At 43.1% G+C, this 144,179-nt stretch overlaps 1 protein-coding gene across 12 annotated transcripts; it reads left to right on the top strand.

Annotated features, from left to right (window-relative positions):
• Positions 1-55,237: 55,237 nt before the first annotated feature.
• On the top strand, positions 55,238-121,001 carry LOC147631042 (uncharacterized). Of its 12 annotated transcripts, none has more exons than XR_015267521.1 (16): positions 55,240-56,185; positions 56,711-58,512; positions 58,613-58,773; positions 58,848-59,059; positions 59,158-59,226; positions 59,408-59,480; positions 59,664-59,820; positions 59,913-60,204; positions 60,285-60,399; positions 60,511-60,674; positions 61,314-61,388; positions 61,538-62,082; positions 62,468-62,515; positions 62,607-62,699; positions 62,796-62,850; positions 72,671-73,102. XR_015267521.1 is itself a non-coding variant. In XM_086809375.1 (13 exons), exons 2-13 carry the CDS (start codon positions 55,832-55,834, stop codon positions 61,730-61,732), a joined length of 3,669 nt encoding a protein of 1,222 aa, XP_086665501.1. In that variant the 5' UTR covers positions 55,322-55,586; positions 55,684-55,831; the 3' UTR covers positions 61,733-62,188. The 12 variants fall into 12 exon arrangements, 2 of the variants coding, with proteins under 2 accessions (XP_086665500.1, XP_086665501.1); XR_015267522.1 differs by adding an exon at positions 60,760-60,829 and having other exon boundaries at positions 62,468-62,699; XR_015267523.1 differs by having other exon boundaries at positions 55,322-55,586; positions 55,684-56,185; positions 62,468-62,699.
• Positions 121,002-144,179: the final 23,178 nt, after the last annotated feature.

Raw genomic sequence — 144,179 nt, 5'->3', positions numbered from 1 at the left:
TTAACAAAATTAAAATACATAAATTTATCTTAATATTTATTAGATATACTTATACAAATGGATATTAATATTTTTTATTTATATTTGAAGATATAATTTATGAATATAATGATTTATGAAAAAATAAATTATATCTAATTTTAAAGATATTTATTTATTTAAATATTTTTATTTAAATATTTTAATTTTTTTATAACTACATGTAATAATTATATATATATAGTAGATTGCTTTTATATATATACTAAGTTTTTTAATTATTCACATCTATGTGATAACTATATATGGATGTATCCATGCATGATAGGGAGCCATATGATGATATGAAAACACAAGTTATTGATGTGCCAAGTTGATGGATTGTTGCTACATGGCACATATATGCAGCAATGCCCATGATGACATGAAAACATGAGTTGTTGCTGGTGGGTTGTTTGTTGCTTCATGGCAATGCCTATGGATGATGTGGCATATCCATGTAATGGATGGTTCGAATGGCATGGCCATGTAGCAGATGGTTCTAATGGCATGGACTAGTGATGTGGCATGTAGATGACGTGATCCCACATGAGATGGCATGTATATCATGATACATGAGGTGGCATGAAGGTGGAAAAATGGCATGGCTACAATGTTGACTAGGGAGATGAGCTTTCAAGTCAAAGGGTTAACCAATGCTAATGTGGAGTGTAGAAATGGCATGTTGACGTCATGGTAGATAGCCCCTAGAGTGTATTAGTGATGATGTGACATGACACATGTTGGTGATGTGTTAGGAACGTTGGCACACATGGCCACCCAAAAGCATACCTCTAGGTTTGGTACACTACCAAAAGAGGCTAATTAGGCTTAGTTTTAGACTTAGAAGGGGAGAGTGGACACAAAATAGAGTAGTTTTTAACCAATTATTTTTCATAAATTCACAGCGGGGTAACACTTTAATATCCAAATAACTTATTACTTTATAATTGTATTTCTAAACTTGAAAAAATCTACTTGTTAGCCTTTGGTGATAGTCTTTTAGGAATCCAAACCTCAATGTAACCATCATAGTAGCCGTAAGCCTACTAACAACTCCCTAGGCACCCAATATTATGTATTTGTGCCCACCATGATTGGAGAGATTTACCTTGCATGCTAGTAGCCTTGAGCTACTAACAAATCCCTAGGCACCCAATGTTGTGTTGACTTCTTATGTTATGTATTTATGCCCATGATTAGAGAGGTTTACCTTGGATGTTTTCAAGGTTATCCTAAAGGGGGTCATAATAATAAAGGCTTCCATGTAAAGATTGGTAATTGGTTAAAAGAAAGTTTGTGTGCTTCTTAAAAACAACTTTTCAAAAGAGGCTAGTGGGTGGGAAAATACAGGCGCAAACACCAAGAATAAAATTTTCTGCATACGCCCGAGTCGCCCTCCCCTTCATCCAAGGAAGGGATCCAATGTTCACGAAGATTATTTTTTGTCTCAGATTTTAAAACTTGCAATTTTAAAATTCACAATTTTTTTTTCAACATTTTCAGGTTTTTCAATAAAATATATAAATTTTACCATTTCTTAAATTGCAAAAACAAATTTTACAAGTGAGATTATGAATTTCGCAAATGAGTTGTAAGGGTATGTGGGTTTTCTATGAACACTGAAGTCTTAGGGATCCCCAAATGCCCTAAAGGCCCTCCCTGTATAGGCACTGCTATGGATATGGAAGCTGAATCCTCCTGTAAACATGAGTGTTGTCTCCTCCTAGACAAGAATCTCGCTTGAGCTCTAAAGGTAAGCCCTCTACCCTCAAAACCCCTCTGGCTCTGTCAAGAAAAATGTCGCCCAAAGAGACTCGAGCTTAGGCAAAATCTCCCTCAAAAAGGAGGCAACATCTCGACGAGCCCTTGGAATCTCTAATCAATATGTGGTCCTTGAGAATCTTGACCCTCATCTAGGATGGTCACCCCTCTACAATCCATTTGGTTAGTCCAAGAAAAAGGATTGTTGTACATTATGGTACAAATATGACCCAGATTTTTTATGCTTACAGGAACTAAAAACCGACAATGATATATAGCTCCATCTCGGCAAGGGTGGAATTACTTCATTAATGCCCCCAATCCCAAGAGTGGTGGAGTAGCAATGTATATCAAAAAAAAATGTAGAATGTATGCAAACACAACAAGGGTGCCTTGCTCATGGTAGAGGTAGCTCTGCATCTTGAGGTGCAAGGAAGGGAACCCACTAGCAAAGGACCCCTCCCATATATGTTGAATGCCTCTCCTATAAGGCCTCACCTCAACAAAGTCATCATCACTACCCTTATGTACTATTCTTGATTTCTTAGGGGAAGATCACAATCATCAACTGCATGCTATCCTATGAGGCCTCACCTCAACAAAGTCATCATCACTACCCTCATGTACTATGCTTGATTGCTCAGGGGGAAGATCACAAATCATCAACCACATGTTATCCTCATCTACCGTGTTTGTGTCTTTAGTGTGTGCATTTAATAAGGCAACATGGGATAGGGTGGAGAAGCTCTTCAAGATCTTTCTCTGGTCAACTCCCCAGCACAAGAAATGGCATGCACTCCCCTAGCCTCAAGTCTACTTGCCTCCGAGAGACCAAAGGGGACTTGGAATTGGCCCCCTATCTCTCAAAGCTAAAGGATGCCAAACTCCTCCTCTCCATGGAAGGGGATCAACCTTGGTGCCACATCATGAAGCATCTGATCTCCTGTGCAGGAGGAATGCCTTAGAAGTGGGAGTATATCTCATGGCATGCTTAGATTACGTCCCCACTTCGCTGCCACATCCAGGGTCACCATTTGCACAAGGACTAGAAAGAGGTATTTAAAAACTTGTAGTGGGTGGAAAACGAGCACTCACGGGGGATGCCTCATTGCCAAAATCAGTGTGGTTGACCAAAGCTATAGTAAAAATCGAGGAGCCCCTCTATAAGCTGAGCCCTATAGCCATGCAAAAAGTACACACAACAAGGGGATCCACCTATGGTACCATTTGAATAAAGTTGACAAGGATAGTTCTATGCCATTGTGATTATAAAATTTTAATAGTATCTTTGGCTATTTCTTCTTCATGAATTAAAAGAGTGTTAGTGAGATGCTTTACCCAATACCGATGTCTATTTTTTTTATTTTTCTTTTTCACCTTTGAGAAACATGCTAAAATTTACTTGCAAGACAGACTGCAAGGTTACAATGTGATCAATTGAGTGAACTATAACTGTGACTTGAGATTTACCAACCTAATTTCCTCTGAGTATAACTTTTTCTTTGAGTGTGCTTGTACTACATGAAACTTGCATTGCAAAGGATTAGTTGTAGTAGTGTGTACAATCTAAGTAAAAACATCCCATGATGTTGACCTTGTGATTCCCTTCCATATGTATTAAGGCATTAGCTTCTTCAAGGGTAGATTTATACACAAATTATAACAACAAATCCTTTGTAGTGCAAGTTTCAGCCTTGGACTAGTGACTAACATTGTGTCATGGGACATGTGATTAACTCTTAGTCACATCCCATGATTTTGACCTTTCCCTTCTAGACATTAAGGCATTAATTTCTTTAAGGGGGTGGATGGGCCGAGGGTGGCCAAACCAATTTCTTTAAGGGTTTGTCCAACCTCTTGTCCCTTAAAACAATATTATTACTAGTCTCATAGTCAACAAGAATTCCATGTCTTTCTGAGTCATCTCTAACATGAAATTCTAACTATACTTTGTTTAGTGAGAGTTCTTAGGCAAAGGTTCTTCTCTATACTCAATATGTTCACCAATATAACTAGGTAATGATTCCTATGGTGTGAATCTTCAAATTGTGTGTTATAAATACCAAAGAGATTCTTCTTGGTGCCTTCTATCATGACATAATGTTATCATTATCTCAGAGTTAAACAAGAGTTTTGTGTCTTTCTAAGTCATACCTATATGAAATTTTAACCAAGAGTTCCATGTGTTTCCAAGTCATACTCCAAAGAAAAAATTGGTTGGCTTTTCCTTTCACCAGGTTTTGATCTACTTCAAAGTTGACCCTGATTTTGTCAAATTCCAATATTTTCCAAAGAAAATATTTGTGCTACATTTTTCCCTGAGTGAATCATAAAAGTTAGAAGTAATCTCAGTGAAGCAAAGTTCATTAACTTCAGCAATTTGACTCAATGCATCAGCAATGCGATTTAAGCTACCCTTTCTGTATTTAATCTCATAAAATCGAAATCCTGCATCAACTCAGCCCATCTGGCTTATCTACCTTTTAAGTCCGGTTGGTCACAAATATACTGTAAAGATTGATGATCTGTCAAGACCATAAATTGGGACCCGTAAAGATACTGTCTCCATGCCTTTAAAGCATAAATGATTGCATACAACTCTTTCTCCTGAACTGGGTACCTAGTCTGTGCATCATTGAGTTTCTTACTCTTGAAGGCCAGAGGCTTCCCATTCTGGAATAAAGTTGTGCTTACCGCAAAATCACTAGCATCAGTCTTAACAATGTAAGGTCTGCTAGGATCTGGCAAAGCTAACACATGAGCATCTCGAGCTTTATTTTTTAAAGTTTCGAAAGCCTCCTGTAGCTTATCATTCTAACCAATTGGAGAATTAGACTTTTTATTTTTACCTTTAAGAAGATTAGTAAAAAGTACAGTCAACTTTGAATAATCCTTAACAGATTTTCAAAGAAATACCACAAAACCTAAGAAAGATCTTAGCTGTTTTGACCGTACGTGGAACTGGCCATTCCAAAACCTTTTGGATCTGATCCAAATCTATACTCAAGCCATCCCGAGAGATCTTATGACCTAAATATAACAATTTCTTTTTAAAGAAATCACACTTAGATAATTTACAATACAGTTTTTTCTTCCTGAGCCTTCCTAGAACCTCTTTAAGATGACTCTCATGCTCATCCAAAGTTTTACTGTGTATCAAAATATCATCTAAGAAAACTACCACACATTTTCGTAACAGATCTCAAAATATATCATTCATCATCTGTTGGAAAGTTGCTGGTGCAGTAGTGAGACCAAAAGGTAACACTAAAAATTCATAATGGCCATATCTTGTCCTAGAAGCAGTTTTAGAAACATCTTCCTTTGCTATATGGATCTGATGATAACCGGTTCGCAAGTCAAGCTTTATAAAATACTTAGCTCCATGCAACCTATCAATAAGATCATCTGATCTAGGTAATGGGTATCTATTTTTAATTGTAACCTTGTTAAGACCTTTATAATCAGTACACATCCTCCAGGTACCTTGATCCTTTTTCTTTACCAGGAGAATTGGTGCACCCCAAGGAGACTTGGTCTAATTTGACCCATCCTCAAATATTCAGCTAGTTGTTTGGCTATCTCATCCTCCTTAGATTGGCTAAGTCGATACGGAGGAATACTAATAGGTTCTGCCCCTGGAACTAGCTCTATTTTATGGTCCACCTCTCGTTTAGGAGGTAATCCATGAGGCAATTCATCAGGAAATACATCCTGAAATTCGCTTTTAATGGAACATAACACTTTACTTTCCCAAACATCTAAAGAAACAGTGTTTGCATCAAAATGAATACACGAAGACACTGGATCCATAACCAACTGGAAAAGTTCATAGTTAAAAATATTTTCCATTAATTCCAGCTCATTGATAAAAGTTTCCTTTGGTACAACAATGTTTCCTTTAAGAGTTACAAGGCTTCCATTGTGATGGAAAGACATCAAATGTTCGACCCAATCAATAGAAAAATTCTTATTTTTGCTATGAAACCATTCCATTCCCAAAATTATATCCACATGACCCAAGCTCATGACATGGAAATCAAGCCTATCTGAGTACAATTGGATGTCTAATGGTAGTTTTGACACCTTCTTGTCCCAAAATTGGACTTGTCCTCCAGCCATCCTGACCTTGTACATGTGATCATTCTGCATGGTTTCCAGCTTCATCTTCTGTATCACAATATTGTTAATAAAATTGTGAGTACTACCAAGATCAAACAAAATATGAACCTGATGTCCTTTCACTCACTGATCCATAAACACGAAATAATTCGTTTGAACCATAAACGTCTTTATTGAAAGTACAATCTAAACATTGGGTTCCTTCAAGATGTGATACATTAACTTTAGAGAATTTACCTTGAAGTTCTGTAATGTGTACAGATTTCCTTGAAGTTAATGTGATACATTAACTTCAGAGAATTTACCTTGAAGTTCTGTAATGTGTACAGATTTCCTTGGAATAAAATTTTTCGGTGCTGCCTTTTGACCAGGCGCCAAAGTTGTTGTAGCTTCATTCAAAGGACAAAATTTCTTTGTATGCCCTTTCTCTTTGCACTTAAAGCATGTGAGTTTTTCCTTACTCACAAACTTTGGTTTTTTGCTGGCATTGTCACTTTTTTTGTTGGCACTGTCACTTTTTTTTTTGTTTTGGTGTGAAAACCAATTTCCTTTTTTGTCCACTGTTTGAATAAGTGAACGTGGGTTTCTTTTCACTTGACGCTGGTTTTGATGAATTGGTGCGCCAACCATTGTCTTATGAAAAACCTGAGCAGCCTGAATAGCATCCTCAGCCGTTTTAACTTTGCACTTCTTCACCTCGTATTGATAATCATGAGACAAACCATTGATGAAAATACCACACAAAGTATGATCAATCAGACTTGGCTTTAGCAGCCAACTGTCTAAACTTTTGCACATAGTTATCAAAAGACTGATTAGCCGTGCTATTTTTAACCAACTTGGCAATAACTTCGAATTCATCCTCTGGTTGGACAAATTCCTTCTTGAATGCAACTTCAAATCCTAGCCAAGTAGTGGGAATAGAATCTTCTTTTAGATCCTTCCACCAAGTCAAAGCTTTCTCCTTTAATAAACCCTGTGCCATTTGCAGTTTCTGCACATCAGTGAAAGGGTGAAAACAAAAGTGTGTATTGCACTTGTTAAGCCAGGCATCCACACATTCTTGTGTCTTCTCCTTCTTCTCTCTGCCATACACCTTTGGTGCAAAAGACGGAGCAACTGCTTTGGTAGCTGTAGATGAGGTGGCTAGAAGAGCTTTCTGCAGAGTTAAAATCTGCACCTTAAGTGATTCCATCTCATCATGGCACTTTGTTATAGTAGCCTCGAGACATTGTGTCACCTCCCAAAATTCACTCTTTGCTACCGCCTCTTCTTCTTCTTCATGGAACTTAAGATCTTCCCTTCTAGAGTTGGGATGATCACTCATGTCATCGACATTGTCATTGACCGAGAAGTCAATATGAGCCATGGTAAATGAGTTCTCTATGAATCTGGATTAAACTTTTCTTCACCTTTCTCTTGACCCCTCTTGACCAAAAGTTCTAGCAAATTAATTCACTAGAAACAATGGCACATAAGAAAAATGCTTTAATTAGCATTTGGTGGCTAGGCATTGGCTAAAAAATCATGAAAACATCGTCTAGAATCAATCCAAACGAATAAAGTATTAATGCAAGGCATGCTCACATTAATAATATGCGAATAATCTACATTTGTTTAGTGTGAGTACATAAAAAACGTACTATAACACCAAATATCCCTCGAAAATAAGAATTCTCGAGAAAAAAGAATTACCATGATTTTTTTCTAATTTTTCCTAATTTTCTAGGGCCTCAAAATATGTTAATTTTGAAAACCACCAAAACCCATCTTATGGCACTCCAAACCTATAATTTTCCATTTTAGCAAGTAATTTTACCAAAATACCATCGATATTTAAAAAATACCAATTTTTAGGATCTCTGAAAATAATTTCTAGAATATTCCTAATTTCTAGAATATTCCTAATTTCTAGAATATTCCTAATTTCTCATGAGAATCCCATTGTCCACGAAATTTCCAATTTCGCCCGACAATTCTCAAATCCAATGAAAATTTTAAAAATTTTAATGGTTTTTAAAGTTTTCACCCACAAAAGAAAACTCAAAAATACCCTTTTCACTCTATCCTTTTAAGTTTGGTCTCTTGCATTGTTTTGCATTGCATCAAGCCAACCTCATTGTAAAGCATTAAGTGCCAATCCTTGTAAGAGAAGTAGACAATGCCAATTTGTAATTGGTAAGACCCTAAACCACTGCTAGAGCAATTTAAATTCCACTATTAGAGTGTCAAATCTCCCACTCCCAATTTGTAAAAGGGCTAGACACTACCCGAGCATAATAAAAAAAGCTCGTGTCATAAGACCTCCCTTCAATCATGGAGTACAACTTGCATGATGTAGCCAAGTTCAATGGTGATGGCTTCTTCACATGGCCAAGCAAAGCCATGTATCTACTAATGCACAAAGGCCTTTGGCACCCCATAGATAACGGTGGTGAGGCATCAAAAACTTCCACACAAGTTGTTTAACCTTCTCAAAACCTTGAAGCCTTGGGCCTAATCACTCAACTTGGGGATGATGTCATAAGCATCATTGCAGGCATCAAAGATGCTAAAGAAGCTTGGGAGCAGCTCAACAAAGCTTTCGGCACTAAATCAAAAAACTCCAAGATCACCCTTCTCATGCAATTTTACAAACTAGAGAAGAAAGAGACCGAAATCATGGCCCAACATACAAGTAAATTTAAGGTATTAAGCAACAATTAAGTGCAATTAATAAGGTTATTAATGAAGATGAATGTATTGCTGTACTACTTAAAAGTGTGGATAAAAATCCATATAAGTCTATTGTTTGCTACTCTCAAAAATTTACCCAACATGACACTTAAGGATATTGAATCATCTCTACTTGAACATGAAACTAAGCTTAAAGTAAAGACACATTCACTTCTAGGACGTAACTTTCAAGGTCAACAAGGAAACTTTCAAGCAAAGGACGTGGAAGAAGTGAAGGTAACTTCACATGCAACATTTGCAAGAAACTCGAACACTTTGCCGGACTGCTACTACAAAACCAATAAAGCAAACTATGTGGAAGAAGTGGCTCTAAGCATGAAAGAGGAGCCTATAGAATGTCTCTTCTAAATCAAATGTTGTAATCCCCCAAGTATGATGTAAAGCCGCAACCATGTGCCACTAATTATGTAGGCAATGGGGCTATGTATGTATGTAAATGAGCAATTGTCAAGGCTCAATCCAATCTGTAGGGGTAGCGGCCAATGTCCTAGCCATATGGTAGAGATAGAAAGCCAATGTAGGGGTATTGTGACCAAGGCTATTCATTCTAGATTGTAGAAGCCTGGGGCACTAGCCTAAGCTAGAAGGTGCAAGAAAAAGTTTTTCTTGAGGGGGGGCGTTTAGAAATATGGTGCTATAGAGCACAATTGAAGAGAAAATTACACGATGTTGAAGAGATATGTAAGGTGGTCCAATAGGAAGAAGGAAATCTGGGAGTGGTCCAAGGAGCTAAAAGCCATCATGTATCAAAAGCTGATATAATGAGACTATGTGTAGTACAATGCATATAACAAAGCAAGTATTTTCTACCAATATCTTGCCTTTGTGTTGATTAACCCACACACACACACACACTATCTCCACACACATACTCACATAATGTAGCTCATTGCCTTTAAGCCTCCATAGCCATACTCAACTTCTTCTCACCAAGCTTCTATGGAAGCTCTAGATCCTCTCTTTTAGTATACAGTTGGCTAGTAACCTAGTGTATCATTGATAAGATGAAGCATATTGAGGTGCATTATCATTTTGTAAGGGAGAAAGTTCTAGCAAGTGATGTGGATTTGGTTTACATCAGCATGCACAAAGGATCGGGTAGCTAACATCTTCACAAAGGTAAAGGTACAAAGAAGCTCCATTGGTTCAAGAGCTTACTTAGAGTGCAATGTAAGCTCGAGGGGGGTTATCAAGCTCAGCTAGTGTGGATATGAATGACACGCTAGGATGATATCTCCACACTTATGCCATTGGCATTGTTGGTGAGATATTATGAGTGATATACTATCAGTTGTGAGATAACCACTTTGGTTCACTAGAGTTATGGCATAGTTTTAGTGCTAGTTCATCAAGTCATTATGGACCGACCTTGTATGTTCTAGTAGTAGAGTACTTTCCCTTATAGTATATATTCTTATCTTTATGTTATGGTTATAGAGAAGAGAAGAGAATAAAAGAGAATTTAACCATCCCTCTCTCTTGTGTGCTTACCTACTCTTGTGTATGTGTGTTGGCTTGCAACAAGGAGCTCACCCTCTCCCTCACATTCTTCTCACATGTATGTGTGCTTACCTACTCTTGTATATGTGTGTTGGCTTGCAAGGAGCTCAAGCTCACCCTCTCCCTCACATTCTTCTCACATGTATGTGTGTATGTAGTTACATGTGTATACACATGCACATGCATATGGATAGAGAGAGGGGGTGTGCATGTGAGGGTTTTTACTTTTTTAGGAGTGTGCATGTGCGTTTTGTTCATTATGTGTGTGTGTGTGTGTGTGTGTGTGTGTGTGTGTGTGTGTGTGTGTGTGTGTGTGTGTGTGTGTGTGTGTGTGTACACATATGGGTGGTTTATGTGTGCACGTACATGTGTGTGGGTGAAGAAAAGGTGGTTATGCACATATATATGCATGTGTTATGTGCACATGTGTGTCAGGGTTGCACGTGTGGGTGTGTGTCAGGGGTACACAGGTTTTAGTTTTTATTGTTTTTACTTTTATTTTGGATTTTTAGGTTTTTTAATCATTCATGATAGATGTGATTATGATGGAGATCTTACGGGGTTTAGATGGATACAATGAGCAAAGGTGGAGAACCATTCCAATCCATGATGAAAGCTTGGATGCCACCACCATTGGCTTCATTGGTGTGTGCTTACTTAAACTTTAGCCTTCTAGCTAGCAAGTTCACTAATGCCACCACTGTCGGCTTCACTTGTGTGTGCTTGCTTAAACTTTATCCTTCTAGCTAGCAAGTTCATGTTGCAGTATGGTGCATCGGGGTGTTATGGGATCATGGTAATCCTTTTGAGCCTAGGAAAGGCTTGGTGGTGTGTACATGGCTCTCTGGAAGGCTTGGTTCAAAGGATGTGGCTCCTCTCTAGAAGGCTTAGTGGTGCCATGTGTTATGTGGCTCTTTGGGAGGCTTAGCACCAAGGGTGGCTCCTCTTTGATTTGGATGATTGTAAATGTGCTAGTTCTTGCCATGCATCTCGGCATTACATTGGTCATTCTCTTATGAGTATCTCTTATGCAATGAAAGATGAGCCAGTTTTATTTGATGAAGCACAAGAGGATTAAAATTGGATGCACGTCATGCAGCAAGAATATGATTCCATTATTTTGAATAATGGCACTTGGGATCTAGTTGACTTGCCTTTTGGCAAGAAGGCTATTGGCAGAAGTTGGGTTTGTAAGATCAAAAGGAAGTTTGATGGTAGCATTCACTACAAACCCAAACTAGTGTGGTAAAGGACTATGCATAGCAGAAAGGCATAGATTTTAAGGATACCTTTACTCCCACTTCATGCATGACTACCATCATGTATGTTATGCGTTATGTTACTACATTGGCTGCTCATCATAGTTGGCAAACGCATCAGCTAGATCTAAAAATAATCTTTTTGAATGGGGATTTACATGAAGAGGTGTATGTATCTCAATCCTATGGTGTTGTTCAAAAGGGTCAAGACCATCGAAGCATGCAAGCTAAAAAAGGCTTTGTACAATCTAAAACAAGCTCCTTTGAGCTTGTTAGGAGAAAATTCATGCCTACTTACTTGTTCATAGTTTTCAAAACAGTCCAATAGAGAACACCCTCTATGTCAAGATCATTTGCACACTATACAGTTGACAGAGCTTGGGTTTGGCCAACTTTCTCATTTATGGTGCCTTTTCATGACACTTATTACTACTCTGATATGCGGTGAAGAGCTTATAGTTAACCCAAAATGGGTTTATAATTACCTCCACCTTTGAGATAATGCATGCTTTCTTGCAGCCTCAATGTTGTTATGTATATAGTACACCTATATTGTGGTAGTCTGGCTTCCCTACATTCTATGAATACCACAAGTATTATATCATGATCCATAACAAAAACAGTGGTTATTACCTACCAATGGTTGAAATAAGGCCTTTGAAGACCACATACGATAATGTTCTCCACTAACAAGGTTCACATATTACCATCATGGTTATCAAACTCAGGGATTCTTATGCTGTTGATCAAACATACCACATTCATGAATGAAGTAGAGATCTCCCAAAAACACATTATAGTCATATTTCATCGAATGCCAAATTTGCTAAGGAATACCTTGAGATGTACATCAATGAGTATACACAAGAGAATCTTCTCATTTTTTATCGCAGTTCCAAGGTTCTCATTGTCTACGCTCTACAATGCAAACACCATGGGGTTTCTTCATCTCTTTGAGTAGCAGCAATAGCTTTGGCAAAATGGAACAAGAAAACCCACAGTTCTTGAGATTTGGGAGCACGCTTACCATTGTTTGATTAGGGCACTCACATTGTAAGGGATGTATAAAAAGATGATCTATCTAATTTTAGAAAGTATGGCACATATAGGTTTAAAGCATTTGAGGATCCGAATTTGTAATGAGTTTAATACTTGGTGAAGGAGAGGCCTCACGATGTTGATACTTATGCAGCTCTGAGATTTGAAGATGATTATTCTTTTGTGGTGGACATGGAGATGTTGCTGACCACTCCATACCTAGATTATGGATGGAAAACATGCACTTGGATCATATCATTGCATGAAAATCTAATTTTTGGTATAATTTTGGTGGGGTGGTATGAAATGATGCCCCCTCTCCCCCTATCTTTCTCTCAAGGTTATTTTCTTTTACCTTTCTCTGTGACTAGAGTGGATTAGAGCTCAAAGATAGCTATATGCATAAGGAATCTACCTTATGCATAGAGCTCTATGCATTTGCATAAGGGCTATATTGTTTGAAGTAGAAATTCATATCTTGATTCATGTTGTAAGAAGGCACCCCTCACTGCTATGGACCCTCGATGTTTTTTTTTTTTTAATGCGATGAGATATTACTCACACCACCTCATCTCCTTGAGCAGAGGGGGGAGATTTGAACTCACACCATCCTTGGCTAGAGTGTTCACCGAAGCCAAAGACCCTAGATGTTTCTATGATGCTCTTTTTGGTACCAGCTTGACTGAGACCTATTATTCTTCTTCTTGTATGAATGATGGGAATTGCCTTCATTGTACACTAGCTTGACTAAGACCTATCATTCTTCTTCTTGTGAATGATGGGAGTTGCCTTCATTGTACTAGACCAAAACACATCAGTTGCCTACTACCAGGGATGGGAGTGTTGCCATTGCTACCTAAAGAAGTCGCTCTGATGTAATGGGACACTAGGGTTACCTAACAAGGATGGTGGTGCTACCAACACTACATGAGAAGTCTTTTTGATACAATGGGGGATGTGGATTGGTCTGGTATAGTGAAGGCCTAAACAGTAACAATACCCCAACCTCCCTTGAGCAATAACAATACCACTCCTGGCTATCAAGGTGCAACATAAGTAGCTTGTCATCTACATCATGGATGCCAGAAGGTCATAGCATAGTAATAATCAATAAGATCTTTAGATTTTCCAGCATAATGGGAGAGGAGGGGTTAGAACCCAGACAAAATCATGGCATGCTCTAAGCTAGCAACTCTAAATCCAGGAAAGCTCCAAAAGCCATGACATTGAGAGTAGATTTGAGTTGGTCAATTCTATCGGTAACACAATCATTGACTTGTATGTAAAATTTGGTAAAATAGATGATCCAAAGGAAATGTTTGACACCATGTCCCAAGAAGATGTCATTACATGGATCAAATTAATTACAAGGCATGCTATACATAAAAAATACGAGTATAGTTGTTTAAGTTCTGCAGTTCTCTTTTGTGAGCATTTTGAAATAGTGTGCCCTATTATTGTGCATATCTACATCATGGAAAATATATACCCTGCTATGACATCGTCGTGAACATAGTAGCTCAAGAATAGACTTTAGTTATGTCGGCTTCTTATTACACTGCCTACTTCTCCATGTTATTTTCCTACTAAAAGACTTAGAAATCTTGGCTTTTTTTTATAGGCCTCTTATAAAGCATTAAGAGACACAACACTATTTCTTATAAGACTACTTGGCTTTATAATAGGTATGCCATGATTTATTGGACTATGGGTGTGGTTGCATCAGGCAACCAAGCTATAGCCTTACATACGGAGAATTAGGACTTGGTCTCATCAGCAACTTGGAGGACAAAGGGGCATAACATTTAGCCTAAAGTTCCTCAAGCATTGACCTACATCATGTCCTTCAACCTCTTGTAGGACACTTCTAGGGAGGTGTTTCAGGGTGTCACCTTTTCTTTGGCAGATGTTGTTAGTGCCACATAAACTCATGCCTCTTGTAGGACACTTCTAGGGTGGTGTTTGAGGGTCTTCTTTGGTAGGTGTTGTTAGTGCCAAATAAACTCTCCTCATATGCACACAGAGGCCGATTGTATGTAGGTGTTTGAAATGTGATACTAGTGAGATAAAAAAGGAAAGTTCTCAAGATAATGCAGTGGGAGGATCGATGGTAAGGCACAATCACAAGAAAGATGCGAGATTGATTGCAGCAACAAAAGATCATGATCATAATGGGTCCCAAATTTTGTTTTACATTGATTAATTAGTTGAGGGAAGAGGGACCTTAGGTTTATTTTTATCAACATTATTTTTTGGAGCCTTCAAGGCAGGTGATGTTTTTTTTTTAGAGTTATCTCGAATCTTCTTAACTACCTCATGCAGGTATAAATACATGTCATGCACATTATCTCAAATTCTTGTGAGGCATAGCCTCCAAAGAGAGATAGATTAAGATGCCGAATGCAAAGAGATTAAGAAAATAGAAAAAAATCATTAAATTTTCTTGTGTGCGCTCATTTCCACACGTGAGAGAAAGAGGGAGGGAGGGAGAGAGAGAGGACGATTGAAATCGTGTAAAGGAGATTACTTTTCATGGTCGTCTCGTGAGAGAGTGAAAATGGAAGAGGAATAAATGCTTGCGCGTAGTAAAGAGAGAGTGAAAATGGAAGAGGAATAAATGCTTGCGCGTAGAAAAGAGAGAGTGACGGTGGAAGAGGAATAAATGCTTGCGCGTAGAAAAGAGAGAGACACATGCGGTGGTTGTTTGCATAGCTTAGCTTAGGCTTAGCCTTTAGCTAAGGTCTTGATCAATTAATCGAGTGAATATGTCTTGATCAATTAATCGAGTGAATATGTCATCAACCTTCTTGGTTGTACAATATATCCTAGTGACGAGGCAAATCATTTACTTCACCACATGCTATTTGGCACCTAGTTTTTTGGTGGGCTAGATGTCTTTCTATTATGATTTCAAAGACACCAATTTTGTAATTTCTAAAATCATTTTGTAATCTTTAATAAGAAATATCTTTATTATTATGATGATTGATACATTTAATATCAATTTTAATTATGTCTTATATCTTGTTTCTTGCGTGTCAAAGTGATGTAGGCTTTTATGATCTTTGTTGAAGTTGTTAAATCTCTAATTACACTTAATAATTATTATGTTAGATTTTGTGTTGTTTATGAGACATTGAATAAATACCTAACCAAATATGAACAATGTCCATGTGGTAGAAAATGTTAGAACATTGTTGGCCTCTCTCTTCCTCAACTTCAACTAGAGATCCAAGCATAAGACATAGATTAGTTTGAGGCTTAACAAATCTTGAAGGATGAATTATGGAGGTCAAGACCTTTCTTGGTTTTACACAAGCCTTGAAGATGGGCCTTGAGGATAATGACACTTCGAAGGGTACATCATCATCTCTAAAGGAAGCAAAAATCTTGTGAACAAACTAGTTGATATAAGATACATTTTTTGTAGGTTTGAATGTTGCAAGGAAAGTTCATCAACATGCTGGCCTTCCAAGGATTATAATGCATCATTTTATCAAAGTACAAAAGCATGTTCTTATTTACTTTATTCAATACGTATTTCTCCAAGATATTTTGAAGAAGCAAGTGGATTTGACCTTTAAATCATCCAATGTTGGTCATGGTCAAAGAGTGTGAGCACGAAGCGGGTTTCTCCAAGCGGGCTTTGGAGTGGGTTTTTTTCCACAACCAATCTCTCTATACCCTTGTCTTCTCTCTCTCCTCCCTTGTCTTCTCCTCTCCTCCCTACTCCCACCTCAGCCCAGCCCCCCTCCTCCCTACTCCCAGCTCAACTCAACCCAGCCCAGCCCAGCCCACCTCCTCCCCCTCCTCCCACTGACCAACTTTATCTCCCTCCCTCTCTCTCTCTCTCTCTCTCTCTCTCTCTCTCTCTCTCTCTCTCTCTCTCTCTTGCTTGCTCCATGCCCTCCCTCACTCTTCCCCTCTCTCTCTTTCTCCCTCTCTCCACCTGTCTTATGTTCATTTCTTGCTTTCTCACCACCTACTCGCCCCTTCTCCCCATTTGCAACCAACTCCTCCTCCCTCTCCCTCTCCCTCTCTATCTCTCTCCCTCAACTCTCTCTCTCTCTCTCTCTCTCTCTCTCTCTCTCTCTCTCTCTCTCAATCCACACCCTCATGCATGCTCTCTCCACCTTTGTCTATCCTTCTCCCTTTTTCTTTCTCCACCTATCTTATGCTCATTTCTCTATTGTCCTAATCTCATGTCTCTTCTCCTCTACAATGCCTCTCTCCCCTACTCTTATGTCTCTATCTTCCCTATCCCTCTCTCTTTACACTCTCTCCCTCTCCCTCTCCCTCTCCCTCTCCCTCTACTACACACACACACTCTCTCTCTCTACCTCCTTCTACATGCACTCTCATGCATGCTCTCTCCACCTCTATCTATCCTTCTCCCTCTCTCTACCTCATCACCACCATATGCTCTACCTTTGCTTTCTGTCCCTCTCCCTCTGTCTATCCATGCCCTCCCTCTGTCCCTTCAACTCTATTCCCCCCCTTCTCATTCTCCCCTCCTGTAATCTCTCTCTCTCTCTCTCTCTCTCTCTCTCTCTCTCTCTCTCTCTCTCTCTCTCTCTCTCTCTCTCTCTCTCTCTCTCTCTCTCTATATATATATATATATATATATATATATTCAAATAGCAATGAATATGTCTCAATGCTATGGAACATGTTATCCACCTTATATATATATCTATCTATCTTTTCAAATAGCAATGAATATGTCTCAATGCTATGGAACCTGTTATCCACCTTATATATATATCTATCTATCTATCTTTTCAAATAGCAATGAATATGTCTCAATGCTATGGAACCTGTTATCCACCTTATATTTTTCAAATACATGAGATCAAATGGAACACAAGATATACAAATTAATTTGTTGTGATCTTTAAGAAGCCAATGTATATAGAACGGCATTTACAATAGCCTCATCAGGCTCCACACCTATAACACATCTGCCCTCATAACACTAGAGCAAAATCTCATGTTCCTGAACATAGTTCAACAACTACATTTCCCTCTTTTGAGCATGACTTTACAACAAATTCCCATAGCTCTCTTCCACGCTGAGAGCCTCTTTGCAAGCAATCAATTCCAATAGCCATACTACAACAAGATCCTTCAATTTCAAATATAAAATAAGTATAACATGCTAATCCATACCTTGCCAAGGGCGTTCATCTATTGACCTCACCCAGTTGGACACTATTATCAAATAAAATCAATCATGGGTGGTGGAGGATGAATACTTGCCACTACACTTGTGAAAGTCGTGCAAATGAGAGTATAGACCTTTAAAGTAGGTCACACAAGTGTCAATAAATAGGAAACCAATGAAATGCAAATGCTCAAAGCACACCAAAAATTTGTAAGAGTTGAGTTCACCAAAGTTCCATACACTTGCCCTACTTCAATCCTGCACCGAACATTCAAGAGACTAACCATTATATAGCCATATACTTATGATTTTGCCACCATATTTGCCACTTGTGCCATTTTTCCAATGACAACTAGGTGCCATTATCATAAAGAACATTACTAACTAGGACAAAGATATGCTGCTCGCCCCCATCTCTGTATCCCAAACATGGCAATAAGAAATGCATTAACAATACCTAAAGAAATGATGAGGGAGAGGGAAAGCTAACTTAAAAGTGCTAGGGACATCAAGGTACACCAGATATGTCATTCCATGTTGGGACTTCATTTTCACTTAACCCAAAAATAGGTCCACTTATGGGGGCAACCTCGCTATAATAGCATGGCACCCAATGTTAGGATGAATGCCTTAACTTGTGAACGTGTCATTTGTGCCCCTCGGTGCTTTATACCCAAGGCAGTCTCTAGCATTCATGGCAGTTCCTAGCCTAAGAAGTCATCAAGTATTTAGACCTGGAGACACAAGTCTCGGGGCTGCTGACCAGACTATAAACTGCTCCTAGCTCTTACACATTACTCTATTATGATCGTTCATCTGCGGTGTTCTTACATTCTCTCGTATCAGTCTTTTGTATTCATGGCAGTTTATCCAGAATGGAAATGTTGAGATGGGTGTTTACCCCGAAGTTTTCCTGGATTGGATCGATAATCAATATCGTTCCAATTCTCAATGGATGATCAATAGGCCACGCACACACCTTGTAGTGCATCACAAAGATGCCCAAATGTGTCAAGGACTATATTATTTCTAAATGCTCTTCCCTTCTCAATAGGATTTCCACGCACTGTTATTATTCTTCCAAACTCCAAATAACACTAAGAAATTCAAAACCATGAAAGTGACATAAATCTATGCAATGGATTCTATACTATTAGTGTATAGAATTTAACACCGATATTACCTAGGCAATCTCAGTGGCCCCCCCTCATCAATCACAATGTGGATATGCTTGCACTTGTTTAGCCATGTGCACCTAGCTCGTTGTTATACAAAGGGATTCATGAGTTCCAAGAAAAACATTGTGTAAATTAATTGAGTTTATTACACTTAAACAATCTAAGGATTACTTTTTAAGTTATACGTGTAGTACCTTCAGCTATATCTTCAATGGGTCTTTCCTCCACATCTCCTATCTATCCTATTTTATTTACGAAACTGCCTACACGATAAAGAATTAGCACCCTTCCACACTCGGTTGGTTAAGTATTTAAACAAAGATGTCGATTGAAGTTAAATTTTCAACCTCAAAGCTTTATCTTTATTTGCGATAGAGGACCATGCGTAGGACCCGATGTTGTTTAGAGAGGAGCCAAGGGAGGCTTTCCTCTTTTCAATCCTTCCTTCTTGCTTCTCTATTCACAAAGAACCCATATGTTAATGATGGAGTATTGTCTAGCAAAATTCAAAAAATAATTTCTTGACCTACCTATGTAGGTACCTTAGTTTTGCTACTAGAGACTGCAATGAGGTCTCTTCATCATCCTCATTCCCACTATCTTCGCCCTCTTCACCATCATCATCCTCTTCTTCATCTTCATCGACCCTTGAGATCTCCTCTTTAACTTCATCATTGTCATAGCTTGATTCTCCCTCTTGTTGCTCCTCTTCAACTTGAACATGTATTTCCTTACCTTTTCCCTTCTCGCTTTAAAGACTTGCTCCTTAAACATCAATGTTGTGCTATATTAGTGGTCGACAAGCCTTGTGTATGAAGAACACTTCTGTAAGAAGACTACATTAAATTTTTTACATGTTTTGTCCTTCTTGTCCTCAATGCATGAGCGTATAACTTCTCCTCCTATTTTGGAAACTAATCTTTACAAAGGTCAAGGAAGTGTGGACAGCTTCTATCTATTGTAGACGACCACATATCTCGCCTTTGTGATTATGAGTACATGGTGTTCGCATTCTCAATGTCACACCATTCCTTTAAAATTGGTGGCAAGTGTGGAATGGTCTTATTTGCAATACAGCTTTGTATCCATCTGTGAAAGAATAGTTTAAAAGCATTATTCATCTAACCATAACGTAATCAATTTAACACTACTTACCTGAGGTAAGATACTTGGTATGACACCTATAAACACATCTTGTCACTCTACAAGCTTGACATATTAATGTGAGTCAACACTCTGGTTTAGGCTAACCTTCATTGTGCACTCCTCAAACAAATTCTCTCTATGTTAGCATTTCAACTTGAAGTTATCCATAGCAAAGGTGGTTGGCATAACTACTATGTACGTGTCTTCTATATGTCTGACCAATAGACATCCGTACTCCACTATTTGATGCCACATCACCTCCCTCTACAGGCCAATCATGGTATTGAATTGTTCTAACTATCATGCATTAAATGAAATTCAATAACAATTATGAATTATTCATATTGATGTCATATTCAATAACAATAACTTACACTTAGGTACTCTGAAAGACGCAAGCCTATGTGCGTCTCCTGAAATCATAGTGCTTCTCCTCCTAGTTCACTTGAGATAGTAATCTTCAAAAACGAAAAAGAAAATAAAATTTAGGGTTTATTTATTGCACTAAATGCTACAAATCTTTATAGTACATTATACCTAAAGAACTCTTCTCCTTGTTCAAGACTAGCACTCACCGCATATCTCCAGGTAGTTTTCCTCAGCTTTGGATCAAGCTTGTAATATGCAGCCCTCCACCGTTCCTAAAATTCCTTTCAAGGGAGCTGATCTTTTAATATCTCAACTTCTCTTATTGTGCTGCCAAGTACTCATCCTAGAACACAACATAATATATACATGCATGAGTTTATATATGAATCAAACTCAAGAAAATGTGGTGGTGGAGTTTTATGATCATATTGTGGTTACCTGGAATACTATTTGTGAGAGTACACAAGTGGGAAATATACCAGGATCGTCAACCACAACTCTTCTTTGGATCTCAAAGTACTTCTCATTCCACTTCTTATTCAACTTTGAAGCTTATTGAAGTATTGTCTCCTTGTTGGATTGTCCCAATGCTCTTATCCTCACCAGCACAATCTTGTCACTGGGAGAGGAAGGAACATATCCGACCTCATTTATCCTAACAGAGAAAAATTATTAATATTGGATCACCAGAATGTGTATATGTAAAGATACATGGCATGCTTAAAACATGCATACCTGTTCAATCTAGTAACAAGATAGAGCACCTTCCCCTCTGCCTCCTCCTCGAACTCCAAGAGAACTATGTCCGGTAGTCCTCTCTATGTTTGAATGCTATGTTTTAAACTTCAAAACCTCAGGACATTCATTGCTCACAAATTTCAAGAACATTTAAATAATTGCTTGATTTAGATGCATACCACTGTTATCTCTTCCATCCATGCAACCATCCAATGGTTTCCATCCCAAACGTAAAACATCTTCATGACCACTCTTTATCTTTGATTAGGTTCTCAAAGTCCTCATTTTTCTTGTGCCATATATCATCCCAAGATGCCTTGTCAACTTCCATTATGTCTCTCATAGGTTACTTCGATGACTTCAACGAGCATATAAACTTCACCTTGTCCCTCACATATCCATAATTAAAAAACTCATAACGGAGTTTTTGATATCTAGAAAGCACCCTTCTTATGCAAGGGTTGCTCACTAAACGACAAAGAGGGGTAGGAGGCATGGGAGTGGACTTTGTAGGATAAGAACTGCGCAATTGCTATTACATTACATTTCATGAACAAAGTACAATCCCAACAATGAATGAGGTAAAAGGCTTACCATAAGCATCTCTATTGTGTTTTTTGTAATAGATTCAAACGAAGCCTAATAGAATATGTTATTTTGTCAACTTCCATTATGTCTCTCATAGGTAACTTTGATGAATTCAACAAGCATATAAACTTTGCCTTGTCCCTCACATATCCATAATTAAAAAACTCATGAGTTTTTGATATCTAAAAAGCACCCTTCGTATGCAAGGGTTGCTCACTAAATGACAAAGAGGGGCAAGAGGCATGGGAGTGGACTTTGTAACTTGTATGAGGATAAGAAGTGCACAATTGCTATTACATTACATTTCATGAACAATTGCTATTACATTACATTTCATGAACAAAGTATGAGGATAAGAAGTGCACAATTGCTATTACACTACATTTCATGAACAAAGTACAATCCCAACAATGAATGAGGTAAAAGGCTTACTATAAGTGTCTCTATTGTGTTTTGTAATAGATTCAAATGAAGCTTGGTAGAATATGTTACTTTGAACATATCTTCCCTTACTCCTTTCCTCTGCCTCCACCTTGTCCTCCTCTTCGCTTTCTACAATCACCTCCACTTCTTCCTCTTTGTCCTGCTCTAATGTGTTTTGGGGCAGTCTCCTCTATCCTTTTTATTCTCTCGAGTAGGTGTATATTTTCCATGGTCTTTTCCCCTTTGCCTCTTTGACTTATTTTTTTGTTCTCCTGTACTTAATGGGATCTAATCTTCCTTATCATCAGGCACCAAATGCTTCTACTCTAGGTGTTTGTGAGAAGTAGTACTTCTTGAAGAAACTTTCTTTCATTTGGAAGCCCTCGTGACTTTTTGAATGGTTGGGTGTTTTTCCCAACCCTAGACCTCTTGTGTAGCGTCCTCTTTCTCCATTTGTACCTATATAACAATGTACCATAGAATGTTACAGATTGACAAAGCAAGATAGACAAAAAAAAATCATAAGAAGAAAATACTTCTCTTACTAAATGTTTTGCAAGCCAAATTACGATGGATTTGGTTGCCTCATGAAGTTATACAATTTCATCGTTACTTATTGGGAATGGTAGAGGTACGATTTTCTCTTCACAAGCATCAACAAAAATTCCTACGTGATTTTTAGGCAAAAGAACACCATGAACTCTATGTCGTCCAGCTTCCATTTGCAATACGAAACCAAAACCAACATGTACATTGTTATGGAAAAGATTCACGTGATCTCCTCTTGAAAAGCCATACTGTTAAACATCAAAAAAGGCTATGAGCCCATATGGAAGGCTGAATCTCTAGGAAAACAAGAGTACCACAAAAAAGGTAACATGCTAGTACTATAGACTGATACTATTGCAAGTGAATTCAAGAGTAGTCTTCTAGCTATTAGGCATAAGGCTACTTGTAGTTGTCACTACCAGCCCATACCCTATATCATAACCTTAATCTAGAGTCTAGAAAGGTTTTCCCCTTTTTTACACATCACACACCTCTTCCAGTTGGCTCTGATAATATTATTCTATGCATAGGTGGCATCATATCAATGACATCAAGCAGGGAAAGTGCATGTAAAAATTTTGTAATCCTAGATTGCAACAAACCAAGGGATAAATTCTAAAGCTTCTAGGTAGCAACAAAAAAGAATAAGAAATAAAAGAAAATGATTTTTAAGTAGAAAAAACATTCCCTTTTTAAGCTAGTACTCCCTCAAAGAAAAGTGTAAACAATAAAAGATATAACCTTCAGCGTACAAACACATATACCAAGTAACTACCTGCTGTTGTTAATCCTATTTGGATTAACACCATGATCCTCAATTGAGGACATTAATAAGTGTTATGTAAAAGCACTATAAAGATTGTACATTATGAGAAATTGGCCACCCAAGGCCTAGTTAGTAAGTTTTGGGCACCCAAGTGGTGTGAATAAGAGCCAATTATATATAAGGTATTTTCTCATAATGAAAGGACACAATCCCCTTTGTGCTATTGAGAGCTCTTCCTTCGTACTTGGAGAGAGTGAGGAGTGAGAGCATTCTAGCATTGTGCCTCTCTCATGCTTATGTGTTTATGCTTGTATAAGAGAGTGAGAGAGAGTGTGATTGACCTATGTGATGGTGTGAGCAACTCCACAGTGACAGTGTGGAGGTGGAGCTTGGAGTTTGGAGCATACATGCGAGCTTGGAGGCTTCAAGAGACACGAGCTCGAAGCATTGGTAAGTATCCCATGACGGTTGTGTTTCATTGCTCATCCATTAGGTGAATGTGTAGAATTCCCTCTTGGAGGTGTGGTTTAGCATAACATTTTTGGCACCGCTCTCGGGCGAAACACCTTTGTTTCTTCCATACTCCTTGAATTTCAGCTCCCATTGCATAATATTCATTGTTGCCTTTGCATTTTGGTAATGCAATGTGTCAAAAATGGAAGGATAAGGTGTATGTGGTTGAGAAAAAAATTATAGTTTTGATGTTGTGAATGTTGTGGAAAGTTGGTTACTATTGATAAGTTTGATATTAGCACCACAAAAAAACACCAACCTGAAGAAGCAGGTTGTGTGTTGTTTTCTTATTTTTTCAAAAATTCAACAAAATAAAAAACATAGGGGACTATTGATTGAGCCAAGAACTTGCATTTCATTCCCTAGCATTGGCACAATCTAATTTTCATCAATTGGATAAGTATTATGCGCCCAAGACTACAAATTGCTGACACAAAAAACTTCACGTGAAAGTGCAGGAAGTTGTTCACAACGTGAACCATTTTCCAGCAATTTCACGTCGCGAGTCGCTCACAAAATTAGCGCCGAGATTTTAGCCGAAAATCACGGGATTACACTCCAAAAATAGAAACCCTTATCCTGACACCTCTGACACGATTCAGTCAAAAATTGGATCACATGAAAGTGCAGTAGACTTTTACGACGTGAAACACTTTCGAAGTAGTTCACGATGTGAAATAATTTTTGTTTCATGACATGAACTCAATCCTGATGTTTCACGAGAAGACCAAAACCAACGAATTTATAAAACTAAGGCTGTGAGGGTCGGATAAAGAAGGAATTTAATCTTAAGGAGAAAGATTGGATCACGTGAAAGTGCAGTAGACTTTCTCACGACGTGAACCATTTTCGAAGTAATTCACGGCGTGAAACACTTTCGAAGTAGTTCACGGCGTGAAACACTTTCTGTTTCACGACGTGAATCATTTTCAGTTCTGTAGTTTCACGACGTGAATCATATTTTCATGATGTGAGCTAAGTCCTGCTATTTCACGACATGAAATATTCTCTGCTAATTCATGCCTCGTGATAGAACAAAGCGATAGAACTAGGAATTGAATGAATTTAGGTTGGATACTATCTTATCAAATCATACATACATGCACTTAAGATCTGGAAAACTCATCAGAGACGATCTTACGCTCGACGATAGTGCATAAAATCATCCAAGAAATTCCTATCAAAGAAGTGTGGTATCGGGACAGTCTGCAAGCACACACTTAAGTGTCTTGAGAAACCTAACCACCATAGAAACCAGTATAGTTAGTGAGGAATCCATGGAAGAAGGGCTACGATACACTGGGTTTGGGGAAGGTGACAAACCACACTCCCCAACTAAGTCCAGTGGGATCATTGATATAGCCCGAGGATTTTTTGGTCTCCAAACCAGACATAATGAAGAAGCACAATCTGCAGGCATGGGTCTATCAACTAGCGCTGGACTCGGTCCAAGACAAGAAGGGCCATTCCAAACGTTGAATTCTAGGCTGTCAAATACTGGTGCCCCTCGAATTAGACGAGATATGAAAAGTGCAGTTAGGACGGGTCAAATTTTCTTTCCCACCACCGAGGAAATGGAATTGGACTTCCAACAAAGTGAGATGGAATGACAACTCCGAGAATTGAGCTTAAGAAAACAAGAGCTTGATACTCTAGGACAAGAGCTGAGAGAAAGGAGATAGATAATGTTAACCATCTCCAATCACAAGGAAAGGAAGCTGAAATTGCTACAAGTAGAGGTGATGGGGATATTCCAAACCTGGAACCCATCAATGAGGAATCCAGAATGGAGGAAGGGGTTACAACCAGAGAAGAAGAGGGTAACATAGCCAACTTGGCTGTAGAAGTTGAGGATCGGCTCTATACCAAGAAGGATATAGAGCTAATGATCAATCACCCTACATTCTTACAAGATATGGAGCTCTTAATTACACAAACGCATAGAGGCTACTATTGGGGAATCCCACCAGGATACCACAATTGGACAAGTCCACGAACCTAAGATACCAAGAAGAGCCAATATGGGTAGGGGATGAGGTCTAGGAAGGGGGGGAGCAATTCCCCAAAGACCTATAAACGATCCAGCCATGGACCTTAATGGAGCCACAAGGACAGACTTGTTATAATATTTAGCTGAGATGGGTAGGGGGATGGTCAGGGAGTTGGGTTCTACTCTAGAACCTCAACCTTCCCAAATGAAACCCCAGATCATCTCAAAACTTGTCCAAAAATTCTTTGGGGATGGAGATCCTATCCAGCATGTAGAGATTTTTGAATCCACATGTGAAACTTGCAGACCAGTCAGTGATGTGACCATGATACATGCTTTTTCGCTGACCTTAGAAAGGAAAAGCTCATGAGTGGTTCAGAACCCTTAAGCCTGAGGACAAGGTTAACTTCACCAGGTTAAAATATATTTTTGTGCCCAGCTTTGCATGTCGTGATGATTGGTGGAGCCCTCTGGCCCAACTACATAACATCAAAATAAGGAAGATGAGTCTATGAGAGACTGTGTTTCTCACCTAAAACACTTGAATTCAAGATGCAAAATTCGGGAAAGATTGACAAACGATCAATTGTTGCCTTGTTTCAGGAGAGGGGTTAGAGACCATAAAATGCATGATTACTTGGTACTAGCCCGACCAGCTACCCTTGATGCATGCTACAAATTGGTAATCGAATACGAAGATAACATGTTAGAATTGCCACAACCTGAGGATGTTAGAACATTGATAGCAATTGCGACTTCGCGTGTCTCGAGTCATCAAGAAATTGGAACTCGAAGCAAACAAGTCAGACATATGACTGTGGATGAGCTCAGTAATGCTATATTGGAGAAATTAAATGTAAGGGAAGGAAGAGAGATGTCGGGCCATGGACATAATCACCTTTACCCCCACAGGAAACTGGTGTGGTGCTCCATGTGCAGACTAAACCATACCACCACTGAATGTCCACAGCAGTTAAGGGCAAGACTATTACTGTACATTGTGTAAAATTGGGCAATCATGACACATCATCGTGTAGATTTCCAAGGTTTCAAAATATAGCACAACTACAAACAAATAGAGCCCCACTAGCTTTGCCGGCACCACTTGTGCAAACCACTGCCACTGCTGTATAACCCAACCCTTCTTACTTACCTAGGGGGATGTTCCAGGTACAAGACGCTTCACCCTTGCCACCACCAATTCTACCGCCACAGCCACCACAGGCCAAGATCAATCAAGTAGTGATTGAAGATATTGAACTGGTACGGGAACTAGAATTTAGTGGGGAATACTATGAGGATATGGGTGATGTCACGCCAAAGTATTATGTCCTACAGAATAACAAGCCAGTACCTGTGTTTCAATCAAGTAGTGATTGAAGATATTGAACTGGTACGGGAACTAGAATTTAGTGGGGAATACTATGAGGATATGGGTGATGTCACGCCAAAGTATTATGTCCTACAGAATAACAAGCCAGTACCTGTGTTTCAAACCACGGTATAGTGGAAGGGCAAGGAAATCAACTCAAATATGAGAAGAGGACCTTTACAATGCTATGGCTGTGGTGGGCCACATAGAGTAGCCGAATGCCCAAATAAGAATATGACTCATACACACCAGCCACAACAAGTGGTGACCACACCCAATGACATGCCAGTGCTCACTTGCACTAAGTGTGGAATTGATCATCTGATCAAAGATTGTCCCTACCGAGCAAGTGGTTCAATTTCTATTGCTAATCAAGCCACAATTCGTACCATTAGTGTACAATCTGGGAAGATCACACCGCTCAATGTCTTAACACGAGCTCAAGCTCAGTTGGGTGACAAAGGGAGGAACCGGACGGATGCTACTATTTCCAAATCTGTTTGCAAGAGAAGAGTGAAGAAATTAGGAAAGGGGGACACACGGGTTACAATCCAAGATGGATCCGAAGAAGATACAATTAATACCGGATCCACACAATCAAAGGAAGGGGGGGGGGGTCAAGGGATCAATCTTCTGGAAGGGTTAGACCGGGGAAAACAAGGAGAACAACTAGCAACCCCAAAGGGGGTTGGTGAATGTCCTAATGCTATAACGAAGAAATAAGGAAGTTAGAAGATGCCAAGGCCCTAGTTGAAAAGTACCAACAAATTTATGAAACTAAGCCTAGGGCCAGTCGAGTAAGGGATACCATCTATCCACTAGATGTACCACCCTGTAATAATAGGGCCTTGAACCTACCCACCCCGATTCTGGAAGAAACTAAAGTAGACTCCCAAACAAACACAATGACTAAAATGTTTGAGGAAAATGAGTTGGGGGGGTCCATTCATTCTTTCATCGTGGAAGAATACGAGGCACCTCGAGGGGAAGAACACTCTATATCCATGCCTGTCCAGATGCCCTTGGGTCAGTTATTATGCAATTTACCCACCCTATGGACATATGTAAAAGAATGGGTCGAAGGAGGTCTAAGGCCAGCGAAGAATATACATGAGGCTCTACCACCCTTGGTAGAGAGACCCTTGAGGCATACAAAGGAAACACGAGTGGTTAAGATACCAGTTAACCAACTGGGATACTATTATGAGAGTGACAACACGAACACTACCATTATGATTCATCATAATAGATACCACGCATTAGCCATCCTGGATGGTGGGGCAGGTGTCAGCATCATTACCAAACATTGCTAAGAAAATTGGGGTAAGCCAGATCTAAAAAGAGCAGATCTAATCATTAAGATGACTGATGGAACATCTTCAAGACCCATTGGGCTCTTGGAAACTGTGAAGTTCAAACTCTTTATGTTTCAATATCGTCATACATTTGTGGTCATGGACTTCATACGCCAACGTGATACATATGACATAATATTGGGATGACCTTTTATGAGGGAATCCAAATTGGTGCATGATTGGGCTTTGGATCATGTATATGTACGCACGAACTCACAAACATTAAAGATTGATCTAAGAGCATGGAAGGCACACCCCATGGAAGGGCAATTTTTCGGTAACGACTTGGTCATAAACAAAGCAAACCACATCCCTACAGATATGCCAGCCCACAGAGGTGGAAACCAAGGATGAGGAGGATATGAAGATGTATGCATCACTACCTCCCCCGGATTTCTGTGAGAATTGGATGCATGTGTTGGCCACAATTGATGTGATGTAGCCTAAGGGAACCTAGTATTTGGAATCTAGAAACATCCCTATGACTTCTATCTACATGGTTGATTGGCAAACCATGGATGGGAAGTCAATGGAGGAGACATCAAGTATAGAAGGTACCGTGGCGCTAATTCGAACCAATAGTCGATGGCGGAAACAAAAACGATACCTAGCCCGACGAAATGCATTGTCGCTCGTCGCTCGCGAAGCAAACCAACAGATGCCAATGGTTGAGATACCTTGAGGCTACAAGGGTACATGATGAATTCTCTAAGGATTGGGGCAAAGAGTTGAGTAAAATATCATTGGAAGGGAGGAATCTAGAGAAAATCACCCTTAAGAAAACCAAGACACCCAAATTTACAAAAACAGGACGCAAAAAACGCAACAAAGCCTTGGCAAAGGCAAAACATGAGGCCAAAAAAATCATGGAAAAAATCAAACAAAACAATGAGAAGAAAATGGATATACTCTCAGTGCCTAACTATTTCAAGAACTGTACAATTGATGATCGAAGAGTGGTCCGGTGTTTATTGATGATTTATGTGCACATTCTCGATGGGAAGATCATTTGAATTGTTTGAGGAAGGTGTTTGAACGTTGCCGATTATATCAGATATCACTAAACCCTTCTCGTTGTCTTTGAGTGGACCAAGGAGTGTCAAGAGGCTTATGATCGTCTGAAGCAAGCCTTGGCAAGTGCACCCATTTTGCGAGCCCCCAATTGGGATCTTATATTCCACGTACACATCGATGCGTCAAATTTTGCAATTGGTTGCATGTTAGCCCAACCTGGTGAATTCAAGTTAAACTATCCAGTTTGCTTTGCTAGTCTCGTCAATTGAATGATACAGAGGTGAACTACACCACTACCGAAAGAGAAGGATTGGCCATGGTCTACGCAGTCAAGAAATACCGACATTATCTCTTGGCTAACAAATTCATATTTTTTGTGGACCATCAAGCCTTGCTATATCTGGTGAATAAACCTTGCACCACAGGAAGAATCACACATTGGGTGGCTACTATTGTTGTTGGAATTTGACTTTATTGTGTCGGTAAGGAAGGGTAAACAACATGTGTTAGCCGACCACCTGTCCAAAGTTCCAAATGGTGTCGACAACGATGACCTCCCTAATGCTTGTCTATTCACAAATTGGATATGATACCCGAGTGGAGCGAAGAGATTTCAAAGTATTTAGCTTATGGCTTCCCTTAGAACGTACCCTTAAATAAGAATAAGATGCAAAGGCTTATCAAGCTTGTAGCACCATATCAATTGATTGCCGGTGAGTTATATAGACTGGGCAAAGACAATGTGCTCAAACGATGCGTAAGGGAGGATGCATTCGTGACCATACTGGAAGAGTCTCATTTTGGGATAGCAGGTGAGCATTTTGTCAGAGAAATTACAACTCGGAAGGTGCTCCAAGCTAGACTCTGGTGGCCCATGTAATTCGAGGACACCAATGAGTTCATCAAAAGATGCGAGGAATGCCAACGTTTCACGATCCCGCAAAAAAAGAGACAAGATGCAACTAACCCCCATCATTGTCAGCAAGCAACCATTTGAGAAATGGGAAATAGATTTTGTGGGACCTATAAGTCCGGCGGCTCATCCATCACACAAGCCCACTATATAATCGTAGCCACTGATTATTTCACAAAGTGAGCGGAGGCCAAAACTTCAAAGAGGATGCACGAACAACTTTGAAATTTGTATATGAGCAAATCATATCACGATTCGGATGCCCAATGGAATTGGTGAGTGACCACGGCTCACATTTCATTAATGAGGTGATTAATCAATTGCTTGCAGGATTCTTGGTAATCCATCATAAATCGCCATACTACCCTCAAGCAAATGGTCAAGCGCAGAAAGTACCGATAAGATTTTGTGTACCATCTTGACGAAAACTGTGAAAGCAAGTCAAACAGATTGGGAGCATAAGCTTACAGCAGCTCTTTGGGCCTACTGCACATCCTACAAGGTAGCAATAGGGTATACTCCTTTCCATCTAGCTTATGGTGTTGAAGCATTTATGCCCATGGAATACTTAGTCCCCAGCTTAAGAATTGCTATACAAGAACGTCTAACTGAAAATACATTAGGTGAAAGGCTAATTGACTTGGAAAAACTGGATGAAACCCTGTTGATAGCATCACACGGACTCATGGTTGAAAAGTTACGTAGAAAACATTGGTCTGATAAAAACCTCAAGCAAAAAGAGTTAAAAACAAGGGACCTTGTCCTCATGTATGGTGTGGGAAGTGCCAAGAAAAAGAAACTGAAATAACGTGGTCCAGGACCATTCCGTGTATCAGAAATCACACCTCAAGGGTCTGTCCGAATAGAGACAATTAACGGCATCCAAATGGAGGGCTATGTCAATGGGAGTAAACTAAAAAAATACTTTGGACCATTAACCCAGGAAATGCTCTTCCAAGAACACCTCTTAAAAAAACAGAAGCAATTAGCAAAAGAAAAGATCCAGCAAGCGTAAGACAAGGCTAAAGGTAGGCAAGCAAAAGCTAAAATGCAGAAGGACCTGATTCATGTCAATATGGCGTCCATAACCCTGGTGGGACGAAGAGGATCTAAACATTGAACCAGCAAGACTCAAGTTGGGACTCATAACAAATAAGGGCATTGCAACAAGTGTTGCATTGATAGATACGGGATCGAGCCACAACCTAATCTCATATGATACTTGGATAGCCTTAGGCAAACCAAACCTAGAACACACGGATGCAAAAGTTCATAGTGTGCACTTAACAACCACAAAGACCGCTGGGTATTTAAATGTTAACATTTCCATCAGTAATAATCCCTTGGTTGGAAAGGTGTTTGTAATGCCTGCAGGTACAATGGAAGAGGAAATGATCTTAGGACAATCCTGGATTTGTACCAACAAGTGCAATATCCAATGGGAAGATAGAACAACATCGCTAACCATGGGTACAAAAGTACTATCCATACCATTATGGACCTCGGCAAATCAGAGCAAACAAATCGCGGCAGAAGCGGTACTTTAGAAACTAGAATCTACACCCACCGTGTTCAAATTACCTACACAAAGCCCAACATACAAGAGTACATACAAATGGGTACCCAAGATTCACCCAAAGGGTCAACCTGAGAGGAAGGAACCAATGAATGATGAACGTTCTCATGAGAGAACCCAATTCAAAAGTCAACCATTGACACCACCTACAAAGTGGCAGAAGGTCAAGAACTTGCAGAAGCCTCATGACTGCTGTCAACAGTGGATCTGAAAGAACCTACTGTGATCACAAGCCTACTATCAAGGCAATATAACAATATGGCTACCTAAAATAAAATCCATGATAGATGCCACAACAGGTTTGGATCAATATACAAAAGAAGGTAAGAGCTTTCAGCATCAACTCCCCAAAAGGACAAACCCCCCACCTGCACTTGTGTGGAGAAGGAAGCAAATTCAGCAACCTGAGTTGAGAATGACTTAAGCAACAACAATACCCATAGTAAATAAAGAATTGAACAGTATGTGTGAAGGAAAAAACAAGGGTGTCCCTAGTATAAGCAATACACAACCAGACACCACAACAAAAATATTTAATTGGGTGGAAGGAATACTAAAAATCTCCCAATTAGAATTAAAAAAATTTCATCAAACAATGCCTAAAAATAACAGAGAAAACCTTTGGTTTTCATGGTAAAATTAAAAGAAAAGGAAAATCAATGCATCATCATGTGCGCGGGTGTGTTTGAGCACAAAAATTCGATTTTATAAACTTCACGTAAAACAACAGAAAAATACTTCACACCGTGAAGTACCCAAAATGTTTCACGACGTGAACTATTTTTGGTGTTTCACGCCATGAAGAACCCCAAACTGTTTTACGACGTGAACCATTTTAGTGTTTCACGCTATAAAAAAGTACAAGAAGTTCACGATTATGAAACGGTAAAAATGCGAATCCAATCACAAAATGACACGTGGTTTGATCATTTAACGTAGCTGCCCTGTCCAGTGGCTACGCTATAAAAGCAGTTATTTTCTTGATTTCATGACTTTCACTTGTGATTACGCATTCTGTTTCATCAATTCCTTGCGTGCTTTTGACTCTTTGCTCCCGACATCGCCTTCCCGACCTCTCAAGGTGGGAGCTATACCCTTCCTTTCCTTCCTTTTTGATCTTTGTTTTTGTTGTAATTTTTTGGGACGGGTGTTTAAAGTATATCTCTTTGATTGCCAATTCATGGACTGATAAACAAATGAAAACGTAAAATGCAAATGTAAAAATTTAAGATATCCACCTTCCATGAAAAATCTGCATGATAACATAAAGTATAGAAAACAAATAAAAACTAGCTTCATTGTCACGCAAAATATGTAAAAGTCTGCAACTTCACGGGAGACCTTCACGGGAGAACTTCATGGGAAACCTTCACGGGAGAACTTCATGGGAAACCTTCACGGGAGACCTTCATGGGAGACCTTCATAGGAGACCTTCATGGAAGACCTTCACGGGAAAACTTCAAGTCCCAGAACTTCACAGGAGAACTTCATGTCCCCAAGTCTTTGCAACTTCACGAGAGACCTTCACGGGAGAACTTCACATCCCCAAGTCTGTAACTTTACGAGAGAACTTCACGTCCCCAAGTTTGCAACTTCACGGAAACCTTTCACGCCTCTAAATTCACACATTTTACTATATGGGAAGGAACTCACGAACCTTTCACTAACATACTAACACTAAATAACCAAAAAAAAAGGGGTGGCTTCCACCAGTCATTCAACTGACAATATATGGTTGTATAGATGTCTATGTCTGAATCTCAGTCCCGGGAGCAACCACCTCCAACACAAGCCAACATTGCCATAGGATCCCAGAGTGCCAACAAGCTGAGGAGCAACTTCTTGGGTCCTTACGCCCAGTCCTTCCACGGAACTCTCATCAAGATAGGTCATTACACCACATGGGAAAATCACTCTGCAGTGCCACAATAAGGAATGCCTCCATCTGTTGGAAGATGCGAAAGTAAAGGATAAGCTGGAAAAAGTCAGCCTTGGTAGAATGGCTACAGTGTTACCCAGAGGGATCGACACAGACCTCTGCGCAGAATATCTCCGTACATATGACAAGCAGACAAATAGAGGAAAAAATACAAAGACAGATGGTACCACGAAAGAGCTGCTCATAACAGAAGACCTTATCAGAGATGCCTTACAGCTCCCCATGGGGGGCAGTCAAGGCCCACAGACACACAATAGATACAATGCCCATCAAGGAGATGTTAAAGAGAGATTCTTATAACTCTAATGGGGTAGAGTACAAGAACATCAAGGATGAAGCCACGGAGAAAGCTTGCAGGGCAATGTCTTTGATGATGCAAATCAAACCAGTTTGACAGGTATAATAGGGTCAACCTTAACAGGATTGCCAAAGCACATGAAGAAGAGGAGGACGATTGGGCCTTTTTTATGCACAAAGAAATGGAAAATTATCTCAAGGCACATCAGTCCAGGTCAGCAACCCATACCTGTTAACACAAATACTTAACCATGTGGCACAACAGCCAGTAAAAGATGAACCACCGGCTAGTAAAAGATGAACCAGAGGAAAACCTGTTGCTAGCCCTAATCCCCACTCAACCTACCGAAGCTACTAGAAGGGTGGATGAAGGACAAGCAGTGTTAATGGAGACAGAACAACTCATAAAGTCAATTAAGAAAGATTGAAAGAAGAAGACTAACAAAAGGATGAGAGGGCTACTAGTGGATGTCACCACAGAATCTCAACAATTGGAAGCGGTTGTGACATCAGAGATCAAGACATACCAAGAGGCTCTCCAAGAAAAACTACAAAGCCCTGCTATGCAAGAACAACACCAACAGCTCTCCCCTCCAACAAGCCCTGCACAACTAATATTCAAAGACCTCTCCCCGCTAAAGGATTCACAATTAGCAGAGATACACACACAGGAAGCTGGAGAGCAAACACTAAAAGTCATGCTTCGGAAGGACAAGCACACAAGGAGGCATCAGTTGCACAATAAGATTTAGAGAAGCCAGCAAAATCTATTAAGAGGCCACACTCCCTAGAGATGTCCATGCCAAGCAAACAAAGAAGATTGGATGAAGATGAGCCACTGCCACATCTTGGTTCTTTCAAGGAGATGGATTCTCAAAACAATTCCTCCAGGATACCTTGGAAGGCCTCGACACACTCCTCAATAATCCCCTTACAAAAATAAGTACGGCCACTGCTAGTACCAACTGGGAACAGGAATAGAAGGTATGGTGTTGCCATTTGTTGACTACCCACATGCTGCACGACAGGAATGCCAGCCTATGGAATCAGCTAGAAGAGGCCAATGCCCAAACACAAAGTGTGAAAGATACCTTGGCGGCAGCAGAGGAAACTCATAAAGAAGTAATCATAAAGAGTTTACAGGCTACAGAACAACAGGAAACAAGATACAATGCATTGGAGAGCAATAACTTGGTTTTGAGTCAAACCATTGTACAAAAAATAAATGAGAATACTGACTTGAATGCAAGGCTAGAGCAAGCAAAGGAGCATATACAAAAGGAGATAGCTCACACAAAGAGCCTAACAACTAGGCATGCCAAGGAAATGGAGGAGTACCAGGAGAGTGCAAAGCATACTGAGGATATGCTTCAACAACAAATAGAGCTCCTCACAACCAACCTCAAAGAAGAACAAGAAAGAGTACAAGGATTGCAACAAGAATGAGAGTAGGCTAACAAAGCACATGCAGAAAAACTAAAGGCTCTCAATGAAATAATCATCTCATCACTAACCAAACAGCGGCACAAAGAAGCCAAGAAACAATCTCACAACTAGAAAACCAATTACAAGATGCACAAAGATTGGCAACACAATAGGTAGTTCAAATTACTGAAGCCAATCAAAGAGAAGCTACTGCCAGAAGAGCACAAGAAATGGCAACAAGAAGATTCAAAGTACTGGATGCTGAATGGATGATCAGAGAAACAGCCATTTCTACAGAGCTCAGCAACGCTGATATCCGCATGCAAGAACTAGCCCGCCAACTAGCCACACAGAAAAGGAGTCAAAGATCGGAGCCCACAGATGACTTACGTACCCTTCTTGAGCGCACCTCGGAATTGGGACAATTGCCAGTAACTCCTCGGGCCCCTTCTCAAACTCTTACCTTGTTTTTGTCTACACTAACACTCTCATTACTTCAATATGACATTAACTTAGCTAAAGATATAGGTTTAGGAGAATTAACCCTTATTAAACAAAATACCGAGCGCGATGCTGATCCAACCATCATTATGGGCATTTTGAGGGGGGATCTGATATTAACTAACCCACAAGATATCTTCTTTTATCCTTTGCATCCAATAGTCCTCAACCTCCGTAGTTGGTGTCGTGTCTTACAAAATTCAAAAATTCTGGACAACAGGGTCGACAAACTCAACCTGTTTGTTCCAAATGACATACCAGCAACACCAACCAACTACAAGGTTGTGGCTAATACTTATCAATGGGTAATTAGTCACGGGTGGTTAGAAGTATATAATACCCACCAACATTTAAATCTTTGTGGGTCTACCTTATATCACCCACCAGTGGGCATCCTTAAGCTATATAATAATATCCATAAGCATTTAGAAGCTATGCTTACCAACGTAAGCAATAATTTTGATGCAACTCACATAAATTACCCAGATGTGGATAACGAAGAAATCCCTGAAATTCAAACCTTTTTTCAAGCTCATAAACCTAAACACCCACCCCCTAGTTCGGGTCAGGGTGAGGATGAGGGTCCATCTTCTTTTTTCAAAAACACCTACCCTGTGTATACTAATATCGCCACTAGGCTTCTTGATCCCTATCCAAGCACGCCTCCTACTACTTCTTCACAAGCTAGATGCATCTACTCTTCCTTCTACCCACCAAAATTAGAATTTCCCACTAACACTCTTGCCCCCGACGAGGAGATATTGGCACCTGTTCCATCTCCACCAAGGCAACCTCAGCAGGTACGTACTCTGCCTCTAGTTGATAATCTTAATGTTCAATGCCCTGATGCAAATTACCCCATTCGATTCTACAAGCAAGATTCTCCTAGAGGCATATTCTACAGTCACCCCCACACGGCAACATTATGTGTCGTACCCTCTCCGGGCCACTCGTCCAGAATTACAAGAATTACTGCCATTGGCTAGAGAAGGGACATTATGGGCCAATGTAGCAAAACACACGAAGCTGGCAAACCACAAATGACAAGGCACCACAACTGCAGGATTTTAGAGTGCAACCTTCATGGAGAAAGGAATTTCTAACAGTCACATTGAATACAGTAGCATTTACATGAGTGTGCCGCCAACATTACGAGTGGATTCAATCTACATGCCTATCAGAGAAGGTGGACACCGCCAACATTACGAGTGGATTCACTCTACACTGAATTTCTAACAGTCACACTGAATACAGTAGCATTTACATGAGTGTGCCGCCAACATTACGAGTGGATTCACTCTACATGCCTATCAAGAGAAGGTGGACACCGCTGGAGTTTCAAGCAGCAAAAGAGATGGATTCTCATATCTGCTACAATTTTCCAATATTTAACCCAGCAACATTTGCCAGTATTCATGCACACAAAGACAACAACTACTCAATTGGATCTGAACTTGGCGAAAACTACCAGATCGTGCAATTGTAGCCAGTGTCAGGTTCATGAAGTTATTAGTGGTTTTGATAGACCAACCTAGAGAACCTTATGATGGCTACGAGGCTCAGCATCTACAGTTTGACATGAACCCAGGGCCATCAGACAGAGGTATAATGCTATATTACCATCGTCTACGATGTCTTCTAAGTTATATGCACATAACATTTGAAGACATGATGACACTGGGTTCTGGAAGTCCAATTCGGCATTCCGGCGCACACTCAGGAAACTTCAGTCTCGTTCAAATAGAAAGAGTCAACCAAGTGCTAGAAGACATTCTTTGAGCGTACATTACTATTGGAATTTGCTTATAATAGTTCAAAACATTCGCTCCGATTGGATTCAACCCATTCATGTTGATGTATGGTTTCCAACTGAGATCTCCTATAGCCGTAGGGCTAGAGAAGGAGAAAATTTAGTTTGTCAAGGATTTCCTTGAGGACATGCAAGATATGCTAACAGTAGCAAGAGATAGCATTCATAGGACACAAGATCAAAAACGTATGCTGACAAGACCAGCAGAGAAGTGACCTTTGAAGAGGGTGACTTTGTTTTCTTGAAATTCCCTGCGAAGTTGGAGACTCTCAAGATGGGAAAGTATCAAAAGCTTTCTCCTAGATACTGTAGTTCATTTAAAATCCTTAAGAAGATTAGTAGCATAGTAGTATACAAACTGGAGTTGCTGGAGTATATCTTGTTTTTCATGTCAATAGAATACGAAAAATAGTGGATCATTAGGATAACATAGTTACTCCGTGACATCTTGGTGGAAATGATTAAATCACTATCTCTTCCACATGAACTCGATAAGATTCTTGGATTTAGAGATTGGAACACAAGGTATATTATGTACCGAGAGGCACTTGTCATGTGGAAGGATAGAGACGAGGAAGCATCCTTTTGGGAATGCTTGAGTATGCTTACCCCAAAAACTATCCTGAATAAGTTTTTGCGAAAAAAAACTCTTCTTAAGGGGGAGGTAATGACGCATAGCTTGTAATAGGTTACGTAGGGCTTGACCGAACATGGAGCCTCATCACGCCGAAGTGTAATCGATGAGAGTGTCCAAGGTTCAGGGGTTACGCACGGGACCACAGGCAGCAATTTAAGTATGGGCGGAAGGCCACTACATAAGCCTGGCATTGTGAATTCTTATCCACAATTCCTCTATGGGCTAGGTGGTGAACTCTTTAAGAGCCTTCCTCTACTCCCTCATCTTAGTGGTGGCTACGGTGTCTTCTTGGTGGGAAATGCAACATAATTAACCCATTGAGCAAACAATTGGTTTCATTCTAACTCCTTAGGCCCATGATAGAATCATTAACTTGGCTAGTGAGGCTGCTACATTGGCAGACATGGGCTTCACCGTGGAGAGTGCTACCGATTATATCTTGTGACTAGAGATGGAGAATGAATCATGGAAGCCTTGAATCACACTCTTAGAGGCAAACCTTGATGGACACAATCAAAATCTAGGGAGCTTTCAAAACCTTTAGATCCCGCCCAAAATCCTACACAAGGGAAAGAGTCACTCAATTGTAAAATTCTTTGCCTAGTGCAATAGTCAATCTTTTTTTTTTAAGTGAAAACTCTTTTTATGCTTTATCTTCTTGTACTTGCCATTTCTTTCATGAACTTAATATAATTGTAATGTTGTAAAAATTTTAAATAGTGTGTGTTTTAATTTTATAAAATATTATCTTTTAACAGAAATAGCACAACAATCTAAATATCTATTAAAATGGCTACTTAAAAAGTATGAATGTATGTAAAAGTAATAGTAGTTCAATATAATATAAACCGACAATTTGTTGACTTTATTAAAAAGAAATTCTTATTTACAATGTTACAAATATTAGTCTACTAAATCATACACTTTCTCCATCTTTGAAGAATTGGATACTAATTCCCACTCATCTTCATCTTCACTAGATCTATAAGCCACTTCAGTGAGTTGCCTATAAAATGATTTATTAAAGCAGTCGCATATTGTAAAAAAATGTACACCAAATGAGCTACACAATAAGCCTTTAATCTATTACGACTCTTTGTCCTAAATACCTCTTACAATTACCCTGAGGATGCAACAACAAATACAATACTCAAATAAGCCTTTGATCTATTGTGACTATTTGTCCTAAATGCCTCTTACAATTACCCTGAGGATGCAACAACAAATACAATACTCGAATAAGCCTTTGATCTATGCTTGAGATTATTTTTCATGCAAAATCCCAATGCTTAATTGGCCATAAACTCTTATAGTGTGTATAAGTCGTTCCAACACATACTATGCGGTTGCAAAACTCATGACACAAAAATTACAAGCATCAATGCAAGTGTGTACAAAAATAGTGCATGTGTAGATTGATGCTCCTTGATAAATATTACAATACTATTTGCATCCAATAGTGTTAGTAAAATGGAAGGTGTTAACCTATGACGGACATTGAGACGTACTATGTTTTACGTCATTAATTTAAATATTCTGAGTCATGGGCCGGGCTTGTCGGCACCATATATTAAGGATGAAGGGATTGGGTGATCGCCGATGAGAGGCGCACCTTGAATATCAGTAGGATAAGGATTAGGATCGGCCGGCCATGTATGGGCGCCCAAGTATGAACGGCCAAGTCACCTATAAGAGTCAAATGTAACCCTAAAATCCTCATTCTCATGTGTTGTGAATACAAGAGTGCTCTTGCCTTATCTTCTTGGTTTCCTTCTCCTGCGTGTGTGTGTGTGTGAGAGAGAGAGAGAGAGAGAGAGTGAGAGAGCGATCGAGCACTGTGTAGCGGCACGGCAGCGGAGAGGCGGTAGAGCGGCGACGGCGGCTCCTTCTTCACTGCGACGCGGGAATCCTTCAAGACGGCGGTTGAGCGGTGAGTGACACACCTTTTGCATTCTGTTTGAGCTTCCTTCCCTGGTTGTATGCTTGCAGCCATTCGTGGCTCGCATACGGTGTTCGGTAAGTCCCCAGCTACGACCTGTGCGACAGAAGCGCACATTTTTGGCACCGCTGCCGAGGAGTTGCCCTGCACCAAGCTCCAGTTTGCAGCTCGGGCTGCTGCGTGAAGTTTAATTTACACTGTAGGAAAGCGACTGTGTGTTTGTTGTTGAGGTGTTTCCGTGTTTTGCAATCTGTTTTTGCAATTTGTCTTCTGCATTTCTGTTTCTTTTGTTATTTTTTCGCTCCGCGTGTGGGCGTGCATTCTGTTATCTAGTTTTCTGCGTGTGAGGGAGGATTTCTGAATCCCCCAGACCTGTGCTGTGTGCGAACTGCGCCGCGGCCAAGGCTGAACCCTAGAAAGAAACCCTAGAAAACTTATCTCCAAAAAAAATTAATTTCGAAAATAAAAAGAAAATAAAAAATTAAATTTTTTTTAAAAGAAAAAACCAAACGTGTGGAGAGGAAAGATTTTTTAATTGGAGAAAAAAAATTTGAAAAGAAAAACCCCCAATTGACCGCCACCCCGGCCCCGGTCTCGGTCTTTTGATATATATATATAGGAGAGTGAGCCTCCATAGCTTTCTTTCAAGTGAGAGCTTATGGGAAGTTGTGCCCTATATGTAGCCCACTCCCCAAGGAGTAAAGTGAGCATGTGGGATAAAGCCCTCACCCTTTCCTCCACAAGCAAATAGGCTTTCGCCCCTTCCCCCACAAGGAAACAGACTGTTTTGAGGACTACAGGAGCTCTGGATAGGCGAATACGGTGCTGTAAAGCACGTTAGGACCCTTTAAATGATACGCTCGTTTCGAGCTATCACACGCCCTAGTCCAGGTTCGACCATAAGTAAGGGGGTCAAAAACGGGTTAAAACAATCTAAAAACAAGTAAAAACGGGGTGCGAAACACCTAAGAAACCACTTGTATGGGCTTCAAAGGTAGTCACCAACGCCCGTAGGGTACCCACGTCACATGCATCTACACTCTGGTCGGATACTAGAGCCTGAGCCACTAGAAAGCGTTTCAGTTTACGCAGGCTCACACCATCCCTCCACGTTGGCATCTTGGCCTTCGGCTGGAACCCAAGGGAGTGCAACCCAAGATCCACGAATAGTGGATAGTGACTCGTTCTCTGACTCAGAAGCCATGGAAGGGCACCTTACCAACAAGAACCCTGAGGAGACATGCCAAAACATGCCCAGTTGGGCCCCACAACCCGGATCTAGCATGTTTAGTCGTCTAATAGAGACCTTTAGTAGAGCTACACGCTCTGAGCATGCGACAAGCGAAGTAAATGAAGAAGGAGGGGTAGTAGATTCACCATTCACATCTTATGTAGACCCTACCCTCCCAAAGAGTGTCCATGTGGATATTCTACCCACTTCGTTTAATGAGGGCCCTACTGAGCTACCAACTTCCGATGCTCTTCCTAAAGTAGAGGTTCCTAGAAGCCAATCCATAAGAAGTGACATTGCGTCCACTTCAAGAGAACCGTTTGGCACACCAAGTCTGGATGGGATATTTCTCAATGAAAATTGGAAATATGATCTACACACAGAGACTCTAACTGACCTATACACGGGTTACACATACCATGTAGGTTGGTTAGAAGTCCTACGATCTACATCTAGCGCCACTAATCTAGAGGAGCAACAACAAATGATATGTGAGGTTATTCATAGAATTATCCAATTTGAGAGGCAAAATAGGGGAGTGAACTTAGTTTCCACTGGCCCTATGAGATTTTTGGATACGGGCAAGGCCAAACAACCAACCCTATCACAATTGGAGACTCCCATAGACCCTTCGTATGTTGTTTCGCCTGGAGTCTCAATGCAGGTTGAGCCCACGAGCAGTAGCTTTAGCTTTCCAACCTTGACTCAACTTTCCATTAAGGAATCCACAATGCCTACCCCAATGATGAGCATGACAGAAAGCGCACCTGTTACCACTGTAGTTAGTACGACACCACTACCTAGTGGAACAGTACCTACAACAGTGCGTGCCACAGTGCCTATCGACCCTATGTACCTATCGCTACTCATGCTCATGTAGCTCCTACGCCTCTTAGTATGCCAATGGCGTATGCTCCACGACCGCCTTATCACCACCCTTATCCAAGAGGAGCTAGGCCTAGTCACATATCATATCCTACGTCATTTGCCAACATACTCAGACCAACGCCAACTCCTATTAGCCAGGCTATCCCAGAAGTGCCTCCACCAGCTATGCCTGCTCACCTAGGTGATCTCGCAGCGTTTGCTCAGACGATCAGACGATCCATTGCAGAAAACATGCGGGGCATGCCTGAGAGAGAACCTAGAAGCAAGGCAATACAAGTGGCTAAGCTCACTCAAAACTTCAGTGGTAACGAGGATGTTAGGAAGCACATTGAAGTCTTTGAACACGTGTGTGATTCCTTGGAAGAGCACAATGAGCTGCATAAGTGTAAAGCCTTAGGCTTAACCTTGAGTGGGAAGGCCGGAGATTGGTATCGAACCTTAAGGATTGAAGAGCGCACTCACTACCCCACTCTCAAGAGATTGTTCTTGAAAGAATACATACGTGAGGGTGTGCTTTGGGGAGTAGCATCTCAACTCCAAAAAGCTGAACGCGAGGAAGGGGAGTCAGTGAGAGACTTTATAAGTCGATTGAAGCATCTAAATTCTCGCTGCACTCCCGATGAGCGCTTCAATAATAACCAACTGCTCGATAGATTCATCCGAGGATTGCGCCACGAGGACATTTACAATGGCCGTCATTAGAGGTCTTACAACGTGGGAAGCAGTCACTGCCAATGCAATCCAGTTAGAAGACAACTTGATGATTGCAGGTAAAAAGGTGTCTTCGGAGACAAAATCCGTTAGTTCACAAGTATCTGGGCACGAGCCAATGACGGTGAAACCTATTGCCAAGGAGCCCAAGATATCTGAAATGTCTGTGGGCCGACCTTACTAAGGCTCTCCAAGAATACTTTAGGGGTAATCGAGCTCCTCAGAATAGCCATATGTACCGAAGGAGAGAGCAACAATGGTGTTCGGTGTGCTTAGGACCACATAGCACGAGTGAATGTCCCACATTCAGAGTCAAATTCAATGGGAATTGCAATGCATGTGGTAAGTACGGCCATCAATGTAAGGATTGCCTAGTACTTAAGCGAATGTTGGCAAATCAGGCAACACTAGCCTGGTCAAACACACCTCAAGTACCAGCGCTAATGCCTGCACAACCTGTCGAGCAACCGTCATAGCACATAGTTCCAAGGAATCCGAATGTAGTCCAGTCTGTGCCGTTACCACCGCTAGTGCTAAGACCACAACCTCCACATCCAAGGATTACCCCAATAAACCAGATGGGTTGTGAGTCACATAGTGCGTGTGGGGATTATGAAGAGGAGATAGACCCCACTGCTCCATATGGGATTGATACGTTTGAAATGATTCCCCAGTACTACATGGAGGATCATTTCGGGCAAGTCAAGCCTGTATATCAAGCGGCTGCTCTCGCCACAAGAGGGCAAAACCTTAATACCTTGGCGAGGAGACCACCTCTTCAATGCTACGATTGTGGTGGACCACATCGTGTAGCGGAGTGCCCTAATAGGCTACAGAAGATCGCTACTCAGATGCAACCAAATCAAGGGAGCACATCGGGAATGCCAGTACTTACATGTAATCGTTGTGGCATAGATCATTTGATTGCTCAATGTCCACATAATCCTAATGCACCCAAGATTACGCCATTGAATTTGGTTAAGGTCACCAATGAGGCACGAGGAACCACACCCGTTGTACCCGCGAATGTAGTTACACGATCAATGCTTCAAAATCAAAACTACATTCTCGAAGAGAGGGATACTGCATCAATTGCTTGAGCAAAGAAAAAGAAAACACGGCGGAAGAGATCGCTTAATGCCATGAGCTCCAAGCCTAGTACAAAGACTAACATAGGGACAGGAGACGACCCCGTGTATATGAATGATCCTGAAGATGATTTTGATTCAATAGAAACCATGGGGACCAAAGCCACTACCTTAAGGGAGGAACCCACTCGGGAGCTCAATGAAGGAGAATCAAACGAGTACATAAATAAGGGGAAATAGAAGGAAACTTTCTCAGCCCCACGACCAAGTCAGTTAATGCCCTCTCGACCACCCAAACTGACTGAGACTCCCCAAGACAAGCCACGTGGGCCAAAAACCCTCAAGAAAAAGATTGGAACTTACCCAAACCCAGTTGAGGAGATTGAACAAGTGCAACACTTAAGGGGTTTGGTGGAAGAAACACAAAGAGAACTGGAGCCAAACCCGAGAAAAATCAAGATTCCAGACACAGTGTTTCCTACGCAAGTTCAGCCTCACAGGAACCATAAACCGTTAGCTATACCTAGTATCATTCGGGAAGAAAGTGAGGATAGGACATCACGAAGTGGGCTTGAAAGAATGTTTAGTGAGGGAATGCCTGACCCCATCGAAGAGGAAGTGATTCCATCTTCACCAGTCCCTAGTCAAGGGGCGATGTCTCGAAAAGTACCGTTGAATGTGTCTAAGCTAATGGATTTCATGTCCTCTGAAATCAGAACCACGATCATATCCAAATTATACGGAGATCCTGAGCTATTCTTAGCTCTTCGGGCATTTCTCAATGGAGAACTAAAGGCAGGGCTACCACAATTTGCAAATATGGATAGACCCAACACGCTTCAAGATGAGGAGGAACATTGGGATCTACAACCCAAATTAGATGAAGACTCGGTCGTGGAAATACCTGTTAACAAGTTGGGACAGTACTTTGAAGGGGACGAATCTAATGCCACCCTCCCCACTACCAAGGGATGATTAACTCTAAAGGGAATCCTTGATGGTGGTGCTGGCGTGAGCATTGTGACTAAAAACTGTTTGGAATCTATGGGAAGACCTCACCTTGAAGTCACAAACATAGTGGTTAAGATGGCAAATGGAACCATAGCTAAACCTATTGGAATGTTAAGGGACCTTAAGATCAAGGTCCTGGGATACAAGGTAAAACATACCTTCATTTTAATGGATTTCTCCAAGCATCCTATGTCATATCAAATGATCTTAGGACGTCCTTTCATGAGGGAAGCACAAATGGTGCATGACTGGTCGAAAAACCATGTCTACCTACAATTTCAGGACTCTGTCATTCGAGTTGATCTTGAGAATGGTCGTGCACATCCTTTAGGAAGCAAGGTTATCGTTGTTGATAATTGATCGGATACCACTATTCACTCCGTCCCATTAAGGTATTGCTATACATGCAAAAAAGAGACTGATGATGGGAAAGATTCTCCTTATATGGATGTCCTACCGGGTATGACTGAGTCGGATAACGTGGATTGGGTACACCTGGCGGCAACCATAGACACATGGGGAAATAGAGGCACAAGTTGGGTAACACCTGAGGGGCAAGATATGCCACCGTTAGTGCCAATAAACATGATAGGTGTTATGCACTTGACTCCTGATGGCGAGAAAGTGGCAAACTCCACTGACACTGAAAGTAGCGAAGACTCTGACCAATGCAACTCTGAGTATGAATCTCAAGAAGAAACTGACTCTGAGCCTGATGGGGGGATGAATCAAATATTCACCCAAATGTGGAAGCAAGGTGCTCAAGGCCTAGGACAGTGACCTCCTGCAGTTCATCCGAAAGTGAAGATCGACCAAGTGAGTCCGAATCTGATAGAAACAAAAATCAAAAACTTGGTAAGAAGAAAACGAGACATAAGCGCCAACGCTATCGAGCTAATGTACGCACTGCAATAAACAAGGAAAGATCCACTGCAGAATGGCTTAGTTATGTAGGAGCCATTGATGCTCATCGGAAGTTAGGGATAATTGGGGACAATACCTCCAAAGTGTCATGTGGTGTATTTTTCTACCTCATGACGTCGCCCAATTAGAAATCGAAGAGAAGCCGAAACTAAGTCGTACTGCAAGAAGGCGGCAACAATTGAAAGAAAAAAGCCTGGCACAACAAGAACCAGTAGACTTACACCCATCGCCCGATCATTTCAAATCATTCACCACAGGGGAACATAAAGTGGTCTACACAAAAGCCCAACGAACGCCTACCAATGGGAGTAGCGGTGTCTACGATGGCCCTGCGGTAGTTAAGGAGATAGACTTAGCAGATCCGGGTGAGGAGTCTAAACCAGTTTTTATTGCTCAAGACCTCACCAAGGCAGAAGAAGCTGCACTTACGAAGCTTCTTAAAGAATTCAAGGACATATTTGCTTGGACATATCATGATATGAAGGGTGTTCCACCCTCGGTGGTGCAACACACGATTCCAATGATTAGCACTACTAAACCAGTCCAGCAACGTCCCTACCCAATGAATCCTAAGTACACAAAGATTGTACAAGAGGAAATTGAAAAGCTTGTAAAATGTGGATTCATATACCCTATTGAGCACTCAGAATGGGTTTCTCCGATAGTCATCGTACCAAAGAAGAATGGGAAACTCAGAGTGTGCGTTGATCTCAAAAAGGTTAATGCAGCCACCAGAAGGGATCATTACCCCTTGCCATATTCTGAACATGTGCTTGAAAGAGTGGCAGGCAAGGAGGCATATAGCTTTTTAGATGGGTACTCGGGTTACAATCAGATCACAATTGCAGTTGAGGACCAAGCTAAAACAGCATTTATCACGGAGTTTGGAGTGTTTGCCTTTCGCGTCATGGCTTTTGGCTTGACCAATGCACCTGCAACATTCCAACGAAACATGGCCTTTAAGGAATATCTAAGGGACTTCTGTGAAGCTTTCTTAGATGATCTTTGTGTTCATTCCTCTTGGGATGAGCACTTGATGTGTTTACGAAAAATATTTGAAAGGTGTAGATTATATCGCATCTCCTTGAATCCTTTTAAATGCCAATTCTGGGTAAAACACAGAGTTATCTTAGGGCATATAGTGTCCAAAAATGGGATCTCCACCGACGACGAGAGTAAAATCAAGGTCATTCTGGAATTGCCTCCACCCACCAACTATAAGGGAGTCCAACGCTTTATGGGCCACGTTGGTTATTATCGAAGATTTATTCTATTCTTCGCCGAGATAGCTCGACCTTGTATAAGCTTCTCATCGAGTTTATTTGGACCGAAGAATGTGACCATGCCTATGAGCTATTAAAGAAGGCCTTGGCGAGTGCTCCAATCTTGAGAATGCCTAACTGGGATTTACTCTTCCATGTGCATATTGATGCATCAAACTTTGCTATTGGGTGTGTGTTAACTCAACCTGGAGAACACAAGCTAGACTACCCCATTAGCTTTGCCAGTCGCCAGTTGAACGATGCTGAGATGAACTACACCACTACAGAGCGAGAAGGGTTGACAATGATATATGCAGTAAGGAAATTTCGTTATTACATCCTTGCCACCAAGTTTGTTTTCTATGTGGATCATCAAGCATTATTGTATCTGGTAAACAAACCATGCTCCACAGGAAGAATCACACGATGGCTATTGATTCTTCTTGAGTTTGATTTCACTGTTGTTGTGAGACCTGGCAAAAAACATGTTATGGCTGATCATTTGTCTCGCATACCTAATGGTGAGGCTCCTATGGGGGTTGATGATGACTTACCTGACACTTCCCTGTTCATGGTGGAGACAATGCCTGAATGGAGTGAGAAGATTGTTAACTTTTTGGTTAATGGCTTTCCACCCAAGGAGCTTCGCAAAGATCTAGCTCGAAAGCTGATCAAAGAATGCGAACCCTATTGCCTGATAGCCGGGACTCTTTACAAAAGAGGAAAGGATGACGTCCTTAGGCGTTGTGCTCGAGAGGATGAGTATCTATACATTTTGCAAGAGGCACATATGGGTGTAGCCAGTGGTCACTTCTCAGGAGACTTAACTGCGCGAAAGATCTTACAATCGGGGTATTGGTGGCCCACTATGTTCCAAGATGCATCACTCTTTGTGAAGGGTTGGGATGAATGCCAACGATACAAGAAACCCCAGCCGAAAGATCAGATGCCCCTACATCCGATCAAAGTAAACCAACCATTTGAAAAGTGGGGTTTAGACTTTGTAGGTCCAATTAGCCCAGCGGCCCGCAACACACAATCTCGCTATATTATTGTGGCCACTGACTATATGACCAAATGGGCTGAAGCAAAAGCAACACGTAAGGCAGATGCAAGGACAACAGCCAAGTTCCTCTTTGAAAATATAATCACACGCTTCGGTTGTCCTTTTGAACTTGTGAGCGACAATGGTACGCATTTTATAAATGAAGTGATTAAGAAGCTCACAACAAATTTCATGATATCCCATCATAAATCTACTCCTTACTATCCGCAACAAGCGAATGGCCAAGCCGAGAGTACCAACAAGACTTTAATCTCTGTTTTGACAAAGACAGTTGAAGCTCATCGCATGGATTGGGATCTAAAGCTTACGACAGCTTTATGGGCCTATCGTACTGCGTACAAAGTGGCTATTAATTGCACACCATTCAAAATGGTATATGGCCAAGAAGCAGTCATGCCGTGGGAATTTGTCATTCCTAGTCTTCGTGTTGCTACTCAAGAGGGTTGGGATGGTAATCCCTTAGTAGAGCGTCTGTATATTCTTGAACGGCTAAACGAAGAAAGACAATTGGTTGTGTACAATGCCCTTGTGGAGAAGGATAGAAGGAAAAAATGGTTTGATCGCCACCTAAAGGACAAGGACATCAAGGTTGGGGATAAAGTCCTGATGTATGGAGTGCGAAACGAAAAGAAGAAGCTCAAATATGCTGGTAAGGGACCGTATAGAGTATGTGAAATTACCCCGCAAGGTACCATCAGAGTGGAGACTCTCGACGGAGTTGAAACCATTGGATTCCTTAATGGGATTAAATTCAAAAGATACTATGACCCCCTAAGCCAAGAGGAGTTATATGCAATCCATCAAAAGAAGGCAGCTAAAGAACAAGCTGAGCTTAAGAAAATACAAGCGAGAGTTGAAGCCAAAGAACGTCAACAGCGTGCTAGGCGCCAACGAGAAGCCAACTTGGGAATTACGCAAGTATTTTTCGAGGAGGCAGAGGAGGATTCACTGGAATCTGACCCACCTCTAAGATACCCAATTGAGTTACAGAGTCCTTACGGGGAGGTGCTGTATAATGCATTATTGGATACAGGAGCTAGAAGGAATTTTTCTTACATCCTCCAATAATAAATTTAATGTATGAGCAACACGAGACCCATGTAATCTCAAGAGATTTCAATTGAATGGTAAGTCATGCACTTTTGTAATTTGGTGCATTATCTAATACAATAGTTGTTACATTTTCCACTAGTTAAATGACAAATGCATCGCTTCAACACATATGCCAACTTACACTCTAGCATAGAGTACTTCTTGTTTGATTGGCAAATTCAAGCTTAGAGCTCGAACATTGCCAATTATACAAAAACCTTGAAAACTAAAATAAAATCTTATTTTTATAACCTCCTTTCCCTCTAGGGCCTTTGGAGGTTTCCTTCTTATGAATAGACCTCTCCTCAAAGCTTGTGCAGACCAAGGAGAACATGGGTCTCAATTATGGAGAAATAATGATTGTAAACTTCTCTTATATATAGTATAGAGTTTCGTGAAAAAAAATGTAACATTAAAAATGAATTATCCAAAAATCATGACGTGCCAACGAATTATATGACCGAATTATATATGTGAATAATACAAATTATACGACGTGCCATTCTTCTTGAATAAAACAAATTGTCGAAATTAAATAATGCAAACCGATCATGCACCTCTATACAAGCCTTTCATGGATAGTGGACTAACTTGATCATAGAAAACCCCTAGTAGACATGTCTTACAGGTCACATGTCATACCCTCCAATAGCTTTAATAGTTTCAAGTATGCTTCATGGGCCAACTAATTACCTTTCTTAGGGCAAGTTTAAGGACATTGTTTAGCTTTGAGAAGAACACTTTTGATGACTGTATCTTTGGATTTGTTCTTCACCAATTTTGCAATTTGCATAGCTTCCATTTGTGAGTGGAAATTATTTTTCAAAGGTTGGGTTTTGAAACAAACTCTAGCATTGTGAAACCAATAATCACGAATTCATCTATTTTAGATCAAGAATAGACAAGTTCTATTTTGCATAAATTTTTAATAATACACAACCTTAGTTCCAAACCTTTGTTCTCAATCCAAGATTTTGGTAGTGCTTATTAACATACAAATAATATGTGTCGGAACAACTGCTTTCATGCAATGACCTCAACTTCATAGTCCATCCTCATGTCATGTCGGGGATATTTGGGGCGAGCGAACATGTACATAAAGTTGGTGAATAGATGAATCTTTCTTTGGAGGATGAGCTCTCTCTCTCTCTCTCTCTCTCTCTCTCTCTCTCTAGTATGCAAAGAGAGCCGGTCCTCTTCTTCAATCCTCCACACATGTGGGCTTCTTCCTTTTAAGACTACATGGTATTGCCCTTCTAAATCCCATCCTGCCTAGAACAAAACACCTTTTCACCTCCCTTACACAAGGTGACACACAAGATAAAGATACATGATATTCTGGATAAGAGGTTGGATGGGTAGTGTAGGGTGGGCGGGGGGAACGCGGGGGGGGGGATGATGTGTGCAAGAGGAGTTTGTGATGGCCAACTTTTGTTGGGTAGAGACACTAAGAGGCGTGGGCATGGACCTTAAGGTTAGGGTTTTTCCTCCCGTAGTTTTTTAATGTGTAGGTGATGGGGGAAGACGAGCAGGAAGAAAACCTCCACCTTAGATGGGTGTATGGCATGAGGGGGGTGATGAGGTGACCACATGATGAAATCAAATGTAAAAGAAGGTATCTATTCTATTATGCACAGGTTTTCACCCTGCCACATGTCACTCTATATAACATCTCCTCTACTCTCATCTAAAACCATCTCCTCTCCTCCTCCTCCTCTAGCCACATGGCGACAAGGGTGTACAAAGGGGTGGCCTCCTCTAACCTCCTCTAAAACCATCTCCTCTCCTCCTCCTCCTCTAGCCGTGTGGCAATAGGGGTGTACAAAGGGGCGGCCTCCTCTAAAACTATCTCCTCTCCTCCTCCAACAACGTGGCAAGGGTGTACAAAGGGGCAGACTTTGAAAAAAAAGAAGCAAATTGAAGAGAGGGCAGCATTGGAAATGTCCTTACACACCTTGGGGAGTGAACTAGCCAACATACCATCCACCTCTTATTGTGATGATGACTTATGTTAAAAAATAAATAAATTATCTCTTTCCCCTTCCCTCCCTCTCCTCTCACTCTCCCCCCTCCTTTTACCCCCCCCCCTCTCTCTCTCTCTCTCTCTCTCTCTCTCTCTCTCTCTCTCTCTCTCTTTGGGTTATTGTGTTCGTGTGCGATGCCACCCACTCGGTGGAGGTCGAGGGGAGATTGAACCTAGGTTTTGCCCGATAGAATGAGAGCTCTCACCAACTCGCATATATATATACAAACACACATTATAAATATTAATATAAATCAATATAAAAAATAAAAAATAATAGTATATCATTTAAATGATCATTTAATAGATTTGATATTCAATGTTAGTTTAAATATTTAATCTTAGTGATTAATATTAATATTCATAATAATTGTATTAAATATTAATACTAAATATCAATATGAATATGAAAATGAAAATGTTGATATATATTTTATATTTTTATTTATGTATATATCATGAATTGTAATAAAAGTGAATTTTAAAATTTGCATTTAATATATGATATGTGTATGTGTGTGTACACAGACACACACACACACATAGTGCAATGGAAGTACAATATAAATATATAAATATCTATATATAAATACAACATATATACAACTAAAATTTACTTCTATTTATATATATATATATATATATATATATATATATATATATATATATATATATATATACACACATATATATATATATATGTACACACACACACACACACACACACACACACACATATATATAAAACTAAAATTTACTTTTATTACAATATACTATATAGAAATATATCTAAAATATACAAATATATATATATATATATTCTATTAAGCATAGGTTTCTTCCCTGCCCACATGTCAGCAGTGTACACCACGGGTCAGTTATGCACATCTAGTAACACAGAGGAGGGGGGACGTAGGTTGAGGGAGTGGTCAACTATATTGCTTTAAAAAGGCTTAATACACACACACATGCACACGCACGCGCACACACACACACGTACTCACAAGCACATATACACACATAAATATGCACACTTACATGTGCACACACACTCGAGTGTGTGTACACAAACATGTGTATGCACGTACACGACGTACATATAGATGCACATGCATACACATGCTTGCACACATAAGTACACATGCACATGTCTGTGTACGCATGTACATAACACACAAATAGATGTACATGTACACACATGCATACACACACTTGCACACATAGACTGTGCACAGACACACACATGCACACATGTGCATGCACATATGTACATGTACACATCAAGACAGATGCACACGTACACACTCACATGTGCACACACACGCACACATACATAGGCGCACACAATACTCACGTGCACGTGTACATAGGAATTCGACACACGTGTGCATATGTGCATAGTCAACATGCTCACATGTACGGGCACACAGGAATTTGACACACGTGTGCGTACATGCACATAGGAATTTGACACACGTGTGCGCACGTGCATAGTCAACACACTCACGCGTACATGCACACCAAAATTCGACACGTGTGCGTACATACACACACAGTCACACACATGCACGTGCAAGGGGTGTGCATGTGTGTGTGTGTGTGTGTCAGAGAGAGAGAGAGAGAGAGAGAGAGAGAGAGAGAGAGTATGTGAGTGTTTTTATGCATGTGTGTGAGAGAGTGCATGTGAGACGGGGTGTGAGAAGAGTAAAGAGTGTATGTGCATGTGTGTGTGTGTGTGTGAGAGAGAGAGAGAGAGAGAGAGAGAGAGAGAGAGAGAGAGAGAGAGAGAGAGAGAGAGAGAGAGAGAGAGCATGTTCATGCTCATGTGTATGTGTGTATGTCTGTGAGAAGAGAGAGAGAGGGTGTTCTCATGTGTATGGAGAGAGAGGGTGTTTACATGTGTCTGTGAGAAGAGAGAGAGGGGGTGTTTACATGTGTGTATGTCTGTGAGAAGAGAGAGAGAGGGTGTTTACATGTGTGTATGTCTGTGAGAAGAGAGAGAGAGGGTGTTTACATGTGTCTGTGAGAAGAGAGAGAGAGGGTGTTTACATGTCTGTGAGAAGAGAGAGAGAGGGTGTTTACATGTGTCTGTGAGAAGAGAGAGAGAGGGTGTTTACATGTGTGTGCATGAGAAATTGAGTGTGTGCTTTCAGAGAGAGAGAGAGAGAGAGAGAGAGAGAGACACACACACACACACACACACATGTGCATAGGCGCACACATACACACTCGTACACACAAACACATGTGCACACATGATACACGTACACACGCACGCTTGCGCATACGTGCATGGATGCACACATACACTTACACACATGCATGCACGCAAGCCCCCACACTTGCATATGCATATGCATACAAGCAAAAACTTTATACCACAACAATGCATGGGTTATAGACTTACTATCTATTATGCAAAGTTTTTGTTTTCCCTTGCCATGTGTTACTCTCTCTAGCCATCTCCTCTAAAACCATCTCCTATGCTGCTCCTATAGCCATGTGGGCGGTAGTGTACAAGGGAGACAATCCGTATCGCAAATGTAGTAAAGCCGAGGGTATCACATTACGATCGCCTCGATTGCATCACCCGGCGCTCACGTCACCTTGTTGCCACCCAAGTTCTCGCCCTGTAAAACTGCACAAGAAAACATGGAACTCCTGAACGCGGCGTACCTCAGTGCCTTCTTGCCCTGCAACTACAACACGCAAGCTTGCACACGATGTGAAAGACCTAGGATGCCCTACACACGACCCTATCCTACACACCAAACAAAGTGACGACCCTGCCTTGGAGAGAGAGAGAGAGAGAGAGAGAGAGAGAGAGAGAGAGAGAGAGAGAGAGAGAGAGAGAGAGAGAGAGAGAGATGTACGTACATGTGAGTATCAAAGAGAGAGATACACATACGTGTAGGAACATTCAAGCATCACCATGCATGGGCCATGACTTCTATATCGATATTCTATATTATCTATTAAGCACCGAGGTGAGGGGGGCACATGGCAAGATAGGGGGAGAGTGCAGCCACATGTAAGCCAAGCTGTTAATGTTTTGTTTTTTGTGCACTGCAACGCAAGCCATGACTTCTATATCTATATTCTATAGTATCTATTATGCACCGAGGAGAGGGGGCACGTGGCAAGATAGGGGGAGAGTGCAGTCACTTGTAAGCTAAGCTGTTAACTTTTTTTTTTGTGCCACCGTCAACGCGCTGGGTTGAGAGCTCATCATAATGTATAGTTGTGTGACTAATGTGCTACCTTGATTTAGGCACTGATTGATGTGTAAAATGCTCGTAGCCATTTACCGCTTAGTAAGGCTATGGTAAAAGTAAAGCTACCACTCTTGGAACGTCGTCCCACGTTTTTAACTATTGCAAAGTTAAGACCTTTCTTATTCTGCTGCTAGGGTATAGCGTCTTCTGCATCTCCATCGCCATTGGTTTCGACGAGCTCCATCGCCAAACGCATCTCGCCGTGCTTCTGCCTTCCCATGGGCGTCCGCACCCCGGAGCATCCCACTCCCGGAAGGAGCCATCATAGTTACCTGGAGCATGAGGAAGATGGTGCTTCAAAGCACCACAGGCATCGCGGTGAAGACGCCGGCACACAGAAGCAAAAGAGCTCCGGCGACAAACACAGTCGTGAAGGTAAGTCTTCTAAACATAAGCACAAACATCACAAGCATAAACACCGCAGGAAGCATCGGAAAGACCATACTGAGGCCAGCGCTGATGAAATCGGCAGCGATAGGGGTGATTTTGGTTCCGGAGATTGCACGGATCGGGACGGCCGTACAGCGGATGCCCTAACAGCAGATGCCGAACTGCCTGATCGGCGGATTGAGCATTCTGCTGAAGATATTGACAGGAAAACCAGTTTCGTGGATGGAGAGATGGTAAGGACGAGCCGAGGCGGAAACACCAGCACAGCAGACTACACAGAAGAGGCTCAGCAGGATTTGGAGGATTTAGAAACTAGTTTGCCAGAGGTGGCCGGCAATTACTTTCTTAATCCTATGGATGACGAGAAGGAGGAGGGAGAAATTCTGGAAGAGGAAGACATTACTCACAAGATTGCAGAATCAGACATCGAGTCGGGTGAAATAAAAACAGGAGAAGACTACAGATTACAGGATGCAGGAATGGAGGAGATTTCTAGCAAGGTTTTTCTTGCAAAGGAGGATCAGTATTTGCAGTCTTCAAAGATTTTAAATAAGAAACGTAGCCCGAGATCAGGCAACCACAAGGTATTTGCTGTTTTCCTCTACACAAAAATGTTACCATATGAAGTCCTAAGCCACATTAGGTTTAGCTTGTGTGATTCATGGAATACTATTCTTGCAAGACAATGCTTTGAATCTTCTCTTGCAAACTGGATGTTTGAATAGAGGAGGGCCAGTGTCTTAACTTACGTATTTGCCTGTCTTCCCTTCTAAGAGATTGTCAATAGCACAGGTATTTTTGGGTATCAGTTGCCCCAAGGTTAGGAATATTCTTGATAAGTTTTGCATCTTTGATCAAGGATGGCTACAATCATGTACTATTACTCAGCTAATGGCTTATTCTTAAACATCACTTTGCAGATGGCTGTGTGTGATAATCTAGGGGGATTATATTTTTGACATGACATTTTTTCTTGTGAGTGGTGTGTGCAATCATTTCTGCCCTAGTTTTGACTCTGGATTCTTTTCTAGCTATTAATTTAAGTGCTTTTTCTAGAACAAAGCCATTAGAATATTATCACGTAGATGAATTTGTTGCATTTTCTATAGGCACTTTTCGCTGAGGATCATGGCACTTCTGACGCTAAGGGAGAGCATGGCAAAGCAATCTATAGTGGCGCTCCAGCTCTTCAAAGTATGCTAGGTATCGCAGAAGCATATGATTCTGAGCAGGGATCAGATGACACCAGGGTGGATGGAGGAATGACAGCAGAATTAGAGTCTCATCTGGATGAAGTCAGAGGTAGAGCCCAACGTTCCAATAAGCTAATCAGTGCAGAGTTTGATGCTACTGTAGGTATCATGTTCAAAAGTGAAAGAACGGACACAGATGATTCTGCTGCTGCAAGTGAAGGAGATGCTGTAGAAAAGGGAGTTGGTCGAGATAATCTGGAGAGAAAGCTGAAAAAGAGTAGACTGAGTCAGTCAAGGTCACCGGACAGCCATACTGGTAAAAGACAGAATAGCATATCTAGGTCTCAAGAACAAGACATGTCAATGGATGGTGAACAGAAGGCAGGGATATCTGTGTCGCCTTCAAACGTCTTTCCAGTGGAGGATTCACACAGAGTTTCACATCATCCACTGTTGCAAGGGTCTGGCTCTCCAAATGATTCTGTTGATAAGGCTCAGAGAAGAAAGCGATCCAGGTCTTTTGAAAGCACAGAGGAGGAACTCTTAGCCAGGAGACTGCAGTCACCACTTCAAGACACTAAGACTTTGCCAGAACAACGGCATACTGATTCTGGGCGTTCGAGGTCTAGAGAAAGTGGCTCTGAGGCAAGGGAGCATAGAACTACTCATGGTTATCATTACAGCAGGGATGGGAGACCAAGAGATGTGGAATCTGGTGCAACTGATCACAGTAGACGATCTAGGTCAAGGGAACATGTGGTTTATTCAAGGCGTCACGATGAGAGTCGTGAGATGGCAGATAGGACGGAGTCCAAGGAGCTTGCTCATGACCAAAGGTACAACAGAGATGCTTATAGGGGAAGTGAATGGGGAAGGCGATCAAGATCAAGGGAAGCTGTGCATGACTCAAAGCATTCGATAGATATTCTGGACAAAGGTGTGAGAAATAGGAGATCAAGATCAAGAGAAACTGGTCGTGACTATAGAGACATGTATGAGAGATCTGAGAGAGGAAGGCGGTCAAGATCAAGAGAGGCTGTTGATGACTTCAAACATTCTAAAGATAGTTATGGGAGAAGTGAGCGAGCCAGGCGATCAAGGTCAAGGGAATCTGGTCGCTATTCTAAGTACGTGAAAGATAGCTCTGAGAGGTATGAGCATGGAAGGCGTTCAATGTCGAGGGAGGCTGCCCATGATTCTAGGTATGCCAAAGATAGTCGAGAGAGAACTGAACGAGCCAGGCGATCTAGATCAAGAGACGCACTGCGTGAGTCTAGACATACAATCGAGGAAGGTGAGCAATCAAAGCAATCAAGATCAAGAGGAGCTACTTATGACTCACGAGATAATAGAGATAGTCGTGCCAGGTATGAGCGAAGGCGCTCAAGGTCAAGAGAAGGTGGTCGGCTCAGGGCCTCTGTGCAGGACTATGTAGATAGGCGGAGGAGGTCTACATCCAGAAGCGGCAGGGATAGTTTGGACAGAAGGAGAAGGTCAAGGTCCAGAGAAAGTATAAGAGACCGTGGGTATTATGTGGACAGAAGAAGGCGTTCTAGATCTAAAGAGAGCTCTCGAGATCGAAGAATGATTGACCATGATCCTCACAAAAGTGGGCGGCATGCTAGAGGTGGAGAGCACGATCGGCTCACAGAGACTCCTTGGGAGGTGAGAGAGAGAGCAGATGACAAAAGCTTCAAGGACTTGGATATGAATTTGAGGTATATTTTACCTTTTTTGAAAAAGTGTAGATGCTGATATTCTTGGATTATCAACTTACACTACGGTCCTTTGTGTGGTTTGCATCTTCAAAACATTCAGGGAGGCGGAAGATCAAGAAGATTATCAAGATAGTGCCACTTTGCAGTCAGAAGATGAACATGTAGAGAGAATAAAGGAAGAGAGTCGGATGCGGCGACAAGCCATCCTTGAGAAATACAGGAAACAGCAGCAGTCAAACAATGAGCTGAAGACTTCGGAAGGTATGTTTTGCTGATGGTTTTGTGCTTTAAAATTGTGGGTTGTTTCCTTGCAGCTTACTGTGAAGTTCTTGCAGGTGTCAAAGATCTGGATCTTAATGTCGGCCTTGATGCAAATCTGGGGGCGAGTGACTCCACTGGGGACATAAGGCCTCTTCTGGATGAGAATGCATCTGTTGTCTCTGATGATTTAAAGAAAGCTGCATTTAATCTAGATAAGGGACCATTGCAGAATGGTTTGTTGGACAGACCATCAGGGACTAGAGGCCTAGGTGAAGGCACACCCAAGGTTAGATATCTTACACTTTTTTCCTTCGTGGTTGTATCTTTGTCAAATTTGATTTCTCCTTTCCAACTTCTCTTAGTGACTGTTTGTAAATTTTGTAGAGTGAAAAGTCAAATGACATGTTTTGCGATTACATCTTTGGAGACTCACCAGCGGGAGGCCGGAAGCTGGTAAATTTGAATAACCTTTGATAGAGGCTTATTTTTCAGGCTTTTCTAGGTTCCAAGCTGACACATGTGGACAGAAGGCAAATTTGATCATGTATGGTAGCTAGAAGATTTGCATGTTTTTTAAAGCCATGTGAGCATGCGGATGGTTGAGTGCTTACTGATAAGCATTTTGGCTTGATAGGCGAAAGGTGATGGCGTAGCATTGGAGACAAGCGGATTAACTGACAACTGGGATGACTCGGAGGGCTACTATTGTAAGTTCTTACAAGTGTGTGTAACGTGTAAAGTCAAGCTGTTCACTTATAATATGAGATTGGTGATCGTGTGCATGTGTGTCTGCATTTTTTTGGTCTTTACAGTTAGTTTCTGCTTTGAGAGTACAGTTTTTTTGTGTGTTAAATGGATGCATTCTTATCATGTTGCTTACTGTTATTAAGGTTACCGTATCGGCGAGGTTTTGGATGGCCGCTATGAAGTTGCAGCTTCACACGGCAGAGGGGTCTTTTCGAGTGTAGTGCGAACCAGGGATCTGAAAGCTACTCAGAAAGAGTCTGAGGAGGTTGCAATCAAAATCATTCGAAATAATGAAGTAATGTAAGTCTCAAATTTTTAAACGAGTTATATACTATAGACAGTTTTAAATGCATTACTGTTCCAATTCTCAATATATTGCTGTATTGTGGTAGGTTCAAGTCCGGACAACAAGAGCTTGTTATTCTGAAGAAATTGGCTGGAGCAGACCCAGAAAATAGGCGGCACTGTGTCCTTTTTTTGAGCAATTTCGAGTATCGGAACCATTTGTGTTTGGTTTTTGAATCCCTTCACATGAATCTTCGAGAAATTCTGAAGAAGTTTGGGCGGAATATTGGTATTAACTTGAATGCTGTCCGAGCTTATGCAAAGCAACTATTCATTGCCTTGAAACACCTGAGAAACTGCGGCGTGTTGCATTGTGATATCAAGCCTGACAACATGCTGGTGAGCTTATGGGTCCTCGCTTTGCCTAGTTCCCAAGGAGCAGCTTTCACGTCGCTAAGCATAGTTGTGTACCTTTGCAGGTCAATGAAGCCAAGAATGTTTTGAAACTCTGTGATTTTGGCTCTGCCATGTTTGCGGGTGAAAATGAAATCACTCCATACCTTGTGAGCCGCTTTTATAGAGCTCCTGAAATAAGTAAGTGTTCTATATGGTATATTGCAGCTCAGAGCAGAAATATGGAGTTGTAGTTATAGTGTGCATGATCGTTCTGAATTTAGTCAGTTAAGTGCTTCAAATGTTGTGCAGTTCTGGGCTTGCCTTATGACCATCCGCTGGACATGTGGTCTGTTGGGTGCTGTCTGTATGAGTTTTTTACGGGCAAGGTACTCTTTCCTGGCCCAACCAATAATGATATGTTGAGATTACACATGGAGCTGAAGGGGCCGTTTCCAAAGAAGATGCTCAAGAAGGTATGGGATACTAACAGTTTTTCTATTTTGAGAGGCTTATTATTGGTAGGAACTTTGTTAACTTCTTGTGGACGGCAATGGACAGGTGAAGAGCTAAGATCTCAATGATGACAAGAGACAGCTTAGTTCATGGATTCACCTTCTAATGATGTTTGGTGAGATGTGCAGTTTTGATCTTTAGAGCATGTGGGAGTGAGTCTTCCTCTGTGTGTGTGCCGGGCATACAGGGGGTTGTACTTATTAGAAAAGCCCCTAAAAGAACTTTTTGATGGGCACTTAGTGAAACCTACTGATTACTAGGTCTCGTAGGATTTTCTCCTGGGGTATGGACATGAAATCATTAGGATCCCACTGATAGTGGTTCAAAAGTTGGTTGCTTGACCTCTGTGGCACTTAAGTTAAGAAGGTAAGGTTATTAGTGGATTGGAAGAAAACATGCATATCTCTGGGCAGCTCTGGCTTTCTGGTTGCCTTTCTTCCATGTGGGGGGTATGAACGGCTTTTGGCATCCCATTAAGTTGAGCTTAATTCTAAGTAGCATTAATGTGTTTGTACATACGTGACTGGTGCACTGCATTTTTCGTAGATTGCTTGCTGGTGTTGATATATGTATATATATATGTTTTTTTGTTTTTTCAGGCTGGCTTTGCATCCAAGCATTTTGATCAGGATTACAATTTCTGTGCAGTCGAAGAGGACCCAGTCACAAAGACGGTAATTTTATTAAGCATTTTAGCCTAGTTTTGAGCTGCTGCTCCTTCAGTTGATGATTATGCTATTTCTTGCAATGTTGAATGATATCCAAGGAGTGGGGCAATTGCTTTTCAGTAATTTCTGACCCAAATATTCCCTGCATTTTACAGAATATCAAACGTGTTCTGGTGAACGTCAAACCGAAGGACATTGGGTCTCTGGTAACAGGCCAAGGAACAGCTGATGAAGACCTTAAAATGCTAGGCAACTTCAAAGATCTTCTGGATAAAATATTCATGCTGGATCCTGAAAAGCGGCTAACAGTGTCTCAAGCTTTAAGTCATCCGTTCATCACTGGCAAGTAAAGCTGCATGACAGACATGGCTTTTCATTGGCTGCCATGCCTGTGGTTATTGAACAGTTGGATGAATGATGTTTAGATGCACATGGAAAAGTACAGGTCAGGATGTGTGCAAACGTTTTTCTTGGTTGGTGAGCATGTTGGCACACCGGTGTGTTTTGCCAAAACCATTCACCTGACAATGTGACATTTATCCTGTTCGGTGGTTGGACTGCTTTGCTATTGCTGCTTTGTGCCAAGCACAAATGGCAACAGTACGTGGTGAGGATGACCATTGAGAGAAACAGCTGCTGTTGGTCTGGAGACCAGTTGCTACTGAGGCGGATCTTTCAAGGATCTATTTCGGTTTCTATTGTAAGACAACTCGCCAGTGGCGTTTTTTTCTCCTTTGTATAGTCGTTCCTGGGAACAAACATTATTTGTTTACACTATTCAAATTGTATGCCTACCATTTGATCTCTGGCTGGTGTGAAGCGGAAGTTAATTGTCCTTATTTTGTATGAAATTGTTGACCTGCTGTAACTCTCTCAGCACATCAGTGACTTACTTGCGTTAGAAGTGGAAATGTCTGGCTATGCTTGTCAGTAGAAAGTGTACTTGTATGGAACTGTGGGAGGAAGTGGATTGCAAGTTGTCTTGTAACAATGTTCTTACGTTATTAGAATCTTGCACATTAGGAGGAGTTAAAGGGAGCATGGATTTGTATGAGAAGTTGAGTCTGACATAGTTTTTTCTTCAGGGATGCTGCCAGATATAGCGCCAACCTATCCCAATGCTTAGGTGCTAGGTAAGTGCTACACAAGGTACATTAGTTTCCAGCAAGAAACATGACCTATGTGGAGTGTTAAGGTGTCCTGATGAATGCAAGAAGAGTGCAGCTTCTGGGATTACTGGGCTAAAAAAATGAGAACCATGTAGTCCTGGAGACCTGCTATCAAGGAGAATGAGGAGGAGAAAGCAGTGCTTCTCAGGTTCTCAAGTGTTTCTATTTTCTGCTTTGCTTTTGGATAATAACCATGTAAATCTTGATCAAAATATTAAGAACAGTATCGATATTCTCTCTGCAGAGTAGGATGGTGGAGTTTGTGAAGGTTAGTTCTCATGCATGTGCATATTGCAAAGGTAAGCCTATCTTCATTTCTCAGGATTGCTGCATGCTCTTTTTATACTAGCTTTTCAGTTTGATTTAATCAAGTCTAGACCTTACTTTATCCTCTCAAGCCTGATTTACAAAAGTCTGCCTGGTTTTCTTTTGCTTGCTACTTAAGATTTGTCTGCTTCATGATTGGTTTGGCTGAGTAGTAGTGTTTTTTTTTTGCTGAACACAGGTTTTCCTTTTGGTATACAAGTCTTTAAGGTTGAACTTGCCATACAATCATTCTGCAACTTGGGACCTATTTGAGCATGCCCTTCTTAGTCTAGAACATAGAGATGCGGAAGGGTCAGAAGGGGCAGAGGGGGGTTTTGTACTTGGAGAAATCAGGAAGCGACCCATTACTCAACAAGTCTTGACTCCTTCCATTTGATATGACATAGTGAACTCCTGTCATAGAGGGGAGATGCTATTTTGCATTCGATTATATAACTGTATGACCACGCATTGTCACCTTGTAGCATCACATGGATACTTTTGCATATGTAGCTAGTGTCACACTTTTTTTTTTCCCTCCCATAGATGCCATAATCAACAACCAGCTTGAATCAGAGAGTGTCGATGTAGCCAAAGCCGGAGTCGGCCCAAGGTATTCCTCATACCATTGTCCTTTCGGTCTCTTCAAGTCGAGAGCTTACCTTAGCCTTGTTGAATCAAGTGTCTTGCCTTCAAGTCGCAAATGTGACTCCCCCGATGTGGGTGTGGTAGCTCGTCTGTTCGCGTCCTAGGGTTAAGCCCTTTTATTGTATAAGCTTCTTGCTTATGCCTGTGCTTAAACACAAAACGCCCCCCCCCCTCCCCCTTGCGTGGGCGCGGCTTGGTGGCGTGACACATGGTTCCTTATGTGCTAAACCGGTGGCTTGTAGTGCCAAGTGAGGTCACTGGCAATGTCCGAGAGGAAGGGGCCCTGTTGCCAGATGTGTAGGAAGGCCTCTCGACGTCTCCGCATAAAGTCCGACTGTAGCTTTCCTCTCTGGCCATGGAGGGTATGAATGATAGATATCTGTCCATATGACATGAAGCCTCCACTTGGGGTGGGTTGGGGGGGGTGGCGGGGGTGTGAGGGGGCCCTCAATGGTCTTGTTGCATTGTGCCTGCCGAATGTGCCATGTGGCAATGCTGCTAATGATCTCCCACCTTTGACAAGTGTCGGGGGACTAGCTGCTACTGAAGAGATGAGGGTGGAGATAGACTCTATTCTGCAATGCCGTGACTCTGTCACCCATGCAACTGTCCCTTAACAGTGTGAGAGGTGGTGAATAGACGAAGAATGCTTAGCTACACATGCTGCGCTTTGGTGCAGTTCCAAAGGCAATGTTTCTGCGACTCCTGCGGGTTGTTGACCTCATGCACTATGGAGGATGACCACCAATGGCCAGCCACGTGCCAACTGCTAAACTTTTATGAGTTACCTGCCGGAGGAAAAGTGTGACCTTGGTAGGTCGAAAGTTGTCTCATGGTCTCTGAGGAAGCTAGGTGAGATGTCTAATGGTCTGCTGAAGCGAGAGTACCTACTCATGCATCTGGATCTTGCGGCCTAGCCTCGCCGAGCAACGAAAAAAGGGGGTGGTAGGGCTCTCTGGGCTACCGAGGTCTGTTCGCTCCCACTTGCCAGGGTCCAGTGAATCTGAGTCAAAGGTCGGCCCTCCTAGAGCAACCAGAGTCTCCAAGATGAGTCTCGAGCTACTTGTGTCGGCGGGGTTTGGAAGCCGATGATCCGATCGCTACGAGAGCGAGGGCTAAAGTCCTTTGCTGGGCAGAGGGTTAGACGCCCATGACATCCTATTGAGAAAATGATTGCTGGTCCCGTCTGATCCTAGTACCGCTAGGGGGATGTCGTAGCGTGTGAAAGCTCCCAGCCATTGGGGAGGGGAGGGGTACTGGAGGGGGGCGTTTGCCATTTTTTTCTTTTTGTTTTGAAGCTTGATAGCAATATCTAATGAATATTTAGGTTTTGTTTGGATCTTTTTGTTTTGAAGCTTGATAGCAATATCTAATGAATATTTAGGTTTTGTTTGGAGCTTGTACACACCCCCCCCCCCCTTCCCCCCCCCCCCCCCCCAAAAAAAAAGGGGAAAAAAAAGAAGAAAAGAAAAGAAAAAGAAATGCATGGGAGAAGTATGAAATGTGAGGAAACATGTTTCAAAAAACGGTTGTCAACTATGGACAGATGCCCCTTTGAGGTGTCACAAGCTCCGTGCTTGGTGGCGTGAGACATCAAACTCTTCGGGAGTTATTGTCAACGGTGAAGCATGCCATCGATGACACAGTGTAGGTGTCAACAAAGAAGACTCCCTTTGAGTTTGTGTATGGTCTGGTTGTCAATCCGATGATGAGACTCTTGAGACGCCCTGAGGACATTCAGGTGGTTCAAGACATGGACCAAATGTTCCATAGTTCGGGAAGAGATACAGGATATCGAGACAAAACAGGTCCGAGAAGCCGACAAGCATCGTAAGCATAAGATTGGGTATATGTTAAGATCCAGAAGCAACGGCTCAAGCAATTCACGGAAGTTTCTTCATAAGAAGAAAGATCCATTTGATGAAAGAAAGTGAAGCAAATAGAAAACACAGATGTAGGCCCAGGTACAAGACCTGTCAATGCTGGAAACTGATGTTCATTGCTGAAAGCTGAGCACGAGGGAGGCCCGTAGGTGCTGTACAACGATAAGAAGCAGAAGCAGAAGCAGTTGCTAATGACCTCAAGTGGATGCAAGAGAATGAGATGAAATGGGGGAAAGGGGGTTAGCCCTTATATACGCCCCAGAGTGCTGGTCGGCCAGCTGTAGCAGGCCGACAGCAGACCAGTAGCATAAAATGCTATAAAATGTCTAAAAAATGGTAGAAAAATGCTAAATAATATTTGCTAAAATATGCCAATGCAGGGTCTCATAAAATGACCAGTACAAGCATGAAAAGGTGATGTAGTAGACCATCTGGAGATGATATATTCCAACACCTCCTCTTCAGCGCCATAGGGTTGGTCCAATACCAGCACGCTGAAGTAAGAACTCCAAAAGTAGTCGAAGTTTGGTTCGGGGGATCCTTTGGTTGATCAATGTCCTGTAAAGCATATAAGATTGAAAAGGATCAACGAACACTAGACGAAGAAGAACGCCACCTCCTCTCAAATTGGAAGGAAGAGGTACAAGTTGCAATAATGGACACATCCAAAGCATGTGATGTAGAAGCAGCACCGAGATCAATCCAGAAGAAGTTGTTCTCAAAAAAGGGAATCACAGATAGCTCCAAAGAAAATGGTACCTTCTCTGTATCTACAACAAGAATCGGTACCGTAGTAGACTCCTCTGAAGAAACAACTGTAGGTATTGGTGAAGTAGGAGTCGGTGACACCAAAATGCATGGAGAAGGGCTAGGAACCACCACCAATAGAGCAGTCACCGGAGAAACCGCAGAGGTAGCAACTCCAAAATCCACCAAAGGTACGCTAGATGAAAATACTGTTTGGGGTAAAGATTCTCCAACAATAGGAGAAAGATGATCTTTAGACGATGAATCCTTCTCTGGAGAAGGAGGAAATGAAGTAATGTCTGGCACAAGAGGATCATGAGGGATAACTGAATCTGCTAGGGTTGAAGTCTGAACCAAAATAGACTCTAAAATAGTGGAAGTAACCACCAATGAGAATTCTCTAAAGATGCCTCCTCTGGAACATAAGAAGTGAAATCCTCCTCTGAAAGCATATCTTGTAGCATAGGAGGGGAACTCGAAGAAATATCAACACCATGGAGAGGGTAGGCATGATTATCTGCAATGTTAACGGAGGAAGAAATCAGTGGATGATCCTCAACCTCATCTGATGTGACCCTAATCTCTATTGAAGAAGCCATAGCTGTGGTCACTAGGATTGTGTCCTGTGGAGAGGGAGAAAGAGAACGTGAAACTGACAAGGGGGCCACTTTGGCCCTAGTCTCCTGATGTTTTGAGGCAATGCCTGAGTCCGAATACCGCCTTTGAAGTTCAAGCCACAGTTGAGAGGCATCATAAGAAGTAGATAAAAATTCCCCCTGTATGGAAGGTGTCAAAGATTGGATGATAACCATTCTGGCAGAAGCATCATAAACTCCCCGATAAACAGGATCCAATAACTTAGGAGAAGCAACAACAACCCAAAGACAAGAAGCCTCCAAAGTGAACTGAGTCCAGTATGACCAAATCTGATAGTTGGTAGAAGTAAGGGGGGGTTTCCAGAAGCCATCACCACCAAGAATCCAAACCTCCTCAAGAAAGACTAGAAGAGAGGGTGGGTGGGAGATCCAGACACTGGAGAAGAAACTATAGAAGGAGCAGCAGGAGAATCTCTTGAAGCCATGTCCAACCTTCTCTTAAGAAAGGGGCTGAATAAAAAATCAGCAAATCCTCCTCTCAAGCTGTGCACAGCAAGAAGAAAGGGAGGGAGGGTGGGAAACTGAAAGGAGAGGAAGAAGGAAGATCTCTCCAAGATGTAGATCCTTGTCCTTAGCACCTAGTAGAGGGCTTCAGCAATCCAATCAGCATAAAAATCAGCAATCTTTGCTGAAAATTCAGAAATACAATAGTCCCAAGCGTCAGATGAAGAAAATGCAGCAATCTTGAGGAAGCCTCTGCTCCTGGAAGAAAACGCAGCACCTTCTACGCTGAAATCTGCAGAAAACGCAGCAAACTGTCGAAGCCTCTTCTTCTGCTCACAGGTCATCGTTTTGCTTTGATACCATGAAAGAAAGTGAAGCAAATAGAAAACACAGATGTAGGCCCAGGTACAAAACTTGTAAATGTTGGAAACTGATGTTTATTGCACGAGGGAAGCCCGTAGGTGCTGTGCAAGAAGCAGAAGCAGAAGCAGCCGCTAATGATCTCAAGTGGATGCAAGAGAATGCGATGGAATGGGGGAAATGGGGTCAGCCCTTATATGCTCCCCCAGAGTGCTGGTAGCAGGCCGACAGCAGACTAGTATCATAAAATGCTGTAAATTGCCTAAAAAATGGTAGAAAGATGCTGAATAATATCTGCTAAAATATGCCAATTCAGGGTCTCATAAAATGACGAGTACAAACATGAAAAGGTGATGCAGTAGACCATTTGGAGATGATATATTCTAACATTGCAGATCATCCAAAAGCTTAGTCTTCAAGTTGGAGTTATGGATCATTTGGAAGATGCATTTGACGTTCTATTTGAGCAATCTTGTCGAGTATCATGAACCAAGCGCAGTGTTGTGCCGGACGAGGATGAATCCGAGTTGGTAGACGATGGAGGATTGAGGAGGTGGTGTTGTTGGAGCAGGTTGTTTTACACCAATACAAGCGGCGCGGTTCTGGTCGGAAGCAACTTTAGTATCTCCTCAAGCTTAAGGACTATCCGATACAGCAAGCCATTTGGCTCGATGATCATGAAAGAGTCATGCCTGCTGTTGAAAGCTTATCAAGAGGCCATGCAGCTGAGGACAGCTGGGGGAGAGTGACACACCTGTAGATCTTCAGGGCCTAGAAGACATGCCCATACATAGGCGCCTAGGGTAGGGCAGCCTGTGGGCAGTCAGGCAACACCTGCCTCTTCTATATAAACAACGATTGAATATTGCTTCTCTCACTTTTTTATAGGGCATGTGACATGCGGAGACTGATCGATGTTAAGCAACCTTGGATTAGTGCTACACTTTACTTAAGAGATGATTAACTGAGATGGACACAAGAGAGATGAGTGTCAATGCAATGCAATGCAGCTATATTAGATGATGAATGAGGTTACAATGAGATCCAAATGGATCTATGCTGTCCTAGATGATGTCTACCCCTGGAAGAGAGGGAAACATGCTGAAGAATGAGGAATGAAATCTGATCCCTGCTCCAATGCTGAGGTAAACCCTTATGCTGCTGGTTGTCCCTCTCTGTAGGAGTATGAGAGATGTCTTTATGCTGAAATCTGAGGATGAATGCTGAGATGCTTACATGCGATGAAGTCTTGCTGTCCCCAAGGATCTTGGAAGGAAAACGCTGAAGACCACTGCTGAAATGCTGACTTCTGTCCTGGAATGAGAGGCGTCAGGCCTTATATATGTGTAGGCTGCTGGTCGGCCAGCAGGGCCTGTCGGCCAGCAACCCGACCTGAATAACAGCCCATAAAGGCCATAATACTGCTGTCGGCTGCCTCCATGCTTGCCTATATGCTTAGCTTTAAATGCTTGAAATGTTCCATGAGATGCAGATGATGTGTACACTGTTGTAGGTGCCATTCCAGCCCCATACAATGATGTACAAGCTGAATTAAATGCTTTTAATGCCTGTAAAATGCCTGATAAATCATATATAAATATTTGATAAATATTTGATGATGATTCTGATGCTAGAAATGATGCCATGTCACTGTACACCTGAAGGGTGTGCACGTGACAGGGCATCTGTCAGGAGTGGTTCTTTGAGGATTAATTGCTTGGAGGAAAATGATGTGCAGTAGTGCTGGGGTGAGATCGGAGATCACATCTTCGGCAACATTCTGTACATGAAATTCTGTTGCAAACATTTTCATTGAACATAATGCAAACAATAGTATTAGGGGTTTCTTGTGTGTTTTGCTTCCGTTTTGCATTCCGCTTAATCATTCTGTCTCTCTGTGTGTGTGTGTCTCTCTCTCTCTCTCTCTCTCTCTCTCTCTCTCTCTCTCGCGCGCGCGCGCTCGCTCGCTCGCTTTGTAGACACAAGGACACTTCCTCGAGAGAGCTTCGGCCCCCGCCACCTCGACCCCTCCCTCACCAGCCGACCATCACTAGCTTCTTCTGGACCCAAGAGGAGGAGGACACCCATACAGCGGATTTGGTGGACCTACCTCAGGCTGCTACGGACCCCAAGAGGAGTTACCTTGACCCCCCCCCCCGGGCGCGATGTTGGCTACGGTCCCCTCATCAGCTTCAGAATCCAGATCCAGGACATGTTTTGCATGGCCATCAAGCGACCTTTCTACGTGAAGTAGCTGAGGGAGACCTCTTGGCCATACTTATTAGCCCCATGCTTGACATTTTGGAGAGTGGTATACCATGTTTCATGTTCCTCGTATTCCAACACTTGCACATATGCACAACTAGTCCACAATTTTTAGTACCTTGGGCAATGACCTTTGCCTCAGCAGCAGCAATGTCAATCATGCAGTGTTTTGCAGCCAACACAATCTAAGTGGGGTGAATTCAATAAGCAGTAACATTGGCATGGCAAGGTCTGAAGGTGTCAAGCGGACCATGAGCTTAGGGGATTCCCTTTGGTCAAGAGACAATATTAGTTCACTGCATCTCAAAGAAAGATGATTCAAGTGACACTACAACAAGTTTGAGTTGTAGTATTTTCCTTGGAACCTTCTTCTTACCACCAGTTTTAGCATCAATTGGGACTTGACAAAAGCAGTGTGCAAGACATATGAGTTAAAGGAGTGCCAATGTGGCCAATGAGGTGATAGTTCAAGTGGTGAAGGTGCTTGCCTAGGACCAAGAGGTCCTGGGTTCAAAACCCCCCTTGGTGCATCCTCGGCAGCATCACCTATGGATGGATAATTAATTGCCTACAGGCGGGCACCTATGGGCGGTGAAAAATCAGTAACTACGGGAGGATCTCTGGCCTAAGGCCAGTCGGGAAAAAAAAAGGAGTGTCAATGTGAGATTGGAGGTGTGGGAAGAGATGTGCCAGTGTCACATATCATCAGCTTTTTTGTAGGCCTGGGCTAGTGGATCGTGGTGGAGCACCATGAAGGCGCTTAAGCAGCACATGTGGAGGCAATGCGAATGAACAGCTATGTCCTAGGAATACAATGTTTTTGTCTTGCAATTTCTTGATCTAGGCGGAATCACTACTCTCGTGGTCCTCAATGCACTCCATAACTGTCCAAAATTTAGTTAATATTTTCCATTCTCCTCAAGGAGAAGGTGCTTAGCAAGCCTGATGGTACAGAATTCCTTAGTATCTTTTCATTTTCTAGCCATTTGGCAATTTATTCTTGTTGTCAAGATCATGATAATTATCACTTGAGTACTGGAAGCTCCTGCAATTTGGAGCAACTGTAGTTACATGATCAATTGGAGGATTTGCTTCAGTTGGGCTTTGTTTGCACCACCTGATCTTTATTTGCAGCTACTTTTCCCTTTGTCTACAAGAAGCATGGAAGGCTTGGCTACTTATATTTGGGAGCTTAATGGTACTCTTCTCCATGATATATTTGAAGAGTGGGTTACAATGAGGTGCGCTTTCATGAAGCTGATTGGTTTGCCATGGAAGAACACATGGAATGGTCCACTGCTAAGATAGGTCATAACCAGGTTGCTGGCTAGTTGGAATTTACCAGATGCCTTGCCAATATGATTAGTAGGAGAGGATGCTACATGCACACTCTTTGTGCATGTGCCATTTCTGAATTTTGGGATAGATTGCTTGGAGTACATTGATAGGCACTGCCTAGCTAAGTCAGGTAGCATTGATGCGTATATACAAGGCTGGAGTATAAGTTTTTTTCTGTGGACTTTATTGTTGATGACTTGATTTACAGGTTGTAAATAGCCTTAGTGGATTGCTTGGATTCTCTACTTGTCTGGAGATGATTGGCTTATGATTATCAGTTTGGTCCCATTGGCTCATGGCCGTTCATAAAAATAACCGCCCCCCCCACCTCCTGCCAAAAAAAAGAAAAAGAAAAGCTGCAGGTAGTCGTATCTTGAAAGGATGAGAGTTCAGGTCTGATAGATCCTTGCCCTCATTCATGCCATATAGTTGCAGACTTGCCTAGGTCTGCTAGGTAGTCTTAGTCACATGCAGGTTGGAGCTGACAGCTATTGTCAACCACAGGGTTCTAGAATCCCATGCACCATTTGGCACACCAAGCAACATCAAAAAATGAAGAGGAGCAAGAGGCTTCACTTGTGGACATGCATTTTTGGACAGTGGCAGCTGGAATTTTCGTGAAGCTGATGCCTAGGGCTGCTAGGTAGTCTTTGTCACATGCAGGTTGGAGTTGACAGCTATCGTCAACCACACGGTTCTAGAATCCCATGCACCATCTGGCAAACCAAGCAACATCAAAAAACGAAGAGGAGCAAGAGGCTTTACTTGTGGACATGCATTTTTTGGACAGTGGCAGCTGGAATTTGCCACTTGGAGCTTCAGAATGGTGTGCCACTAAGTTTTCTTCTGGAGTCCACTTCTTATTGAATTTCCTTTCTGGTTTCAGGTGTCATTCTCACAGAGTGGCTAAGCTAACCCTCTCCCCCCAAAGAACTGCCAAAGATGATAGAGCCTTTAAAGTGGAAAGATGGGACGGTGAGAAAGTGACGCTGCTAGTCGAGAGGGGTGGATGCTACCTTGGCAGCTTAGGGGGTTTCTGAATTCATCGTGTTTGGACATCATTGACTGGTGGATGTTTTCTCTAGGGGGGGGATTACTGCAATATTTGTTATGATTGCTAAAGAGCTCCAGTTGACTATGAAGAAGGTTTTTTCCCCAAAAATGAAACGAGAAGTCATTGGGTATTTGCTGATGCTTCACAAGATGTCTCTAATGTGGTGCATGGCAACAGTCCCAAAGGCATAGTTGCATTGAAACGGATTTCGTTTGGCAGAAACTGTATGAAAGTTTTCTTATACAAAATACATTTCACCAGTTTTCTAATCAATTCAACCTCGAGAAATCATGTTTTTTGTTTTCCAATGCTGTCTCTAAAGCAATGTTTGGCAACAGCCCCAAAGGTACAGTGGCATTGAAATGCATTTGGTTCGGTATGAAACTGTACAAAATGTTTTGTTCCTTTCTGGTTTCAGGTGTCATTCTCACGGAGTGGCTGAGCTAACCCTCTCCCCCCAAAGAACTGCCAAAGATGTTAGGGCCTTTAAAGTGGAAAGATGGGACGGTGAGAAAGTGACCTACTAGTTGAGAGTGGTGAATGCTGCCTTGGCAGCTTAGAGGGTTTCTGAATTCATCCTGTTTGGACATCATTGACTGGCGGATGTTTTCTCTAGGGGGAGGATTACTGCAATATTTGTTATGATTGCCAAAGAGCTCCTATGAAGAAGAATTTTTCCCCAAAAATGAAACGATAGTCATTTGCTGATTCTCACAAGATGTCTCTAATGTGGTGTGTGGCAACAGTCCCAACGGCATTGTTGCAGTGAAACGGATTTTGTTATACGAAACACATTTTGCCAGTTTTCTAATGAATACAACCTCAAGGAATCATATTTTTTTGTTTTCCAGTGCTGTCTCCAACGCAATGTCCCAAAGGTACGGTGGCATTGAAACACGTTTGTTTGGTATAAACTGTACGAAATGTTTTGCAAGAAATCACCCATGACCAGGACTCAATCTGGTTCTTTGCATGCGTAAGTTGGCCTACATTTTTCACAAGAAAGGGCTGCAAGTTTGGGCTGACTTGTGGGACTTTCGGATGTGTTTGTGGAAACTATGGCCAGTCATTAGGGAGCAGTTTCGTCTCAGAAGCATTGATAGGGTGATCCTTGGGCAAAGAATTTAAGTGGGATACGATACAAGAAATCTCAATCCAAGCCAGAAGTTCGAATCGGCGAAAGGACTGGAGATGTGGAAATGCCTGGCTCACCAAAACCTACCCAAGCTGGACAAAGTGCATATGCTTGATTCCCTAGTTTCAACTGGAAAATGGGGGGTCTTTTTCTCCAAGGATTGTTGACTCCAAAAGAATTGGAGTTGTCTGTATTTTCAATTGAAACCCTTCATTTGGCTAATGTTATATGAATGTCTGTTGGTGAAACACCATGCTAGGCACTGGATCACAGAACAGTTGGTCTGTGTATTATGCAATTTACAGCTGGGGACTATTTCTCATTTGTTTTGGGGATGTAGGAGAGCCTGCTCTTGAAGGAATTTTATTGCTAGGTGTTCCTAAGGCATTTTAACGGTCTCCTTCATGGTTGCATTTGCAGCCTTGGAGAGGGAGAACCATGAGACACATCATTAGGACTTTGGGTTGTTATGTGTGCAGATTCAGTGTGAAATTGTGGGAAACTGGGAAATGGAAATGAAATTTTTTCAGGGGGGCGAAATGGAAACAGAAATGCCACATTAGGAGGGGGGGGCAGGGGGGTTTGTCATTTAACAGCGAACATAGTTATGCAATAAAACCAAATTCATACTTAAGATTGTAGAGGAACAAGAGCCTAGAGTGTGGACTCTATACTCCAGAATCTATGTAGTATATTCTACATCTAGACGGTCAGGAATGGGCATTTCATCTTCCTTATAGTTAATCACTTGGAACATCATCTTGAGCCTAAATAGGCTCGCTCTCAACATCCTCTACGCCTCTTAAACAAAGCCAACATGTACTTCAAACTTGTGAACTTACGAAACAGCAGTAGAAATTGCCTAAAAGTTTAAAGTAAATCTGGGAAATAATGTTTTCACTTGTTAAATCTTATGTATATTCTTGCTTCGTCTTTGTTAGCAAACAAAGATGAGACCATCCGCTTTCTCTGCTCCAAGACGGTTCCTTTTCTTTGTGTGGATGCGGCTGAAGGTGCTCCATAAGTGCTCCAATGGCTTGGAAGAGAAAACTTGGTGTAATATTTGAATGGCCAAGTTCTGGAGGTTTGGAGAATCGGCTCCGTAGTCCTTCCTCCAAGTAACAGCACCAACACGAAACTTGAAATTTGGGGAAAAAGCGTCAAGGTTCTGTCATGCTGAGCATCGTTCCATCCAGACATGCCCTCCTTGCGTTGGTAGCTTGCATTGGTCCTTCACTATGCGACATTGTTAGGAGAACTCATCAATTTTTGAAATGTAGGGCTCCAACCTCGAACCTCCTTGCCATCTTATTGTTGTTGCCTTGCCTTATGTTGAGACTCAGAGTCCAACAGACATGCTGCTCTATCAATGCAAGTTCCTCCCAAATCTTGTATCCTAGCCCTATCTATCTCAATGGTATGGATGTTCGCAATTGTAGAACACTTGCGCCTATGTGCTAGGGTTTTCCAGAGATAGAAAGAAGAGTGCGGCGGAATCACACATACCGCACACACAAGGGTCCTAAGCTACTGCTCTGTATTATGCACAAGAAAGAAGTAATACAACTGAAATTCAAGTACAAGATGTGGCTGCTGAGAATGAAGAGGTCAAATCACAGCTCTGTGACCCACTTACCTATAGAGAAATGTGAAGTCTAACACTTAGGAAAGCAGATGCGAAGTCTAACACTTAGGAAAGCAAATGAATATGATGATTTGGCTTTCCACGTATTATATATGCACCAATGCTCCGAGTCGGCCAATTATAAAGCTATCGGCCTGTTTTTATGCTCCATGACTGTTTCATGTGAGCCCATGACTGCCCAAGTGCTGGCCGGCTGCTTCTATGCCTAGCCGCCTTCACACGTGACCTTTCATCCACTTCTTTCCCTTCTTCTGCTGCCCAGAGGACATTGCTTGTTGCCCTTGCTACCCATAGGCTGGTTGCTTGCTCTACAATAGCCATGTGCATGGTAGAGGTATGTGAGGTGTACCACATTTTCTCCTACTTGCATTGCAGCTGTCCTCAATTGCATAGTGTCCATGTAAATTGTCCTTTCATAAAAGGAAAGAATCCAAGCAAAGCTCATCCAAGATACCCAAGATCTCGAACACTATGAGAACACTTTGCGTTCGCTATGAAGGCTAACATTCCATCCTTTCATTCCATCGCGCCAGACTTGCAGAGGAACCTAAAACCGGTCTATGGACACATAAAGCGGTAGTTCATTCACAAATAACCTGGACTTACTGAGACACACATTCACAGAATCCTCGCTCCCTCGCTCAACAACACATTGGCCCCGAAGTCCGGCGCCCCTTGCGGTATTTCTTTATTGTTAAAAGGTTGGAAATTACAAAGCACTCTACTTACATCAGCTGAATTTTACAAATTCTAGAAGAATTTTGCCAGCATAACTGCATTAAAACTGTTCCATAACATCTCAGAATGAATCCCAACTGACAGGCTCACTTCCATAGGCATCAAGCTACCCAATGGAGTCCAAAACATCACAATTCAGCTTGCTGTAATTTTCTGCACAGGCCTGTTTTCAGCTCTGTTTTCAGCCCAAAATAACCCTTGTACTGTCCTGAAGGACTAAAGCAAAGTCCTACTGCATTTTGGCATCAACCGGGCAACATAACAGCCCAAAAACAGCACCTAAACAGTGCTGAAACAGCATTGTTTTGAAGAGGTTATTACCCTCTTCTGTCCCTGCTTTGGTGTAGGAACCAACTACACCTGTTCCTCTTCAAGGAGGCAACTAGCCTTTGCATATAAGCATGAAATTCACACAATTGTACCTGATTTTATCTGATGAAAGCATTTCCATAGTCTGCAAGAGAGAGAAAGAGAGAAAGAGGCGGTGGGGAGCAAGCTCAACCCTCAATTCCTGAGTTGTAGGGCAAGGGAGTGCACCACCATAGCTGTTTTTCTTGCCACAAAACACCACGATGGCTGCAAAATGAGCCTCCTTCCCCAAATTCCCACGCTTCCCTCTTCTCTATGAGGAAAATGCACCAAAATTTGACACTTGGCATATTTTTAAGCCTTTTCCACATGCAATCTTCCAGGCTAAAAATCTCCTAACTGGTTCACATTCTCACAACAGTCCTTTGTCAGCTTTTGGTCCCCTTGACATTCCGCACAAACTGACGCGAACACTTTTCAATTCCGACACTGCCAAAAATAGCAGTTCCCTAAATTTTAGGGATGATGTCATCTGCATTCCTTTTGGTCTCCTGACCATCTTTGACCACTATGGTCACTTCAGAATTTGCTTAGAATTCAAGATACATTCACATTTTGATGGCTTCCACTTACTAGTGTAAACTGGCCTATACCCTCATTCAGTGGCCATGTCCTGGACACTGTCGTTCATCTTTCAGTGCCCATGTCCTGGACACTGTCATTCATCTTTCAGTGCAGTTCTCAGGCTTAGCCAACCACTGGTCCAAAGTCCCACTGGCTGACCCATTCTGACATTGCAATGGCCCAAGCCCTTCCAAGAGATCCCGGGGGAAAGCAACAGCAACCAAAGAGAAAGAAAAGAAAAATATATATTTATAAAGAAATGTAAATAAGGAAAACAACTGCAAAAAGTTTCACCTCCTGGTGACATACCCCCCTCTTGAAAGAAGCAAGCGACCTCGATTGCAAGTCCACATGCAAACGGATGACACAGGACGATCACAAGATTCCCCATGTGATTAGTGTCATCGCATGTATCTCCTGCCAACGGATGACACGGGGCGATGATAGGAATTCCCCACTACCATTTGTGCCATCGCAGGTTCAAGCCTTTCAAATACATGTTTCCGGATGCAACACAGGGCGATAGCATATCTTGTACTATTAGTGTCACAGCATGTAAATCATTCATTTGAAGCGTAACAGATACAACTTCAAAGCACTGAAAGTTCATTCATTGATTAAGTCATTGACAACAAATGTCAAAACTGTACATTGCCAAACATATAATACAAATGTACAGGTCATTCAGAATTCAGCTTCAAAAAGCATATTAAACCATTGCAGGTTCTAACAGGAAGGCTTCCTTGTAAAGTTGCATCAATTGAGGTGAATCAGCGAGTTCAACCTCATCCATCCATTTAGCATCCATTGGTGAATAATTTCTGAATTTCACCAAGTATCTTCTTGCAACTTGTCCTTTCACTTTTCTGTCTTTATGGGCCAGAATCTGCTCAGGAACCAGAATTTCATCCAATTCCTCCACTTCAGGCTGTTCCTCTGGCACCATATCTTCTGGCACATTGCCAATAAAAGGCCTCAAAAGGCTCACATGAAATGCATTATGTATCTTCCAGGTTTCTGGCAATTTCAGCCTGTATGCTACATCACTTATCTTCTCTGAGACTTGGAAAGGACCATAATATCGCATACTCAGCTTAGGAAATAAACGTTCCTTGCCCTTTCTTTTTCTCAGTCGTGCCTTTTCAAAGCGCAATAAGACCCAGTCATTCTCTTTAAACAAGAGCTCTCGACGATGCATGTCAGCAGCTCTTTTCTGCTTAGCTTGTGACTTTTCCAAGGCATATTTGACCTTCTTATACGCTTCTTGCCATCCCTCAACATACCGATCTGCTTCAAATATCTTATCCTTTGTCTGCAGAATGGGAGGTACTTTCTTGCCACCTTCAACAATTTCAAAAGGCGCCTTGCCAGTAGAGGAATGCACTGTATTGTTATAAGCATACTCTACTAATGGCAAATAATGCTCCCAAGCTGCTTTATGTTCTGACACATAACATTTCAGCAGATCCAAGACAGTAGAGTTAGCTTCTTCAGACTGTCCATCAGTTTGAGGATGAAAAGAAGATGAGAATTTCAAGGTCGTGCCCATATTCTCAAACAATGCTTTCCAAAACAAGCTAGTCATCCTTGGGTCTCTATCACTGACTATAGACTGTGGCATACCATGGTATTTAAAGATATTCTGCATGAAAATCTTAACCATGTGCTCGGGCTTTATCTTCTTTCTAACAGGAATGAAGTGTGCCTGCTTGCTGAATCTGCATATAACAGTCCAGATTCCATCATTTCCTGTCGTTGTCCTTGGAAGATCAAAAATGAAGTCCATGGCAATACTTTCCCATGGTCTCTCTGGAATAGGCAGTGGTTGCAATAACCCAGGTGCCTTCTGTCTATCAAACTTGACCTTCTGACATACTAGGCAAGATCTGACATAAGCATCAAGATCACGTCTCAAAGCTGGCCAATAAAAGAAAGTCTCAACCGCTTTCACTGTAGCATCAATGCCTCGATGTCCAGCATACGGTGGAGCATGACTTTCTAGCATTACCTTCGGTCTTAACTCCTTAGTCACACATAGCTTTCCATGCATCATGAGAAAGCCGTCTTTCAGAACATAGTGATCATGATGTTGATTATTCATTAGCTGCTCATAGATTCTGGAAAAATCTTCATCACTGGCATACTGCTCTTTCATATCATCCAATTCCTGGTGATAAGAAATAGAAACAGCTGACACTTGTGGTTTACGAGACAATGCATCTGCAACCACATTCTTCTTGCCTTCCACATGCACTATCTGAAAATGGAACATTGACAGAAAATTTGCCCAGCGCATGTGTTTCTCTGATAACTTTGCCTGTGTGAGAAAGTATCTGAGCGTCTGATGATCCGTTTGCACAACAAAATCAGCACCAAGCAAATAGTGTTTCCAACTGGTAAGTGCATGGATCACAGCTAACAGCTCTTTCTCATAAATCTGATAGTTCTTCTCAGTGTCAGAGAGTATTCTACTCTCATATGCCACGACTCGGCCATTCTGCATCAAGACAGCACCAATGCTGTTCCCACATGCATCACACTGCACAACAAATGATTTAGACAAATCTGGCAATGTCAACACAGGATCTGTAGTCATTTTCTGTTTCAGGCATCTAAATGCTGATTTCTCTTTATCTGTCCATTGCCATTTAATGGCCTTCTTTTCAAGCGCATGTAACGGTGAAGCAATCTCTGCAAAATGCCTTACAAATCTGCGGTAGTAAGAGCATAGGCCAAGAAAACTGCGAACATCATGCACAGTCTGTAAATCTGGCCATGAAACGATTGCTTCAATCTTAGCAGGATCCATTGTGACACCATCCTTTGATACAATGTGCCCAAGGAAGTGAATTTCTTCCAAAAAGAATTCACTCTTCTTGCCATTAATGAGCAATCTGTTGTGTTTCAGCTCATTAAAGACTGCTGTCAGATGGTCTCTGTGCTCCTCTTCACTCTTTGAATAGACTATCATGTCATCAAAGAATGTGCCCACAAAGCTTCTGTAAGGACGGAAAATTCTATCCATCATTCTGTTAAATGTGGCAGGAGCATTTGTCAATCCAAAGGGCATGACTAAGAACTCATAGAGACCAAATGTAGTGCGAAATGCGGTCTTGTGCACATCCTCGGGTCTGATTCTAATCTGATGGTACCCACTCTTCAAATCTATCCTGCTAAACATTTGTGCTCCTTGCAAACGATCAAGAATATCATCTATGCGCGGAATCGGAAATCTATTCTTGATCGTGTTCTTGTTCAAGGCTCTGTAGTCAATACACATTCGCCATGAACCGTCTTTCTTTTGTACTAGTAACACAGGTGAACAAAACGGGGAGCTACTGGGCTGAATTAGTCCCTTCTCTAACAGCTCATTAACCTGTGTCATAATCTCTTTCTGCTGGGCTGCACTAACCCTGTACGGTGGCCTATTGGGCGGACTAGACCCTGGAATAAGATCTATGGCGTGATCCTCTGGCCTCTCAGGAGGTAACTCTCCTGGTAAAGACTCTGAAAAGCAGTCTCTGAACGTATCCAAGAAAGCTTTTCTACCTTCGTCTAGTGTAGACAAATCAGTTTCAACTTCATTCACTTGCTTTGCAAAAACCAAGTACGCAGAAAGATGATTTTTCATTACTGAAGTTATAGCAGAAGCAGAAATAACTGGGACAGACTCTCCTTTCAGCTTCACATCCAAAACATGAGTCTTGTCCCTATGTACAATTGTGATTTTCTTGTTGAAAGCATCCAACACTGCATGTTTCCTATGACACCATGGAATTCCCAACAAGACATCACATCCTTCCAAGGGCATGATAAGAAACTCCTCTGTGTCCACATAACTCTGTATATGCATGCGAAGTTTGCCAAGTATAGGAGTGACAGGAACTGAATGCCCAGGGCATGCCAAATCAGCCTGTCCAACTGGTCCCATCTCTTCAGCACGAATTCCCAACTTGGCTGCCAATGCCGGTGAAATAAAGTTGGCTCGAGCACCAGGGTCAAAGAAAATCAGCACTGTAGCATCTCTGATTTTACCCCATGCTCTGCACAATTCTGTAGCATTATCACATGGCTGGTCACCAACCATGTCAGGTACCAATCCTGCACTCGGCATTGTCTTCTTCTTGGGTGGCCATTCTTTATCCTCGGCATCTTTTGCTGGCTGTTGTGGACATTTTGCAGCCATATGCCCTTTCTGTTCACAGATGAAACATTTCCCAGCTTGCATCAATGCCTTTCTCTCTTCAAATGACTTGCCATATAGTGGCCTCTTCTGTCCTTTGCCTTGACCAGCACTTTTCTGAGGTTGTGACTGCCAAGTCTTCTTCTCAAATGGCTTCTTTCTATAGAATGGTCTAGGTGAGAAATCCCTCTTCACAAGTGGTTCCTGTTTGCCCTGAGGTTCCTTATTCACTGTGCTCTTAAAGCCACGTGAACCTCCCTGTAGCAATGCATTAGCCATGTTTGCATTCTCAATGAGCTGAGTCATATTAGAAACATTGGTCTTAATGCAATAATCCCTGATTTCTTTGGGCAAACCACAGCAATACTTTTCTATTTGCTCTGACAATGGCACTGTCCTGTAAGAAGTTACTGGCAAGAGTGCATCCCAAAACTTCTTATTATACTCTTCCAAATTTACACAGTTGGCTGCATCAAGTTTGTGCCATGCTGTCATAACATCCACTTCAAAAGTATTTGTAAGCCAGGCAAAAGAGAACTGCTGTTTAAACTGAACCCATGTAGCAGGTGCTTGTCCTTGCATCAACAATGAGGTCCACCACTGTAATGCATTACCTTTCAAGAAAGTAGCAGCCTTCCGCACCTTAGAAGACTCTGTAAAGTTACCCCCAGTGTATGCTACATCAAACTGCTGAATGAAAGTCAGCGCTTTCAATTTGTCTTGCATCCCACTGAAAGTCTCAAACTTTACTGCTTGACCTCCTTCTTTGTAATCCTTTTGCACCTTTTCTGCATCAGTCCTTACTGCTCTTTGTCCACTAGGTTGAGAAAATTCAGCCACACTGACAGGTGCTGCGGGCCCCAAAGCTGGACTAAAATAAGTTTGAAATCCGGGCTGCACACCTATATTGGCATAAAGAGGGTTCACAGCTTCCATAGGCATCATTCCTGGTGACCCTCTTGACATCAATCCTGGCAAAACTGTGGGCGGTCTAGCCATGGCCTGGAAAACAGATCCACCACCAAAATAGCCAGGCTGGAAAGCAACGAATGGAGGAATGGTCGGCATGACCCTTTGCACATTACTTTCCTGGCCATTAAATGCATGTACCTGTGCCTGTGTAACATGCTGCACTGGATCAGCTGCCACTACTGGTGTCTGCTCTACATGCTGTGGCATCCTTGGCATTTGTTCTTGTGCCCTCTCAACTGCATGCTGAGATGATTCAGCCTGGGAATCCCCTGTCCTTGACTGCAAATACCTCTTCATCTTGGGATTCTTCACCAATTGTTCAAAGGTACCAACCATGCTCAGGAGTTGCGCATGAAATAAATCCTCTTGTTCCTGTTCTTCCTCTAACAAGACTGGCTGTACTACTGGCTCCATCCGAGCAGAGGCTGACACCTGAGCACCTGTCACCTCTATACGTTGTCTGCGAGTAGAAGAGGAACTCTCTTCGGCAGGGAGCTTGCCTTTCCCTTTGTCTGTCATACTTTCAACTAAAAGTTTAAGGGAACCTGTATCCAAAGAAAGAGACCGTACTCTTTCTCACCTGTAATCAGTTCTACCTCACTATGTGTGTCTCCTGTTCACCCAATCCAATCCGTGTCCGGGCTCTTGCAGAAAAGAGGACCCTATCCCGGCAATGGAACCATAAAACCGGTCTATGGACACATAAAGCGGTAGTTCATTCACAAATAACCTGGACTTACTGAGACACACATTCACAGAATCCTCGCTCCCTCGCTCAACAACACATTGGCCCCGAAGTCCGGCGCCCCTTGCGGTATTTCTTTATTGTTAAAAGGTTGGAAATTACAAAGCACTCTACTTACATCAGCTGAATTTTACAAATTCTAGAAGAATTTTGCCAGCATAACTGCATTAAAACTGTTCCATAACATCTCAGAATGAATCCCAACTGACAGGCTCACTTCCATAGGCATCAAGCTACCCAATGGAGTCCAAAACATCACAATTCAGCTTGCTGTAATTTTCTGCACAGGCCTGTTTTCAGCTCTGTTTTCAGCCCAAAATAACCCTTGTACTGTCCTGAAGGACTAAAGCAAAGTCCTACTGCATTTTGGCATCAACCGGGCAACATAACAGCCCAAAAACAGCACCTAAACAGTGCTGAAACAGCATTGTTTTGAAGAGGTTATTACCCTCTTCTGTCCCTGCTTTGGTGTAGGAACCAACTACACCTGTTCCTCTTCAAGGAGGCAACTAGCCTTTGCATATAAGCATGAAATTCACACAATTGTACCTGATTTTATCTGATGAAAGCATTTCCATAGTCTGCAAGAGAGAGAAAGAGAGAAAGAGGCGGTGGGGAGCAAGCTCAACCCTCAATTCCTGAGTTGTAGGGCAAGGGAGTGCACCACCATAGCTGTTTTTCTTGCCACAAAACACCACGATGGCTGCAAAATGAGCCTCCTTCCCCAAATTCCCACGCTTCCCTCTTCTCTATGAGGAAAATGCACCAAAATTTGACACTTGGCATATTTTTAAGCCTTTTCCACATGCAATCTTCCAGGCTAAAAATCTCCTAACTGGTTCACATTCTCACAACAGTCCTTTGTCAGCTTTTGGTCCCCTTGACATTCCGCACAAACTGACGCGAACACTTTTCAATTCCGACACTGCCAAAAATAGCAGTTCCCTAAATTTTAGGGATGATGTCATCTGCATTCCTTTTGGTCTCCTGACCATCTTTGACCACTATGGTCACTTCAGAATTTGCTTAGAATTCAAGATACATTCACATTTCGATGGCGGCCACTTACTAGTGTAAACTGGCCTATACCCTCATTCAGTGGCCATGTCCTGGACACTGTCGTTCATCTTTCAGTGCCCATGTCCTGGACACTGTCATTCATCTTTCAGTGCAGTTCTCAGGCTTAGCCAACCACTGGTCCAAAGTCCCACTGGCTGACCCATTCTGACATTGCAATGGCCCAAGCCCTTCCAAGAGATCCCGGGGGAAAGCAACAGCAACCAAAGAGAAAGAAAAGAAAAATATATATTTATAAAGAAATGTAAATAAGGAAAACAACTGCAAAAAGTTTCACCTCCTGGTGACAGAACCTGCGGATGACAAACTTCCACTTGATCGAGCACTCTTCGTCTGTCCAACCGCCCATGAAAAAACATTGCAAGCTTTTGAGTATATCCTCTGGTAAGCCCACGAGAAGAACACTCTACACAATGGCCAAGCAAAAATCCGCTATCCAAACTCCAGCCACTACTGCATCGGCTTAGATGGAGCACAAGAATTGCTTGCACCAGCACCTTGAAGAAAGAAAGGAAAACCAAGAACAATACTCCTTAGAAACACCGCACCAAATTTGTATCCATTAGTACTACTCGGCACTGGTATGTCTAAACCACCCATGTCCTGTGGAACATACTCCAAACAACTTATTTGCTGTACTAATTCTTTTTATTTGCAACTTCCCTTAGTGCTAGGCTTCATTATGGTTGAGTCTGCCCTGCATCTCCGGAGGTTTGACAGAAACTCAGTACGAAGGGCTTTGTGTGAATATATGCTGTTATGTGTGTGTGTGTGTGTGGAGTGCGTGTGTGAGAGCATATCTTGATACAGTGTTCTACACCCACTATTGGGCATTGATGACGTTAGTGGGGATGTCGTAGTATCTAGTCCATACTATGCATGATGGAGTTGATAGTTATATAGTCTTGTGGGTTGACTACCATGAGTAGATAACATGCACGTTCCTAAAAGGTGAATTTGGGCATGTTCTTGGATTCATCTAGGTATATATATATACACATCCGTTGATACACCAAAGTCAAAACCCCGGTTGTTGTCGGTCAGTCTCCAAGAAATATATGTATTGTGAAGATACACTAATTGGTCTATCCTCCTGGGACGAAGACAAAGTTGATAACATGTCCTTTTGTGGTGCCTCCATGACATCAGACACTTGAGATGCTCCACCCAATGCAAATGGTAGGTGAGAAGAGTCCTCCTGAACGACCCCAGAAACTGAAGCGACCGCCATTGAAGCCACAGAATGCAGACGGCAACTGTGAAGACTCTCCCTTAAAGACCTGGTTGAAAGCTTCCTCTGCTCGTACCTATTCCCTGATGCAATGAAGCACCATGGGTGTGTGCTTAAACCTAGAACTGAAAAAAGTTGAGATGGGCACAGATGCATCTCCTTCACACTCATCCTCGAGTTCTAAAGAAGCCTCGTCCTGAGATTGCTCCTTTGGTTATGATGAAGCCTCCTCCTCGTATTACTTCTCCAAGGTCTTTGGACAATACTTAGCGATGTGCTCTGTGGAGTCACAATAAAACCACTCTCCAGCTGCCATCTTGGTGCGACGCTCTTGAGAGCCCCTGTTGTTGAGCCCAAGACTTGGAACTCTCCCGCATCTTCAGGGTTGTAGCAAGACGATCCGCATTTGAAAGATCACGGGACCGATGTGCATGAACGTTTGCGTGCGAAGACGTATCAAACCATCCACAAATCGTCCAACTTGGTTCGATCGTCAGATGGTCCTTGGGAGCATCAAAAAAAGTTTTAGAAATGAGCTAGTGAGTCGGTTATTGATTCACCATATTTTGCATAAAATGCTCCCACTTTTTCTTTAATTCACACTGGTAATCCATGTGAATAAACGGTTTTAAGACTGCCTTGGGGCAATCATCCAAGCGAGTCATGCAGTGGTGCCTAAGGTGGTCTTCCCACCACAAGAGAGCGGCACTTGTCAAAGCCGTACCCACCAAATGGAGCCGAAAAATATATGAACCACCTGCTACCAACTTGACAGCCATGTCGCGGGTCCAATTGGTAACTACTTCTTTGTCCATCTTTCCATTGAGCTTGGGAGGCTTGAGAAGCTTCAATGATTGAGCTCGTTCCTCATGAGGTATGGAGGAAGAACTTGGCAAATAGCTCGGCAAACTGGTAGTCCCTCGACGTCAAGCCGGTGAAGACGAGCGGGAAAAAGCAGAGAGGGACTCCGTGAAGGAGACCGTTGGTGACGTGAACAGCGTCTCTCTTGTCAACTGCATGCATGTGTAGAATGATTACTCAGCGAAGCTCATCGAGTACATCCTTGTTTGCATCCAAAGGAGTGAAAAATCCTTCTCCAAAAAGTTTTGCCATTTCGTCCTTGGAATCGTCCAACACTTGCTTTGAAGCATGGTGTCGACTATGTGCATGTGTAGAATGATGACTGAGCGAAGCTTATCGAGTACATCCTTGCTTGTGTCCAAAGAAGTGAAAAATCCTTCTCTAGAAAGTTTTGCCATTTCGTCCTTGGAATCGTACAACACTTGCTTCAAAGCACGGGCCCTTGTAGATTCTAGATCCGGAATACTAGGTGCTTGAGGTGCCGATTGCATCATGTCGAGATAGGCAGATATAGCCTCCATTTTAGCCGCTGCATGCTTTCATGCTGAGAGGCAAATCAGTGAGTTGTGAATCCATGACAAATATTAAGTGATCAAGGATTGGGTGAACCTTGCGAGATCAGGTAAGGGTTTGGTGGAGTAGGCAAGCACAATATACCCCAATGAACCCATGTGCAATGATGAGAAGGGATGAGGTAAAGGTTTGGTGGGGTAGGGAAGCACAGTATACCCCAATTAACCGGGGTGCAATGAAGAGAAGGGATGAGGTAAGGGTTTGGTGGGGCCGGGAAGCACAATATACCCCAATTAACCAGGTGCAATGAAGAGAAGTGATGAGGTAAGGGTTTGGTGGGGCAAGGAAGCACAATATACCCCAATTAACTAAGGTGCAATGAAGAGAACCCAAATATTCACTTTTCCCAAACCTAAACTGTGCACTCTTGGAATCTAAGTGCTGTACCCTATCCGAGTAGTCAACGCACATGAGTGCTTGAAAAGAGAAAAAAATTTGCAGGTTCTCTAGGCTTTGATACCAACTATAGATCGATTGCGCCTATGTGCTAGGGTTTTCCAGAGATAGAAAGAAGAGTGCAACAGAATCACACATACGAGTCCCAAACTACTGGTGTGTATTATGTACAAGAAAGAAGCAATACAATTGAAATTCAAGTACAAGATGTGGCTGAGAAGACATCGAACACAGCCTTGTGACCTACCAGACACTCATGGCCAGCACTTAACCTACAGAGAAACTCTCTGTGAAGAGCATATGAATATGACGATTTGGCTATCCACGCATATGTATGCACGAATGCTCCTAGTTGGGCAATTTTAGAGCTGTTGGCCTGTTTTTATACTCCACGACTGCTTCATGTGAGACCATGACTGTTGAAGTGCTGGTGGTCGACTGCTTCTATGCTTGGCCACCTTGACACGTGTGGCCTTTCTGCCACTTCTTGCCCTTCTCCTTTTGCTTGCTGCCATTGCTGCCCATAGGCTGGCTGCTTGCTGTACAACAGCCATGTGCATGGTAGAGGTGGGTGAGGTGTACTGCATCAATCATCCGCCGATGCATTGCCTAATAAATCTTGCCCATGTAGCCAATGAGGTGATAGCTCAAGTGGTGGAGATGTTTGTCTAGGACTAGGAAGCTCAATAGATTGACAATAGGCAAGCAAACTAGAATTTCACTTCAGGCCAGCACTTCTCTTGCATGATAGCATTAAAGCACAGTTGTCTCAAGGCTTGCTATCATTTTCTTCAACGCAAGTCTCATTCTGAAGAGCCTTCCCCTTCCAAGATATGAAAATAGAAAAACAAATAAGCTTCAAAACCAAATTAAAAACAACAAACTAAACTCATTTTTCAAAACAATGCTAAGGAGTAGTGATGACATGTAATAAATGTGAACATCTCTGTGCGTGGATCAATTGTGTTTTAGCCCAAGGCAACTTGCCGATATTCTTTAGCAAGCTGTGTAGGCAATGTGCCATGCATGGACTCCATGTGATACATGGATACCTTTGCTCTAATATTGCCCTTGCAGATTTGTTTGTGCTCACTAAATTTGAGACCTTTTATACAACATTTTGTGGAGTTACATCTCCATTGCCTCACTCCACATTTCACAAAGGATAGGTGCTGTCTTTTGGTGCACACCATATTCTGTGGACTTACTGTACAAAGCCTTGCCCCGGCATGATGCAAGGATATGCTCCAAAGAGTGGTTGCATAAGTCACTCCAGCCATAACCCATCAAGGATACACCATAGATGCCCCATTTTTCCTTCATGGGAACTTTTGTAGAACACTCATGTCTATGTGCTAGGGATTGAGAGTAAAGCACACATACAAGTCCTAAAAGTAATGTTTCCAACTGAATTCTTGAAAATAAGGGAGATATGGCTGAGTGAAAAGGTCAACTACAGTCCTGTGACCCACATAATACTTGTGGCTAGCACTTTGGCCACAGAGAAATCCAATACTCAAAAATGGAGATGACTCTAGTGATTTGCCAACATGCGTGTATATATAGCCCCTTATTATGTTGGTCGGTCATTATAAAATGTTGTGGGCCTGGTCACGGCTGCTGGCTCCTACAGGCCACCAGTCATGTGTACCTGCAGGTAAGGTGTGTCACATTCTTCCCCACTTGCATTGTAGCTGCCCTTACATAAAGTGCCCTCTGATAGAAAGAAAAGATCCAAGCAAAGCTCATCCACGGTTTCCAAGATCTTGAATACTATGAGACCACTTTGCGTCCAATGGAAAGGTTCACTCACCACGTCAACACAAAGACTTGCGAAGAAATGTGGGGATAACCAACTCTTGTTTGATCAAGCACTTTCCGTTTGTCCAACCGTTTATGAAGAACACAGTAGTATCCTCCTGTAGCTCACAGAAAGCAAGGTCATAACCATGGCACAACAATTGGGGAAGTCGGAAGGTGAGAAGCTGAAATAGTTTCTACCTATGCACACTGACACACTGGCTCATCATCAATGCCATACTTGTATTGAATTAGTACCTTTTTTAAGGAATATTTGTTGTACACAGTGACCCCATTGTGAGCGGCGAGCCCCAGTCCAAGGACATGGCATGCACGAGCTACATAGGTCTTTTCAAGCTTTAGGTGTTACAGTCTGTCACCTAGCATAGCATGCATATAGAAGCATTTAGGTTTAGTGAAGGATTAGACTCTAGGCCAGCCCACGGGGCCAGCCTATGTACCTTTCCTCGTAGTCCACCATGGGCCACACCTAAGAGAGGCATGCAAGGGGCCTAAGACCCGGTTGGCAGCCCGACAGGGCTTGGGCAACCAGGCGACCTGGATAGATAGCAATCAGCCAGCAGGAATGAGCAGGCACACTACTCATGTGAATGATATCTGATTTGCAGCATTTAATGCGTAATATTCAGCAGTCGTGAGCAGGTGCACCACACGTGTGAAATGATATCTGATTTGCAGCATTTAATGCGTAATATTCAGCAGTCGTGAGTAGGTGCACCACACGTGTGAAATGATATCTGATTTGCAGCATTTAATGCGTAATATTCAGCAGTCGTGAGCAGGTGCATCACACGTGTGAAATGATATCTGATTTGCACCCACTATTGGGCACTGATGACGTTAGTGGCTATGTCGTAGTATCTAGTCCATACTATGCATGATGGAGTTGATGGTTTATTGTCTTATGGATGACTACCATGAGGTTATAAATTGCACTTTCTTATAAGGTGAATTTGGGCATGTTCCTGGATTCATCTAGGTATATCTTTATGCTATATTAGTGGACATGCAAATTTCACATTGTGAAGATTTCATCCAAGTTGCAGCCAGTTGATATTGTGTTGATTCTTTCTATCTTTGGTGGTGCATATGCCCTATCGACTACCTTTTTGTTGTATTAATTCTTTCTATTTGTTATGATCCTTGGTGCTAGGCTTCATTATGGCTGAGTTTGCCTATATCTCCTGAGCTCTGACAGAAAATGACAGAAACTTAGTACACAGACCTTTGTATGAATATATGTTGTGTGTGTGTGTGGGAGCATATATTGATACCAAGTTCTACACCCACTATTGGGCACTGATGACGTTAGTGGGGATGTCGTAGTATCTAGTCCATACTATGCATGATGGAGTTGATGGTTTATTGTCTTGTGGATGACTACCATGAGGTTATAAATTGCACTTTCCTATAAGGTGAATTTGGGCATGTTCCTGGATTCATCTATATATATATATATATAAATAATGCGTGATATATATATAAATTGCACTTTCCTATAAGGTGAATTTGGGCATGTTCTTGGATTCATTCATCTATATATATATATATATATATATATATATATTTAATGCGTGATATTTAGTAGTCGTGAGCATTTGTTGTGGCCGACATTAGCTTATTTGGACCGACCAGCAGTAGAAACCCATATGTAAGCAGCCCCTCAGCCCTTGCACAAATCATCTCATTCCTTCTAGAATTCAATCATAGATAAGTGCATAAGTATGTGTGCTTGAGACCTTGGTGTTGTGGATACATCTCTCAACCAAGCACTGGAGTGCTTCAGTCACAAGGCAGCCCGAAGCTATCTTCAGCGGTTAGCATGCAATGTTGCATCTCCCTCAGCAGATCTAGGTGGTGCGGAGTGTAACATGCAACTCATATGATAGCAGATCTAGGTGGTGCGGAGTGTAACATGCAACTCATATGATCCTGTAACGTAACAACAAGACCTTCTTTATACCTTTATGTTAGTGAGCACGAAGCAATCCACTTTTATCTTTATTCATAGGAGATAGACCTGAAGAGAGAGAGAATGTAGAGACGACACCAGATTAGGTCCCAATCTACCTACTTAAGGGCCCCCTCCCGCAAGCAGGAGTATTTGCTTTATTACTTTGGAGAACTGTTGTTACAATGCAAAAAACTTACTGAAGATGATTGACGGAGGAATGCTAAACGTAGGGACGATGTAGACCAAACGTCTGCAGAACCATCAAACGGCTTGAAGACAACTATGAAGCTACTTCGGAGAGCCTTAAGCACACCGCCCCACTAGAACTGCTGTTATCCTCCATGGCCTTAACAACTCCTCCTTTAGGAATCTCCTTGTCGTACTAGTGTTGGACTTTCTGGTGAGTTCCAAGCTTGGGACTCTCTTCTGTCTCGAGGGCCGTAGCAAGTCAAATTGGATTTGAAAGATCACAGGGCAGATGTGCACGAACATCTGCATGCAAAGATGGTTTCAAACCATCCACAAAATGTTCAACTTGCTTTGATCATGGACGGTCCTTGGGAGCATGAGCAAAAGCTTCTAGAAATGTGCTAGGTAGTTGGTGACCTGATTACCTTGCTTGTGGGCAAAGCGCTCCCATCGTCGTTGAAACATGAAAGAGAACTTCAAAGCCTAGTGCCTAGGTCCTATAGGCTAAGAGAGAGGAGCTTCAAGGCTCAAGCTGAATTTTGAAAGAGAGGCTAGAGTTCACAACCTAGGATCTACGATCTAAGGAGTAGTGTCTACAAAAGACTTGAAGAGCCTATGAGACCATGAATAGTACAAGGATATTAGCGCCATGGAAAAACTAAGGAAAGAATGTGAAAGCTTAAAACTGAAACATGACTCTATAAGCCTCTTGATGGTGGCAGATGTGGCTATGGTGAGGGCATGTCATGTCGTTGGAAAATCTCATGGATCTGTCTCTGTGTAATGGAGATCCTCGGTGCTTTGGGTCGAGGGCGCATTGCGCGTAGGATGGAGTAGGCCTGCCCACTTAATACTCCTTTGGGACGCGAATATGGCCCCCGTGCACGGTTGGTATGAGCTGACGTTGATGCGGTGATGTTAGCGCGGGTGGCTGATATGGATGCTTGTGCCGTGAAGAAATCAGTCATGGATCTGTGGGTGACGTCTTGTATACAGTATGGGCTGGCCTTATCTCTTAGCATGTCCTCTCAATATTCGGTCCCTATGTCGTCTGAGCTCTATCATGTACATCCCGAGACATCTCTGGTCCTCATAGTGCATCACCCGTGCGAGTGGCCCGAAAGACCCAAGGGCTCTATGAGACCAAAACGTGATACAATACTACCCTCCTTAAAAGAAAAAAACAACTGCTGCTAGTGCCCGTAGTATAAGCCCATGGCATTGTGTGGGAGTGAGCCTCGCAACAATCACGTGACGATAATACCGTTCTCGGACAATACATATCTGATTGTTGAAAGGATGTCTGGCCTTTGTGATGAGTGTGTGCCATGGCATCAGATAGTATCTTGGATATGCATTTGTGCTCTCAGCCCAGATCTGGCTGTCTCCACTCTCAACTGATGGGATGAGGTGCGGATCTGTCCAATCGCACACAACACCCCAAATGAGAGATGTGTATCCATGTAGTGGGGAGTTGGGACGTATGATGAAGCCGTCCTCCATCATGTGGAGAAGATGGTCTCTATAGAAAGTCATCTTCGTCCCTAGGGGTTGGAGGGGTGGATGCTAGGTCCTCTGACATCCAATCTCACAATGTCCTTCCTAATCACCCTGTTCAGTTTTGTGCAGCTGAGAGCAAAGGAAGGGGCCTCTATGCTGTACTGGAACTGTGGGAGTGCCCCCATTTGCAAGCAATGCCTCTCAAGTGAGCCCAGAGCTGCATACCGTCGCATCAATCTAGTTTCAGCTGGCCCGGAAAAAGTGATCCCAAGATATACATGAGAGGCCACATACTACACGGGCTGCTCACTATATGTAAACTAAGGTGCGGATCTGCCTACCCAATGTGGGGATGTGTTAAAGATCATAGCCTTGGTCTTCCCAATGTTCACTGTGAGGTCCTGATCCTCGCAAAAAAGCCAGTAATGCATCCAAGTGCCTCTGCAGCCCCTCTGGTGAATCAGATATAAGGACAATGTGATCTGCATACAATAAGATAGGTATCAAGACTCCTGCCAGTTGTGCTCCTGGTCCTCCCTGTAAAGAAAGAAAGAAGAAAGAAAGTTGTATTAACGTCTTCAGAAGATCTATGAGACCAAAATGATGTGTACATAGTGTCCATAAAATCTCGTCATGGATGAAATAAGGAAAAGCAACAGTAAACTAAAACTGAAAACTGAAAGCTAAGACTTTGAGATTATACAAGATGAAAAATTTAGATCCTACCATGCCAAGTATAGGGTACAATTAGTGATGGGATATGGGAAAGCTGAATAAAAACAATCAATCAACCCTATATGCTGGGCAAGAGCCCATCCGGGATGTCCATCATGGGTGATACAAGAAGGCTAGAGCTGTTGATAGTCTGCTGTGAGGATGAGGCTGCTCGATGGCGGGCCAAGATCTCTTAAATCTGGGGCTGACGAGCTGGGGTAAGTTCGTCCGACGGGACGAGGGTGTCCAGCTCTCTGGAGTGCGTGCTCGATCTGATGTGACCCCCTTGGGCCTACTGCGAGGGGGCACATGGTATAGGCTCTTGTATCCACTGTGATGGGCTGTGGTGCCTCCCTATCCACCCTTTTAGGCTGGAAAAAACTGGTGATGGTAAATTGAGAGGGGGGCTGTTGAGGGCGAGGACCTCTGAGTAGGGACCCTGTGTCAGCTGAGCTCTAGTAGAAAGAGTCCTGGGCACCTCTGATCTGGGTACTCCATGATCCCGGATAAGGGTCCAAAGCCCACTTTGAATAGATAGTGAAATCTCCCTCTCATCTCATAGTAGACTAGGCACTGGCAAACATAGTGCTCCTCCGACTCAACCCCCATTTGACAGAGTCTACCTGTCCTGTCCTCTCTTGGTATCCGCTCAGCTTTGCCAGTCTCTATCCTTAGTCTATGGGATGATACCCTAAGCGGGCTAATGGCTATCCTCATAGCATGGGACATGAAGGCATCGAGATAACTTGGTCTCTGTATGAAACCATCTATTGTGAATCTCAAGAAATGATCCTTGTAAAACTGCATCTTGGTACGGGGAATTCGATCATATTGAAATGGAGAGCTGGTCCATCTGTAATCCATGTGCCTAAAACCAGGGGAGTACTGTGCCATACCAAGATGAATGCTCACCTCCGGCCATTCTCTACGGTGATGACTGCATTGCAAGTTGGGGAGTCGAAGTGGATCCATCTTCCTCACCCTGTGTATGTAAGTTAACTGCTTGGAACATGGCGTCCATCAACATAGTAGGTGCAACAAACTCTGCTTGGATGATCTGGTGCTTACTGCGTATCATCTGTGATAGTCTCATGATCTGAGGACACTCTATGCGCTACCATTCTGTCGGGGATAAATTTGGTGCCCACAAGGGAGCTGCTTACATAAGTGGAGAGAGAGAGAGAGAGAGAGAGAGAGAGAGAGAGAGAGAGAGAGATATTAACGTCTACAAGAGGCCAAAGTGGCCTATGAGACAAAAGTACCAATACATTGAAAACTTAAGGAAACTAAATGTCCCGAGTAGAAAATGAAAAGCATAAATTGAAAAACAACTAGCTATAACATGTGGCCAAAGAGAGAGAGAGAGAGAGAAAGAAAGAAAGATATATTAAGCGTCTACTAAAGACCCAATGGGCCTATGAGACCAAAGTGATACAATAATGTCCACGGCATATCTCGTCATGGAATGGAAAATAAAACAGAATGAAAACATAAATATAGCTATCTCACTGGGGTGATACAAAACTGTCCATGGAAACTCGTCATGGAATACTGAGAACATAAAAACATGGGAGCAACCTCAGGTCCGAGTAGATGGTATACCGCTCTCCAAAATGTCAAGCATGGGGCTGGCCGAGAGGTTTTCCTTAGCTATGTCACGTGGAAAGGTAGCTCGATATGGCGGTGGAGCATGTCCTGGATCTGGAATTGATGAGGTGATCGTGGCCGACGGGGGGGGGGGGGGGGGGGGGGGGGGGGGTCAAGGGCGTTGGGCACGCTGGAGTGCAGAGGCTCGGTCCGAGGTAACTCCTCTCGGGCGAGGTAGGTTCGGAGAAGCTCGTGGAGGGTCCACAAGATCCACTGTGTTGGTGTCCTCCACCTCCTGGGTTCGGAAGAAACTGGTGATGGTTGGCTGTCGAGGGAGGGGGCGGGGTGGCTGGGGCCTGTGTCTCAAGAAGGTGTCCTTGTGTTTGCGGAGCTCGAGCAGGAAGAGGCCCAGGCAACGCTGGTCCTGGAAGTCAATGATCCTGGAGAGTGGACCGAATCCCTCACGAAATAGACAGTGAAACCTCTCGCGGATCTCATAGTATACTGGGCAGCGACATATGTAATGCTCCTCCGTCTCAACTTCTGTGTGGCATAGTCGGCAGATCCTCTCCTCTCTGGGTGTCCCCACGAGCTTCCCGGCTCTGAAGATGCACTCAGCTCTACCTGTCTCCACTCTGAGGCGGTGGGAAGAAACCCGTATCTGGCCAATCGCAATCCACATGGCATGGGACATGTTGAACACTCAAGTAGCCCGGCTGCTGGATGAATCCATCCTCATTGAGTGTGACTCTGTAAAAGTGCATCTTGGTGGGGAGCTCCGGGGGTGTGATCCATGTGCAATGTGTGTAGAGGCTAAGAAGATCTGACCGGATAACCTGGTTGGTATCCTCGTGAGACAGCCGGAAAAAAGGGGAGTCCAAACTGTACTGAAGGGGGGGTAGGCGGTCCATGCCATCCACATCTACATCGATGAGCATCCACTGCTAGGGGGCGGCGGTTCCGATACTGCTCAAGAGAGAAAGAAAGAAAGATATATTAAGCGTCTACTAAAGACCCAATGGGCCTTTGAGACCAAAGTGCTACACTAATGTCCATGGCATAGCTTTGGGCCCTTATCGCGGATCATGGAGTATTGATATTTTGGAGAGTTGTATACCATCTATTGCGGGCTGATGCTCCTCCCTCATGTTCCATGTTAGAGATTCCATGGATAGTTTTGTATCACCCCAGTGAGATAGCTTTGTTTTGTTTCTATTTTATTTTCCGTTCCATGATGAGACCTCTGAATAGACAGTGAAATCTCCCTCTGATCTCATAGTAGATTGGGCATTGGCAAACATAGTGCTCCTCTGTCAAGCCTCCAGGATCTCCCTGTAAGGCAAACCTACAAAAACAAACCGTAAACCATGAAGGAGGTGCAGGCATACTCGCCACCCAACCATGACAGCCGTGAGCGAGGCTCAATCTTGGCTGTCCCCACCGAGCCACAAGCTAGAGCGTCATACTCTCGTGAGTGCCCTGCCATCGTCCTCATCCGATGTCCTCTACCACCCGGGATTGTCCCCCAAGGACGACGGCCTCCTGCGCGATGGTGCTCCTGCTCCATGCGCTTTGCACTTCTGTGCTCCATCTGTCGGTGAGTACCCCTTCCCCCAATAAATAGAGAAGGAACGCCCAAAAAGCACACGCTATCAATAGCGGACCAAAAAGCACATGTCCGCCCACATCATATTACACTCTAGCTTGCCAATCTGCCTGCCCCTAGCGTGCACATGACATACTCCCCTGTCAAGCCTCTAGGATCTCCCCATAAGGCAAACCTACAAAAACAAACCGTAAACCATGAAGGGGGTGCATGCATACTCGCCACCCAACCATGACAGCCGTGAGTGAGGCTCACAATCTTGGCCGTCCCCACCGAGCCACGAGCTAGAGCGTCATACTCTTGTGAGTGCCTTGCCATCGTCCTCATCCGGTGTCCTCTACCACCCGGGGTTGTCCCCAAGGACAATGGCCTCTTGCGCGATGGTGCTCCTGCTCCACGCGCTCTGCACTCCTGCGCTCCATCCGTCGGGGTGTGTCCAACTAGTACAATAAATAGGGAAGGAACGCCTAAAAAGCACACGCTATCAATAGCAGACCAAAAAGCACATGTCCGCCCACAACATATCACACTCTAGCTCACCAATTTGCCTGCCCCTAGCGTGCACATGACATCCTCCGACTCAAACCCTGTCTGACAGAGTCTACATGTCCTATCTTCTCTGGTTATCTGCTCAGCTCTACGAGTCTCTATCCTCAATCTTTGGGATGATGCCCTAAGCTGGCCAATGGCTATCCTCATAGTTTGGGACATGAAGACATCGAGATGACCTGATCTCTAAATGATCTCAGGAAATGATCTCTGTAGTACTGCATCTTGGTAGGCAATGGGCCTACTGGTGTGATCCACGTGTGTATAGCCCCAGAAGATCGTATCGGATCACCCGGTTCCTATCCTCATGTGTAAGCTTAATGTATGGGGAGTATAGATCATACTGAAATGGAGGGAGTTGGTCCATTTGAATGAAGATCATACTGAAATGGAGGGAGTTGGTCCACGTGTGTATAGCCCTAGAAGATCGTATCGGATCACCCGGTTCCTATCCTCATGTGTAAGCTTAATGTATGGGGAGTATAGATCATACTGAAATGGAGGGAGTTGGTCCATCTGAAGTCTATGTGCCTGAAACCAAGTGAGTACTGTGCCATAGCAAGATGGATGCTCGCCTTTGGCTGCTATTTGCTGTGATGACTAGTGTGCAAGTCGGGGAAGTCCAAGTGGATCCATCTTCCTCACCCTCTATATGTAAGTGATTGGCATAAGAGTCGCAACAAACTCTGCTTGGATGATCTGTGGGTGACATATGGTTTGCTGCGTATTGTATCGTCCATGATAACATCATGATTTGAGGATGCTCTACGTGTTGCCAATCTGCCGGGGATAAATTTGGCTCCCAGAAGGGAGCTGGATACATAAGTGGCGGGGTGACTAGGGTGTCAAAGCCAACCCTTTGTCCTTGGCACGTGAAAATGTGCCTGGAAACTCTGCCTCTCCAATAGGGCTAGAGTTGCAAATCCTTTAGTGAGTCTATCCTTTGTTGGCTAGTGAAGTGTGGACTAGTGAAGGTAGCTCCGAGATAGACGTGGACTAGTGAAGGATGTTAGAAGTCATCTCCTGTTCAGTTTTATACACCAGGGCCTTTGTTGTGGGTGTGCCCGCCCTTATGAGGTGTTTTATCATTTTTCCCCACCCTCCGCATTTTTCCCCTATTTTTCCCATTTTTCTGTGGCTTGGGAGGCAGCCCTGAGTTGGCAGGAGGATCCATTTGCTGGCCGACTACATCAGATGTGTGTATTGGAGCTGGCCGACTGTACTTGATGCAGTCGTGGACCCTTAGAGCTGGCCGACTGGCTGCATGCTGCTGGCCGACTGTAGATGCAGTCGTGGAGCCTTTTTCAGCAGGCCGCTGCACATGTGGGGGCATATAAATAGGCCCCCACCCCCATACCACTCAATGTATCATACCGGGATTTTCTTGTGTATATCAGAGCAGAGTTACATGCCTACATCTCTCTCTCTCTTGTGCTGTTTTTCTGCATGCGTTTTTTGCTCTTGTGTTCCCAGATCTGGTCATCATCTCCGCTGCGTATTCTGACATGGTATCAGAGCCTAGGCTCTAGATAGTTCTTGGGATTTGTGTGAGCAAGAGGGGGACTGTTGTGTGGCTGATTGGTGGACTGTTTTGGACTGTTCGGGAAGAGGAGAAGCAAGAGGACGGCGGGCTGATTTGCTGGACAGCCACTTGCAGGTATTAGTTCTTCTTTGTTCCCACCCACCCACCCTTTTCAGAGTACATCCCCGCAATGGCAGATCTGTTTGAGATGGCCGAGAGGCATGTGAAGATCCCGACACTCCCCACGTTCCCGATGGACCGTTAGTTGGACGGGGGCAACTACGGCATATGGAAGGTTATGATGGAATCTGTTCTGGAGTCTTACGACCTCGCTGATTTCGTCGTTGTTGGGGTTCCACGGCCGGAAGCAGAGGAAGGGGAGTTACCGTCGACTCGAAAGGACCGGGAGGCTCAGACACAGATGTGGGATCGTGTCAACGCCAGGGTCCGTTCGTTTATTTTCCTCAACTGCACACCCCAGGTAATCAATCATGTAAAGCATATGACGCTGGCCAGAGGTATATGGCAGCATTTGGCCTCACTTTACAACAGGGTATCGCCCATGCAGAGGATTTCCTTGGAAGTACAGATGCGGGTTATGAGCCCTGCAAAGTCGTCGACGATGCGGGAGCATATTAACAAGCTGCAGGCTCTTCAGCAGGAAGTTCTTCAGGCTGGGAAGGAGATATCATAAGAGGACATGGCCATAACGTTGCTGTCGCACTTGCCCTCTTCGTACTCAGCATTTTACTCGTCTTTGATTACCAGTGGCAGGCTCAGCACCATCACGTGGGAGGAGCTTGTGCCCATGGTCCTGGACCAGGAGGAACGATTCACGAACCCTCCTCAGGGTGGAGGTTCGGAGGCCTTAACTGGCCAACGGTCGAAAGGCCGTAACTCGGGCAAAGGGAAGGCTTCATCGGAGAAGTCTTCTGAGAAGAAGTCCGTCGCTGACCGCGAGAAACTGAAGGTAGAGAGGACCTGTAATGATTGTGCCGAGAAAGGCCACTATTGGAGGCAGTGTCCCAAGCGGAAGATCGAGAAGGGTGAAGATTCCTCAACAGCAATCATGAAGACTCCGGCTTTTGTGCACCTGGAGGTGGTGGACACCGATGTTTCATTTTCTTCAGGCAGGGAGGAGATTGGAGGACTCTCCGCAACGGATACTCGGGAGTGGATTCTCGATAGTGGTGCTTCCAGGCACATGACTCCTTCCTGTTCCGGTTTACAGGATCTCTGCAGGCTTTTTGGTCATATTCTTACCGGGGATACATCCACTATCCCAGTTCACAGTGAGGGCAGGATGGAGATAGTTCCCGATGGCAGAGGGGGGAAGCATTCCTCCCAGGTGTTGTATGTTCCGTCACTTGGTTTTCATCTGTTGTCAGTGCATCAGGTTTGCAAGACTGGCGTACGGGTGGAGTTTGATGAGCATTTTGTTGCTCTCCGGGACAAAGCAACAGGCCAGGTGGTTTGGGAAGGTGGAGTGGAGAATGGAGTTTACAAGCTTTCAGCACTCTCTCTCCCAGGTTCTCAGGTTTGTGATGAGTGGCAGTTTGGTAATGGCCACTTAAGTCTGGATACGCTGCAGGTGCGGGCTTTCCGGGACCAGATGGTGGATAGCTTGCCAGTAGTTGGCAGCAGTTGGCAGGAACTTTCCAGTACTGATGTTGGTAGTTCTTGTGTTCGTCAGTCAGAGGAAGCTGAACAGGTCACTTATGCTCTGATGTCTCGTAGTATTCGGGACAAAGAACCTCCAGTAGATAAGGATGTTCTTTCCTCATCTACTGGAGGAAAGAACATCCTTTCGGAAAGCTAGGCAGGTGGCAGGTGCTTACTTGGAGAAGGAGGTGGTTTCTCCAGGCTTTGTGGTTCCGGATTCAGAGGGGGTGGTTTACAGGTTTCAGAAGGCCTTACGTGGTCTTCATCAGGTTTCCAGGACTTGTTTGTGCACCGTAACAGGTGTTGATCCTTGTGAGCAGTGTGATGTCTCTGTGACTCAGAAGCTGTATGGTTCATTGATCTGGTTGATGGACACCAAATTGGACGGGAGCTTCCTGATGAGGCAGTTGAGCTCATGGTTGCGGATGTCTCTTTGGGAGGCAGGATTGCGTTTCCTGTGGTTTCTGCGGCATGCGAAGGATCAGGGACTCTTGTACACAGGAGGGGGATTATTGGATGGAGTCCGACTCCACGGTTGGAGTGACTCAGTTTGGGGAGGAGATCTGGACACTAGGAGATCTACTTCAGGCCCAGGAGCAGTTTTATGGAGCAGTAAGATACAGTCATCTTTTGCCTTGTCGAGGACAGAGGCAGAGTACTGGGCTGCTTGTGAGGTGGTGAGGATGCAGAGGTTGCATTGCAGGTTTGGGCTTCCACTGGAGAAACCCATGGTCATCCAGAGGCACTTTGTTCGTGAACAGATCGTTTTGCTGATGACATCTTGCTAGAGTTCTGTTCGACGGAGGACAGTACGGTGGACCTCTTCACGAAGTCGCTATCTCAGGATTTGCTCAGGCGGCACCCCAGCTCCCTGTGGTTGGTTTCACAGCCAGGAGCTGAGAGGGGGTGTTAGAAGTCATCTCCTGTCCAGTTTTATACACCAGGGCCTTTGTTGTGGGTGTTTCCGCCCTTATGAGGTGTTTTATCATTTTTCCCCACTCTCTGCATTTTTCCCATTTTTCTGTGGCTTGGGAGGCAGCCCTGAGTTGGCAGGGGGATCCATTTGCTGGCCGACTACATCAGATGTGTGTACTGGAGCTGGCCGACTGTACTTGATGCAGTCGTGGACCCTTAGAGCTGGCCGATTGGCTGCATGCTGCTGGCCGACTGTAGATGCAGTCGTGGAGCCTTTTTCAGCAGGCCGACTGCACATGTGGGGGCATATAAATAGGCCCCCACCCCCATACCACTCAGTGTATCATACCGGGATTTTCTTGTGTATATCAGAGCAGAGTTACATGCCTACATCTCTCTCTCTCTTGTGCTGTTTTTCTGCATGCGTTTTTTGCTCTTTTTCTTTTGTTTCTTTATGCACACTTTTCTTTTGTTTCTTTTCTTCCGATGACCGGAAGAACACAGTTGTATTATTTTTTGTCTCATAGGCCGACTTTGGCCTCTCGTAGACGTTAATATATCTTTCTTCTTTCTTCTTCTTTCTTCTTCTTTCTTTCTTGTGTTCCCAGATCTGGTCATCATCTCCGCTGCGTATTCTGACAAAGGTAGCTCCGAGATAGACATGAGTTTTTTGCATTTCAAGTTCTGCACAGGTGTTTTCGTCATTTTCTGCAGAAATTTCGACAGTGCAGTTTTCTGCAAAATAGACATACGTACTCTATTGTGGACCGTGCTACATAGCAGGAGTTGTTTTCTGTTCAGTCTTTGCTTCATTACAGGCAGCTTTTGCATCAGTTTCAGTCAGTGGCCATGGCTGATAACAGCAATGATGTATTTCGCATGTTGTCTGCTGAAGACAAACTGGATGGAGATAGCAACTACCCACTTTGGGCATACATGATGCAGCATGTTTTGGTTGCAAAAGGAGTGTGGAACATTGTGCAGGGTACAGATGTACGTCCAGGTTCTGTGGATGTAGGATCTGTTGAGGATGTTGCAGGTTCTAGCAGCTCTACTGTTGCTGCTGTTTTACCCACTGCTGAACAAGCTCGTTGGGATGGTAAAGATGCGCAGGCTCATGCCTTGATTGCACTTTCTGTCAAACGTAACATCACCCCACATATTCGTTCAGCTAAAACAGCAAAACAAGCTTGGGATATTCTAGCTGGTTTGTATGCAGGTCGTAACGAGGCAAAAATCGCTTACCTGCGTAAAGAGCTAGAATTGAAGATTATGCAAGAAGATGATGACATGAATGTTTTTCTTGCTGAGATTAAAGATCTCAAAGAACAGTTGATTTCTGCAGGTGAGATTATTCCTGATCATTCTCTTGTGCAGACTGTTCTTGATGCTTTACCCGAGACATATCAGACTTTTGCTTCCACGTGGAGACTTCTTAATGAGGACAGACCTGATGCTGTCAAGTATGATACTTTAGTCAACAAGCTCTTGCAAGAAGCGCAGTCCAGGCAAAATAGGGCCAGGCAGCGTGCAGTTGATCAAGCATTTATTGCTGCCCAGCAACAGAGAAGAAGTGGTAAGGCAACCCCTTCCACTGTTTCTTCTCCTATTAGTAGGTCTGCAACTTCTTCTCCTTCCATAGGTAGCAACAATAAGTCTGAGAAGGCTCTTGATAAAGGCAAGAAAAAGACCAGGTGCAACTATTGTAAGGCAAATGATCATGTCATTAAGAATTGCCCTAAGCTAAAGGCTAAAGAGGCAAAGAAGAAAGAGTCAAATGCAGCCACAATAGCGGATGCTTCTACAAATGCAGATTCTGCAAATGTTGTGCAGGATACAGAATGGGCGTTTAGCGTGTATTGCCAGTATGACCCATCTGTACATGATGCATGTTTGGCAGTTTCTGTTGACTCTCATGTTTGGTATTTTGACAGTGGTGCTACAAAGCACATTACCTCGCATCGTGATATGTTCACTTCTCTTGAGGCTGTCCCTAATGGGAATACTGTCACATGTGCCAATAATGCTTCTTACCCAGTGAAGGGCATTGGTAAAATTATGCTTACTGCTGCAAATGGCAGCGCTTTCACACTTTCAGATGCTTTGTATGTGCCAGGGATAAAGAAGAATCTATTGTCTGTCTCTGCGCTTGCTAGACTTGGATTTGTAATCAAATTTGTGGATGACAGATGTACTGTTCATGATTTGACTTCTGGTGATACGATTATTGTATCTGGCACCTTGTTTCGTGGGCTGTATAGGCTCAATTCTTATGACAAGTGTGTGGAAGATTCAGCAAATGCAGTTTCTGATGAAAAGGCAGTTTCAGATGCAAAACTATGGCATGCTCGTTTTGGTCATCTGAACTTTGCTAGTTTGCTGCGTTTGCAGAAATTTGATATGGTTGCTTCATTGCCCCCTCTTGAGGCACCATTGAAACATGTTTGTGAAGGCTGTATTTTGGGCAAAATGCAGCGTTCTGCGTTTCCAAAGGATGGTTCTGTGCGGGCCACTCGCAAATTGCAGCTTGTACATAGTGATGTATGTGGGTCTATGCAAACTCCGTCATTTGGTAAACACTTGTACTTCGTGACTTTCATTGATGATTACTCAAGGCATGCATGGGTGTATCCACTGAAGGCAAAGTCCGAAGTGTTTTTGTGCTTCAAACAGTTTTTTCTTATGGTTGAAAATGTATCCAATTGTACTGTGGGCACCCTCCGTACTGATCGAGGGGGGGAGTACATGTCTAAAGAGTTTGATGCATTTCTGGCTAGTCGTGGGATAAAACACCAATGTACAGTGCCGTATACCCCTCAGCAAAATGGTGTTGTTGAGAGGAAGAATAGGTCACTTATGGAGATGGCACGATGTATGGTCAAGAGCCAAGCTTTGCCACATGCGTTTTGGCTTGAGGCTGTCATGTGTGCTGCATATGTACTCAACAGGTGTCCCACTAAGGCCTTGCAGTCTATTACTCCATACGAAGCTTGGCATGGCAGGAAGCCTTCTATTGGTCACTTGCGTGTCTTTGGTTGCTTGGCCTATGCTTTAGTGCCTGTGCAACAACGCAGAAAATTGGATGATAAGGCTGTCAAATGCATTTTTGTTGGTTACAGTGCTGAGAGCAAGGGTTACAGATTGTATCATCCGCAGTCAAAGCGTATCTTGATTAGTCGAGATGATGTTTTTGTGGAAGATGCTGTGCAGCCCTTGTTATCATGTACCAAAGAGACAGGTGTAAGCTCACGGGATGTATTTGATACGTTGTTGCCTCTCTTTACAGGTGGGAATTCAAATGTAAGTCCTAATGAGGCAAATATTCAGCCTATGCAGATTTCAAACGACATCATAGATCAGCCTATTTCTGATGCAGATTTACAGGATGTAATTCATGAGGATAGGGCTGAAAATGAGCAGGCTAGAGGTATGCCTAAATGGCTGGTGCAAACCTTGCGTGATAGTAAGATTGATGCACCTATTACTAGTCGTACTCGTTCAGGTTTTCAGCATGCCTCTTATGCATCAGATTGTTATGCTTTGGCTGTGTCTAGTATGTGTGAAGAAGAAGAACCTCTTTCATTTGATGAGGCACAAAATTCAGAAAATTGGTTGGCTGCAATGCAAAGTGAATATGATGCTATAATGAAGAATGGTACATGGTCTTTGTGTGATTTGCCTATTGGTAAAAAGGCCATTGGATGTAAGTGGGTTTTTAAATTGAAACGAAAGCCAGATGGTAGTGTTGATCGCTATAAGGCTAGACTTGTTGCAAAGGGTTATGCTCAAGAAAAGGGCATTGATTTTGATGAGACCTTTGCTCCCACTTGTCGTATGACTACCATTCGTAGCATTTGTGCATTGGCAGCTCATAATGGTTGGAATGTACATCAGTTGGACATAAAGACTGCGTTCTTGAATGGAGATTTGCATGAGGAGGTGTATGTATCGCAGCCTCGTGGTTTTGTTCAAAGAGGGCAGGAAAACAAAGTGTGCAGGTTGAAAAAGGCTTTATATGGTTTAAAGCAAGCTCCACGAGCTTGGTATGAAAAGATACATGCATATTTGACTGCACATGGGTTTCAGAATAGTCCAACAGAAAGCACTTTGTATGTTAAACGTGTGGATGGTGTACATCTAATCATTGCTCTCTATGTCGATGACATGCTGCTCACAGGACCAAATGAGAGTCATATTGCTGATTTTAAGGCTGATTTGAATGCCTCTTTTGAGATGTCAGATTTGGGACATTTGCATCATTATTTGGGGATACAATTTAAGCAGTGTGATGGAGGTATTGCTTTGTGTCAGACAAAGTATATTGAGACATTGTTGCGGAGATTTGGCCTTGAAGACTGCAAGCCTATTGCTACTCCAATGGAGACAGGTTTGAAGTTGAGTCTTCATGATGCTGGAGATCACTTTGATGTCACACTCTATCAGACAGCTGTTGGTTGCCTCATTTATGTATGCATTACGAGGCCGGACATTCAGTTTGCAGTCTCACAGGTGAGCAGGTTTATGCATAGCCCAGGGTCTCAGCATTGGAAGGCAGTTAAACGCATCTTTCGCTACTTGAGTGGCACCATACATCTTGGGTTGTTTTATCCCAAGGGGGGATCGTTGCCGCCAGATTTACATGCTTTTTCGGACTCAGATTGGGTTGGTTGCTATGACACAAGAGTGTCCACAAGTGGTTTTTGTTTCATGCTTGGTAGCTCATGCATATCTTGGTTGAGCAAGAAGCAACCTACTGTGGCCACTTCTAGTTGTGAAGCTGAGTACAGGGCAGCTTTCACAGCTACGGTTGAGTGTGTGTGGCTCAGACGGCTTATGGCTGACTTGGGTGTTGGACAGGAGTCTGCCACCTCTATCTTCACTGACAGTCAGAACGCATTGGCAGTTGCGAAAAACCCAGTTTTTCATGCTCGCACAAAGCACATTGAGGTGCATTATCACTATGTCAGGGAGAGACTCTCAGCAGGAGAGATCAGCTTGGCCTATGTGCCAACACAGGACAACCTCGCCGATCTTTTCACAAAGGCGCTTCCTCGTGAGAAGTTCGAAGCTTTCCGCAAAGCTTTGGGCTTGCTCCCCTTTGTGGATTGATCTACTTCGGGCATGGCACTCCCCTATACATGAGTGCCAGCTCTCGTTCACACCATCACTCCCAGGGGGGATTTGTTGCCATATATATAGGCAGTGATGTGTGTGAACACACTGAGGACCGCCGGGGCACTTTTTCCCTCTTTAGGAGGTTTTTTCCCCCGGCTTGTATATACGCCCATCACTCTAGGGCTAACTTATCTTTGTACATTGACACAATCTAATACACTTTGTGTTATGTGCATTCTTGCTTCTTCTTCTCCAAGCTTTGTGTGCTTTCCTGCAACCCTAATTCCAACAACCACATAAAGGGGCCGATGATAGGCTGACCCCCCCCCCCCCTTAGGTTATATTACCAAAAGAGTCTGCAAGTACAAGTTTACGGGTGCCTGGGGATTCACCACCAGCCTGCACCTGATTCTTCCAAATACATCATGAATGAATACATTTCAAACAAGAGAATCTGTAGGTACATCCGCCCTACACACAGGTACATTCGCCCTGCACAAGCCTCTTCACAGGTACATCCGCCCTGCACAAGAGTATCACAATCCTCACAGGTACTCCGCCCTGCACAAGATGTAAATGGATCTTTAGGCCCTGTTTCCACGCGAGAAACTGATCCAGAAACTTGTGTTCTCCGCGAGCAAGTGTTCCCAATGCTTGCCCTAAACACCTGTTACACCAGGAATCCTTGAGACACATCCATGCTCACATATTCCATTGCTGTCCGGCCTGTTTTATGCAATAACCAGTCCAAAACAGCAACTTTCCATCGCGAGAATTCCACCTGTAAAGGGTCCTACAGCCCTGTGGAGGTCCCTAGAGCTGTCCTGTACTGTCCAAGTTGGCTTTGGACACCTGTAACCAACCCAAAACTCGCAATAACCAGAAATTACAGGTCTGAAATTTACCAACCAGCCCTTTAGAAGAGTGTGGGGATCGATATCCAAGCTTGTGTGAGTCCGGGAAGCAAGCAACCAGCCGTGTAGCAACTCCCAAAGCTTCAACCAGCTCTCCAATGTGTTAAATATGAATAAAACAGCCCAAATGGCCTCTTGAAGGAGGCGCCTTTCTCCAGTGCCACCTAAGGGGCTTGGTGGGTGCACAAACAGGCTGACAAGTGTCCCCATAAGGTGTCCAGGTAGGTGTCCAGCCCATAGTGCTCCATTTGTCCTGTTTGTATAAGTTTAGGTCCAACCAAATGGGAAATGGCCATAAGTTGTCCGGACTTCATTAATTTTGGTCCAACCAAATGCGAACGCATTATAAGTTGTCCGGCCACTTATTAATGAGTGTGGACCTGCAAACCAATAAACTTTAGTAGAAAATGAAATAAGCTGTAAATTGAGTGTGGACGCACTTACCACCTGCAAAACCCATAAGCCCACAATTTTAGGCCCAAACAGGAGTGCACACACGTGTCCACAAGGTGCCTGGGCGTCCCCGGTCCCTCGGACTTCACAAGCCAAAATAACAAGCATTGTCCAGGTAGCAAGACAATGTCACGCAAAGTAAAATAAAGTTATGGCATGCATCATTTATGCATTGTGCACATGTAAACTTGGAGAACCACCTATCATCATTCTTGTACTTGACAATATTCCGCCTGCCATCATAACACACCATGTGTGCATGGCCGGAATCCACACGGGCACCGCCCGAAAGTCCACAAATGTCCTGCCATGTCCTTGGACTCATATGCATCCACTCATATGATCCATACACATGCCCAGGTATAATACATACATGCATCCGCATGTTTCTAGGCCTGACACGCATCCGCATGTCCCTAGAATATAGGGATTTGTGATAGCGAGCACAACCCGCCACCATCTGTGTGCAGCCCGCCAGCTTCGGTGAGAGCAGGTGCCTTCGACAGTGCCTCTATTGCGCCTTCCTGCAGGAGCTCAGCTCCTTCGAGCTCCCTCTTCACAAGACCAAGGTCGTCATCGATGCCAATCGAGTAGGAAACCTTCAAAGAGCTGCAAGTACTGTGCCACCACTGCCTGTGAACTCGGCTACACGAGTCAGCAAATTCGACACCCCCTTTCTGCAACATAAATCAGAAATTGCCTGAGGTATTTGCTTCAATTTTGGAATTTGCATGTCCAATCATGGTACAATCATCAATTGAGCAGGTACAGGTCCAAATTGCTCAGATTTTGAGCAAAATTGGCAACTATTAGGTGACATTGGTCACATTCCGCGTCAATTTGCAGGAAATTGGATGTCAAAATTTGGGGCTTTTGATGTAATTGTGCCATTGGGCATTCATACATGCTGTATGATGTGAGAAATCTCACATTCGGGCAAAATTGCAGGAAATTGGAGTGCAAATCAAAGGGCTTTTGTGCCAATTGGGTTGATTTGCATGCAGGCACTGGCATTTGATGCTTTGGGCAATGTGTTGATGCCTGTCAAGCACTCAATGTGCCAGTAAATCAAGGGGCTTTTATGTATTGGATGTATATGTGGCCAGGGGGAAGCATTGTGAAGACTTTGGATGTCTTCATGTGCGTTAATGTACCATGTATGATCAGAAATTGATCTTGAATCAAGGGGCTTTTCAAGATTTTATGCTTGTTGAGCTTGGCAAAGCAGCAGGGAAGACTTTTATGTGTTGAACCCTCAGAAATCCACTTGCAGTCAAGGGGCTTTTGCTCAATTTCTGTCCGGGACTGTTGTATGCAGTGGTGGGGACTGTCAAGGTCTGATTTTCACTCATTTGGACAGCTAGGAGAGCATTTATTGTTGCTGTACTTGCTGGTACAGATTTGGTACAACTTTGTACAAGTTTTGGCATGGCTGTACATTGATTTGAGTGAGGAAAAGGTTCATTTTCAGCTGCTGTACTTGCCGGTACAGATTTGGTACATCGTTGGTGAGCACTCAGTACTGTTGTACAGTACTTTGGAAGGGGAACAGAGCACATCTAAGGTGCTGTCCTAAATCTGCAGCAACCAGATTTTGGTGATTTTATCACATACAGTGGGAGTAGAGTTGCATTTGTGCTTCCGCAGTGGGAGATAAACTTTGGGAGAACAACTATGAGCACTTTGTGTGTTTTGGTGCAGTGTTTGCACATCTTGCAGGGAGTCAGGCATTGACAAAGGTTGCATATTTCTATGGCAACCACAGGTGAGAGCTCTTCTATTATGACATTTGGCAAACCCAGTGCTATAATGTGTTGCTCCAAAAGAAGCAGCACAAGCCCATCAAAGAAAGGGGTGTAATGCCCGCTTCTTTTACTGCTGAAGAATGGGAAGATATGGATGAGCTGGCAAGATCCAGCATCATGTTGTTTGTGTCAGACTCTTTACTTTTCAGCATACGTGAAGAGAAGACAGCTTGGGGAATGTGGCAAAGATTGCAGGACTTGTATGCCCAGCAAAGTGCCTCAAGCAAAGTGTATTGGTTGAAGAAACTCATAGGTCTTCAAATGAAGGAAGGGGCATCTATGACAGCCCATCTAAATGAGTTTAATGGTGTTGTCAGCCAGGTCATCAATCAAAAGTTGGCAATGGACGATGAGTTCAAAGCCACCTTTCTCTTATGCACTTTGCCAGAGAGTTGGGACACATTCAGGACAGCCACTAGCAATTCAAATGCTATGCTGTCATATGCAGATGTGGAGGGTGCTCTCCTTCAAGAGGAGATGAACAGGAAGAACAACTCTGTTGGAAAGTCCAATGCAATGAATGCACGTGGGAGATCCCAGCAAAGGGGTAAAAGCCAAGAACGGGGAAGGAGCAAGTCCCGCTCCAAAAAAGACTTGGAATGCCATTATTGTGGCAAGAAGGGACATATCAAAAAGCAATGCTACAAATGGAAGAATGATCAAAAGGAAAAGGGCAAAGGAAAAGACAAAGACAAAGATGAAGCCAAAGATGCAAAGCCGAAGGGCAAAAGTGGAGTCAAGATTGAAGAAGTCAATGTGTCACATGCAGGTGACAGTGAGGATGAAGTCCTATTCACGTCTTCACTTGATGCCCATTCACTCCTTGCAGGAGATGGTCATGGTATGCACTCATGGATCATTGATTCAGGTGCCTCCTTTCATGTCACAGGTTGCAGAGACTTGTTTGTCAGGTATACTGCTGGCAATGAAGGAGTAGTTTATTTGGGTGACAACCATGCATGCAAGATTCTTGGCAGAGGTGATGTGAGGCTTGTGTTTTCAGATGGCTCACAGCTTATGCTCCATGATGTCAGGCATGTGCCTGAGATCAAGAAGAACTTGCTTTCTACTGGACAGCTTGATGATGCTGATTATGTTACCACATTTGGTCGTGGAAAGTGGAAGATTAGTAAGGGCTCACTGGTTGTTGCCAGAGGCTCTAAGGTGGACACTCTTTACTTCATGCATGCTGGTGTTTGTCACCATGCTAGCCGGTTGGGACACATGAGTGTCAAAGGAATGGAGCAATTGTCTCGTTTTGGTTACTTGCCTTCTCTAAAGTTCTCAAGTTTTCAGTTTTGTGAGCATTGTATATATGGCAGGCAACTCCAGTGCCCCCACAAGAAAGCTCTTGGATAGAAAGATGCTCAGTTAGAGCTTGTGCATACAGATGTATGTGAGATGCCTCAGCTTTCTTTGGGAGGGGCAAAATATATTGTGTCTTTTATTGATGATGCCACACGCAAGGTGTGGGTTTATCCTCTTCGTTTGAAGAGTGATACATTCTCAGTGTTTTAGAAGTTTGTTGCTCATGTTGAGAATCAAACTAGCTAAACACTGAAGGCTTTGCGTTCCGACAATGGTGGAGAGTATATGTCCAAACAGTTTCAGGACTTTTGTGATGCTAAAGGCATCAAGAGGGAGCTCTCTACTCCTTATGATCCTCCACAAAACGGGACAGCAGAGAGGATGAACAGGACCATTCAGGAGAAGGTCCGTTCTATGTTGTCACATGCTGCGTTACCTCATGGTTTTTGGGCTGAAGCTGTTATGACAGCCGTTCATCTTATAAACAGGTCGCCTAACACGAGGCTTGGTGGGAAAGTGCCAGAGGAAGTATGGACAGGGAAGCCTCCGTCCTACAAGCACTTGAGAGTGTTTGGTTGCGTTGCGTACGTGCACATACGCAGGGAAATACGCACCAAACTTGATCCTAAGTCTCACAAATGCATATTCCTAGGATATGGTGACAGAGGTGAAATGGGGTATAGACTTTGGGATCCAGTGAATAGAAAGATTATACGTAGCAATGATGTCATTTTTGATGAAACATGCATGTATAAGGAGCCTGCAAGGCAACAGGAGCTTGGCAGAGTCATGCTTGATGATGATGGACAACAACCAAGGGCTGTAAATCAGCCATTACAGCAACAAAACCAGCCCTTAAATGGTGCTGAAAATCGTCCAAATGGACAGCCAGAGTTGGCAGAAGATATCCCTATGGATATCCCACAGTTAGAGGAGATACCGGGCATGATCTTTCAACCTTATGGCATGGAACAGGAGCCACCAATAGGTGATATGCAGGCTGGACAGCAACCTGCAAATGATGGTCATTGGGTACGGAGGTCCACAAGACCCTCCAGAATCCCTGACAGGTTTGTTCCAGGGGTTGACTACTTGATGCTCACTGACTGTGGGGAGCCCTCATGTTATAAGGAGGCTTTACAGAGGGCAGACAAGGCTCTTTGGGAGTGTGCTATGAAGTCAGAGATGGATTCTCTGCACAAAAATGGAACATGGAAGTTGGTGCATTTGCCTACAGGCAAGAAGGTTTTGCCATGCAAGTGGGTTTACAGGCTTAAAGTTGCACCTGATGCAAAGCCAAGATACAAAGCCAGGTTAGTGGCTAAGGGCTTCAAGCAGGAATATGGTGTGGACTTTGATGAGATCTTCTCTCTAGTGGTCAAAATGACCACACTTAGAGTTGTATTAGCTTTGGTTGCTCATGATGATCTGGATTTGATTCAGATGGATGTGAAGACTGCTTTTCTTCACGGTGATCTCCATGAGGAGATATATATGCAACAGCCAGAGGGTTATGCAGTGAATGGAAAGGAGAAGCTTGTATGCAAGCTGAAAAAGAGTCTTTATGGGCTCAAACAGGCACCCAGGGAATGGTATCATAAATTTGATACATTCATGAAATCCCAAGATTTCAGGAGGAGTGACATAGATCACTGCTTATACACCAAGAAAGCTTTGGATGACAGTCTATTGATCCTCATCTTGTATGTTGATGATATGTTGATTGCCGGGAAATCTCGTAAAGAGATGGATGCCTTGAAGAAGAGGCTGCATCAGACCTTTGATATGAAGGATTTGGGTGATGCAAATCACATTTTGGGTATGCGGATACTTTGGGACAGAAATCAGCATGTGTTGTATTTGTCTCCGAAGGAATAGATTGGCAAAGTTTTGCAGAGGTTCAATATGGATGGGGGGAAGAAGACTAGTACTCCTTTGCCTCCATATGTGAAACTCAGTGCTAAGGACAGCCCACAGTCGGACAGTGACAGGGCTGATATGGCCAAGATTCCGTATGCTTCAGCTTGTGGTAGTCTCATATATGCCATGGTTGCTACCAGGCCGGACATTGCATTTGCAGTGGGAGTGGTTACTAGATACATGGCCAACCCTGGCAAGAAGCATTGGGAAGCAGTGAAAGGTGTCATTAGATACCTGAAGGGCACACAGGATATGTGCATTTGCTTTGGCAAACAGGATGCATTAGTGCATGGTTACACGGATTCGGATTATGCCGGTCATCCAGATAACTGGAAGTCTACTACCGGTTATGTGTTTACATTCACAGGAGGTGCTGTGTCATGGATATCCAGGATGCAGAAGTGCACTGCCTTATCTACTACAGAGGCCAAGTATATTGCAGCCACAGAGGCTTGCAAGGAGGCATTATGGCTATCTCGGTTAGTGGTTGATTTGGGTTATATAGGGGATATTCCATTGTTGCATTGTGACAGTCAGAGTGCCATCCAGTTGGCAAAGAACCCTGTCTTTCATGCAAAGATGAAGCATGTGGATGTGAAGTATTACTTCATCAGAGAGGTGATAGAGAACAAGCTGATTCAGCTTGTCAAGATTCATACGGATGACAACCCGGCTGATCTGTTGACAAAGAGTTTGCCTCCAGAGCGGTTTGCACATTGCAGACACTTGATGGGCATTGGATGAGGCCAGTTTCAGCCTTGATATGGCCTTGTATATTATCATGGACATGCTGATTTTTTCTTTTCCTTCATTTAAGGGCACTTTGCCTTTAAGTGGGAGGTTGTTGGGGTAAAGGCATTATGCCCACCCTTACAGTGTGTACTAGCCCATAAGTTTTATAGTACATAGTACACTTAGTACTTTTAATGTACTAAGTGCACTATGTGTACTAGAGCAAATATACATGTGTGATAGGGGAGTCACACACTCATACTCTTGAGTTGACTTATCCCCACATCTCTCTCTCTCTCTCTCCCTTCTTCTCTGTGTGTATGTCTCCCACATGAAATCCCTAACTCTCTACAGCTGAGCTTACATAGCTCCTTCAAGCTGGGGCTGATGTTTGTGTTGCTGGCAAGGTCCAGGGAGTCTCGGACGTCGGGCTCACTGTAGTGCTGTGGCCCGGTCCAGAGTCACACCAGAGGGGGTCTAGCGTGGGGTTGGGCACTCGAGAATGTGTGGCTGGATGAGGCTGTGGGTATGCCATCCATGGCTGGTGTGTCGTGGTCTGAAGAACCGAGTGATGGTTGCCTGGGGCTCGGGTGGATGTCTCCCAGAGGTCCCTAATCAGTGAGTGTTTGTGGCTATGAAGCTCTAGTAGGAATGGGCCTAGGCACCGCTGATCCGGGAATTCATGATCTTGTATAAGGGTCCAAACCCCTCTCTGAAGAGACAGTGGAGCCTCCCTCGAATCTCATAATATACGGTGCACTTGCATATGAAGTGCGCTTCTGACTCGACCTCCCGCTGGTTGAGAGAGAGAGAGAGAGAGAGAGAGAGAGAGAGAGAGAGAGAAAAAGAAAGAAAGAAAGATATATTAACGTCTTTAAAGGCCAAAGTGACCTATGAGACCAAAGGTCTGAGCAGTGAGTTTGACGTGCTAGGAGACTAGGTCAAAAATTATGTATGTTAAGCTGGAATAATCAACACCCAAAAAGTGTAGTAATTTAACACCTTGCACTTCTCAAAAACGTCTTAACTTGCTATTGGGAAGGCCTTGAAGAAACGTTTCGGCTTGGCTGAAATACTGAAACGCACCGTTTCCAGATCTCCAAAACGTTTCTACAATCGAAGTGTGTTTCACCTTTATAGGTCTGTGAAATGTCCTTTTGCCCTCGTAAGGGGCTGTTTCCAGCTTCTATGATTCAATGTAATCATTTAATCTGGGAAGAGGCTGCAGAAAATATAAAGGCTCTGTTTGTTGAGCTGTTGGAAAAGAACCTATGTCACTAAGGAATGAGACACACATGATGAGAAAAGGGCGATTTTCCCTAATTATTACAATAAGTTTTGTTATTTTGTTCACCTTGCCATACTTTGAGAGTGGGAGCTTGACCACGGATTTCATGGCCATAATTCAACTGAGATATACTTATGTGGAGCTGTAAACGAATAAAGCCAGCCGACCATAACTGAGATATACTTACGTGGAGCCATAAACGAATAAAGCCAGCTGACCATAATCATTGTTGAGCAGATTCTTACAAAATAAATATTAAGCAATCCTTCGTGTGCTCGCACAAGTTGGCTAAACGACGTTATTGGATCATTGCAACCATGGGGGATGAGTTGTCTACTAATATGAACTTTGATCAGGTCCACTGTTGGTTGAACAAAATTGGGGATGAGATCAAGATAGATCTCAATAGTGATTGGCCGAGAGCTAATCAATGGTCCAACTCATAACTCTTTTGCAAGGCAGCGCGACTTTCAAAAAGGCTCGTCAATGTGGAGTGCTTGACCATAGCAGTGGAGGCCATTTCCAATGAGATCTCCTCTGCTTGTTATAGTTGTGAGGTCTCACCGTTGAGTGGAACTGTAACTTTGCTCAGTCTTTCATACAAGCTTGCCTGGAAGGATTTTTAGTCCAATGTTTTATGTCTATTTACTTGGATTGGTCGTTGATCTGCTATTGGTTCTGTAACCGTTAGAGCATTAACACTAGTCCTGTAAATAAGACACAAAAGTGGCTTAAGGCTGATTTATGAAATGAATTGAAAAGGCAAATCAGCGTAGAACTTCATGAAACTTCTTAAGCATGCTTAGTTACCATACATCTACCTATGGTAAAAGTTTTGGAAAAAAATCATGTACTTTTTTCAAATTTTAAAGTTACTAGAAATAGCATAAAAAATATTGTAATAGCCTTATCTTCAAGGAGAGGTGTATAAAAAAAAAATGCAGTTTTAGTTAATAGAAGGTACATGCCGATGGACTAAATACATATAGAAGGCTTTTGTATTGCATTTTAAAAATTTATTCAAGGTATTTTTAAAGCAAAAATAAAAAATTACATCTTTTTTAACAAAAGCGCCTAAATGATGACCATGGAAGAATAACTTCTTTGACATTTTTTTCAATGAATATCTGTGTTGAGAGTATTTGGAACAATATACTCAAAAGGGAAATGATTTTTTAACAAAAGTCTGCAGAAGTTACTTTCTTTACAAGACCAGTTAATGTGATCTAAATTTGAAAAAAAGAAATTCTCATTTCTTTGCTTAAAAGTTGAATTAAATTTCTATTTAAACTTTGGTCAAGGTGTGAAACGTGTTTGAAACACGTTGCATGAAACACTTGGCAAACCACTGGTACTGTTGATTAAGAAGAATAGCATTGTGCTTGTATGTGTGGACTACATTGCCCTCAACAATCTGACTCTGTCAAGAACAAGTTCTCTGAGACCGTTGGGCAGATACAGAGCATGACCAAGACCAGGATTGCAATGTTGCGGCCCGGAGTGGCGCTCTCTTAGGGAGGTATCATCCTTTGGTTGAGCATGCCACTAATGACAGAGTTTAGGTATCTATAAAATAAGCTCCCTCCCTCTGAGGTTGTGCAAGGTTGACCATTGGTGGCTGACCCTATGAGGAGAGCCATGGAGGCAGCGATATGGAGCAGATCGAACGGGGAGTAGTTTATCGGAAGTTTCAAAAACATCATTTCAAGAAATTGACAAAGTTTCCTCCAAGTTGGCACCTAACTCAGCAGCGTTGTTTTCAAGTTGGACTTATTAAGTCATTGGCACATGCATCAGACATCCAATGTTTCATGCAAGCAATCTTGCAGAGTATTAATGCCCCAGATTTGATTTTTCTATATGGAAGATTGAACCAGAGTTGGTTGATAATGTTTTTTAAGAAGGAATAGTGGTTCGGGAGCAAGTCTTTTTGACCAGTTCAAGAGGAACGGGGAAGAATGCAAAGAGTTGGAGCTGCCGCACGCAGCAAACGTCTCCCCCCCATGCTTGTACCTACTCAGGCTGACGTGCAGCGTCTGCACACTGCCTACATCTGCCGTCTGCAGTTCAGTGTCGCTGCTCTCTGAACATGTCACAGCAGCAGTCATTTAGGGCTTTTCCAAAAATAGGTGAAACTGTCTGACCACCCTGTTCACATCTTTCTCAGCATTTCTTCTTATTGGCACACTGTGTAGAAGGTGCAATTGACAGATTCCCTGGCACCTTGTTCCCTACGTGGCAAACCAAGATGTAGCTCTTTCTGATGCGAGAGGGAGTATGGAAAATAGTCTCGCAGATGACAAAGACCTGGGAGACACTGAACAAGACAAGCAAAAGGTGTGGCGGCAATGCAATGAGAGAGCCATTGCCCTGATCGGCCTAAGTCTTGCAGATTCCTTGGTGCATCACATAGATTTCAAATCCATAGCCAAGCAAACCTGGGCGAAACTGGAAGGTATCTTCGATAACAAAATCACTTTCTCTCCAAGGTTTTCCTGAAGCTCAAGCCCGGACAGGCCCACACTTACTTGCTTGGCGTTTGGCCCCAAGGGGAACCAGGGGGTGTGTGCATCTCAGTTAGTGAGCTGCTGTTCCCATCAGTAATGGATTCATGCACCATTGTGCAGGGTAGAGCCTAGTGGGTTATCATCAGGGTTGGGGAAGACCGTGTGAGTCGCGTCAATGTGTAGGCTGGCGGAGCAGATGGGTTTTTGGATTCAGGTATGGCAAGAGCTCCCACAACCAGATTTCTGGACTCTGGAGTTTAGGTGAGGACTTAAACGGTTCAAAGGACAAACATGGAGGAGGGTGTGGACATTAAATCTGGAACAGAGTACTCTGCCTGGGAGGTGTTGATTCTTACCACGAGAGGGCAGGACGCTTGACGCCTTTCACACTCCTGGGACCCTCTGCTTTTGTAGATCTGACAGGGAGGATGCATGGATCGAACCTTTCCCACACTGGTTGATTCTATATAGATTAGTGGCTTGCAGCCGCGGGGGCATGATTAGTATTCTTGCGTGTACCACTCTCTGAGACCACGCCCCAGTTCTCCTACACTTTGAAGATCCCATGCCGATCAGAGAGGCAACAGAGTGTCCATATCCCAGAGCGCTTGATTCAGGATGCTGAGATTGGCTGGCAGATTGAGGAGATATGGGGAGCTCTTGCTTTCAGCTCTGCAGCAGACCTCGACCTTGGCCTTTGAGAGGTTAGCTCTTTCCTGCAGAGGGCAGCCCTGCATCAACTCATCTCGTTCTGGGAGCAGGAGCAGAGGCTTTGGGAGTCTTGCTTCCTTTCAGCGTCTCCAGGAGCAGATCCCAGAGTGCCCATGGCTGGAGTTCCAGATGGAGACAGGCCACACAAAGATCTGATCGATTGAGGAGAGGAGTCTGGAGTTTAGGTACCATGCTTGCACGTGTTTTTGGACACAGGCAGGACACAGGGTCACTAGGGAGTTTTTGGAGGTGACAAGCCCGCACCGCAGGTTGAGTAGAGATGGATCTGTTGAGTTACCCCGTGCCAGCCGCCGGCGCGGGAAAAAAAGTTCGTGCCATTTAAAGAGGAATCGCATGGAGGATGGTTTCCGAGCCGCCTTCAACGAGATCATGGCCTCTGGCCACATGCCTGAGAGGCTGTCGGGGGCTCTTGATCCCCAAGGAGGGAGGTGATCATTCAGAGATACGGCAGTGACACCCCAGCACCCTCCTTGGAAGTGCCTACAAAATCCTCGCCAAGGCCACCTCCTGGGTTTCATCCAGGATAGGAGCATCCTGGATAACATCCTCACCTTTTGGGAGGTGTCTGTTACAGCTCTTCGCCAGGCAGACATGGCAGCTCTTCTCAAGAAAGCCTATGAAAGCCGGTTGGATTAGATTAGGCTCAGCATTATATTCCCCTGCCCATAGCCAGGTCCTCATTCAGGGGGCTAGAGGGCAGATGTTTCCGATCTCCAGATCCGTTCGTCTCGGATACCCCCTTGCCCCTTTCCTCTTCCTCTTCATAGCTGAGGCGATGAGCAATTTCCTGTCCGTGTAGGTCACTAGACTTCAGGGCCTTCGTCTGGGTGGTAAGCTTGGCTCAGAGGCTGGTGAGCATGTCCTTAACAGGCTCAGAGGCTCAACACTAGCATGGCTCAGAGGCTTATCCTAGCATGGCTCAGAGGTTCATGTAGCTTGTCCCCAACTTAGACTCGGGCCAAGGTAAACTTTGGGAGTTAGTGAACAGGCTTAGAGGCTCAGCACTAGCATGGCTCAGAGGTTCATGTAGCTTGTCCCCAACTTAGAATCAGGAGCCAAGGTAACTCTCGGAGTTCGTGAACCATGACCTATATTGGTTTTATACACAATAGAAGTCGTGTGGTCTTTGGGTTGGATCCGCACCCACCTTGTCTTGGTCCTCAGTTGAGTCTTTCCAGTGGTTTCCCAGTGGCATCCCGGTGAGATATTTGGGATGTCAGGTAGGCATTGATATCTTGTTAGATTATCAGCTTGCCCCCCTTCTGAGCATTCAGAAGAAGCTCCTTTATTGGAGCACTGCCCGTCTCTCCCTTGTTGGCCACGTGATTGTGGCCAACCAGGCACTCATGGCTACCATGTGGTACATTACTTCTTGCTGGGCATTCTCTCTGGCGTGCCTTGGACAGTGCAACGCAACTTTCTATAGGCAGGGACAAATGAGAGATGTGTGCAGGCCAAAGTGGTGTAGAGGGTGATTATCCAGCCTCGTCATTGGCATCATTAATCCAGCAGTGCCTTGTTGGAGCTTCCCCCACTCGCCGCGGAGGGTGTGAATAATATCAATCTCACTCCATGTAGTGCTGATGGACTCAGCTGGTGGGGGGGGGGGGGGGGGGGGGGGGGGGGTGTCAATGGCCTCGCTACAACGGGCCCGTCCTATATCCGGTGCTGCAATGTTGTTGATGATCTCCAATCTCTGACACTGGCCTGGAGACTAGGCCTCAGACGACAAGTCGGGAGTGGGAACTGTGTCAGTCCTGCAATGCGAAAGTCGGAGAGCGTGCCCTCATACTGCCTTCCGGTCGTGTAGAGGAAGAATCCTCACCATACCTGTTGTGCTTTGGAGCAATTCCAAAGGCACTGCTGCTGCAACTCTAGAGGGTAGCTTCCGTGTGCAGGCGGCGAGAGGCTTTCTTACGCAGATGGTGCCAGGGACCCTTTCTTTCTGATTGGGATGGCGAGGTCATTTGGAACTATTACACCACAACAACCCCCCCGGTGGCCGCCACTGCTGGTTGTACCTTTGAGACCGGCTAGCCATGGAGGGACTACCCTTCCCCAGATTTTCTACACCTCATTCGAGGGTTCTGAGCTTGTACATGTAGCCTATGGCTGTTTGATCGTACCTAATAGAAGGATATTTTCAAAATGGGAAGAATGTGATGGAGCATGAAAGGGCTCCCGTTTCTCAGGCAGTGTGTAGCCAGTTCACCGATGAATCGTTGTCACTGTTGAGAGCAGTGATGCCAGGATAGGGCAGCCCACAATGTTGGTCGGATTTTTTAGGCAGTTGACCAAAATCTAGGGGCTGTAGTGGGTTTATTTAAAGCATTCGTTACTCCATGTTTTGAGCATTCAGCATCCGAGAACCCAGCAATCAGCGGCAAGCTCTCCAACAGGAAACCTGGGTGCAGGGTGCAGCCAAGGTTTGTCCTCTTTCAAGCAAGATGTAGGGTTTTGCATAGCAGTTGCAGCCATTTGTATATTTTTTTGGTAGAACTTTTCTTCTGCATTTTTCTACAATATACATTGGTAGTTTAGGTGTTTGCTGCAAGTCCTCTGCTTCTTGGGGCAGAGAGGCTGCAGGATTGTAGAGTTGTCCGCTACTGATGGTGTCTCAACATTTGCAATGGGTAACTGAATCAACCCTGTATAGATTTTATCTACTCCTTAATTTTAATCTACTATTAAGTTTCAATTTAAACCACTAATTTATTTCTAAAAGTACAATGCTGGATGGGTTCTCCATCCTTCGTCTTGCAAGAGGGACCTTTAGATAGGTTCCCCCTCTTGACCAAGCTTCGGAAACTCTCAATTGGTATTATAAGGGAAACTCTCCTTTTTTTTTGAAAGTAGGCGAACTTGGGAAACAAAACAAACTCTCCTCTGCACTGCTTTAGTTGGCTGTGTGTTGTTGTGTGTCATTGTCATATCATTTGAGTGGGAGCTACAAAAATGTGTCACAGAAGTCGGATGTTATCACCAAGCGGCTTATGTTCACGTTTTTTGTTTTAACTTCCATAGAAAGACCATCCTTCCTTGAACTAAAGGACGTTTTATTATTGTGGGTGTAAATGTTGAATATTTATGGAAGGCACAGCATAAAGACGTTTTTGAGAAGAGCTTCACCACACTGATCCACTTCATTCTCTCATCTAGTTACAATGTCTGCGGCTTCTACAAAACTAGTTCTATTAGACTTAACTTTCAGCTAGCAAAAGAGTTTTAAAATAATGTCAACCTCAAGAGTCCTACATGTTAAAGCGAAGGACCAGTTTGTTAATCTTCAACGTTGATGGGAGGATAATGATTAAGTTTAGATGGCCTCTCATTAAAGTAGCAAGCAGAAAGTATTTGATGCTATTTATGTCTTGTAAAAAGCCAACATACAGTTGTGATGTCATATTGTAGATTGAACTTCTTGGTGGTGAAATGTATGTACAACCAAAACATGAAATATATTAAAATTTAAGATGCTTTGGGTACTTGTTTGCTTTTGTACTTGGGACACGCGGTACATGTTAAAGGTTTGTATTGGCATATGCTTAAAGAAGTTATTCAATAATGGAAGATATGTATATAGTACCTTTGTACAATTTTCTGTTTTTTGTTTTGTTTTTTTCCATAAAGCTTAAGTGGTGTTATTCTGGTTCAACAATTTATCAAGATAGGCAAGATAATGTGCTTGATAGTTTGGCAACTTCATGGTTAGGTGTGCTTGTTGGCACATAGACCTTGTCATACTTGTGCATGGGATAGGCGAGATAATGTGTTTGATAGTTTGGCATCTTTGTGCAAGCAATATCATGGTTAGGTTAGCTTGTTAATCATTTTTGTGTAAATTTAATTGATGAAATTTAATTGTGTACTCTGAAGTTGACGACAATTATCCTAGCTTATTGGCACATAGACAGTAGAGCTTTGAAGTAACCAAAAGGTGAACGTTCTCTTGTATGCATTTAGTTTGTAGTAATACTAGTTTGGTGGTGTTGGACAATGTCTTGATATCCTTGTGCATGGGAAAAAATAATATTAATGTAAATAGATAAAGTTAAATTTTCTCTAGGATCTAAAGAACATCATGACATTGTAGCCATGTCTAAAATTCTAGGGAATGTGTTTCTAAAGTTGAAGCATTAGCTAAAATGCTTGGGGCATCCTTGTAAATGATAATATCAGATACGGCAACACATTCAATCAAAAAAGTTTTGCTTGGTAAATGATGTTTGTAAGGCTATTCTAGTCAAGAGCTTATCTTAGCCTTGCTGAATCAAGTGTCGTTTGGTATTTTGTTATGCATAAGGCTAATGCATAAGCTTTATGCACTAGCCTCATACATGAGGTTAAGGTATATGGCCACCTCTAGAGAGGAGCTATGTTATCCATGTAGGGAGAAAAAATAACAAATCCTAAAACTTAAACCCTATAACGTGTAAAGTATAAGAAAAGAAACATAAAAGGGAGAGATCTCTTACCTTATGAGGCTTGTATGTGTGGATAACTTACAAAATCAAACCAAATAAAGAAAAAAAAGTATTAGTAATCTTAATCTTAATAGAAAGCATATATAAAACCTTAATCTTAATAAAAATCTTAATGAAAGATCTTGCATAACGTAGAACACTTATTGAATCTCTCTTTTTTCTCTCATTATAGTTTAACTGTAACTCTAGCTTCTAAATAGAAAACTGTTAACTTATTAGACGGAGATTGAGACGTACTATGTTTTACGTCATGTAATTCATTTAAGTATTTCGAGTCATGGACCGGGCTTGTCGGCATCATAGGTAAAGGATAAAGGGATTGGGTGATCGTCGATGAGAGGCGCACCTTGAATATCAACAGGATAAGGGTTAGGATCGGTCGGCCATGTATGGGCGTCCATGTGTGAACGGTTAAGTCACCTATAAGAGTCAAATGTAACCCTAAAACTCTCATTCTCATGTGTTGAATACAAGAGTGCTCTTGCCTTATCTCCTTGGTTTCTTTCTCTTGCGTGTGTGAGAGAGAGAGAGAGAGAGAGAGCGATCGAGCATTGTGTAAAGGCACGGCGGCGGAGACGCGGTAGAGCGGCGACGGTGGCTCCTTCCTGCGTGAGAGAGAGAGAGAGAGAGAGAGCGATCGAGCACTGTGTAGCGGCACGGCGGCGGAGAGGCGGTAGAGCGGCGACGGCGGCTCCTCCTTCACTGCTACGACGCGAGAATCCTTCACGGCGGCGGTTAGAGCGGTGAGTGATACACCTTTGCATTCTGTTTGAGCTTGCTTTCCTGGTTGTATGCTTGCAGCCATTCGTGGCTCGCATACGGTGTTTGGCAAGTCCCGAGCTACGACCTGTGCGGCAAAAGCGTACATTTTTGGCGCCGTTGTCGGGGAGATGCCATGCACCAAGCTCCAGATTGCAGCTCGGGCTGCTGCGTGAAGTGAAATTTGCATTGTAGAAAAGGCGATCGTATGTGTGGATGTTTTTTCGAGTTCTGTAATTTGTTTCTGCACTTCTGGTTTTCCTGGTTATCTTGCTGCACCGCGTTCTGTTCTCTGGTTTTCTGCGCGAGGAGGGATCTCTGAATCCCCAGGCCTGCAGTGTGTGCGAACTGTGCCGCGGCGAAGTCTGAACTCTAGAAAGAAATCTTAGAAAACTTATCCAAAAGAATTAAAAATTAAAAATAAAAAATAATTTAAAAAAATAAAATAAAAAAATAATTAAATTTTCTAGAAAAAAACCAAACGTGTAGAGTGGAGAGGAAAGATTTTTTATTTGGAGAAAATTTTTTTGAAAAGAAAAACCCCCAATTGACCTCGACCCCGACGATCTCGGTCTCGGTCTTTTGATATATATATATAGGAGAGAGTGAGGCTCCATAGCTTTCTTTCAAGTGAGAGCTTATGGGAAGTTGAGCTCTATATGTAGCCCACTCCCCAAGGAGTGAAGTGAGCATGTGAGATAAAGCCTTCACCCTTTCCTCCACAAGCAAATAGGCCTTCGTCCCTTCCCCCATAAGGAAACAGACTGTTTTAAGGACTACAGGAACATTTGATAGGCGAACACGGTGCTGTAAAGCAGACTAGGACCCTTTGAACGATACGCTCGTTTCGAGCTATCACACGTCCTAGTCCAGGTTCGACGATAAGTAAGGGGGTCAAAAACGGGTTAAAAACAATCTAAAAACAAGTAAAAACGGGGTGCGAAATACTGAAGAAACCACTTGTGTGGGCTTCAAGGGTAGTTACCAACGCACGTAGGGTATCCACGTCACATGCATCTACGCTCTGGTCGAGTGCTAGAGTCTGAGCCACTAGAAAGCGTTTCAGTTTACACAGGCTCACACCATCTCTCCACGTTAGCATCTTGGCCTTCCGCTGGAACCCAAGGAAGTGCAACCCAAGATCCACGAATAGTGGATAGTGACTCGTCCTCTGACTCAGAAGCCATGGAAGGGCACCCTACCAAGAACCCTGAGGAAACAAGCCAAAACATGTCAGTTTGGGTCCCACAACCCGGATCTAGCATATTTAGTCGTCTAATAGAGACCTTTAGTAGAGCTACACGCTCTGAACATGCGACAAGCGAAGTAAATGAAGAAGGAGGGGTAGTGGATTCGCCATTCACATCTCATGTAGACCCTACCCTCCTAAAGAGTGTCCATGTGGATATTCTACCCACTTCGTTTAATGAAGGCCCTACTGAGCTACCACCTTCCGATGCTCTTCCTAAAGTAGAGGTCCCTAGAAGTCAATCCATAAGAAGTGACATTGCGTCCACTTTAAGAGAATCGTTTGGCACACCAAGTCTGGATGGGATATTTCTCAATGAAAATTGGGAATATGATCTACACACAGAGACTCTAACTGACCTATACACGGGTTACACATACCATGTAGGTTGGTTAGAAGTCATACGATCTACATCTAGCGCCACTAATCTAGAGGAGCAACAACACATGATATGTGAGGTTATTCATAGAATTATCCAATTTGAGAGGCAAAATAGGGGAGTGAACCTAGTTTCCACTGGCCCTATGAGGTTTTTGGATACGGGCAAGGCCAAACAACCAACCCTATCACAATTGGAGATTCCCTCGGTGAGTCCCATAGACCCTTCGTATGTTGTTTCGCCTGGAGTCTCAATGGAGGTTGAGCCCTCGAGCAGTAACTTTAGCTTTCCAACCTTGGCTCAACTTTCCATTAGGGAATCCACAATGCCTACCCCAATAATGAGCATGACGGAAGGTGCACCTGTTACCACTGTAGTTAGTACAACACCGCTACCTAGTGGAGCAGTATCTACAACAGTGCGTACCAGTGCCTATCGACCTTATGTACCTATCGCTACTCATGCTCATGTAGCTACTACGCCTCCTAGTATGCCAATGGCGTATGAGTACCTATCGCTACTCATGCTCATGTAGCTCCTACGCCTCTTGGTATGCCAATGGCGTATGCTCCACGACCGCCTTATCACAACCCTTACCCAAGAGGGGCTAGGCCTAGTCACATATCATATCCTACGTCAGCTGCCTACATACCAAGACCAACGCCAACTCCTATCAACCAGGCTATCCCAGAAGTGCCTACACCAGCTATGCCTGCTCACCTAGGTGATCTCGCAGCGTTTGGTCAGACGATCGACGATCTATTGCGGAAAACATGCGGAGAGAGACCTAGAAGCAAGGCTGTACAAGTGGCTAAGCTCACTCAAAACTTCAGTGGTAACGAAGATGTCAGGAAGCACATTGAAGTTTTTGAACACGTGTGTGACTCCTTGGAAGAGCACAATGAGCTACATAAATGCAAAGCCTTAGGCTTAACCTTGAGTGGAAAAGCCGGAGATTGGTATCGAACCTTAAGGGTTGAAGAGCTTACACACTCTCAAGAGATTGTTCTTGGAAGAATACATACGTGAGGGTGTGCTTTGGGGAGTAGCATCTCAACTCCAAAAAGCTATACGCGAGGAAGGGGAGTCAGTGAGGGACTTTATTAGTCCATTGAAGCATCTAAATTCTCGCTGCACCCTGATGAGCGCTTCAACAACAACCAACTGCTCGATAGATTCATCTGAGGATTGCGCCACGAGGACATATACAATGGCCTAGTCATTAGAGGTCTTACGTGGGAAGCAGTCACTGCCAATGCAATCCAGTTAGAAGACAACTTGATGATTGCATGTAAAAAGATGTCTTCGGAGACAAAATCCGTTAGTTCACAAGTATCTGCGCACGAGCCAATGACGGTGAAACCTATTGCCAAGGAGCCCAAGATATTTGAAATGTCTGTGACACCGACCTTACTAAGGCTCTCCAAGAATACTTTAGGGGTAATTGAGCTCCTCAGAATAGCCATATGTACCCAAGGAGAGAGCAACAATGGTGTTCGGTGTGCTTAGGACCACATAGCACGAGTGAATGTCCCACATTCAGAGTCAAATTCAATGGGAATTGCAATGCATGTGGTAAGTATGGCCATCAATCTAAGGATTGCCTAGTACTTAAGCGTATGTTAGCAAATCAGGCACCCCTAGCCTGGTCAAACACACCTCAAGTACCCGCGCTGATGCCTGCACCACCTGTTGAGCAACCGTCTCACAGCACATAGTTCCAAGGAACCTGAATGTAGTCCAGTCTGTGCCGTTACCACCGCCAGTGCTAGGACCACAACCTCCACATCCAAGGATTACCCCTATAAACCAGATGGGTTGTGAGTCACATAGTGCGTGTGGGGATTATGAAGAGGAGATAGACCCCACTGCTCCATATGGGATTGATACGTTTGAAATGATTTCCCAGTACTACATGGAGGATCATTTCGGGCAAGTCAAGCCTGTATATCAAGCGGCTGCTCTCGCCACAAGAGGGCAAAACCTTAATACCATGGCAAGGAGACCACCTCTTCAATGCTACGATTGTGGTGGACCACATCGTGTAGCGGAGTGCCCAAATAGGCTACAGAAGATCGCTACTCAGATGCAACCAAATCAAGGGAGCACATCGGGAATGCCGGTACTTACATGTAATCGTTGTGGCATAGATCATTTGATTGCTCAATGTCCACATAATCCTAATGCACCCAAGATTACACCATTGAATTTGGTTGAGGTCACCAACCAGACACGAGGAACCATACTTGTTGTACCCGCGAATGTAGTTACACGGTCAATGCTTCAAAATCAAAACTACATTCTCGAAGAGAGGGATACTGCATCAATTGCTCGAGCAAAGAAAAAGAAAACGCGGCGGAAGAGATCGCTTAATGCCACGAGCTCCAAGCCTAGTTCAAAGACTAACATAGGGACAGGAGACGATGAATGATCCTGAAGATGATTATGATTCAATAGAAACCATGGGGACCAAAGTCACTACCTTAAGGGAGGAACCCACTCGGGAGCTCAACGAGGGAGAATCAAACGAGTACATAAATAAGGGAAAACAGAAGGAAACTTGCTCGGTCCCACACAACCAAGTCAGTTAATGCCCTCTCGACCACCCAAGCTGACTGAGACTCCCCAAGACAACCACGTGGGCCAAAGACCCTCGAGAAAAAGATTGGAACTTACCCGAATCCAGTTGAGGAAATTGAACAAGTGCAACACTTGAGGGGTTTGGTGGAAGAAACACAAAGAGAACTAGAGCCAAACCCTAGAAAAATCCAAATTCCAGACACAGTGTTTCCTACGCAAGTTCAGCCTCACAGGAACCATAAACTGTTAGCTATACCTAGCATCATTCGGGAAGAAAGTGAGGATAGGACATCAGGAAGCGGGCAAACACCCTTCTTCCTGGAAAGAATGTTTAGTGAAGGAATGCCTGACCCCATCGAAGAGGAAGTAATTCCATCTTCACCAGTCCCTAGTCAAGGGACGATGTCTCGAAAAGTACCGTTGAATGTGTCTAAGCTAATGGATTTCATGTCCTCTGAGATCAGAACCACGATCATATCCAAATTATACGGAGATCCTGAGCTATTCTTAGCTCTTCGGGCATTTCTCAATGGAGAACTAAAGGCGGGGTTACCCCAATTTGCAAATATGGATAGACTCGACACGCTTCAAGATGAAGGGGAACATTGGGATCTACAACCCAACCTAGATGAAGACTCGGTCGTTGAAACACCTGTGAACAAGTTGGGACAGTACTTTGAAGGTAACGAATCTAATGCCATCCTCCCCATTACTACCAAGGGATTAACTCTAAAGGGAATTCTTGATGGTGGTGCTGGAGTGAGCATTGTGACTAAAAACTGTTGGGAATCTATGGGGAGACCTCACCTCGAAGTCACAAACATAGTGGTTAAGATGGCAAACGGAACTATTGCTAAACCTATTGGAATGTTAAGGGACCTTAAGATCAAGGTTCTGGGATACAAGGTAAGACATACCTTCATTGTAATGGATTTCTCCAAGCATCCTATGTCATATCAAATGATCTTAGGACGTCCTTTCATGAGGGAAGCACAAATGGTACATGACTCGTCGAAAAACCATGTCTACCTACAATTCCAGGACTCTGTCACATTCGAGTTGATCTTGACAATGGTCGTGCGCATCCTTTAGGAAGCAAGGTTATTATCGATAATCGATCGGATACCACTGTTCACTCCGTCCCATTAAGGTATTGCTATACATGCAAAAAAGAGACTGATGATGGGAAAGATTCTCCTTACATGGATGTCCTACTGGGTATGACTGAGTCGGATAACGTGGATTGGGTACACCTAGCGGCAACCATAGACACATGGGAGAATAGAAGCACAATCTGGGTAACACCTGAGGGGCAAGATATGTCACCATTAGTGCCAACAAACATGATAGGTGTTATGCACTTGACTCCTAATGGTGAGAAAGTGGCAAACTCCCTTGAAAATGACAGTAGCGAAGACTCTGACCAATGCAACTCTGAGTCGTTTGAATCTCAAGAAGAAACTGACTTTGAGCCTGATGGGAGGGATGAATCAAATATTCACCCAAATGGGGAAGCAATGTGCTCAAGGCCTAGGACGGTGACCTCCTGCAGTTCATCCGAAAGTGAAGATCGACCAAGTGAAGATCGACCAAGTGAGTTCGAATATGATAGAAACAAAAATCAAAAACTTGGTAAGAAGAAAACGAGACATAAGCGCCAACGCTATCGAGCTAATGTACGAACTGCAATAAACAAGGAGCGATCCACTGCAGAATGGCTTAGTTATGTAGGAGCTATTGACGCTCATCGGAAGTTAGCGGATAATTGGGGATAATACCTCCAAAGTGTCATGTGGTGTATTCTGCAACCTCATGATGTCGCCCAATTAGAAATCGAAGAGAGGCCAAAACTAAGTCGTACTGCCAGAAGGCGGCAAAACCAAGAGTTAGCTTAGCAACAAAAGGAGACGGAATTGAAAGAAAAAAGCCTGGCACAACAAGAACCAGTAGACTTACACCCTGCACCCGAGCATTTCAAATCATTCACCACAGGGGAACGTAAAGTGGTCTACACAAAAGCCCAACGAATGCCTACCAATGGGAGTAGCGGATCCGGGTGAGGAGTCTAAACCAGCTTTTATTGCTCAAGACCTCACCAAGACGGAAGAAGCTGCACTTAAGAAGCTTCTAAAGAATTCAAAGACATATTTGCTTGGACATATCATGATATGAAGGGTGTTCCACCCTCGGTGGTGCAACACACGATTCCAATGATTATAGCACTGCTAAACCAGTCCAGCAACGTCCCTACCCAATGAATCCTAAGTATGCAAAGATTGTACAAGAGAAAATTGAAAAGCTTGTAAAATGTGGATTCATATACCTTATTGAGCACTCAGAATGGGTTTCTCCGATAGTCATCGTACCAAAAAAGAATGGGAAACTCAGAGTGTGCGTTGATCTCAAAAAGGTTAATGCAGCCACCAGAAGGGATCATTACCCCTTGCCGTATTCTGAACATGTGCTTGAAAGAGTGGCAGACAAGGAGGCATATAGCTTTTTAGATGGGTACTCGGGTTACAATCAGATCACAATTGCAGTCGAGGACCAAGCTAAAACAGCATTTATTATGGAGTTTGGAGTGTTTGCCTTTCGCGTCATGGCCTTTGGCTTGACCAATGCACCTGCAACATTCCAACGATTGATAAACACAGCCTTTAAGGAATATCTAAGGGACTTTTGTGAAGCCTTCTTAGATGATCTTTGTGTTCATTCCTCTTGGGATGAGCACTTGATGTGTTTACAAAAAATATTTGAAAGGTGTAGATTATATCGCATCTCATTGAAGCCTTTCAAATGCCAATTTTGGGTTAAACACGGAGACATTCTAGGGCATATAGTGTCCAAAAATGGGATTTCCACGGACGAGAGTAAAATCAAGGTCATTCTGGAATTGCCCCCACCCACCAACTATAAGGGAGTCCAACGCTTTATGGGCCATGTTGGTTATTATCGAAGGTTTATTCTATTCTTCGCCGAGATAGCTCGACCATTGTATAAGCTTCTCATCGAGTTTATTTGGACTGAAGAATGTGACCGTGCCTATGAGCTATTAAAGAAGACCTTGGCGAGTGCTCCAATCTTACGAATGCCTAACTGGGATTTAATCTTCCATGTGCATATTGATGCATCAAACTTTGCTATTGGGTGTGTGTTAACTCAACCTGGAGAACACAAACTAGACTACCCCATTAGCTTTGCCAGTCGCCAGTTGAACGATGCTGAGATGAACTACACCACTACGGAATGAGAAGGGTTGGCAATGATATATGCAGTAAGGAAATTTCGTTATTACCTTCTTGCCACCAAGTTTGTTTTCTATGTGGATCATCAAGCATTGTTGTATCTGGTAAACAAACCATGCTCCACAGGAAGAATCACACGATGGCTATTGATTCTTCTTGAGTTTGATTTCACTGTTGTTGTGAGACCTGGCAAAAAACATGTTATGGCTGATCATTTGTCTCGCATACCTAATGGTGAGGTTCCTACGGGAGTTGATGGATGACTTACTTGACACTTCCCTGTTCATGGTAGAGACAATGCCTGAATGGACTGAGAAGATTGTTAACTTTTTGGTTAATGGCTCCCCACCCAAGGAGCTTCATAAAGATCTAGCGCGGAAGCTGATCAAGGAATGTGAACCCTATTGCCTGATAGCCGGGACTCTTTATAAAAGAGGAAAGGATGACGTTCTTAGGCGTTGTGCTCGAGAGGATGAGTATCTATACATTTTGCAAGAGGCGCATATGGGCGTAGCCGGTGGTCACTTCTCTGGAGACTTAACTACGCGAAAGATCTTACAATCAGGGTATTGGTGTCCCACTATGTTCCAAGATGCATCACTCTTTGTGAAGGGTTGCGATGAATGCCAAAGATACAAGAAACCCCAACGGAAAGATCAGATGCCCCTACATCCAATATCAAAGTAAACCAACCATTTGAAAAGTGGGGTTTAGACTTTGTAGGTCCAATTAGCCCAGCAGCCCGCAACACACAATCTCGCTATATTATTGTGGCCACAGACTATATGACCAAATGGGCTGAAGCGAAAGCGACACGTAAAGCGGATGCGAGGACAACAACCAAGTTTCTCTTTGAAAATATAATCACACGCTTCGGTTATCCTTTTGAACTTGTGAGCGACAATGGTACGCATTTTATAAATGACGTGATTAAGGAGCTCACAACAAATTTCATGATATCCCATCATAAATCTACTCCTTACTATCCGCAAGCGAATGGCCAAGTCGAGAGTACCAACAAGACCTTAATCTCTGTTTTGACAAAGACAGTTGAAGCTCATCGCACGGATTGGGATCTAAAGCTTACAACAGCTTTATGGGCCTATCGTACTGTGTATAAAGTGGCTATTAATTGCACGCCGTTCAAGATGGTATATGGCCAAGAAGCAGTCATGCCGTGGAAATTTGTCATTTCTAGTCTTCGTGTTGCTACTCAAGAGGGTTGGGATGGTAATCCCTTAGTAGAGCGTCTGTATATCCTTGAGCGGCTAAATGAAGAAAGACAATTGGTTGTGTACAATGCCCTTGTGGAGAAAGATAGAAGGAAAAAATGGTTTGATCGCCACCTGAAGGACAAGGACATCAAGGTTGGGGATAAAGTCCTGATGTATGGAGTGCGTAATGAAAAGAAGAAGCTCAAATATGCTGGTAAGGGACCGTATAGAGTATGTGAAATTACCCCACAAGATACCATCCGAGTGGAGACTCTCGACGGAGTTGAAACCATTGGATTCCTTAATGGGAGTAAATTCAAAAGATACTATGACCCCCTGAGCCAAGAGGAGTTACATGCAATCCATCAAAAGAAGGTAGCTAAAGAACAAGCTGAGCTTAAGAAGATACAAGTGTGAGTTGAAACCAAAGAACGTCAACAGCGTGCTAGGCGCCAACGAGAAGCCAACTTGGGGATTACACAAGCATTTTTCGAGGAGGCAGAGGAGGATTCATTGAAATCTGACCCGCCTCTAAGATACCCAATTGGGTTACAGAGTCCTTTACGGGGAGGTGCTGTATAATGCATTATTGGATACAGGAGCTCAACACAATTTGCTATCATATGGCGTGTGGTGTCAACTTGGAAAACCACCTTTATCCAAGAGTGCTATCCAAGTTCAAGGAATCAACAAGAAGAAAACCCTTGTCTCAGGAATTCTGCACACTCCGGTTGCCTATGACAAGGGGACCGTAATTCAAAGCTTTTTGGTTATGCCTGTTGGTACCATGGAAGGGACTCTAAACTTAGGGCGCAAATGGATGTTGGCCACCAAGTGCAATATCGATTGGGCAACCAGATAAGTCACAACGCAAGAACCAACACTCAGTCTGACCGCTCAAAATCCCGCTCCTAAGCTTTTTGGTTATGCCTGTTGGTACCATGGAAGGGATTGTAAACTTAGGGCGCAAATGGATGTTGGTCACCAAGTGCAATATCGATTGGGCAACCAGATAAGTCACAACACAAGAACCAACACTCAGTGTGACCGCTCAAAATCTCGCTCCTAAGCCATCGACTCTGGACAAAATGCTGGATAACGAAAAATGACAAAGTCTAGTGGCAAAACCATCTTTGATTGTTTGCCACCCCTCTAACGCTTCAACGCCAAGAGTGGAAACATGCAAGGTGGTCTCTAAAGCTCCGTTTACTATGCCAAAGAGTACATACAAATGGGTCCCAAAAGCTTCGTTAACAGCTGCTTCCCCTGCTCAATCTCATTCAGACAAGAAGCCTCGTAGAAGGAAAGCAGCTACCCACTTGAGAAAGGGCAATGTAACATCACGATGGATTCCTAAAAAATTATTAGTAGCCCAAGGGTACTACGAGGGGAACGACCAGATTTGGGTCCCTAAACATAAGCTGAATCCCTCTACATCACCTGTAAAAACTTGCAAACCAAATGTTGCCACTCCAACGACAATTCAAGACCGTGGTAAGGGAAAGGTAACAGAGTGCTCTGCACCACTTCTTCCAGAGCTAGTTTGGATTCCCAAACGATATCGAGCAATACCATCTAGCTCAGGAAGGGGGGAGCCACATGAAGCTTCTAGCTCTTCATGCCAAACACACGTTGATATAGAAGTTTCTTCATGCTCTACACCTACTCTTGTCAACACCCAACAAGAGACCAATGAGTCTATGTCTCCCTTTGTAAAAGTATCGTCGGAAACCATTTCTTCCATTCGTCAATGGGAGCGTACACTACCATCTCTGCAATTGGATGTGGCCACAAGGGTCATAAAAAGCTATCTGCCCACATCACAACCTATGACCCGCTGGACAAATTGGTTCCAAGAGGCTGCAACATCATTGCAGAAAATATGATCTACCCAAGGAAAGGGGGAGCATGTACTCACGCTCGACATTCTATTGCTTCCTCCCTAACCTTCTCCCCTGACCATGTAATTGCCAAATTCAAGGGGATGTATATATATAGCTTCATACATAGAAAAGAAAAGAAAAGAAAAACAAAAAATAGTAAAAAGAGCAAGAGCACAAAAAGAGGAGAAATATCCGTATACAATCAGGAACTAGATTGACCTGTCATAAACCTACTGATGCTATATCTGTGTTTGCAGATATGACAAATGCAAGGGCATCACACACTTCATCCACCTTTGGTGAGAGGTATCATCTGTACCTTTCTCAGATATTTCACGTGCTATCTTGTAATTGAAACTAAATGGAATCATATAGATGTACTAGCCAGAGAGGAAAATGTTGAGGAATTAGAATGGCTAATTCGCCTATTGACCATGACTGACCCCTACTCCATAGAGGACATATCCCCGATAGCCCAATGCTTTCCTTTCCCACAAGATGACTATCCTCGCATGGTTACACTCTTGATGAGTTCATGTGGATGGAAAAACGAAAACGATATATCTGACGACGATGAATGGACGCCGGACGGATGAAACTCATGGCACTACTGAGGTTGACTTTATTTATTTGGATGATGCGGATAGAGGCTTAGCCTTAGGGCTAGCGCCAGGACTCTACAACATCCTCTTACCATATCCTCAGTAGTAGTGTGGTGACTGGTAGGTAGGTTAGTGTTTTCAAGTTGTTTCTAGTTTGGAGTTCTTAAACGAGTCTTGAATTTTTCACACTGATGTGCCTCTCGAGGTATAGTGCTTGTTAGTTGATTGTACAGGTTAAAAAGTTTGAGGTGGGTTTGCTTTCAAGTCCTGAGACTGCCGCAACGTTCATCAAAATATATCTACATCAAATTGCAAGTTGTCTCGTCAAATCAAGGAGATCTCCAATTTCAGGTGTAATTCTTCCATGCCCACTCTCTTTAATTTTTTACTGTTCGATTAATTGCATGAACAATAATGCATGACCACATGGAAATTGTCAATACTACTTAGTTTTTGAAGTTGGTTGACGTGCTAGTGTAAATCATTAATGAGTTTAACCTTATTGGACATATTCCTGAGAATGCATGAAGTCTTTAGTTAGCCTGGAATATGGTTGTCTTAAGTCTAGGGTTATAACCATCTTAATGTTTGAACACCTGGCTGTGTGTGTGTTGACCTCTAGGACATAGCTTTTACCCCTTGTCGAAAGGATGTAAGAAAACATTTTAGTTCAGGAGCGAAGATAAAAAAAAAATAATTAAAAAAAAGCCTACAATAAATGGCAATGCAAGTCTATTATGTGCTCTAATGTTGGCCTATCGCCTTATTGACACTTGGTAGGCGAGGAGTATTCTACTCCAGACCGATGCCTCGGTTGGTAGGGGGTAGCCTTGCCTAAGGTGAACTAATAGATTCCTGGATAATGCTTTGTGTTAAACATGGTACCAGGATCGATGTTAGTTTTGCCTTAGGGAGTCGCCATTGTGTGTAAAAATTGTCACGTGTATAAAGAAAAAGAAAAAAAAGGCAAAACACTCCTGTAACTCTGATGTTTCTTGTGTCCTTAGGCTCGTGGTATTAACTTGTTCTTAGAGTAGACACATTGTGGTCGTCTGTTTATTTATTAAGCTTGGTTATTCCCCTTGACTTAGGTCACTTATAAACCTTGATTAACCTTTGACACCTTGCTAACTCTTGATTTACTTTCAATAATTTTAAACTCCAATTAATTTGCTACACTAGAACATTCATGTGACCCATCAAACTAAGTTTTCATAGCAACATCCATTGTGGTCTAACATGCTAGAATTTATTACACTTTATATCTTTTGAATTCCAGCATACTTTCACTCTACTTCCCTGTTTTGCAGACGGTATACCACAACAAACCCTAGAGAGCTTACCATACCATAGATTCCGAGGACGGAATCTACATCAGGAAAGGGGCATGTTAACCTATGAGACGGACATTGAGACGTACTATGTTTTACGTCATGTAATTCATTTAAGTATTCTGAGTCATGGGTCGGGCTTATCGGCACCATAGGTAAAGGATAAAGGGATTGGGTGATCGCCGATGAGAGGTGTACCTTGAATATCAACAGGATAAGGGTTAGGATCGGTCGGCCATGTATGGGCGCCCATGTGTGAACGACTAAGTCACCTATAAGAGTCAAATGTAACCCTAAAACTCTCATTCTCATGTGTTGAATATAAGAGTGATCTTGCCTTATCTCTTTGGTTTCCTTCTCCTGCGTGTGTGAGAAAAAGGATTAGAAGCAGTTGGAACTGTGCTTAATAGTAGTACGAACGCCATGCTAATTTTATCATATCTAGACTTATGAGATGCTTTATCTACAATAAAAAAGGATTAGAAGAAGTTGGAATTGTGTTTAACAATGGTACGTGTGCTATGCTAATCTTATACGCTTTTCATTATTTATTAGAGCTTCATGGAAAAAGAAGGTCCTATAATATTATTAGGAAAGTACTCATTATCAAGTGCATTGGTGTTTAATATCATAGTCTTTTTATGTGGAATTGAAAAGAATCATACGGTTACTTAATGCATGACGTGTTGGATCTATTTCGAGGTGAGCTTCATTCCTATAAAGTCATAAGTGGTAATGTTTCCATTCAATGGCAGGTGACCCATAACTAAATGAAGTATCTCATGCATTTAAGTATCTCACACACTTTTTTTGCTTCCTAACATGTATCTATGTGCTATTGAAACAAGACCATATCGCTTTCAAAAGAGAAATGAAGTATCTAATCCTTTCTTTACTTTCTCTTGGGAGGATGCATATATGCGTGCTGTGTGTGCTGCGATCTATTGTGTAACCCTTAGGTATCAAACCGGATTCCTCATCATGAAACTGGATGGCAGTTGGGCTACACACCTGTCGGCCCTTTTCTTTACTTTCTAACATGTATCATATGTACATGCTATAGAGCTAAAATGCATGGCCGGGTCGGCGACCCTCGTCACTATCTACGACGGGGTCATAAAGGAAGTGGAGGTGTGGGATCTATGATAGGGAACTTGGGGGATGGCCGATTAAGGATTTGGGGCTTGGTTTACTTTTTGGGTAAACTAGGGCACAACACCAAGGACAACGGGGCACGTGGCGGGCATGCGGATTGTATGGACGGGGGTCAGGGATTGATTGCATGGAGGGGAATTTGAATTTGATTGCTTTTTTGAGAAATTTGAATTTGATAGAGCGTTGTGTTTAGAATGCTTTGTCGCTTGCAGAACTAGCTAAGCAATCTCTTTCACATGTAGAGCCAACCATGCAAGGTCTTTCACCCTTTATTCCCATATGTTATCCCAATGAGCTACCCTGTGTAATCGGGCCCTCAACCTTGCGTGCAGATTTTGAATGTGGAATGGATGATGCACAGATTTTGGCTTCAATCAATGAATCCCCATCCCTTGCTCTTACACTCGGTCGGCCAACAGTCCCCTCAACGTTGCATCGTGTAGCTGTTGAAGTGAGAATGGATGATGCACTGATTTTGTCACACACACACATCAATGAATGATTCCCCCGTTGAGGAAGCCAACAATTGGTTTGAATCCGAAGATGAGTTCTCTTCCTCAAATGAAGGAAGTGATGATTCAAAGAGCTCTCACGTGTTTGAAGACAATAGGTTCTGCATAATTGAGCCACATTTGCTTCTTTATGCTTCTAAAGTATATCTATGGGATTCATACAATCTAATGGGTGACCTCACAGGGACGTTCATTGTGTCATTAGACCTACTAAAATCACATGATCAAAGAAACGTGCTAGACTAAAAAAAGTGGAGAAGGGCCAATGATGGGCTATGCCTTTTGTCATCTCTCGATGGTGCAAAACGAATGTGCCTCAAATCAGCCCCTCATTTGGAAATCGTGCCCATCGAAGATTGGCCGAGCATTGTAAAGCTAGCTTATCTACAGGATGGGACTCATCAAAGCGTGAAAGTAGTAATAAAAGTAGTGAATGAAGTCTAGATGGTGTATGCACGTGAACAAGCATGGCATCCGTCTCGATTTTGTAATAGATTTCATTTCAGCATGTACTTGCAATGATGAAAAGAAGCAGGATGACTTTGGGGCTTAAAGATGCACCCATCAAAGAATGCTTGCCAAGGAACACGCACTCAAGTGAAACTTTCAAGCAAGTTTGAGATAGAAGGCACCCTTGTTGACATTCAAATCAAGCAGAAAGTTAGACTCCAACTCAAGAAGTCTAGCAAGTAGTATGGGCTAGGCAAAAATGTGTGTAAGTACATTTTCCATCGAGGAGGAAATGTCATGAGAGTGGGTTCAAACTGTCGAAGACTTCAAAAATCAAAGAAGTGTGGTTGTCCTCTCAAGGTGTGCATAGAGTATTGAGAGGGATTGAATGAAGTGATCATATCTATCATTGGTAATCATGAAGGACATGTGCGAGGTCCACGTAGTGATCTTTACTACTTTCCTCTTCACCTGGCTGATTGAATGCTGCAAAGATGAATTCTTTGATGTGGGTACATGTAAACATGTGTCAAGGATGTCCGTTTCCACAGAGAAATGGCACATAGAAATCTCATCGCCTTTGGACCGTGTCATCTTTAGGTATCCAACGGAAATTCAAATGCTGCAGTATCAAGTGCGATGTCAAGGTAGAATATCAAATGATGATTGGACATCAATGATTTCGGAAGCGCTCTCCTTGAGGATTGAAAATAAGGTATTATGTCAAACTATAGAGAATTGTCAATCGAGCTATGCATGGCATTTTGTATTGTTTGTATTCCATATATGATCCTTGTTTTCTCTTAGATTTTGTACATGCAGCCTTATAATCCGCATGCAAGCACGCAACGACAAGGAGAAGCCCTTCATTTTGATCATTCAAGATAATTGGATGTTGCAAATGGCTGTTCGCTTTTCCCGGCACAATTCTTGGGCAGTAGATAGTACCTTTAAGACCAATGCCTTTGGACTACCACTGTATGTGGCTATATTTCCCAACCAACTTGGTGTTGGAATTCATATTTGGTTTATGTTATGTACAAATGATGTTGGGACAAACATGGAAAGTATTGCATTGGAGACAACCTTTCAGATTTATTTCTCTAGATTGAATGCAACTAGGCCCATGGACCAACAAGGGCAGCGACAACAAGTTGCTTGTCATGTTTTGTTATGTTGGTTCCATGTTAAGAAGGCATGGGTCGAGAACCTTCTTCCACATGTAATTTATATCCATATGTTCATAGTGCTCTTCTTTATTTCATCTGGAGGAGTGTGTTGTATTTGATTTTGTTCTCCATGTACTCTATTTTGCATGCAGTGTCAATATTGTGCTGGTTTTGCATGATCTAATGTCCAAAGGTTGAGGTGCATAAAATTTCTGTGCTCTGTCGTGGTTTACTGTACACAGGTGGAGGCCCCGCGATTTCTTTATCTTGTGTCCTTGTTTACTATGCAGCGTGACTATTGGGCTACAAAAATGAATTACTTCGTGTCCTAGTAGTTGGCTGTGTGTAGGTGGAGCCTAAGATTGCTTGCTTCTCCTTGTGTCCTGGTTTTTTATTTAGAGGTGACTACTGGCTACCTTTCCATGGTTTGATGTGTGCACTAGTTTAGGGCCACACATTGATTTACCCTAGGCCAAGGTTTATTGTGCGCACAGGTTTAGGACCAACCTTGCAAGATGGCCTAGTTTACTATGCACAATTTTATGGATTGCTTTGTTCTATGACCGGGCTTTCTGTACATAGCTCCGAGGCCAGAAGATTGCTGTCGTATGTTTAGGGACACAAGATCCTGTGAGGTGGTTTACTGTGCGCAAGGAGAAGATTACTTTGCACTGTCCTGGTGTAGTTGTCATAATTTGCGGTGTGCCTTGAGGTTCCTAAAGAGATAAGGGATCACATTTATAGCTCGTTGGCGAACCTTATGCAAGAACCCTCTGAGTCAGAGTTTGACGTGAAGGTTAACCAGCTACTAATGAATTACTCTTCTCATGTGAAAGTACAATGCTATGTCATGAATGGATGGTGTGGCCAAACATGTATCTGGCGAAGGAGATGGCCAAAGTTTGGTCGTCTTTTCCAACATGGACATGTTGACACAACCAACCTCTAGTGGAGAGGTTATGGAAATATTTAAAGTACACCTTGTTGGATGCTACGATAAACAGTTCAATTGTTGACCTATTGCATGAAATTGGGGGGAATTCAAGTGTTGGCAAGTGACCAAGGGGGACGTTGATGGAGTTCTTTATGCAGAAACAAGAGATACGTACTTCCTAATCAAGGATTATAACCTACCTTTGGGATTACAGTATTGTCAATATTGCTTGTCATGATTGTTTTCTTTTGATCATTTAAGCATTTCTATTTTGTAGCCGACTCTAATCGCTTCAGTGTTCGAGGATGTAATAAGCAGCACACCAAAAGATTTTTAGCAGGGGAGAGTATCTTGCAAGAAAATTATTGTGATTGCCTAGATTGGATATCAGATTGTAAACACTTGTATGGGCTATGACTCATCGTCAGAGATGATTTTCCACATCTATATGGTGTACTGCCTATTGTTGACAATGTGCATGATCTTGGGTAATGTGACCCAAACCAGGCTTGGCCTTGGCAATAGACGTGGAATGACATCAGACATACAACCTAGAGATTTGCAGCCAACTAGGCAGGCAATACAAACTGGTGTTTTGCGGTGTAAGCATCAACGTGCGAGAACTGGTGTATGGTTTGAGAAACGGCGTTGCATTTATTGTCCTCATTGTTGTAGCAAGACTCTTTTGTTGGGTCCTTTGGAAACTGTTGCATGCTGAATGTGCCATGCCTTACTTCCTCTCTCACAAAGATATGTCCCACAAGAAGAACATAATTTGCTTGGTAGGTTAGTGTGATTTTATGACCAGCCTCATCTCCAGAGGGCTACTATTAGTTGTTGTAATTATGGGGACCTTGAGGATGAGGAAATGAGCTTAACGCTGTGCTTCATAGATGGTCTATGCTTGAAAAGGTGTATGCTTCTCAGCATAAGATGGTGCTTGTTTACTAGTCTCATCATTTTTGTCTAATGTAAATGTACATATGATAACCTGCCTTGGTACCTAGTATTTTGTCAATTGTTGGGGTTCATCAACACAAACACAAATACAACAAGCAGACACAATTTCTCCACAAGAAACATGTTGATTAGGCAAGAAATAGAAATTCCGACACAGCAGAAACTTAATGCGCAGACAAAAATTCGACAGAGCAAGGTCACACAAGAGATAAAACACCCTCAAATCTGCTTCATTCTTCTCCCCATATTACATTACTTCCCTTATCTTTTCTACCTTGCCTAAAAACGTTACTCCTTCCCCCAAAATATTACTCTTGAATAACAGTTACATATATTGACTTCCAAGATCCCAAGACATTGTTAACTTCCAAGATCCCAAGACATTCATCAGACATTCCTACCACCTTATAGTTCCGACTTAGTACATATCCGACTTACTGAATATCCGACTAAGCACATATCCGACTTAGCACATATCCGACTTACTACATATCCGACTTAGCAACATTCATCCTAAGAGAACTATGCCTTCAACACATGGCACGTCTCGGTGGTAGATTTCAAAGAAATCTGACTCGGATCCATGTATCCCTTGATCAAATCAAAATGTCAGACAAAAGTAAAATCATGCTGCTTCATCAAATAGTCTGGTCCACCTCCTTCATAACATCAGTTTCAGCAACCTGAACATCCTTGTCTGTTGTTGCTGCTACATCCACACTTTGTAATGAAACTGGTTCCTTGAACTACTCATCAGCAACCTGTATCTGCTCTGCACCATGCATCTCTACATCAGGCACTTGGTCTGCAACTATCTCAACTGATTCTGCCAGCAAACCTGCAAGTTGTGTGTTGAAACTCTGGTTCTTCTCCAGGTCTTGCACTTTCTGAGTTGAAGGTGCTCTCCATAAAGTAATCATCACTCTTAGTGGGCATGCAGTCCCCAACTTAAAAACTTCGAGCCAGTAAAGTCTGACTAAGCAACTTCCAACACAGCACAACTTAGTCAAACAAACCCTGACAAAAGCTTCAGCAAATTTTAAGGTCTGCAACGACTGATCAAAACACCCTGTGCCAACAATTAAGCTTCTTGCCATCATCCCCTGCATGCGGTCGTATCTTACGCTTAGCATAGCTACAATTTTAGATTTGAGCAACCTCCACATTTACACATACACACACACACACAAAGCTTGAAAAACAACAAAGCATGAAGACCAAATGGTTTGTTCTCTTACATGCTTTGCATAGCCTTCGTTAATTTTGGCTTCAATCCGTCGCATCTTCACAGACTTATCTGCCATGTATTTTTCCATTGCCTTTTTCACAAACTGCTCCATAAATAGCTCATTTGACCCTGTTTGACTTGTATGTGGAACAAAGTCTCAACAGTATTGAGCCTTTGCATACTGCCCTTTTTCACACTTCTTGTAGTTATTTGAAAATTTCCTGTTGGCATCCAAGAAATGCTCCTTTGACCGCTTCAATGACTCCTTGGGATTGAAATCCATTCTCTCCTCCTTACATGGCCGTCCCATCTTTTTCTTTGACACATCCATGACAATGCCATGCTTGATAATGCCATGCTTGATAATGCCATGCTTGGCTCTTTTAGATGTTGCTCCTCCATAATGCGAGCTCTTTTTAAATAGTGTAGATCACGTGATGGGCAATGCTCATCTGCTCGGCAAAGGAGGGCTATCCTCCCATCCTCCAACTAAACTTTAATATAAGGACATTGACCCTACACATTCAAAGTTTGCTAGATGATTGCATACCTCAACGACTTCATGATTAAATAGGTCCTTTATCTTTCATGCCATTATTTTCTCCAATGATTGCTTAACCATCACTTCAAGTTGTTCATGCAAAGGAGGGCTGTCCTCCCCTATTTGTAAGCCTTTCAATTCCAACTCTTTATCAGCTTTGTCCTCTGACTCTTTGTCCATCTCTTGATGCTCCCTCTCAAAAGTCACTTTCTTTTGCCGCTTGATCGTTGGTAATTTCCCCCTCATGGGAGATTCCCCTTCTTTTACCTCCCTTGATATCTTTGGAGGCTCCATTTTTGCCTCATCGACTTTTTTCTCCTCTTTGGCACAATCCAGCTGTTTCTTGACTCGTTCATCGTACTTTCGCACACCATCTCTACCTTCAGCTGTTTCCCCCTTTATACCTTATTTGGCAACCCTAATTTCACCAAAGGCTCCACTTGTGCATCTTCTACTATTACCTCCTATGTAGCATGTACTGTTACCTCCTCTGTAGTATCTTTGAGTCGTTTCTTGACTCGTCTTTGTGGTGCCATTTCTAAAACAAAACAAGTCTATGTTACGTAGTAAACCAGGGCACAGTAAACTAGATAACACTGCGTATAGTAAACTAGGGCACGTTGCCAACTACCCCTAGCACCTCCTAAACATGTGAATAGTAAGCCACGGCACAAGGAAAAGCAAGAAAAGAAAAGCAATGTCAACTTTGTGGCCCTAAACTTGTGCACAGAAAACCAGGACACAACAAGCCTAAGAGTCACCCTGCACAGTAAGCCAGGACTCCTACACTATACAACCAACCATGACACATGGCATTTGAAAAACCACGACGCGCAGGAAAGCAACCAAGATTGGGGATAGGAGCATTACATGATTTTTTGCTCTCACTTTCCCTCCCCTTCATATAGCAGCTTTCCCTTCTTTGACCTCCCCCAAATTCTTTGTAGGCTCCTTATTCAAGGGCTCATGTATTGCTTCCTCATCTACACCAATCTGCTTCTTGCACCGTCTTAGCCCTGCCGTATCTCAAACAAAGGATGAAAAGTAGTGCAAAGCACAATAATATTCCCCAACAAACCCTGTAATGCAATGTCAACTTTGTGGCCCTAAGCCTATTCAAAACAAGACAAAACAAATAGCAAACCACCACAAAGGGTGAAGGAATCACTTTGTTCTAGGTTCTACAAAATAAACCATGACAAATGGCACTTCAAAAAATAGGGCACATTGCAAAGCAACAAGGATTGGGGATAGGGGGGTTACATGCATCTTTGCTGTCACTTGTTTCCCCTTTTATAATAGGGCTCCCTTTGACCTCTCTCACTCTCAAATTCTCCGCATGCTCCATTTTCAAGGGCTCGTGTACGGTTTCCTCATCTTCAATCAGATTCCTGAGGCATCTTAGTCGTGTCATATCTGAAACAAAGCAAGAAAAGAAGTGCAATGTCAGCTTTGTGGCCCTAAACATGTGCACATAAGACCAGGACACAGCAAGCCTAAGAGACACCCTGCATAGTAAACCAGGACTCTCCTACACTGCACAACCAACCATGAAACATGGCATTTGAAAAACCACGACACGCAAGAAAGCAACCAAGATTGGGGATAGGAGCATTACATGACTCTTTGCTTTCACCTTTTTCCCCCTTCATAGCAGCTTTCCCTTCTTTGACCTCCCCCAAATTCTTTGTAGGCTCCTTATTCAAGGGCTCATGGGTATTGCTTCCTCATCTACACCAATCCGCTAACTGATGTAAATCAAGACAATAAACAAGGGCTTGTGCTTTGAGGTAGTTTCACTATTTTGCAAACAGAGAATGCAGTAAACTAGGTCAGACTCTTTTAACCATAAAAACCAGAGTTGTTACATATGTTCCGTAAAGATCAAAACATGGCAACCAATGGAGTAGGCCTTGCTCTTTTAGTAGCCAGAGCATGGACATGTTGTTACATATGTTCTGAAAAGATGA

The sequence above is a fragment of the Cibotium barometz genome, chromosome 15, assembly GCF_041138505.1.
Source record: "Cibotium barometz isolate CiBa-2024 chromosome 15, ASM4113850v1, whole genome shotgun sequence".
In the NCBI taxonomy this organism is placed as follows: Eukaryota; Viridiplantae; Streptophyta; class Polypodiopsida; order Cyatheales; family Cibotiaceae; genus Cibotium; species Cibotium barometz.
This window is presented reverse-complemented; position numbering and strand designations above follow the sequence as displayed.

Coding starts and splice junctions, on each gene's coding strand:
- LOC147631042 (XM_086809374.1), top strand. CDS start 55,430: ATGGGCGTCCGCACCCCGGAGCATCCCACTCCCGGAAGGAGCCATCAT. Junction 59,481..59,663: donor TGACTCGGAGGGCTACTATT/GTAAGTTCTTAC, acceptor ACTGTTATTAAG/GTTACCGTATCGGCGAGGTT. Junction 61,389..61,537: donor AGGACCCAGTCACAAAGACG/GTAATTTTATTA, acceptor TGCATTTTACAG/AATATCAAACGTGTTCTGGT.